At 42.2% G+C, this 117617-nt stretch overlaps 1 protein-coding gene across 1 annotated transcript; it reads right to left on the bottom strand.

Moving 5' to 3' along the window:
• Positions 1–21418: 21418 nt before the first annotated feature.
• Positions 21419–111443, bottom strand: XRCC5 (X-ray repair cross complementing 5). Its single transcript, XM_058664983.1, has 21 exons — positions 111343–111443; positions 108628–108741; positions 106075–106258; positions 104881–104929; positions 103820–103942; positions 99464–99652; positions 95260–95374; positions 94095–94233; positions 89865–89977; positions 86164–86226; positions 83655–83792; positions 82736–82823; positions 80288–80421; positions 74515–74711; positions 60176–60269; positions 59009–59078; positions 38171–38280; positions 33475–33571; positions 31626–31693; positions 22473–22547; positions 21419–21643 (listed from the first exon to the last, which is right to left on the bottom strand). The coding sequence occupies exons 1-21, from the start codon at positions 111361–111363 to the stop codon at positions 21629–21631; spliced, it is 2196 nt and encodes a 731-aa protein (XP_058520966.1). The 5' UTR covers positions 111364–111443; the 3' UTR covers positions 21419–21628.
• Between the last annotated feature and the right edge of the window lie 6174 nt (positions 111444–117617).

Raw genomic sequence — 117617 nt, 5'->3', positions numbered from 1 at the left:
GATGGAGCTCAGTCCAGAGGGTTGGGAGGATGTGGTGGTCATGTAAGCTCAGCATTTCCCATCCAAAGCCTTTCCCATGCAGGAGCCTGGCAAGCTTCCTGGTACTTGCTGAAAATAAGTGGGTTCACAGTCTGGGGTTTTTGCATTTTTAAGAGCCCACAATTCAGCAGGTGTAACTCTGTAAGTGTTGGCCTTGGGATCTACTCTGAGCAGGTAGAGGGCTGTGTTGTGTTCTTCCAACAAGGAGGACCACAGCCCTGTGCATGTATTTGACACATGGTTCTCATACAAAAAGGCATAAACAAAGAAGCTCAATGACAAGTGTATTTCCTAAAAGGTGGTACTGAGTCAAGACTGACCGACCAGTCAGTATCTGGTTTTCCACAGGAAACCAGGACCCTCAAGTCAACTAGAAAGGGCAGGAGAGAGTCTGTCTGCCAGGCCCTCTGAGCCCTGCCATGTCACTTAGCTTGAATAGCAAGGGGTGACGTGATGAGAGGGGAGCACCTTGCACCTCCATACGGATGTCAGTGTCTCTCCCAATAAGGGCAGTAGGAATTCCCTGAGCATGCCAAGAGTCTACACCTGCCTATTAGATCCTAGTGATATTTGTGCCTGCCTGAGTCACTGCCTCAGTAGCCTCAAGGCTGAGGTGTTAGCCCCTGCCAAACTCAAATCATTTTGGTGGACACCTGTCACTTCACACGGAAGTCCTCTTTCCAAGGGGCAAGTCATACCATGTGGTTTAGTAGAGCTGAATCCTCCAAAGAACCATCACCTTAAGAAGTGGGACTGTGATTCAGGCTCAGACAATCAAAATACCTTATTCCTCTGTCCACAGGAATTGCTACAGGAATGGATGCTTGACTCAAAGCAGTCTATGTCCTCCCTGGAACTCATCTGTGGAGCTGATAGAAAACACTTTCCTTATACTAGGGTTGTGCGAGGATCCTGTGCATCAGAGACCACCCAACCCCCATTTTCTGCCATGCGGAAAGCACCTGTCTCGAGCAGGTCAAGTAGAGGCACACAAAGCCAAGATTAGGAAAGAAATGGCCTTGCCTTTCTCAAATTTCAGCCATGCCTGAGTCGCGTCTCCACTAGATTTCCCAGGACTTCAGCTAATACATTCCATCTTTTGCTTTTATAAATCCAAGCTTGTTTTTTGTTTTGTTTTTGTTTCTGTTTTGTTAACCTGAAACAGACAGGAACCCACTAGGAACACCACAGCTTCCATAAATCTCCACAACAAAACTTTGGGTTAAATCCATTGTGTGTTGGCTGTAAAGCCAAAGTGTAAAGTTGCTTCCCTATCCCGTAGGGGCTCAGGTTTGCAAGTTGAGCACTTACAGTGGTTCTCTGGATACTCTTTATGAGTCTGATTGAAGTTAATAATAAAGTAGAAAGACAGTAAACACAGATACACACATGCTTTTGGATAGTATCTTTTTTTAAGATTTATTTTATTTTTATTACAAAGTCAGATATGCAGAGAGGAGGAGAGACAGAGAGGAAGATCTTCCATCCGATGATTCACTCCCCAAGTGACCGCAACGGCCGGTGCTGCGCTGATCCAAAGCCGGGAACCAGGAACCTCTTCCAGGTCTCCCACGCGGGTACAGGATCCCAAAACTTTGGGTCATCCTTGACTGCTTTCCCAGGCCACAAGCAGGGGGCTGGATGGGAAGAGGAGCTGCCAGGATTAGAACCAGCGCCCATATGGAATACCAGCGCATTCAAGGCGAGGACTTTAGCTGCTAGGCCACGTCGCCGGGCCCAGGATAGTATCTTTCTAAACATCTCTCAAGATTGTCCAGAGGGAAGGCAGTGAATGAATCTAAAGTGAGGAGCAGATGGAACTCTGATGTAAGGGGTTGGGAAGGGGGTGGACCCAATTATGAGGCCACAGGACAGAAGGCAGGATTCCAGTATTCCTAGAAGTTTAAGAGGTGAATTTGGAATAAGAGCTTGATAACTTAATCTACCAGCCAAGCCAAAGGGGCTCTCTGTTAGTCCTTTTCCCACTCACATGTGTCACTTTACTGCCACTATTATGGTTCTTCCTGGGTCACGCCAGCCACCATGGCTTCCTGACTTTATGGAAAGAGATTCATGGAAGTCACCAGAACTAGATCAGAATGCTTTGGGGACATGGACAAATAACTTAGCATTTTTTTTTTTTTTTGGTTTCTGATTTCCTCATCTTCAAAATTAATTAGTGTGCCCCCCAGGACCTTTCTAATGTCACATACTATGTGCATAAGGTAATAAATAACTTAATTATAGATATTTTTGTTTCTAACAGATTAATAGTAAAGTTGAATTGCCAAGCATCATCATAACACATAAAGATCAAGGCTAAATGAAAGTGAAAATTCGTACCTGATACAAATACTCTGTCTCATTTAGGTTTTCTTCCAGTAAAAACTGATGGATGCCTAACTGGCAGGAACTGAAATAATTGGGGGCCTCTTTTCTTTTATAATGAGACACCCAGGCTAGGTGACTGCAGCGGCTTAGTGACACCATCAGGAACATCCACTCTGTCCTGCTCTGGCATCTTTAGCATGCCTGTAACCTTCCTAAGTGGGCACTAGGACTCAAAGCAGCAAGCAGAGGCTCCAGTAGAGGAAAGGAGCTTTCTAGAACCATGTTTCAACAAGCAGGTGTTTCGACCTGGGTCATTTTGGCTGGAAATGTGTCCCATAGCTATTGTTAGCCACAGGAGGGGCTGTAAAAGTGGTCATTTACCCATTTCAGCTTCTGTTGTGGTGTGCAGCCAGGAAGAAGAGCTGGAGTCGGATGCTAGGTAGGCCGGTGAGGGCTCCCACTCTGAAGGTGGGAGGAGAAATTAGTGTGCTGTTACTGAGGGCCATTTGGTAGTTGAATTTAAAATGTATGTACCCTTCAACCCAGGGAGTCCATTTCTTTAGGACTTCCTGGTGAGAGAGTAGCAGATGTTGCCCTTGCAAAGAGCTTGGGAAAGGGAGTGTAAGCAGTATTATCATATTAATGAAATAAATTGGAAAGAACCTCGATGTCTGCCAACCTTTGAGTGATCAAGTGTGAGAGCTTGGAACCATGGGGCACCATCAGCATCAAAGAATGTGATAGAACTCAAGGGATTGACAGGTGACAACCTCAGAGTCCTGTTATTGATTGACAAATACGATCTGCAAGTCAGTTTGCACAATAGTCACGCGTCTCTACAAGAACAACAAGAATCCTGAAACCCACACCCACATATCCTATGTCAAAATGCCAAATTCAAGAAGAATAGAGCAAGATAACCCAAAATCCACTAAAGCTATCTCTGGAGAAGATGAACTGTGGAATATGGGGGAGGGTGCTTTCTCTCTGCATATATTGTTATTTTAATAAGAAGGATGAATTCCTGGGTTGGCACATTGGCAGAGTAGGCTAATCCTCTGCCTGCAATCCCCAAATGGGATGTCAGTTTGTGTCCCAGCTGTTCCACTTCCTATCCAGCTCAATGAATGGAATAACTTTCTCCTCTCACTGTAAAAATCTGTCTTTCAAGTTAAAAACATTCTTTAGTTAAAAAAGTTAAAAAGAGGAACAAATTCATGTCATGTAACACTTGGGATTACATAACACGTATAGAGGGAAAGATTAAACAGCCATTAAAAACAAGGACAAATATCTTTTTGGAAATCCCTAGAGCACTTCAAAAGCTTCCTGGGAAATGGAATTAAGAGATAAAGTTTATTTTGGTATAGCAGTTTTGGGAATCCATTGATAAATTTGTTCATAATCTGCCTTTTCCACAAAATTTTTGAGAACTTCTTGTATCTATGATTTCAGAAGTCTTTTTGCACCAAAATAACTTGACCTTCTCACTCCATTGGCCCCTGAACTTCCTGCCACACCATCACAGGTGTCTTTTCCTTGGCTGAAATGCTAGCACCTCTCTCTTCAGAACTTTGCTGTAAGGAAATGGCTTCCCTTAAGGGCATAGAGTACAGGATTCCAGGTTTCTGTGCTAGTAGGGTTCTGGGATTATGGTATTGGCAATGGAGACTGCTGATCTCATGGAAGGCAGCTGCCAGGATGGGCTCTTGAGTTAAAGATCTACTTACTTTTTATTTGAAAGACAGAGTTACAGAGAGAAGGATAGAGAAAGAGGTTTTTCATTTGCTGGTTCAACACCCAAATGACTGCAATGGCCAAACCTGAGCCAATCTGAAGCTAGGAGCCAGGAAGAGCTTCTTCTAGGTCTCCCACATGGGTGCAGGGGCCCAAGCACTTGAGCCATCCTCTGCTGTTTTCCCAGGCCATAACCAGAGAGCTGGATGAGAAGTGAAGCAACTGGGACATGAACCAGTGCCGATATGGGGATGCCAGCACCACAGGTGGAAGATTAGTCACCATGCTATTGTCACCATGTCAGCCCCTGGACAGAGGTTTTCTAGAACAGCTTCTGGTGGAACCAAGGACTTGGAGTTTTTGCTGCTAGCAGCACACACTTAAGTGAGGAGCTTGTCTGGTGCCAAGAGCAGGCTGTCTGCTAGCCCAGTTCTGTCTGTGCCCAGAAGATGCTGCAGGCAAAGCTGGCAAGCTCATAGGCAGGATCATCAGGCTGCAGGCGCTTGCTTTTTTTCCCTCCTCCTTTTCTTATCTCACCTTCCAAATCATCCCTAGGCAAGAGCTTTCCTTCCAACAACAGATGATGGCAGAGAGGGTATGTGTTGCCAGCATCCTCCCTCCAAGCCTTCCCTGCACACTCCTTAGGCTGCAGCCCTCAGGAGCCAGTTAGTTCTCTGCCCAGGGACCCATCTGCTGGAGACAGCACAGAAGGCTCCACTCGTCCAGCCAAATGCCTGAAGCCTCCCAGGTGCCGGTCCTGGCCTCCACATTTGCCAGCTAGAATTCAGCAAAGTCAGTCAAGGAGATTGACAACGCGGAACAACTGGAAACCAACAAGGCAGAGGCTTCCTGGGCAGTGAGGCAGATGGAGACCCTGGGGAACTGACACAGTCAGCCAACAAACATTAAGAATATGGCCTTCTCCAGCTAAAAATTGCAAAAAGGGAGAGTCAAAGAAGTAAGATGTCTTCTGTTCTGTGTACATGAGAAAAATTTTATGGCAGAAATTAATGAAATATTCCTTATCACATTGTCCATTTGTGCCCTTGCTTATGCAGTAGCTCTAGAAGGCCCTTCCTTTCCCACTCTTGTGTAAGTCACAGGGATCCTGAGTGACCCATCCCAGGGCCACTTCCCTTGGTTCTCCTCCCTGATTCTGCTGCACACCTTCACCACTCAGTGAGAACCTTTCTGTCTTCATCAGGTTCTCATTTCATTTTGCTTGAACCATTTTGATGGGTGTTATTTTGTTTTTCATTAAGTAGCTCTTGGCGTGTGCCAGAGTCCAGCTTTAGCCGAGTTCGGACCTTGAGAAAGGTGCCTGGAGTCGGAGATAAGAAAAGACGTGGATACTGTCACTTGGTGCCCTCTTGCAACAGCTCAAGAAGAAGCTGTCCTTTTTATTTACTCAGGCACATTACAAGCCCCTGCACAACTGTTTGGTTGTTCTATTTTTACTTCATGACTAATTGGGCACGCACATATTTTGATTATTTTATTTTTTACTTCATGATCAACCAGGTGCTCTTAAAGATAATTCTGTAAGTTACTACAATCATTTTCTTCAAAGCAAGCCATTATTCATTTTTCAGTAGTGGCCATTGGGTGATAGCCAGGACTCCAAAGCCAAGGCACGTTAGTAATAATTTGTAATAATTATATTAGTAATACTTAGTAATACATTCCTACCACGTATCTATTTCCCCAACTTGCCCATCATTTAATGGGAGAAATATGTTACAGGGGAAAAAAACGTAAAAATCCAAGACAAAAGTTTCAAATATTAAATCCCCCCACAATTACAGGCTCTATAACCCCATAGACAAACAATAATCAAAAGCATATCTCTATGATATTAATAAAATCACCCTATAATCCCTCTAGTTAAAAAAATTATAAAAGCAGCTAAAACAGCTTCATTTTGCTCCAAAGAAATTGCAAAGACAGGCTAGCCTTTGAGATAACGGCAATTGTATTTATTGCCATAGCAGTTTCAGCTCTCACTCCCATCACTTGCATTAATATTTAGGATATTTATCAATCCCTTTCCCAGAAGGTGTGCTACATGTCTGGGCCAGATTCTGAGGCAATGGTTAAGTACCCAATAAGGTGTCCAGAAATGACACGGGCTTAATTGTGCTGCTGTGTGTGAACTGTCAAAGGCGCACTCACCAAGACATTATCAGCGACATTAATTCTCAAGCTCACGTTGGTTGCAAAAACTATCTCACGGGGGCAAACAACAATGCCTCAATAAATTACAGAATTCTTAGTGGGGTGCTTGAATGTCCATGTAAACAGGGTGTGAGACTGCGTCAAGGTGGTCAGAGAGAAATCCGCCGGGCCCTGCCAAACAGCTGGAAGCTCCCCTGGGCCCTGCCAAAGAGGGGAGCTGTTCTCTTCACACCTTTGTGTCACCCACACCTACTGCACAGACCCCAGCAGGCGTGCTAATCCCACTGAGCAGTGTAAGAGTGAGTGTGAGACTGTGTGAAGGTAAGGTTCAATTCTACCTGAGAGATTAGGGAAGTCTTCAAGAAAATAGGTGGTGCAATTCAGGTCCATTAAAAAAACAGGTGCAGGTGTGGGTTTTTAGTCTGGCAGTGAAGATGGATACACTGGAGTGCCTGTGCTCACTCTTGACTATGGCTTTTGACCCTCCTTCTCACTAATGTAGAGACTGGAAGGCATCAGGTGAGGGTTCAATTAATTGGATTCCTGCCTGCCACATGGGATACATGAACTGCATTCCCAGCTTCTGGCTTTGATGTTGGTCAGTCCCAGCTGCCCCAGGCACTTAGGAAATGAATCAGTAGATTGAGAGCTCCCTCCCTGCCACTCTCTCCCACCCCAACTCTCTCTCTCAAATACAAAATAACTTAAAAAAAAAAAAAAAACGCGGAGAGGGTGCTTTGGCTTGAATGTACTCTCCAAAATTTGTGCGCTGGGAAATTCACGGTTAATGCAGCAGTGTTGAAGATGAGGCCTAGTGGGAGGCATTTGGGTCAGGAAAGCCTCACCCTCATGAATGGATCAATGGGTTTTTGCAGGAATAGGTCCTTACTGCCCCAAATAATACCTTCCATCACATCATGAAGGCCATTGTCAGATACCAGGGGCTTGATCTGGGACTTATTTTTTAATTGCCCAGCCCATTTAACTAAGACAAGTCAGATGTGCAAGAGTCCCTTGGGAAGATAGCAGAAGATAGGGAGGCCCCTCAGCTCACAGTGCAGGCCTTACATGTATGGAAGGGGAGAGGGGGAAAAGCAGGTTAGTTTAGGAAAAGACTTAGATTACAGAGGTTTGACCAGTGGGGAGTCCTTGAACTACTAATGTCCACTGGGTAATATCTTATCTTATTGGACAGAGCTGCCTGTTTTCCACTGTGCCCTGTCATTGGCTTGGAATAATCATGTGTTCTATGGCCTTGGCATGAACATGGAGGTAGAATCGGAGGGACAACTGCTGGGACAATGCCAGTTGTGCTTTCCATAGCAGAAGGTGCAAGTGGGACAGTTCCATGGCTGCCACACTTGATTTCTAGATGTGTCAGGAAGCATATACATGAGGGAGGGTGGAAGAACACCAAAATGAAAATGTTCTAGGATGAGCAATCTGTAAGCAAGGACACCAAGCAATAGAACAATGTGGTTCATCAAGCAAGGTTACAAGAAGTTCTGCATGAGTGTGGTGTGGACTTGGGGTGAGGGGAGGGAGAAATGTGCAAGTATCCAGGCTTGATGGTGGTAGGCATTACCTGTGAGCACTGGGGAGGATGCCAGTGAAGAGTTGAGATCTGACTCTAGCAACCAAGTGCAGAGGGGATGGTAGGGAGGCACCCTGGCCACACAGAAAATCCTGGTCAGCGTTCATTGGTGAGATGTACCAAGAGCGGATGTACTGAAGGGAAAGGTGAAGAAGAGAGGGATGAATGACTGGGAGGATGGAGGACTACAGCAATGAATGACTGAATACCAATGGCCAGAGACAAAGCCAGCTGTGCCTGTCTCCTGCACAAGCACCCCTGTATTTGAACCTGGCTCTTCTTGCTTGATGAGAACAGGGAAGCGAAACACTTACCAGTAGCTGCTTCCTGTTAATGAGTTCCAAGAAGTGGAAATACATTATTAGGGGGAAAATGCCTGTCCCAAATGTTCAGCTCTGCAGAAACATACCCACATGTGCCCCCACTGCTCACCCGGATGGTCTCAGGCTGCAACCTTGCCCCGACTGAAGTGTGAATCCCTAGGAGGCAAAGCTGTCCTTTGTGTTCCGCTCATTGTCAAAGTCAGAAGGCGTTTGTCTCTTTCGCTTTGGTTGCTGCTCTAGCCTGGTTTGCTGACTTCATTTCCTTTATTTCCGTTCAGTCTTCTCCTTGCCCCAGTTTTGTGCTCTGTATCCTATTATTCACGATAGCTGGGAGACAACTGGAGCTCTCAGCAGGTGTGAATTTTCAGGGAGCCAGCCAAATCCTATTCCCACAGCTCTGCACCCTCATCTCCAGCTCAGGGGGAAGAAACCTTGTGCAGTGGGAGCCCTGAGAACAAAAAATAAACACAGTTTCATTGAAAAACACCACTGAGGGAGGAAAGTGGCAAGGTTGCCCAGAACAGCCATAAAACCAAGGATGATTTCTGGTCCCAGTGACTTCCTTCTTTGTAGCCTCCATTACCGTAGGGCAAGGGCTAAGTCTAGAGAGTTGGTTCAAGGCTGTTCCTGATCTAGGTGCCCTCTGATGCTGTGGCACCCATGTGGCCATCAGCAAGAACAATCAGCTTCTCTATCTGCTCACACAGTTCCTCCCTAACTCACGAGCTACCCTCATATCCAAAGCTCCATCCTTTTCCAGTTGAATAGCACTGCCTCCCACCTTCAAAACTGAGGTCTACCTCTGCTATTACCAACATTTCCAGCATTCTGTTGCTTACACCAACGGGCCTGTCCACTTGAGGCTAGTTGCTAACCAACTTGGAGTTGAGTGCCTTCAAACAGTAAATGTTTTGGTTCTGTCATCTGCAACTGATTCTCAGATCCCCAAGAGTGAGAATGAGGTTGGCTCCCTCTTTTGGAGTGCCTGTGGAGGGACAGTCTAAACTTCAATGTCTAGTGAAGTGACAAGTGAGGTATGTGACTTGCCTCAAGTTTCAGTTGAGCTTCAGCCCACACTAAGCCTTGTCCACTTGCAGAAACAACCTCTGCTCACGCAGGGTATGCATGATCAGAGTTTGGGCACAGAGCGTGTGACTTGCAGTGTGACCTGAGGTTCTAAGAGGAGGACAATGAGGCTCAGGACCGTCTCTGCACAGTGGTCAACTCCGGGCATACAACCTGCCTAACATTTCCCTTTTCTTTTTGCTACTCTTGTGTCAGCTGTCTTGGCCATGTTTGCCTTTCTCTTCTCTCCTCCCCGAATGCATTTACAATATTATGTAACTGTCTCATTTGGATTTAATGGACTCTCAGTGTATTGTTCCAAAATCTTCTACTGACTGGCACACGGTTCCCTGGGCACCGACTCTGCACTTGGTGTGCTGATAGTGGTGTGTGTACATCCTTGGAACAGAGAGAAGGAAGTCAGCCCAGCAGGTGCCAACAGCAAGCCTCTCTAGATCAATACTATTAGCGATTTCAGAGACTTCTAAAGAGTCATTGCCAACTCCTTTGGATTTCTTCAATATCACTGCACTGTTACAGTGCCTTTTTGCTTAAATGCATGACAAAAGGTCCCAAAAGAGAGGACTGCTGCTTTCTGTCATCAAGGGCTGCTGCAAGCCTCAATACTTCCTACCAGGAAGATGTGGTGAGGTTTGCCCTCATCTTAATTTGGGGGTCAGGATTTTGCAGCGGGACCTGGAAAGACTACCTGCAAGCTCACTTTGTGGTTGGTACTCACGTGACCACCACCTCGCTTTTGTTGAGTATCACCCCCACCTTTCTGAGGACACATGTATAGAAACAGGGCTTCCCTGACAAAACTAGGTCGTGTTTAAGAACTGGGGCTTTGGGGTAGACATTCTGGTTTGACTTTCTGCTCTGTCACAGACTGCCTGTGAGTTATTCTCGGGGTCTTTCATCTCTCCAGGCCTCCATCCTATCTCATGAGAGGGTAGGATTAGGAGATAGTCTCATGGTGAAAGATAACTGAGATTCACCAGTGGCCACTCATTGTAGGGCCGAAGGAGCTAGAGTGCACAGTTCAGTCAGAAGACAAAGTTCTGATCAATCTATCAAAACTACCCATTTATTTATTCAACATTTGTTTCTTGAGGGTCTACTCTGGGTCAGGCAATAACCTAACATGCCCCTCAAATTATCTTGCCAACATGTAATCAATGAATAAAGAACTAGTGAGAAATCTTATGATTTCTTTTTTACACTAGGATTTCTAAGTCCAGGGTGCATTTTATCCTTATAGTACATCTCAATTCTGGCCACACACCATAGCTAGCCCTGGTGGCAGGTGTATTAGAAAACACACATACAGCTAGTGCGAATGACATGGATGCTGAGCCTGACTCAAGAATGACTTTCCAGGCTTTGACATTTGACACCTTGAACTTGGATGAGAGCTGTTAAGGCTGACATTTATGGAGCGCTCATCTCACAGGAGAGAAGCATTGCGGTAAGCCCTTTTACATATGAAATACTCTCACTTATAACACATCCAGAAGATATGGCTCTAATGCTTATTTCACACAATGAAGAAACCGAGACCTAAAAGCTGTAAGTTGCTGCAGACCATCTGGCTGCTGAGTACTGAGCCAAGGTACTCAGTCTGACTCCATGCACTTAGGCATGGATTTACTATTTCATTGACGGTGTCTCTTTGGGGGAGTTAGACCATCTTAATCTGTTGACAAAATGTTGCTGCTTCTTAGCTCTTAGGCTCTTGTGAGGGATAAGATGAAACTGTTGGAAGTGGTGTGAACTGCTTTGCTCTGCCTTACTTAGGAAACCAAGAATGGTCACGTCCCTCTGTTTTCTCCAATTTAAGATCAAAGCCACCTATATAATCTAACTGGCAGGGATTCAATGTCACATATTTGGAGTCCTCCCTAAAAGGAGACCTACCAGGCTCCTAAACCACCTACGACTGTCCCTGTGTGCTACACAGGGTCATGCTGGGTGCAGGGCCTTTCCCAGCAAGAGTTGTTGGTTTACATGGAAGCCAACTGGAAGTCACACTCCAGGACAGCAGCCTCCCACAGTGGGTTCTTCAAGTCACAACAAAGCAAACCTAGAATGTCAAACTTCTGAGCCCACTTTAAAAACAAGGACATTCAAAAAATCTGGGTTATGGTTACTCTAAAACATTTTTTAAAGTTTTGTTTCTATAAAGGGAACAAATTTTATGTATTTCCTATATAGTTTCAAGAGCATAATGATGCTTCCCATCCTATTACCCTACTCCTTTATTTTTAATTTTTATAATGATATACTTTCAATTTATTTTATAAGCACAAGCTTAACCCTCCACTAAAAAAAGTCAAGAAGTTAAAAGTAGAAAAACCACTATTCCTTGAGAGTATAGAAAAGGGTTACAAACATATGATGACATAAAGCTCATATTCTTATGTGGCTACAGATGTCTGGCACCCTTTCAGGGGGACACACTCTACATTTGGCCCACAGTCCTTATTACTTCCTACTGCCCCAGGCACGTAACAAGATTTTCATTTTTCTTTGTTTTTAATCAGATGTTTGTGATTGCTTTTAAACATGCAGATCTCTTTCTCTATTTGCAGAGACAAGCTGCACACACACAGACTGCACTTCTCAAGGTCAGCAGTGTTACCCTTTTCTTACCTGGTGCCTTGCAACACCTGCCCAGTCCTCCAGCCACCCACACAGCCACTCTCCCCTGCACATCCATCTTCCCCAAAGTCCTGAACCGGTGCAGGTTCGGACACCCAATCCTGCTGATGTAATGACTTCCACCGCTTTCTACTTCTGACAGCCTTTGTAACACTAAGTATGCCTTCTCCTCCCCAACGGTACACTTGGAGCAGGTGAGTGTGCTTCTGAGGAAGCAAACCTTAAAAACCCCAGGGCTCCATCTGGCCTGATAGGGGCTTGGGTAATACCAACCACAGCTCACTGATGAGCTGTCTTCCTGAGGAGACCACATAGGAAAGTGGCTAACAGCACAGATGTCGAAGTCTGACCAACTGAATTTAGATCTGGTTCTTGCTATCTGCAATTTGCATTGGTTGGGAAAAGTTATTTGGTTTCCCTATGCCTTGTTTCCCCAACAGAGATATGAAGGATATGAGGTACTTACATCAGCATCCAGTACAGTCGCTGCTCTACTCTGTGAATCAGTGCTACAAAAATACAAACCAAATTTCTAGCAGGTCACCCACTCTACTACTTAATCTGGTTGGTAGCTAGCAGGTGTAGAACAACCATTAGCTATTTCTCCTTGTGCCACTGCCATAGTACCAACACTAGGAAAGCTTATTTCTTGGAGTTTCTGACTTCCTAGTGGGAACTAAGGGCACCCTCCTATAACGTGGCTATGCCTGATGCTACTAGGAAATGTTTGCTGCCCAGCAAAGAAATACAGGTGTGAAGCAGCACAGTTGGCCCTGAGATCTTTGCCTACAGAAGGTGGCTCAGGCTTGCTGCCCTTTGTGAACACACTGCAAGTGGGCGGTCCCACCCCATGGCCAATTATACCTCCATGACTGAGGATGCAGCAGGAGAGGGGTTGCTGGGCAAAGACTGTCTCCCAACTAGCAACTATAGAGAGATTCTTCTGGGTAGAAGGGACCAGTAGGGGCTCAAGGTCAAGGGGACACATGGAAGACAGCTTTAAGTGACCCAGGTGAGCAGGCAGTGGGTAGTTCAACTGAGTGGCCACAGGCAAGTCCTCTGCCCACTGATCCTCTGACTTGTCAGTTAAGGAGAGGGCAAAATTGAAACTGCCAGTTCCTTCTGCTGTGCGCTCTGTAGGTACTCCCTGACCATTCGTGCCCGAACATCCATGCTTGTTAGATAGCCTGTCTTGCTCATGAATTCTGCAAGCTGATTCAGGTGCTACCAGGGATCTTAGACCCAACTTGAGGTCATCAAATGCTTTTGATTTGCTAGTGGTGGCTTCTCTATTTCTGTTTGAATGCTTCCATCCATTCTTGCATTGATTCAACCCTGAAACCACGCTGTTGGCAGTAGGGAGAATAAATTACAGCCTTTGGAACATAAAATCTGGAAATTCACTGGAGATATGCGTTATGAGGCAAGCGTTACATGCTTGCCTCAGAATACATGCCATGACATACCCCATGTTTTCAGAAGACTGCGGAGGGTGCCAATAAGCCAGGATCTCTCCAGCACCATCAAAGACATCACACCACTGAGACCTCTTCCTCCAGCCTGAGCCACAATCTCTCTCCCGGTTTAAGGGCTAGTCTGACAGCAAGGCATTTCCAGAGGTTTTCCCCATATGGCAAGTATGTCAGTTTCTGGTGCTAGGAGTCTCTTCTTTTCCCAGAAACCTGGATGGGCTCCCAGTGATGGAGCTTGATAATAAATGAGTTCATTACCCTGGCTGCTGCGGCCCATGACAGCCCATCTGCTGGCATGATTAATTAAAACTCTGACTAGCAATGGAAGTGCCACTGCAGGCCTGAGAAGCAATTAATAGGAACATCTTCCTGGCCATTTTTGTTGGGTTCCAGAGGTACCGCCACCAGAGTGCAGGGTCTTTGTGGGTCAATCCCAGTGCCTTATTTGTCTTGTTCTTCCCTGCAGAGTCTCCCTCCCCTGGCAAGGCCACCATGATTAAGTGCAGGCAGAGTGGTGAGAACCAAATGCCCCAAGTGGGTAAGGGAAATTTTCTATGCCTCCCAGGAGTAAGGAATGTCGGGGTTTGAAGAAAAGCCCTACTCTTTACCTGATCCCTGTGCTCAGGCATAATACAACTTCTACTTTCCATCTCTCTATTTGTCAGAGGGGTACAGTCAACAGTTAGTCAGTCAGTCAATCTGTTTACCTACCTACCTATTTATCCATCCATCCACGCATCAACATATATACACATAAACACTCATATTCTCTGGTTTACAATGGAGTTACATCCTAATCAATCTATCATAAGTTGGATTTACCTTAAATTGGGGTATCTTACATTGCAAATGCATCAGGTACCCTTGACTTTCTGAACATCACAGTGCACAGCAGTCTTAGCTGTTGGCCTTCATCATCATGTGACAGTCTGGGAGCTAAACATCCCTGCTTCTGCCCAGAATGACAGCTTATTGTACCACATATCACTGGGAAAAGCTCAAAATTTCATGTGCAATTTCTATTGAATTCATATTACTTTCGCATCTTTCTGTAAGGTTGAAAGATCATATGAACCACTGTAGCAAGTCCCCTCATATACGTGTACAGAAATTGGCTCACTTGCTTCTGGAGATGGATCCATTGTCCGTAGCTGGAATCAGGGAAGCCAACAGGGTCATGACCTCAAGGAATGAGGGACAGCAGCACATACTTCAGAGGACAAGAGGAGATGGACACCCGGCTCCAGCAGCAGAGAACAGATTTGCCCTCCCTCCAGCTTTCGTTCTGTCTGAGCCCCGGTGCTCCTGATGGTGTTTGCCCAGGTCAGTGCATGTAGATTCTTCTTTCCTCTATCTATCCATCCAAAAGTTAAGCTCTTCCCCAAACCCTCTCAAGACACACACACTAAGTAATGATGTTTTACTGGCTCTATCAGCACCTCTTAGCCCAGTCTAGCTGACAAATAAAATGCCCATGACAGTTACCAAGTGGAGATGGTCCCTTCACCTTCACTTTGTCCCATCAGTGGCCTCAGGCCCAAGTAGGACTTGGTTCAGAGACAATAGTGGGAGGGATCATGCTGAAGGAATAGTTAAGAGAAGAGCCAAGGTGGGCAGGATTTAGAGTCATCCTGGGGGCTACTTTAACTCACACCAAGAGACGGCTTGAAAGTTTAAGTTCATGGGACAGACTGAACGAGGAACCCCTTTCTTGTCTCCTCTCTTCCTGAGACAGAGACCAAATGTCTCTAAGTTGTAGAGGGAGGAGCAACAAAATGGCCTTTCTGAAGTATCAATTCTTATAGATATTTAAGGCTACCTCTTGCCAACAAGAGGGAAACACTAGGACATGGTTCCCAAACCTGGCCCTACATTGGAACCAGCTGGGAATCTTGATAATTTGAAAGGCAGAGACTGTACCATCTGCTGATTCACTTCCCAAATGCTCACAACAGCCAGGGCTAGGACAGGGTTGAAGCTGGGAATTGGTAACACAAGCCACTTCTGCAACACAGGTTGCAGGAGCCCAGTCACTGGAGCCAAGACTTAAATGAACCTCTTCTTCCACCTCTTCGAAACTCCTCAAGTCTCTTTTACAGCACTCTCACCGTGGGGATTCTGGCTATTTCTAAACATCTCTGCCCACTAGGCAATGAGGTTCTAGGAACAAGAGGTGTGTGTTCTTCACATTCTAATCTTCTGGAGTGCCCAGGGGGGTTTTGAATCTATCAGAAGCTCAATACAGGTTTATTAAGTTGAACATTCTAGACAAGGAGCCCAGGACAGCCATCAGGCTGCTTGTGAGGCAGCCAGAGTGTCAGCTTTTTCTGTAGGAGCCTTGCAGTTCACATATCATCTACAAGGAAAAGCTTAAGACAACACTACAGGTGTGGTCCAGGGAAGATGCTGAATATGTAATACACACGAGCTCATGAGTAAGAGGACACGGGAACACATTTATAGAGCTCTTAGTTTGTTGTACATTCATATTCTCAACACACGATGGGTACATGTGCATTTGTTCCTCGTAACCACATCTCTTTCTCACACATACACATACACCCCCCAGTATTGAAGGGGTCTAAACCACTGAGTCCCTTATAAAGTGATGTTCCAGTTATTTGAGATTGAAAAATATATTCTGCAAAGGCCTGATTGTGTGTTCTGTGGAGGGGGTAGAGGTGGGACTAGAGGTTTTGAGTCTGTGTGTGCACATATAATTTGCATTTAAACCCAATGGATCAATTCTGCTCTGGTACCCCTCTGCCATTGTGCTCACACACACTATGCATTAGCCCTGAAACTCCAAGTGTCTTTTCTGCTTGGACTGTTCATCAAGATCCTCTACCGCCCCTGCCTGCCTTTTGTCAGTGGGCAGCTGGCCGGTTATGAGTGAGTGGCGATTAAGCATCTATCAGGACGCTAATGGAAGTAGATCATAAAAGGAACCTAAGCCTGATGTAGCTAGAGGACCAGGTCCCACACAAAGGCCCAGATTGTGCTGAGAATAGCCTACTGAGGTTCCGAGTCATACCCGCACACACTCGCACACACACACCCTCTCCCTCTGGAATGCAAACTGCCTGTTAGTTCCTTTCTCTTAGGCAGTTCCTCATTCTCTTTTGCCTCTCACACCCTCCGAGAGGCAGCTATCCACTTTACAAAAAACAGAAAGCCAGAGAAATGCATGCTGGCTACAAGACCCACTGATGGACAATGCTGGAGTGGCCTGGGTGTCGCTACTTCTCAACCAATCCATGTAGGGTAAGGGATGCACTCAAAGAAACCAGAAGAGCTCATCTTAAAGCAGTTGGGGTGATGTACAGAAGGAAGAAGCACACAGAGGGGCTGACAAATGTGAAATAATTAGGCATACTCATTATGTGCCAAGCACTGTGTGTGGTGCATGCTGCCTTCATCCTACAGGCCTGCAGGGAGGTTAACTTCAACTCTGACAACTGTGGAAACTGAGGCTGAGAACGGCTGAGTAACTCAGCAAGGCGAGGCGGCCATGACACATAAGCACCTATCTTCTGAAAAGTGAGGCAGACAGCTGGCCCTATCCTTGCAACGTCTTTTCTTCTTTTAAAAAGGGGACAAGATGAGGGGAAAGGTCAGGCACCCCAGCATCCTGTCTGGGTGGGGCTCCTGGCGCTGTGGAGTAAGTCTAGCCTTCCTGGGGTGAAGGCAAGGATGGTCTGGACTCCCATTCTCAGCCCAATATCCAGACTGACCCTTCTCAGATGTTCCCTTCCATGTCTCTGCAGTCAGGACAGCCTGACCAGGTTCTCCACTTGCTTCAAGCACCTCTGCAAGCTTGTTTTGTTTATCATTTATACCATTGGTATTAAAATTACAGCGGGCACCAGCTTTATTTTTCTTTATTTGGAGAGATCTGTAGAATGGATGGTTGGACTTAGCAGGGTTCTAGGTATTCTACACTTCATGTCCCTCCCTTTTACTCCACGAGGGGAGACAGATGGGGTGGAAGTGGGGGTGAGGGACGCAGTCTTCATCTCCAGGGACAAGAGCCTGTGGGTTTGTTTGGACAAACACAGGTTCCAGGCAACTTCCTGCTGAAGGTTAGGATCTGTTTGAAAAGCAACTCAGGCCACTTTTATCAAAATAGATCTTTCCTGCTGTTGGGTAACATTTCCTTTCAAATGGCTTTGGAGACTGGGAGCCAACCTCCTGGCTCTCTGCAGTGGTCTTCCAGGTTTCAAAGCATATTTTACGTTTGAAAACAGTGATAAGTGACCTCTGGTCGAGCCTCCTGAATACGATCCAAACAATGCATACCGTTAGCTTTAGAAGGATCACAAAGACAAGGATCTTGCCTCCCAAGATAGCTCTGAAGGCCGTTAGGGAACACCAACCTTTTTCTAAGTCTTGGACCTGCCATTACCTCTGGATCATCTCCAGGTGCAGTGAGCACTCCAAGTGGCTGGGGACTTTTTCTCCCCTATTCATTCCCCTTCTTCCTCCGGCGGGGACTCTGTCAATCTCTTCTCTCCACTTGCTACAAACATCAGGAGTGTCTGGCCTAAGACAGACTGCAATCTTCTCGTGGGTGAGAACATTCTATTCATTTCATCTGGAAAGCATCAGGACACAGGCTACCAGAACTCAGTATTGACAGAGATGACACAAACGGTTCTCTGCATTGCAAAAGCTGCAGAAATGACAGGACAGACTCAAGAGAGTTTCCACTGCTTTCCCAGTCCTGAGCAGACACTCCCAGGTGGGGCTGGGGTTTTACACCATCGGGCTTCAGAAGTATCTCATGGCTCCCTCTTAGCATCCATCTCTGTCAACTTCTGTCAGTGCAGACTGATAAGAAATGGAATATGCTATTCACTTTTAGCTGTTACTGGGGCAGAAATAAAGTCAGGTGTATGTCCCACAAGCCTAGATGTGCCAGGGACTCAGCTGGCTGATTTCTCTGCCCTTAGGCAGGGCTGCATCTAACCTGCGTAGGAAGACTACCATGAAAGGGAGAGAGGAAGCTCCTTCCTGTTTTTAAAATCCCCAGAGGAGAACCTCAGCAGAATGCTAACACTAGTAACAGACTCAGCTTCCTTGAAAATACATAACGAAAGTATCGAGGCCACACAGGGCATGTGTGTGATTCTCTGATAGTGTGTTTGATCTTGCCCCAGTCTGCCCTTGTTTAATCAGATTCAAGTCCAACAGCTTGGAGTGTAATTTTTAAATCACGAGCAATGACAAATGTCTCACATATGCTACCTTTTGAGCTGTGATTTCCAGTCACTCTTAAGAATTGAGTTCATTTTTATTCTTCTGAATGGGGAGTGAGTTATACAGGTACTTGACTTTGGACAGGGGTGGAGGTTGGGAGGAGGCAGTGACGGATGTGGGGATGTCTATTGTAATCAAAGGAGAAGCTGAGTTCATTCTCACCTACACCTGAGCGAGTGCAGCCACAATACTGTCCAGATGACTAGACTGCCTGTGGTCAGCCCGTTTTCACTCTTGTCCTTCCTGACACAGGTCATAGTTCATGACCCTGATCCACAGGCCTCAAAATAACCAACTTCAATTACACTGGTGAGAAATGGATTTTGTCCTGAACATTCCGAGGGGAGAGGAGGACTTAGTCATCCCGTGCTGGGGAAGGAGTTGGTATCTGAATGCCCACAGACACCTGTGCCTGCCACTCCCTGGTGTCATCACGCTCCCCTGCAGTGGCATTATCCTCTTCCTTCAGACCTTTAAAAAGGTCCATGTTCAGGTCATGCTCTCATGGGCTGCAGGCACTCTGGGGTGAACTGTAGTTCCTGCTAAGCTCTGTGCCCATAAGTCCTGGGGGCAGGTCCTAGTTCTGGCAGTAGCGGCAGCCCTCCAGGCCGGGCTCTGCGCTGACACACACTGCATCTATTCTAAATAGGCCAGCAGCTTGTGTTCTGGACCCAGAGCACCTGGGGGAGAAGGGATAAGTAGGAAACAGGCAGAGGGTGGACTAAATAGAGTGTCTGGTACTGAAGCAAAATTAGCTGCAAAGTCAGTGATTAGCACTGCATACATTCAAAATAGAAGGAGAGAGCTGTGTCCATCTATTTTCAAATCCATTCTGGACAGGCTAAAAAACTGCCTGATCCCCAAGATAGTCTTCCAATAAAGTTTTCAAGATTCTAAATTGTATGTGTAAACTAACTAGCATAAAATTAAAATGCAACATTTAAAATAATGCTAGTTCTGTAAATGTGAAATAACCTCAAACTTGTTGCAAGCGCAGCCACTAGCACATTTTTATTTTCTTAATAATTTTTTAGCAAACTTTCAATTTTTAATAATAAAATCATGATTGCTAACATGGGAGCAGCACACACCATCTAGGAAGCACTGGAGAAGCAGAGGGTCACGTGGGTTGTGGCTGGGGGTGAGTGCCCTCCAATCTCGGCCTGTTGCTGACTCAGTACATTTTAGGGACACAGAAGACCGAAAAGTGACAGATGCAACTGTCAGTGATTTGTAAATCACATTTCAGGAAAATGGGACCCTGGTGTGTTCATACAAAACATGATGTGCTTACTCATAACAGTACGCTATAACTGAGTCTACACAGAGTGCACACTGTATTGACACGAAACGGAGTTGGGAATGGCACAGCTGATTTTGTTCTCTCCCTCCCTAGCCTGGGGGGCTTCCTTCTTCCTTGAGTTACTCAGATAATCTAGGTAAAAGCAGGGTCAGGGAAGCACAAATCCTTCTATGTGAAATCTAAATGAAAAAGCATCGGAAGGTCTAAAGGATTACTGTGATTCAAGCTTGCTCTGGCCTGATGGATGGATGCCTGCAAGAGGGAACCATTCGAAGTGCCAAAAGCAGGGTTGTGTCTGAGCTGAATCACATTGCCAGAAGCCTCTGATTGTGAATTCAGAGAACAAAGTTGTCATTCCTTGTGAGCCTAAGAATGTCTCAGTTTTGTCTATGTCACAAAAATTCACTGAGCATGACCCCATCCAGAGTATGTTCTGGCGCCCTTTGTTGGGGTTGTGTTAAACAGCACCTGTGTGTTAAGTTTGACTCAAGTGCACAGTGTCAAGGGGATATCCTGGAGGCCCCAAGAAAGCCACGCTTCCATCTTAGCTGCATGAATGATGTTCTGTCTTGGGAGATTCATTTTTAAGTCAAGGTACAAAAGGGCTTTGATTCTCAGCCCAGCACTGAAGAAGTCTTTTGTAAGTAATTAGAGGTGAGTCACTTATACCTTTAACACTCTGTTTGTCAAATGAAGTATCAATGACCATTTCTGGGCTGAGGACATGGGTGACATCAAGGAAGGAGGAGGTATTCAACAATGAAAACAGGAAACAAAGAGAATCAGGGATCTGTTATTTACTTATTTGGGAAAAGAAAACATCCAAAGAGACATAAAAGCCAACTTAGGCAGAAATGAAGAGGATGAAAAATTAAGAAAGAAGTGTTCTAATGCAACCAAATGTTCTCTCTGAGCAGCGTAACTACAAGATGCTACAACCTACCTATTGCTAGTAGACTTCTCAGGTTCTGATTTTGGTTCAAGGTTCACAGATATGGCAGAAGCTGGGCATGAAGATCCTCTCTCCACGAGAACATTACAAGTAGACGTAAACGGTGCCAGCTGCTCCCCTCCCATCCCGCTCAAGGAAAACCACCCATGTTCCAAGTCAAAGTAATACCGCAATGAAAAAGGTTTCACAAAAAGAGCAAAAGGTCTATCCTCACCCATGATTTTGCTAACCCAGCTCCTTGTTGTCAGGACACAATCGCCATTTTTCCCTCAGCCCAAGCTCTGGATGGTAGAGGAGGAGCCAATGAATGGCTCCTGGGTTGAGCTGAGAGGCTTACCAGTGACTATGGTATGGTTCCGGGGGAGGTGCTGAGCAAATGATGAGGGCTACAGTCCTCATCAAAATACCAGGTCAGGATGCAGGTGGAAATCTACTCTCCAGAAACTTCAAAGTGTGTGCACAATGCATTGAGAATGGTAAGACCACAAAAAAATTAAAACACCAATTAGAAAATAACAACAGCTTTTTATAAACTTGCAAAAAGCCCGAGTTATGCTTTGCAACATGCTGGTAAGTATATCACACAGATAATCAGCCGAATCAATCACAAGTAACCTGCTGGGGCTATCTCCAGGGCTTCTGGTCCCCTTAACTGGCCGCCTCCAGCTTGTTCTCCACAGCGCTGCAATGTTCTTGGTTTCTTCAGACATTCATGACCTACATCATGTCCAGCTGTAAACAAGAAGCATGTTTTAGAAAGAAAGCAGGCTAACCTGAAACCACCACTTCTCTGGTAAAGACATTTTCATGAAAGAGATCTCTACCCTGGGAAGGATGCATGGTCTTGCATACACTAATTCACTGCTAATAATCTCAGGCATTAACTACCACGTTTTATTTCAGTGCCAAGAACTTCTCCCCCCAAATCCTGACATCTTCTTAGTAGGCAGTTTTTGTGGTATATTTCTGCTTTTTGTGGTATAGTTTTCTGCTGGATAGTTGGTCATTTGAGGCTTAAAGGCAGGAAGCTTCCAAACGTGAAAGACAGACACAAAAGCCAACATCTTCTTCCCAGCATTTCGTAACACAGTATCACGATGTCCAGAAATTCTCCATGGACTATCAGTCTATTTTGTTTATATTAAGCTAACTGAGAACAGTCAAGAAGTAGGCTTTTTAAAGCCTGTTTTTAGTTGTCAGCCCACACAAATTGCATGGTGTTTTTGGTTTACAGCAATTTCAACAAATTATAACATTTTGCCACTAAGGGAATACCTCCCTAGTTCTTCTTCTTTTATTTATTTATTTTTTACTCTTTGAAAGGAGAGGATTACCTGAATGAACAATAGCTGAAACCACAGAACACAAGAACTGCCAGGATGCAACCACTTACCTGATCACATTTATAATAGCAATAAATAACAGTGCAGAGAGCAGCTGGTGGGTTAGAAATTAAAGCACAGATAAAGCACAGGTCTGTGATCAACAGCCTTGGTGGCTGTATTTACAGCTCAGGCAAGTTCAATCATCAGGGCACCAGGTGTGCTGTGAAAGTACTCACTAAATCGTCCACGTCACCTCCTTCCCCACACAGGGCTGTGGCATCTTCACTTGGTTTTTCTTTGGGGGCCAGAAACTGTGAATGAACAAAAGTCAGTCATGGCACTGAAACGATATTTTTGCCAGCGATAGTCCTAATCTACCAACATTGCCACAGGCCAACATAAGAAGGCCTGCTTAATGAAGTCTCACCACAAATGGCCCCGAAGACACATCACCTCAGCACATTCAGTTGGCTCTGGATGACAGATGCACTCTCAAGGTTCAACACTTCAAACTAACTAGTGCCCAGAGGGCATCTCTGTGAATCTAGAGATGAAATGACATGGGTGGCCAAGACAGGGGCTGTGTGGAGGGCTCAGTTCTGGCACTGTGGACATCTGGCACTCCTCTTTCTGCTTACAAAGAAGCTAAGATGCTGTGTGAAGGTTACAAAAATAACTCCAGAGGAGCATAGGAATTGGGTTGAGATTACAATCATCTATCCTTGTGGGCAAAGTAAAAGGATGACTTCTTTTAAGAGATGCAACACCCAAAACTGAACGTACCTGGGAGGTTGAATCCTATATGGAAATTCTTCAATTGTGTTAAGAAATTGAAACAGGCAGATGAGAAATGGAAGAGAAAACCTGCATTCAGCTTAAGTGTTCTAGACCTGGGGCAGGAATCTAGACTAGCCAAGGCCCTTGAGGTGAAGTCTGCAAGGATCCGGGAGTGACTTTCGCATCTCAAAGTAGTGAGTGCCTTTGGAAATAATCCGCTCTGTTCTGCCAAGAACGAGCGGCCTGTGGGAACTGTATCGAAGAGCTGACTTGTACTGATGTCCCTGTACCCTAACACAAGAAGCCAGGTTTCTGGCAGATCAGTGCTCCAGAGACAAGGCGCAGGTGGGCTATAAAGGGGGCTGCCTCCCTCTGTGTTCCTCAGAGTCAACTTGCACTGCAACCTTCTCGCTCACCTCTGCTCTCCAGCACTTGCTTCTGTGCACAAGGGAAAAGCGCAGTTACACTTTTCTCACTTTCACAACATGAAAAAAAAAATGGTAAGAATTGCTTTCCCAAGCACTCCTGTGATTATTATAATAAAGTAGACACAATCCAGGCCTCTGAAATCTAAGATACCTAAATAAATGTCTCTTTAAAAATATCATAAATCAAAGGCACTTGTTAAGTACTTGCATTAGGCTGCATGAAGCAAAATGCCAGCAGGCAAGCTCCGCCCATCCTTCTATTCCTCAGGTACCAGGATGGGTAACAAAATGGCAATAGTGGAGGCTACTTTTGAATAACCAGGCACTGGCTTTTTCAGCACTTGGACAGGACCATGATAGTTGGTTTGTTGCATTAACTTCTTTGTTGGGCTTCTTTCTCTCTCAACAGAATCATCTCACAATTCATTACCTTCCTGTTGGACTGAAAGATTAAGGAACTTATCTTCTTTTATGGCCACATATGTATCTTTCCATATTCCTGACTATACAGCACAGCAGGACCATCTAGCTCTAAGGTTCTTCAATGTCTCATCAATGGTATGAGAGATAGAAAATACTAGCAATGAGGAGCAGATGGTCTGTTCAGACTAGAATTGTGATGCAACTTCTGTGTCACTAATCTATTTAGTTATTCTAGATGGTTATTAATAAAGATAGCTGAAGGCTGAAAACAAATGAGTTTGAAATTAACACATCTGTTAGGCTCAGGTTAAATTAATCTGTACTCTATCCTAGATTTCAAGATTAATCTTCAGAGTTCTCCAGATTATGACTACAAAAATGACCTTTATTTTTGACCTGTTCATTAACATTCATAACTACATGGCTTTCCCTGTGTCAGGAATAATCTTCTTAAAAGTTGAGTCTCACTGGGGGAAAGATAATTAAAAAGCAGAATCGTATCCTATCCTAAACCTTTAGGGGCCACAGATGACCACCATCTTCCAAATGTGAGACAGCCTTCATGGACTCAACAGTTTAAGAACAATACTCCACCTTCTGCCTGGTCCCTGCTAGGGACTGGTGACGAATCCAGAGCCCCCTAATGTCTTCTCGCACTTAGCCATAAAACCTCCAATTTCTCTCGACTAGCAAAGACCCTTTCACACTGCGGTTAAGGGCTAAGTTTAAAAAGGACTGCCTGCACAGTATAACCCATACATATAATTAAATACAAAAGGCATATCTTTGATATCAGGTCATATTTCTAGGAAGATGAGAGCAGTGAGGGAAAAAAGCCCTTCATTTCCATCAAGTGCTAAACATCTGCAACTGATTTTCCTGACAGATCTGCTTCATATTTCTGTAAGCAAATTATGGCTAAAAGCTGGGCGGCCATCCATTATCCTTCCCCGAGCTCCCGACAATGCAGATCCCTTACACATATCACTCCCCCTCATCAGGGTTTTAACAGCAAGTAATTTCCAGGCTGTGCAGTGACAGGGAAGCCAGTGACAGAGCGGCGAATTCAATGACTGGCCTGCTTTCTCAATAACAGGAACAGATTCTCTGGATGCAGCAGAAAGGGGAGGGAGTCAACTCGCATCTTTTTCCATGTTTCTGCCCTTTCCAATATGCTGAAAATGTCGGGAATAAATACAAAGGACACTTGGGCGACACATTCCTCCTCCCTCAAAGCCACACCACTTGCTTGGCATCAGCACAGCAGATCCCTGTTCCCTGTAGATTTTGATGAAATGGATAAACTACTACTTTCCAAGCATGCTGAAATATCATCCTGGTCGCAAGCAGAGAAATGGAGTCAACAACCTTTGTACAAAAACTGCCAGCCCTGTCCTTCCACAACATTAAATGCTTGCAATCAACCCAGTGCCTTATTTGTTCCCAAATGAGGAACATCCGGCCATGATCAGGCTGAGTCCTATACCAGCAGGGGACTCCAGAGGCAGTCATAATCCACACACATAAAAATGTGTCATGAAGCACACACATCAGTTTACCTAAACTTTGCCTACAATGACACACACATGGGCTGCATTTTTATTGCCACCTGTAGCTTATTTTACCCAATAAAGTCAACCGAGTACAGCAGAGAAGTGTATGGCATCACGGTGTGGCGAACACAATCATACCCAAAGCTCTGCTAGCTTCTCAGGAACCCGGACAAGCCCCTGATCTTCCTACGATGATGTTCCCCCAAACTGAAGTGCAAATACCCAGTCAGCCCTGCTGGTCTCACGACCTGGGGCTGAATCTCAGAGAAGATAAAAGTCTATAAAGATGCTTTGCTGTGCCATAACATTTTTGTTTTAACTCTTTCAAATATCCTCAACCAAATAGCATGTACAAGATTATTCATAGGGCCCAGCACTGAAGCCTAGTGGCTAAAGTCCTTGCCTTGCACATGCAGGGATCCCATACGGGCACCAGTTCATATTCCAATTGCTACACTTCCCATATCCAGCTCCCTGCTTGTAGCCTGGAAAAGCAATAGAGAATGGCCAAAAGTCTTGGGACCCAGCACCCATGTGGGAGGCCCAGAAGAAGCTCCTGGCTTCAGATCGGCTCAGTTTCAATGCAGCAGAATGGGGAGTGAACCAGCAGATTAAAGAATCTTCTTATTGTCTCTCCTCTCTGTAAATCTGACTTTCCAATAAAAAAATTAAATCTTAAAAAAACCCAAACTGATTAAAAAAAGAATATTCATAACACCTGCTTCTGTAACTGCCAAATTCTGACAACATCAACATGTTCATTATAGGAAAATGGACAAATAAATTGTGGTACAAAAAATATTGCATGGCTATAAGAAAAGATAACTAATTCTAAAATGGATAAATCACAAAAGATACGATTCCAATTACATGAAGGTCAAAAACAGGCAAAATTAATCTTAGTGTCAGAAGTGCAACATGAATTGTCTTGGCTAACTCATGAGTTCTGACTGGGGCAGTACCTTCTAGGGTGAGGGCAATGTACTGCTATCTTCATGTGGGGCCCCGGGGTGCCCCGAGATGTGATCATGCAGGAACTCATGCTTGCCACTTAGAAACTGCAGTCACTGCTTCCATGTTCCATCTCAACATCCACCTTAAAGCTGCATCTTAAAAGTATCAAACTCTGAAAACCTACTGGATAATATTGAGATATTTTCATTATTGCTTTATGGACAAGAATATGGGAAAACTACAATGAGACTTAAGGCATAGAAGGAAAGCAGAAAAGAACAAAGGAAGATGACATGAAGTCTAACAGATGCTAGCAGTTTGAGAGCTGATCTCAAGAGATGAGTCTTCACAAGGCTCTGGAAATACCTTGGTGACTCACAAGCACAGCGCTCTTTTCAGTACATTTGTGAGACAAGTATGAGGGTGTCTTTTACCTGAGATGGATGCAAGGTGGAGGAAGGAAGAAATGGCACCAAAGCATCAGCAAAAGGTGGCAAGTATGGGAGTCTGGGTTTGGATTTTAGTCACTGCCACCAGGCACAACTTGCTCTGAGACATGGTGCTGGTCAACTCCACCACTCTTGATGGCGTCAGCAAAATAACCAGATTGCTAAGCTCTGCGTGCCTGTTACTCAGTTGGAAGATCAGTAAGTCAGCCCCAACCATTAAGGATAGATCAGGCCAGTGCAAATAAAATAAGTGCTTAAATGATGATTCTCTCTCTTCTTCACCTCCCCAACAGACCTAACATTAAATGTTTAGTTACTTATATCAATCTGGGCCTCTCAGAATCCTGTGAAAAAGCATATTTTAAAGCCACGGCAAAAAAAAAAAATTCTCTTTCTTCAACGTCATGGCTTGGCTACCCAGGGTTTGTGTGCTGAATGTGTGGTGGTAGATGCTTTTCAGAAGCTTGCTGCAAGGTAAGGCGCAGTCATTCAGGCAGTGCTCTTGCAAGAGATTCAGGTGTTTCTCATGGGACCTTGGTCAGCTCTTGTGACAATAGGCTGCCAAAAAAGGCTGAGACCTGCCCCTTTCTCAGCTCTGGCTTCCTGTCTCACCACTATCTTTGCCTGGTGTCTGAGCTCCTGCCATTGCATGCAATCAAAGCCTCACCAGGAGAGGAGCTGATGAAGCTGCTCAATCTTGGACTGTCGGTCCCCCAAAATGAGCTAAATAATACACAATCTCTGGGATTCTGTTACAGTGATGGAAAATGGGCCAAAAAATTCACTATGTTCTTGATATGGAGTAAGAGTGGAAGACAGTTTTAGAACTGGATTCTTGGCCAGTGGCTGCCTGTGAGATCTGAGAGAGATGATTTTACCTCTGCTACCCACTCATAGTGATGCGGGAGAAGGAGCTAATGGATGAAAGACACCCCAGGGCCCTGCAAAGATTCCACCAGATCTCAAATGTTAATGACATAATGATCCCAACTGGAAACACAAAAAGCTGAGTGAAAGAGCTGAAAGGCTATACTGACAATTAAAATGAGTATAAAAGAGGGGCTATAAGCATGTCTAGCTTTCAAAATGAGATGAGAGCAAGAAAAAAAAACTTAAAAAGAAAGTGACTAATTTATACTCATGGATGAAATTTATAATCATGTCATGGATGAAATTTCTATTTCTGCAGCAGAGCTGACTTACTCCTATTTTTCAAAGACTCGTAAAGACTGCATAGTTTTAGAACACACTGGAGGGGAATAGCTCTCCTTAAGATGTTGTTCAAGTGTAAAGTTATAATTTGATTTTTATTTAAAATGGACAACCCTGGATAATTATTTCCTTTCAAATATTAACATTTAATAGCAATAATTTGACTGCTTGCTAACTTTAAACAACTTACAGTAAATGCCTTAAAAGACTTTAAATGGACTGTGAGGACTGATTATAATCAAGTTCCCTGAAATGATTATTTGGGCTGTGATCCAACTTGACACTTGAAGGTAATGTAAATGAACATTTCAGTGCATGGTTGCAAAAGTGATTACACTTCCCTGATCCGGCTAAAACACACCTGAAATGTGTCTCTATCATTGTGATATGAAAACAGGCACAAAGGCATAACCTTGAACATCAGACAGGAGAGTGTGTGCTGAAGGCAAACTGGAATTGAGACTCGACCCTGTGATCTTCAGGTCCCTCTACCCACCAGCTGGCTATGGACCAGGGGGTCACTTGTGGAGGAGAGGCAGACAGCCTCTAATGTGTTTCACACAGAATACTGGTTCAAGGTTCCCTTTGTAAGACTTACCTCTTTTTTTGTTTGTTTAAATCTTTATTTTTATTGGAAAGCCAGATATACAGAGAGAAGGACAGAGAGGAAGATCTTCTGTCTATTGATTCACTCCTCAAGTAGCCGCAACAGCCGGAGCTGCGCTGATCCAAAGCTAGGAGTCCAGAGCCTCCTCTGAGTCTCCCATCCAGCTGCAGGGTCCCAAAGTTTTAGGCCATCCTCGACTACTTTCCCAGGCCACAAGCAGGGAGCTGGATGGGAAGCAGGGCTGCCGGGATCAGAACCAGTGCCCATATGGGATCTCGGCTTGTGCAAGGGAAGGACTTTAGCCGCTAGGCTACCATGCTGGGCCTAAGACTTAATCTTATGAGGGACAAAGATCGGTGCAATGTCCAGGCAGCAGTGTTCTGATCCTTGCTGCTTGCGAGGGCTCAGTGTATTCCTCTTGACTTTTCGGGGCCTGGCTCTCTAGGTAAGAGGAGTGGCTGTTCCTGCTCCTGCCCATTCTTGGCAGAACATTGGAAGGACTGCAGAGATAGTGCTGGCCTCTTAAGTTCTTGAGTTGGGTCATATTTAAGTTATCACTATCATACATACAGTATGTACACAGTGTTCCAGGTGAGTAGCAATATAATATGGATTTTTTTATAAGTCAAAGTGTCATATAAATAGCATTCCTAAATGTGAAAGAATATATACAGTGAATGTGTAGCATACTGGTTTTTTTGGGGGGGAGCTATGTATGAGATAATTTATATAAATACATGTAGCACAGAGCTAGAACTCAATACATTTCAGGTAAAGGTTTAAATTTCTTATCTGTCAAGCACAGTGAAGCTTTGGTGGTACTACTGTGCTTTGATTATGAAAACATCAGCCAGGGCCAGGCAGCCAATGGGGGGAGTAGAAGGAATTCTCATCAATTGTCCTCCCTGTTCAAAGATGATTAAGTTTCTATAACTGAAATACGTTCTTGTGATAGCAACATCATCTAAGGATACTACTTCATAGCTGGCCATTACTTGCAATTTCTCTGTACAGCTTAATTATCAGCCATTGAAACCACTGATGCGTGGGCTTTGTGTCTTTTGATTCTAAAGATGACATTGCATTTATAATACAGAACAATCCTTGCACAATTTGCAAGTGGATTTTCCCTTTTCAGATTTCTTTATTTTCCAGTGTTCTGGATTCACTTAGTGTTGACCTGTTGGGTTAAGAGCATTATAATGGGGAAACAGTTCCTTTCTCACCTCAGTGCTTCCTGCTTCCTCCAACCACCGTAAGATGTACCCAGCTCTCTCCTGAACAGAGGCTTCCTTAAATGCACACTAAAATTAAATAATTTATCTTGATTTGTTTCACCTGTTTTCCAAAAGTTGGTAAGCATCAGCCTATTTGATTGTTAATATTGTGTCCCAACTTGACTAGGCTACGGTGCCCATTTAGAGTACTGGAAATAAGCCCTCCCCTCTTTCTCACATCATATATATTTAACATAAACATACTATTGCTATATATGTGTGTGTGTATATACACATGTATGTGATGTGTATATAGACAGACAGATATTGTATTTGCTTTGTTTCTCTAAAGAATGTGATTAATACACTTCAGTTCAAGAGTGGAAGGTTATCACGACATCATATAAGGGGGCAAAAATAGAAACAAAGCTCAACAATTTTATGATCTACTCAAGCCCATCATGGCAGAAGAGAATACAGACACCGTGAAATGTCTTCAGAGACCCTCTTCAATACCTTAAAGGATTCTTCTAAAATTGTAGATCTTATTCCTTGAATGTAGGGATTCTATCAGTTCTTTAACAAAAGCTCTTCATTAGCTAAAATGCTTAGCAAAAATTCTTATGTATTCTAATGTCTTTTCCAAACAATACTATGTTCTCTGCCCAATTCTGGAATCATTACGTGGAAAATTTACGGCACTGTGGCATTTTCTTATTGGGCCTGACTTTAACCTATGACAAACATTCCCACCTTGTCCATACCATTTCCTGATAGATTTCTGTGTCCTAAACACAGACACAGCAGTCCCCGGCAGGTGAAGTGAACTCCGGGGTCTCATTGCCTATCTGTGCTCCTGTGTAATGAACACTATAGCTTCCAGAACGGGGTGGTGGTGCCATCCTTCCACGCAGCACAGCTTGGTCGCTGACTGGGGCCAGGGACCATGCTTGTATGACAGGTCTTCTCAGTGCCTAACTGACAGTGAGTGTCAGCAACTGTGTACTTTTGGGCGGTTCAATTTAATTCCATTAAGATGTCAGTACAGCTTTGAAGGATCATGAAGGTCAGGTGCACAGGTATAAATAACTACATGTATGAGCATTTTACTCACAGCTGACTCAGATTCTATACTCATACCCCACGCAGGGAGGCCTTGGGTTAACAATGTATGTCAAGAAGAAGCTCATGGGGTCTTTACTGAAGCCCTTGGGTGTGGATTATGCTAGAATACTGTTCCTCTACAAACAGTACGTTATCACCTGAAAGGCTTTAAAAATGAATCAAAACCTTCATGTCCAGGACCCATATCAGATCATCAGAATCTCTAGGGATATAAAAAAAAAATACTGACATAAAATGAAAAAAAAAGAATCTCTAGAGCGATTATTAATCAGTTGTTAATAATAATAATAACAATAATAATAACAATTCCCAGGTGACCAATGTGTGTTCAGTGTGGGAATCACTGGGCTGAATGGATTTCACAGCCCTTACCAGGAACAATTCTAAACCTGTATGCATCAGAGTCCAGCAGCTCCAGAGCTACTGGACACGGGCTTGCTAGTGAATTCTAGAAACATAACCATGGCCTAAGCGAGACTGAGTAAGACATTAAGACCTCCCATGAGGATGCCACAGCTGACGTCATTTGCTTGCAGGCTGAATAAACCATGAATATATCACCTTAAAACTAAACTTCAAGGAGATGGAGACGCTAATGTTCACTGCAGTAAATTACTGAAAGACAGGGAATTGTCCCTCAATACCTGTTTGGCTTCCTCAGCTGTGACAGAGCTTCCACAGGCTTCATCTTTGCTGATCAGAGTAATTCCATCTGAAATGCAATTCACAGAGAACAATGCAGACACAAAGAATCAATCCGATTCCATTTTCTTTGCCTCCACCCTTGCTCCCACCTCTCTGCTGTAGACTTAAAAAAAATAATAATAAAGGTGTTCAATTCTAGAAAACATACAAAACAGCAAATGCAATGAGTTCATGGGTTTACTTTCTTGTGCGGGAATTCTCTCCTGTTTTAGCTTGTACAATCAGCAATAAAGGCTACACTCCAAATGTCACCTGTTCCATGAAGCCTTCCTCGAACAAGATGAAAACAGGGTCTCTTTCTTTAGAATTCTCAGATTCTGCTGTTATAGTTACCTTGTATAATTATTTGTACACATTATCTCTCCTATGGACAATACCTTTAAGGACTGGACGAGGTCTTATTCATTCTTGCATTCCCCTCAACACCGCATACCGTGGAAGGTCACTAAATAAGCAATTGAATGGGTGCACAATTCTGTCCAACTCCTCAGATAGCTAACAGAAAACTGCACACCAGCACGCTGTGACTTACAGCAGTTACTGGCTAATGGAATGGCCAGGGGACTAGGTGGGCAGGGACAAAGTTCTTACAAAAGGCATGTCTATCATTCAGCTCAGTGCGAGCAAATCAAGGACAGAAAACCTACTCTTCAGCTCCCTTCTATTGCTAAAGTATTTTCCTACCTTAAACGGTTGTTGTTTAGCAACTGTTTGTACTTGGAAATGGCACAAGTCATTTATATTTTCTCAACAGCATGTAAGTTCTCAGAAAATATGTATCTTGTGTATGTTTTGCAAGCTCTTTTCAGTAAGTAAGATGCTATAGGCAATCAGTAAATACCAAATCCAACCGTTCCTCTACCAGGTTGGCAGCAGAGACACAAAAGTGATTTGCGCACAATTCTAATTGCTTTTGCTTCTCCACTATAGCAGTTAAATGGCTGAAAAATTAACTGTCAGGGAAACGGTGGTGTGTGTGATGAAAAGCTGCCGGTTAAAAGTTGGAAGGATAGACATGCAACTCCTTTTATTTGGAATCTTCAGTCTAACGCTCTCCCAACTGAGATATTCCGGCTTATTTGGAATCTAACAGAAAGATAGACTGAAACTCATTTTGCATCCCTGCCATAAGTGGAAAGTTTCATATCACTATCTAATCATAATTATTTTTACAATGCAGATTTTAAAAAAGCATTACACAGTACCTGAGCACTGAAAGAATTTTAGATCATGCTAAAAAAATGGTCAAGGGACATGAAGGAAAGCAAGCATCATGTGAGACACCGAAGAGTGTTGTCTTCTTCCTGTGTTTAATATCCATTGTGACTAAGTAAAGAACCAAGAGGCTTTGGTACATGCAGATATTGGCCGAGTTATATGGACAGTTTAAGAACACAGCACGAGACAGCGCACAAGGGCATGAAGTAAGTGCTGTGGACCTGCCACGACTGACACATCCCGAGTGTCTGGGGAAAGGGTCAACTTGAACTGATCCAACAAAGAGAAAGAAGCACTCTCGGAGATGGGCCATACTGTACCAAGTGTAAGATCGGCTGTACCGTTTTTCACCCTGTGTGTATGTCAGTTAAGTAAGACTGAGAATTCACTGAATCCCAAGCATGTTCTAAAGTCAAATACAATGTCATTAGGCCTCATATATCATATAATACAATTTAAATCTGGAACTTATATATATATATATATATATAATATGTATATACATAAGTATATATAATATATATTAATATATATATATATTAAAAAAATAAAGCGAAAGTGATACCTTACCCTGAACGACAATTTCCCAGAAATGATTTAATTGCTTAATTTCCACTTTCTCTCGAAGGTCTTTCAGGAAACTATTAAAGCGCTGCTCTTCTGAAAACTGTGGTAGTAAGAGGAGCACAGAAGTGGCAAGTCAGAGCAAACACAAACTCAAACCTACACTGCAATGCTCTCCGTATTTTTTTATGTTTTTATTTTTCCTGACATGGTCCCACAGAGGGTGCCCCTTCTACCCTCCAAGTCCACACACTGTTTTTCCCACATTATTACATAGTACAGCCCTTCGGCAACAGTCATCATTCTGATACTTAAGTGTGCCATGTAGGTACAGACAATGATAGAAGGTCCAGCATCCTATTGTAAAGATAATATTTAACAGTTTTATTGGGAGTCTTCCTTTTATTTGGGAAATGCTTTATATTTTGAATCCACCATATTTACAAAAAAGTTTCTTTTTTCATAAGTGGAAAACCAGCATTTAATTTCTTAAAACATTTCATTTATTGACTTGAAAACTAAGAGAAGCTGCCATTATTCACTCTCCGAATGCTGACAGCAGCCGGGACTGGGCCCTGCTCAAGCCTGGAGCCTGGAAGCCAGGCTGAGTTGCTCATGTCCTTAGGTCATCACCTGCTGCCTCCCAGGATCTGCATGAGCAGGAAGCTGGAATTGGAAGCAGAGATTGGATTCACACCAGCACTTCGATCCAGGACCTGGGGCCCCAAGCAGTGTCTTAACCACCAGGTTAAATAGCTCCTCAGAAGCTGGCATTTTCGATTCAGCTTTGGCGGGAACCAGAGGTTTTTCCATTTGTAGAAGCCACAGAGTTTCCTCAAGCCACAAAATATGTCCTTTATTTTTGGTGGCCTGGAATCTTAACTTTTATTATAGACAATTTCAATGAAAACAGAATAATTAAAAAAAATTCGTGCACCCATTATCTCAATCCACTCTGTTTTATATATTTCTCATTTACTTTTAAGTAAATTTCAATAATAGTATTTCATTAAAAACATTTTGATATGTAGTATCTACAATGTATATTCTTTTTAAAGAAAATGTACTTGGGGCTGGCATAGTGGCTCAATGGGCTGTCCCAGATGTTCCACTTCTGATTGAACTCCCTGCTTGTGCCTGGGAAAGTACTAAAGAATGGCCAAAGCCTTGGACTCTGCACCCACACCGGAGACCCAGAGGAAGCTCCTGGTTTCCAGCTTCCATTCAGCTCAGCTCTGGTTGTTGCAGCCATGTGGGGATTGAACCCAGAGGTTGGAGACCTCACTCTCTCTGTAAATCCACCTTTCAAATAAAAAAAAAATCTTCAAAGACAAAAGAGAGCTTTGCAGGGTAAGTTATTCTGGGCTGAAAATTTTTCTCTTTTAGAATCTGGAATATGTCACTCCAGTCTCTTCTGGCCTGTAATGTTTCCTCTGAAAAGTCAGCTGTAAGTTTAATTGGGGTTCCCCTATATGACACTTAATTTTTTTCTCGTGCACATTTAAGGATTTTTTCTTTTTGTTCAACTGAGGACAGCTTGATTATCATGTGTCGTGATGAAGTTCGTTTTTGATCAACTCTGTTGGGAATTCTGTAGCCCTCCTGTATATTATTTTCTAATTCTTTGCTCAGTTTAGGGAAGTTTTCCTGTATTATTTCATTGAATACACCTCTAATCCCAGCTTCTCTTTCTACACCTTCTGGAACACCCATAACTCTTATGTTAGACCTTTTAATCATATCTTTTAATTTTTGGATATTATTTTTAGCTTGACCTAGTTCTGCTTCCAGCTTTTTGTTTGTTTCTTCGTGATGGCAGGAAATATCTTCTAATTCTGAAATTCTTTCTTCCATATGGAGAGTGCTTGGAAAATTGCAAATAAAGCTGCCATATGACCCAGCAATCCCGCTCTTAGGAATATACCCAACAGAAGTGAAATCTGCATACGAGAAGGGGATCTGTAATCCTATATTAACAGCAGCACAATCCACAATAGCAATGTCATGGAAACAAACCAGATGTGCGTCTAAGGAAGAATGGTTAAAAAAACTGTGGTACATTTATTCAACGGAATATTATTCAGCTGTCAAGAAGAATGATATTATTCTATTCAAAACCAGGTGGTCCCAACTAGAAACTATTATGCTCAGCGAAATGATTCAATCACAAAAGAATAAATACCATATATTCTCTCTCATATAAGAAATCCAACATGGAAAGGTAGAGTTCATCAAGTGCCCATGGAGTTCTGATCTAAATATAGATTGCTGCAAGTCAGGTCCCACGGCAAGAGATGGTGAAAATTCTCTGTTCTAGGCATGCTGGCATTTCATGGATGAAGTAACAGCAGAGTATATTTAGCATGTTGTGAACATGAATATGGCAAATTGGCAGTTTCCGTCACTTGCTGGCAATAGTTTAGAGTGATGACAAATATTATTTTGATTTTTTTGTGTGTTATTTAGTTATGAGGAAAGTGTATGGTAAGCAGTCCATTTGATGGTTTACTAATTTCCTTGTTGTTGAGAAGTCCGAGTTGATTATGTATTTAATATGATAACCATTTGTGTGCTGTGAATTGCATTAAGAGTTATGTAGGGCAGAGATGATGCTTACTAAATGTACAAAATGGATTGATGAGATTAGCCAGTTAAATCTTTTCACCAGTAAGACACTCAACAGCCCATGACATATTTATTAAAAATGTCAAGTAAATCCTCTTATTTTTGTATCATAGTGTCAAATAGCAGTAAAATAAACATGTTAAGATCCTTAATCTACTGCTATGTTTCACTGTAAAATTTACCTTTGTTAAAATTTGCTTCTGTTCAAATTTGTTGAGATCGCACGTAAAAGTATCCTAATATTACTTTGGCTGGTATTTTCTAATTACTGTATAATATTTTGGGAATGCAAATTTTATTTGAATGTCAATTACAGTTAAGCATGTGCCGTTTGTTTTTCTTGCTCAGGTTTTGTAATTTGATGGAATGTTTTTATTATAGTTTAATAAATGTTTGCTTTATTTAAAAAAAAAAAATCTTGAAAAAAAAAGAAAGAAAATGTACTTATGTGCCACGATACTTACCATACCAAAAAATCAATAATAATTTCTTGGAAGCAAATAACCAGTCAGTGCCATTCTGTAAAAAACCTCTTCCTCTTTAAAAAAAAAAAAAGGAAAAGAAAAGAAGCTTATGCTTTTTGTGTGGGTTTTTTTTAAAGATTCATTTATTTTTTTTTTTTTTTAAGATTTATTTTATTTTTATTACAAAGTCAGATGTACTGAGAGGAGGAAAGACAGAGAGGAAGCGGAGCTGCCGGGATTAGAACCAGCAGCCATATGGGATCAAGGCGAGGACCTTAGCTACTAGGCCACGCTGCCGAGCCCGAGATTCATTTATTTTTTATTACAAAGTCAGATCTACAGAGAGGAGGAGAGACAGAGAGGAAGATCTTCCGTTCGATGAGCTGCAATGGCCGGAGCTATGCTGATCCAAAGCCGGGAGCCAGGAACTTCTTCCGGGTCTCCCACGTGGGTGCAGGGTCCCAAAGCTTTGGGCCGTCCTCGACTGCTTTCCCAGGCCACAAGCAGGGAGCTGGATGGGAAGCTGAGCTGCCGGGATTAGAACCGGCGCCCATATGGGATCCCGGTGCGTTCAAGGTGAGGACTTTAGCCGCTAGGCCACGCTGCCGGGCCAAAGAAGCTTATGGTTTAACCAAGGTCCATCTTTTAAGAACTGCTCTCTGAAGTCTCTTTAGCTCCTTGCTAAAGAGCAGCTGGTCCTTAGTGCACAGGCAGTGGTAACAGGGAGCAGCGGGAGGGTCTCAGCCACCTCCCCCGCCCCTGCCAGGGGCAGTGCTCCAGCAAACTACACTTTCCCTGCCTTTCCCTAGCTGCCCGACTTTCTCTCCACCTGACCAGGACGCTCTCACCCTTGCCTGGATGCTACTTTTCTAAGGCTTAGTCTTCTAACTGTGGAATACTTTTATTCTAACCTAATTTTAATGACCTTCTCATGTTTTGGCCATTTTTTATAAATGTGCAAATTATTCAAGCGTTAATCTGTTCATTTCTTCAGCAAATAATTAATTAGCATACATCCAAAAGTATACACTACAACTGCATAATTTAAAAACATACTTTCTGGTTGAAACTTGCTCACTTCTGGTGTGGAGTTTTAAAAGCCTCCAAATTCACAAGATTTTTGGAAGTGTTTTCTAAAAGTTCCTAAAAAACCAGAACCCATCTGAAAACTTGGGGGGGGGGGAGGAGGAGCAGAATAACTAATTTTTAGTGTTCCTGATTTTTACTTTTTTCTGGCATACAGATCCCTACTCCTGTTTTAATAATATTCTTAATATTTATACCAATTTCCCTAGAATAATCAGTCCAGTCTTGACAGTAATGACAGAGCCACTAAAGATGTCAATGAGGATTTCTTTGGTTCCCTATATAGGAACATAAATCCATAGCTTTAATGCTATAAAAACATAAGTCCCAAGAGAGAGAGAAAAAGAATTTCATCGTGCACCTTAATTTTCCTCTAGAAACGACAACAGCGGGCCGAGCTTCGCCATGCCTCCTGCTCTCAGCACACATGGCTCTGCCCAAGGCCTCACGTGTCCGTGGGCTGCTGTCTGGCACTCGCTGTGACAGCAGCCACCTTCCAGGAAGAGGGGACGGTGAGGACGGCCTACCTCGATGGCTTTCTCCCGGAAGGCTTTGATGCAATCGATGCTCTTCATAAAATACGGCGTTTCATTCGTTTCCAGAAACTGATTGATGTGGTTTATAAGCTGGTGACTCGCTAGAATGGAAGGCAACATGTTTTTTTTTATTTTCCTGGAATGCTTACGAGAGAGGAAGTATGCTTCTGTGTGCAGAACAGCTCAAGATGATCAGGACACACAAGGCTGTGTAGCAGGGGGAAGGAGGTGACCCTGTAATTCCTCCTAAGTCCATTCAGGATGACTGTCGAACAGTGTTAGGGAAAGTAACCAGCCAGGGACACTCCATTTTCTCAATCCCAGGTCTGCCCCAGTCTCAACAGAGCATCCCATTAGAACAAGAGAGCATTAGCATTCATTTCATGTCCTTAGCTGGACCTGAAAATTCTCCATGTTGCTCAGCACTTCATAAGCTCTGAATACTTAATTGACAGCAACTGTCAGAAAGCAGCGTCATGTCTGCCACAGGAAGAGGAAATACATTAAGAATGCTAATCTTTCCAAGGCGGGTCACTACTTGAGGCTGCCTTACAAGCAAAGAGACAAATTCTTCATTATGAGTAAAAGGAGAAAAAAAAAAACAGAGGGAAGTCACTGGTGAACTGAGTAGATCCAAGTGACCCTGAGGGTCTGTGTGAAAGAACAACCCAAGACAAAAAACAAACAACAACCCAAGGAGGTGAATGTTTCTAGCCTAAAGGCTTAATTTTGTAGGACCCTGAAACCACTCCTGAGTAGGCTGTGTGGAAGTTTCTAGACGAAAGATCAAGATCTAAGACTGTGTATTTCCCCAAACCACAGGCTCCCTCGAGCATTCTGATGGCTAAGCATGTGCGTGCGCATAATGCAAAACCTGTTTTCCAGATTCACCTATAAAGACTCAAGGCCACTACCCATGAATCACACAGCAAAGCGAACACTGCTCAATATCTCATCAAAGACAAGAATCCCTATCAATGTCATCTTCTTATTTCCTATAAAATGTACAGCATGTGGAAAGGATTCAAAAACAGATAAAGTACTTTTTAATACTGTAATTTTTCAGGAATGGAAAAATATCCTCAGAAATGATTTAGTCTCTTCTACCAACCAGGCGATTATGATCTCTATTATAATAAACACTTTATAAACTTCAGCAAACAGTTCCTGAAACTTCAGAAAACTTTATCAGTGTATCCTGAAAGAGTGAACTAATTTCCAACTATAATTCAAAAGAGAGGAAACATGCTCAGATGGGTCCTTTTAAATAAGCAAAATAATGCAACCTGATTGGTAGGCAAAGCAGAAAACCATCAACGGGAAGCTCCAAGCAAATAGAAGCTATATCTCTTTTTCAGCTTCGAAAGGCAATGGAACAGGAATGTTTGCTATTTCCTGTATCACTATGGCAGCCTGCTTTCTCAGATGGTGTGATATTAAGCTCACTCGGAGTTATACATCTAGATACAAATAAAAACTTTTATAGGCCAGAGACAGTACCCCCAGAAATACCATGCTCCCAATTTCTTTTGAAAAAAGAATGAGGACTCTGAGGAAGCTATAACAAATGTTTCTCCTGGCTCAACTTAGTGATTATTTCAATGGATGGAGTTCAGTTCATATTCATTACACCATCACTGAAAATGAAAACCTTGCCTCTGAGATGATTACAGGCTAATGGCAGTGGATGCATATTTTAAAATAATAATTGTAGACAAATGTGAAGAGGGCTACAGGTATTGCTGAAATATATTAATTGGCTAGAATTTTTACCAATCTTTGGTAATTTTTGGTACTTCATCAATTATTATGGCTTTCTACCTGGCCACCACCACCACCGCCAACAACAACAACAACAAACCAGAATTTGCAGATTGATCAAGAAACACAGTTAAGTGTGAGTATGAAGGAGAGAGGTGGGAGGGCCCAAGGTATATTTGGAGAAAAGCAATGATAAAGAAGGAATAAAAACTAAAAAAAAAAAAAAAAAAGGTTGGAGGGAAAGCAGTTTCAAGAAGAAAGACTAATACACATGAGCCAGACCTGGCTCCTTACAAAGTGCAGAAGAAACAGAATCAAGATCAAGCCTGTTAGTGACTGCACTTCAATTGGACAGAGAAGAGAGCTGAGGAAAGAGGTTGAGAAGGGAGAGCCGGAGACACAGTAGAAACTCAGGAAGATACCAATCATACCTGCCATGGGAAAAGATTACTTACAGAAAAATGCCTGCTGTGTCTAAATCTGACACAAAGACTACAAGGAAGGGAGTTTATAAATAGCATAAGGGATGAAGAATTGAAACTCAGGGGTTTTGTAGGTTCAGGAATGCATGAAGCAAATAGAGAGGTAATGAATTGCTTTGCAAAGCACTGGCGTTTTCTGACACACTTTATTTTGAAATAGGATAATGTGTGTGCATGCATGTGTGCCAAATATTTTAAAAAAGCAAATTTGAATGCCAACAATATATTTGCACTAATGATGTAGGAAAGAAGATAAACAAAGAAAACAATGTAGTTTTCAAACTCAATTTCTGTCTAAGAACGACTCCTCAAGCGTCTGTGGGTCTATTTAGACTCACTCTTACTTGCATGTTACGTTCTTCCCTCTAGAGGGTTCAAGAACACAGGTAGATAAACACATCCAACCTTCCAATAAAACACACGATACAATCAGACAGATTTTGCCTTTCTAGGAAGAGTCACTGATATGGCCTGTGCATCTGGCACATGATTCTCAATTCTGTCCTCCTTCCTAGACTATTTTGTGGTTCACTGACTATAATGAACCATTGAACACCAGGGAATAGCTGTGATGGATGACTCTTCAACACACTGAAAACCAGAAGGGGCTGTAGTCAGGACACTCCCCTTCCAAAGTTTTGTGGCACTCCACATTTCCCTGCCATCTTTAATAAAAGCAATATGCATAAATGACTGACAAAAGTAAAGCTTTACTTAGGCTGCATTATGCTTTGGACTCTGCCAGCATCTTGCACTCTGCACTAAGCCAAGGCTGGTCACCAGGGTGCCTCCCTCTGCTCACACATCCATTACAGAGCAAGGAACAGCCTGTCAGTCCTCACGCTCAGTGAGTCACAGCCCCAATTATAATTCACTGAAATGTTCTTTGGAATTAGTCTGTGACTCAATAATACTCATTAGTATCTAATATAAAAAATAGCTGTGGGAAGGGTCATCCATCTTAGCACACGGAGTCAGGCAGAGAGCTGTCATTTATCTCAGGCAGTACTTCAACAGTGTCTGCTCTGGATTTCAAGGTTTAAATAAGAGCAAGATGTATTAACTCAGCATCTTATATGAGCAGATATGGATAAAAATCTCAACAATATTTTAGTATCATATTCAAATTTTTATCTGGATTCAAGCATATTATGTAAAATAAAAAATGGCAGCTTTCATCTTCAATATGAAAAACATATCTCCTTTCTGAACAGAGAACATTTACCATCAAAGTTCTAGAAAATGAACCACCTCTCTTCCTGTTGCACAGTCACCGGAGCGCCAACATCCAGGCTCAGGTGCTTGCCTGCCTCTGACTTAACATTTACTCAGTAACACCTGTGCAGATGATTCGGCCACCTTGACAGAGCCAAGAAGCAGCATGCTCATTCCTCTGTCACACCCTGTGATAATATTATGGATAAAGGACTGTAAGAGCATCGTCAGCGATTCTGCTAAACTCAGACACCACTGAGGATGTTTCCCAAGCCAACTCTTCTCACTACCTCAAAGCCTTATGAACACTTCATCAATTGAAAAGCTAAACATTTTGCAGAAGTCAGTGAGGAAATCATTTTTAGATGTGAAGAACCACCTTATAAGGTCTGGCATGACGGCTCAACTGGCTACTCCTCCAAAAGACAGAATCCCACGGCTGTTCATGCCCTGGCTGTTCCACTTCCCGTCCAGCTCTCTGTTTATGACTTGGAAAAGTAGTGGAGGACGGCGCAAGTCCTTGGGACCCTGCACCCATGTCAGACACTTGGAAGAAGCTCCTGGCTTCGGATCAGCTCAGCTCCAGCCGTTACAGCCACTTGGGGAGTGAACCAGCAGATGCAAGATCCTTTTCTGTCTCTCCTTCTCTCTGTAAACCTGCCCTTGCAGTAAAAATAAAGAAATCTTTTTTTTTTATTTAAAAAAAGAACCAACTTACATAACCAATGGCATATTCATAAAACAAAATAAATAATAACAATAAACACACTTAAATAAGTATAAGGCCACTCCTTATTATTAAGGGAATAAAAAGAAATATTTGTTAGTAAATAAAATTATAGGTAAGTGGTCTCTCAGCCATGAATTATATCACAGATAAATTACCATAATTGTTTTAAGCCAGAAACTTACAAGGGACATTTGCCTGGTAAGAGTCTGTTTTAATTCAGGCAACTAAACAGAAACAGATCATAAGCAAATTTCGTCTTTTTTTTTTTTTAAAGATTCATTTATTTTATTACAAAGTCAGATATACAGAGAGGAGGAGAGAGAGAGGAAGATCTTCCATCCGATGATTCACTTCCCAAGCGGCCACAACGGCTGGTGCTGCGCCGATCCAAAGCCGGGAACCAGGAACCTCTTCCAGGTCTTCCACACAGGTGCAGTGTCCCAAAGCTTTGGGCCATCCTTGACTGCTTTCCCAGGCCACAAGCAGGGAGCTGGATGGGAAGTGGAGCTGCCGGGATTAGAACCGGTGCCCATATGGGATCCCGGGGCGTTCAAGGTGAGGACTTTAGCCGCTAGGCCACGTCGCCGGGCCCCACAAGCAAATTTCCTTTATGTCTTCCTTTTTTATGTCCCTTGAGGATATAAACTGGCCTTTGTGGATGGAGACTATGAGAGTGTCCGTTCAGGATCGAACCAGAACCGAAATTACTCTGAAACACAACTGGGAAACTCAACCTACAATGGCCCCTCCACCTTTCTTTCTAGCTTTGGCATCAACTCACAGGAGAACACCCCATTTGGGAGATGAGATTTATATGTCTTTCCTTCTTTCTAGTAAAGAAAGATATGATGGAATTCAATTAAAAATTATTTTTCTAGCATTTTTTTAAGTTGCATTTCTATGGAAACAATTATACACTATATTAGTCTCCTTCCTACTTGAACATACTTCACAGTTAGATACATTTCGCTTTCTTTCAGGTTTAACATGTTGCAACACAGCAAACAGTGGCCCACAGTAGTGCAGACCACATCAATCAACAAGAAGCACTAGAAACAACCAAATGCTTCTAGGGCATTCAAGTCTCCTCAAAACTCAAATGTACTTCTAAAAATTTCACACAAAAGGGAAGGTATACTAAATATCTAACTCTTCTAAATGACAAAAGCTATGATGGGCTACCTCTTTTTTTAACTTAAAAAAAAATTATTGCCATTTTGATTCAAAGGCAGAGAGGGCGAGAGAGACAGCGAGATTCAGAGCCACAAAGAGAGCTCTTCAATGCACTGGCTCACTCCCTAAATGCCTGCCACAGGGCCAGCAAGGCCAGGCTAAAATGAGGAGCCCAGGACTCTATCCAGGCTCCCCAAAGGGGTAGCAGGGAGCCAAGTACTGAGCAATCCCCTGCTGCCTCCGAAGCTGCATACTAGCAGGAAACTTGGATTGGAAGCAGGGCTCAGGCTCAAATTGGGCACAACAATATGGAATGTGGGCATTTCAAGCAGTGGCTTAGTCTACTGCACCCAAGGTCCACCTCTGCTAGACTCTATACCAAGTCACACAACAAGCTCCAAAGCAGTGTCCTGCCATCCTTTTACAAATAGAAGATGTGTAGATATGACACAGAGAGGCACAGCCTAATAATAATAGTATTCTACATGTCCAAAGGCGTGTGAAATTGAACTATAAGTATATAAAGTGTTGACCACCTTAATAGTACAGATACAACCCTGATTTTTTTATTTTTATTATTGTCTTACCAATAACTAAAAAACTCAAATTAAAATCTAACCATTTAAGTTCCACAAGTTCCGTTACAGCCCATTTTTTCATGCTTAACGATTTTCTCATTAAATGCAGTAATTTCTTACAAATTACACTCATAAAAGTAAGCCCTGCTGGGTGTTTTGCCCCCCTTGTAAATGTTGTCTTTCACTGATGTGTTAAATTAAAACCCCAGGCACAAGGAGCAAAGTAAATGCAAGGTCTTTCTTGTCAGAATCCATTCCTACAGACTAGGAGATCTATCTTGTTTTATTTTTGTTTTGATTTGAGCTAACTGTGAGTCCTACTTTGTAGCCACAGGAAATATTACACGGAAGTCTCTTGGCCTTAGTTGTTCTGCAGAACAACAACAGTAGTGTAAGCTAATGAGAAAACAGAGAAACAACACCCAATTAGTCTAGTCGCTGTAAGCTCACTTTATATAAGCGGTGATTATTGTATCTTTATTATGGATGAATAATATTTCTCATATTAAAAGACTTGAACTGTGGTTATGCAACAAGGTGGAGGAATCCACCATAGGGGGAGGGTTTGGGGAGGGTTGGAAGAATCCCAGTACCTACGAAACTGTGTCACATAATACAATGTAATTAATGAATAAATTAAAAAAAAAAGACTGGATCGTTTCTCAAGGTAGTTGACAAGTTAAACTTCTGGTCGATGAATGAGTTCTATGACATTCTATGAATCTGGAATTGTTCATAAAAAGCATTCAGTATAACTACTGAAGAGTCTCTGAACATGTCCAGCAAAACCTAAGGGTCATTACTTAACGTGCACTGGGTATACAGCAAGAAGCTAAAGGTCAAATAACATCCACTCTGGTGAACAAATTTTGCCCAATTACACAAGTGTGCAGACACACACACACATACACAATCTTAAATACAAAAAAATCAAGAAATTAACAAAGGAAGGCTTTCTCATTAAACATGCAAGTAATTCCTCTGGTTTCTTTAGGCATCACATAGACTACACACCCAAAAGAATGTGTTGGGGTTGGAAGCGAGAAAAAGGAAAGGCAGGAAAAGAGGGTCTTTACCATTCCTCAAAGCCCTCAAGTTCAAAAATGTGGCAAAGCATACTGAACTAGAAAGGATATGGAAGAATGGAGAACCTTGCCACTCTGAGTTGATCCCATTCCAGTGGGGAATATTTGGGACTGAAGCCATTTTATGTTGTCTGTCTAGTTTCATACCTGAGTAGAAGTCATCAAACTAATGCAGGAAATAAGCAGAAGGAACAAGTAGCCACAGTGACAGTGCAGCCAAGAGGAAACAAGCTGGAGCAGGAGACGATTCTGGCAATAGGATCCAATTAAAAGTTGGTAATTGAGTGGAACTGCAATTCATGATTATTTGAAGCGGTGATGAGTCAGATTCCTCAACAAGGGTAGAAGCAGGTTGCTATTGGCTGAATGTGCTTTTGTGAGCAATGGAGAAGGAGGAGGCAGCAGGATGTTTCACCATGCCTCTAGAATTTGAGTCATTCTTGAAAGAAAGTACCAGAAACCAGAAATTTTAGAACCCTATTCTATGTGCTAAGTCCTTCTAAACATTCCTAAGTAATAATGGCATGTGTTTCTGTGGTACGCTTAAGGACCTCAGACTCCGTTTTATCTTTCCTGTCATTTTTTTAAGTTATCCATTTATGATTTATAAAGAAAGTTTTATAGTGTTACAGAGCTGAAAACACACATGCACTTTTTTTTAAATTTCTTTGATGGGGCAAAGATTTACAAACTGATCCAAAGCAACATCAAGATTTCTGTTGTAATTCACAATTTCAAACTCTTATTATTCTTAAGCACTGCTTCATTGAAGCCAACAATATAAACAAAACAAAACAAAACAACTACTGGCCAGCAGCAATCAGAGAACACAGAAACAGAAAGAGGAGATTTTGTCTCACTGACAGCAGCCAAGATAATGAATCATACTGGACTCTGGTACCCAAACATTTATTGGGTAATTCTCCAATATGGAGATTCTTTGGTGTGAGGTCTCAGGGTAAGAGAAGAATGGGCATTTTTTGGAAGGAAGAAAATCATGAGTTAATACACAGAGGGAGGAAAGCTCAGCTACAACAATATTAGAAAGGACACAGTTCAATTTAAACATGGGGTTCACAGAGGGAACCTGTACAAGAATGGGCTATGAATGGCACAATGAGACCAATTGTGGCAAGTCTTGAATGGGGGATTGAATGCAAAGAAATGAGAGTGATCAAGAAGGGCTGATCCACAATCTGGGCTGTAAGAAACTTCGAAGCCATTATTTTATTTGTAGTGATTTATCTAAAAGGCAGAGAGAGAAAAAGAAACTGAATTCATCTGTTTCACTCATCAAATGCCTGCAACAGAGCTCAGAACTCAATCCATGTCTCCCATTTGAATAGCATCTGAGATCCCAAATTAGAGATTCATCATGTGCTACCTCTCAGGGTTTGCTTTAGGAGAGGAGACAGGGCCTGAACCCAGGTTCCCTGTAATGGGATGCCAAGAGTCCCAAGCAATGTCTAAACTGCTATGCCAAAAATTTACCCCAAGGGAGTAAGTACTTACAAATCTATGGGCTGGGCTGAAGAGAATACTGGGGATAACTAATGCAGGCTGTGAGAACTGTCCAGTACTTATGAAGCCTAAATGAGTACAGCAGTAGGATGCACAAGAAGAGACAAGTCTGGCAGAACTGAATCAAAATTTACAAATGGATATCAGGTGGTTGGAAATGCTCACCGGGGAAAACAACGACAACATAGCATCTTCTCTTGGGAACTGTCCCAGCAACAACAGGTCATGCTATCCCTCAGGTCCTTGCCTCACTTGGAATACCTTCCTTTGGGTCCTCTCCTATCCAGTCTTTTATGGTTCAGTTTATGCAAATCTCTTCCATAAATTTTTCAAACAGGTCACAACCTGCGTTTGTACTTTTATACTGCCTTCACTCTTGTTGTCTTCAGGGAACTGTTTATGTAGCTAAGTTATCTCTGTCACCTGTGCCCCAGATTCCACATCTTTCCCTTACAAGGGCTGCATCCAGTCTCCTGTCTTCATCAATCATCTCTATAGGGACTTCTCCAGGATTTTTATCTACAACTAGAATTTTTGTCCTAATGGCCAAGTTAGTGTGTCTTTCTTGTCTCAGTAGTTGACAAATTCTTTCCAGCTGCTCAGATCAAACAAAATTCAGAGCTATCCTTGACTTGTTCTCTCACAACCTATATTCATAATATAAGTAAAACTTGCCAGTTGTACTTTCAAAACAAAGAATCTGACATCTTTTTACTACCTCCACCACTACCTTCCTCATTGGGATTATTAATAAACAATCTTCTAATTCATCTGCCTGGTTCAATCTTGTCCTTTCTCAACATGGCATAAAACATAAGCAAATCAAATCATTCCCCACCTGGAACTTGCATTTCACTCAAAGTAAGCCGAAGGTCTTGGATGCTCAGTGTGACTGTGTCCTAGTCAGCTCTCTGACCTTGCCTCCTACTTCTTCCTCCAGTCCCACAGGTCTCTTTGATGTGTCTGGACACACCTGGACATTGTAGGAACATGCTGCTTCTGTTGTAGGCAAATATCTTCCACAAATGCCTCAACGAGACTTTGACTAACTTTCTACACATCACAATTCCATCCTAACTCAGTGATTTCCAATCTACCATCTTGCTTCAGCTTTTCCTAACTAGGGATGTCATGGGTTGAACAGCATTCCTCCAGAAATCACATCCTTTCCAGAATCTTAGAATGCGACCTTATTTAGAAATATGTAGGGTCTTTACAGATGTAGTCAAATTAAGATCATTAGTTTAGGCACTAATCCAATATGGCTGATATCCTTTTAACAGGCAAATTTGCACACAGCCACACAGGGTTACAGGAATTAAAACAATGTACCTAAACACCATGGAATACTCAAGACTGCTGGCTGTCAGCAAACACTATGAGAGCCATCACAGATTTTTTTCCTAGAGTCCCCAACAGGAATCAACCTTATAGAACATTAATTTTGGACTTGTACTCACCAGAACTATGAGATAATAAATTCCTATAGCTTTTATATCACTGTCTGTGGTACTTTGTTATAGTAGCCCTGGAAAAATAGTATAAGTTCTTATCACCATTTGACATAAATTTTCTCATTTGTTTAATACCTATGTCTTGCCTTAATGTCTGGTACATAGTAAGTATTTGGCAAACATTTGCCAAATGGGGGAACAAATGGTCTATGACTCACTGGTTTACTCCTCTGTCAACAGAATGAAGAAATTTTTGTTGTTTTTTATTTAAAACCACAGACTGTGTCCTTGGAGTTGCCTGTCACTTGTAGGAAAGATAGTCTGGAACTTTTTTGTATCATCTCCCTGTTTAATGTTGCAGAGCTGGAAATACTACAAGAAGCTCTGTGCGGGCCCGGCGGCGTGGCCTAGCAGCTAAAGTCCTCGCCTTGAAAGCCCCGGGATCCCATATGGGCGCCGGTTCTAATTCCGGCAGCTCCACTTCCCATCCAGCTCCCTGCTTGTGGCCTGGGAAAGCAGTCGAGGACGGCCCAATGCGTTGGGACCCTGCACCTGCGTGGGAGACCCGGAAGAGGTTCCTGGTTCCCGGCTTCGGATTGGCACGAGCCGGCCCGTTGCGGCTCACTTGGGGAGTGAATCATCAGACGGAAGATCTTCCTCTCTGTCTCTCCTCCTCTCTGTATGTCCGGTTTTCCAATAATAATAAAAAAAAAAAAAAAAAAAAAAGAAGAAGCTCTGTGCAAGTGTAAAGCAGGCAGAGGAAAGTAAACTGGTTATGTGAGAGATGCAGGAAGGGGTGGAGGGATGAGCTGTTAGGTCAATCTTATCAGGACGACAAGCATGCACACCGCTCGGCTTGCTGTTCCTGCGTTCACTAAGATGCAGCCCATCCCTCCTAACTGGAGCCTATTTTTCTTCTCTTGTATCAAGATGCATGATCCTACTGGAATGTAAGGTTCTCCAACATGTAGTGCCTATGGCTGCAGCCTCAATTCACTATGCCCTAAAACAAAATTTTGATCAAAGTGGAGCATGAAAAAGGATTATCAGATTTATTCCCATGCAGAAAGTGAAACAAGATGAAAAAGAGGGTAGAGGGAGAACTCAGAAAGGAGGGAGATAATGAAGGTGGTGATTTTTACTTTTTAATTTTAAATATTACTACTATAATACTATTCATATCTCTTCCACTGACCATGCATTTATATTTTTTTAATTGGGGAAAGCCTAAAACTCATAAAGCCATCATGAGATATATCAAACACTGTTCCACTTTTTTCATGGGTAGACATTTAATTCTTCTATTGCATTGATTCTTGTATTTCTTTCTTGTTTTATTAGTTTTTTTGTGTGTTATAGACTTTTTTTGTTTATTGCTTATATTCTTTTATAAGGCAGTGACACAAAGGATTGTATAAATTATCACTCCTTTATAAAGGACTATAGAAATGATCAGTCCTCACATAGAGTCCACGGGAAAGTTGCTGAAACCAGACATGCTATAAGAAAATATTACCTGTGGCTTGGGGATACTCTTGGCCTATAATTCCATACAATTAAAATTCCAATACAAAGGTTGCTGGCTTCATTTTAGCTGTTCAAGTGTAATTAGAAATGGAGCAAATTATAAGATAAGCCAAACTTATTTACTCTAAATATATTTTCTTCTCAGCATGTAAGACAAAGAGTGAAATCAAATAAATATGCTTGAGGAAAATGCACAGAAGTAACAAAAATTAGAAGTGAGGAATCAATCAATTTTCCACATCTTTGGTAAATGCTGACCAAAGACTTGCTACACTAAAATAGGAATACATATCATCATTACAATTGACTTTCAGTGCTCACACCTAATCAGTCTAATAAGCCCCTGCAATCTATACAACTTTTCCTATAATGCATAAATTTATTGTATTTTAGGGTTGGTGCAGCGGCTTCATCAGGCTAATCCTATGCAGTGCTGATATCCTATATGGACGCTGGTTGGCGTCCCAGCTGCTCCAGTTTTTTCTTTTTTTTTCACATTTGAGATTTTTCATTTCACTTCATTCTTAAATATGCTAATTTAAATACCCAATCCTATTTATCTAAGATATACACTGCAAACATACAAGTATCCATTCTCTCCACATGTCAGTGCCCATTCATATCATGGTTTTGAAATGGGAGAATAGATTACCCTTAACCTGCAAGACAGTAGGTATTTCTTTACAGTTAATAAGTCTCCCTGCTTTGATCCAGCTCCCTGCCTGTGGCCTGGGAAAGCAGCAGCAGATGGCTCAAATTCTCGGGCTTCTACATCCACATGGGAAGTCTAGAGGAAGCTTCTGGTTCCTGGCTTTGGATCGGCTCAGCTCCAGCCATTGTGGTCATCTGGGGAGTAAACCAGCATACGGAAGATCTCTTTCTTTCTCTCTCTCTGAGAATCTGCCTCTCAAATACAAATAAATACATCTTCATATAGCAGATAGGTTTGTCCCACAAAGTAGAGGATTCTAAGCAAGAAACATGATCTTGTAGTACATGTATTTAGGTTTATTTCTCCTAAATATTATCTCCATCACATAAACTGACAACATTTTCTAAAATTCATTTGCGTCTCTTAATTCAAACTAGGTTGGTAAGGGGAAACAAAAATTATCAAGGCTTCACTAGATCACAGTTCTAAAGCTAAACAACTTTCAGTCCTCAAAATATCATGGAAAACACTTAGAAAATTTTTTTAAGTCAATAGAAACTGACTTAACCAAATTAGCAACCAAACTGACCTGATAAACACCTTGAATAAGAATGGCAGAACACACATTCTTTCTAAAGGCATTTATAATATTTCTTAGAACAGATAGCCTATGATTCTTTTAAACAAGTTAAAAGATCTGAAAAAAATTCAATAAACTGGCAATTTAAAAATACAAGTGGAAACATTAAAACGAAGCTTGGAGAATTCCTATATTCTGAAATTAAGCAACTTGCTTTAAATAACCCATGGGTCAAACAAGACAGGAGAAAACATTTGAACTGAATGACTATGAAAACAGCACATCACTATTTACAGTGGGGAAATAAATAAGTAAATAAATATAGGGAAATAAGTAGCTTCACAAGTCTTTATTAGAAAAGCAATGAGATGTTAAATAAATAATCCAAGCTTCCTCTTCAAGAGAAAGAAAAATACAGGGAATCCAAAGCACTGAAGGGGAGAGAATAATACAGATCAGAGCAGAAATTAACAAACAAACCCCAAAAAGATAGTAGAGAAAAATCAGCAAAACTAAAGCCAAGATCTTAAAGAAATAAAAACCCTTTACCTAGACTAAGAAAATGCGATGACACAAAATGTCAAAATCAGCAATAAAAAAAAAAAAGAACAAAACTCTTGTCTCCTCTCTATCCTACTTGTATTTCCTTACAAATCTTACCTACTAACTTATGGGTTTTTTTTTTTTTCAAACTACCCATAAGGAACCTCAAAAGAAATTAAGTTGTTCTATTTCCAAAGGCGTCTACACACAAAATACTCATATTCTAAAAGTCTATGAATCTAACACTCATCACTCTTCAGGCCAAAGAACCAAGCACGCCAATTTTAAAGTTTTATGTAGATATGTGTGCATATAACAGCTAGGAGGAACTGTACCATATTATACTTGCCATTTTCTCTATGTCAGCACATTTTTGCCTTGGGCTAGCAATTTGAAAGCAGACCAAAACACTTTTATTCTATTTAAGAGGAAGTCCAAGCTGTTTCTAAGCTTCTCTTAACACATTTCAGCTGATTAGTGACTATTTCAACAACAGCCTGATGTCCTTTCCTAAACATCTTAATTGGTTAAGAGCTTCTGGTGTTCGCCACTAGCAGTCACTTTAAGTCATTGATTAAGGCAGTTTGCACATCAGCACAATCTGAAATCACTTTCTTTTTTCTACCAGCGGGGCTTAAGAAACAATCTTAAAGACAGCCCAGTTCAAGGAGAAGCAAGTGCAATATCCTGTATAACAATGATCTGTCATACAAAGAAGACCACAGAATACACAGGCAGAGAGGAAGAACCAAATTGCCATGAGCAGGGGCTGGTACAAAATCTCAACAGGCCAATCCTCCACCTCCAAGTACCAGCATCCCATATGGGCCTCAGTTTGTGACCTGGCTGCTCCACTTCCCACCCAGCTCTCTGCGCGTGGTCTGGAAAGGCAGTGGAGCACGACACAAAGCCCTGGGACCCTGTGTCCATGAGGGAGACTTGGAAGAAGCTTCTGGCTTGGGATCAGCTCATCTCTGGCAGTTGTGGCCATTTAGGGAGTGAACCAGCAGATGAAAGATCTTTGTCTCTCCATCTCTCTGTAAATCAAGCTTTCCAAAGAAAATAAGTAAATCTTCAAAGAGCTTCAGCACTCCTGGGTTCTCCATTCCACTGGTGTTGATCATGTTGATCATGAGCACTCTGCTGCACAGGTCATTAATATAAACTGATGAGTCACTATGTTAACTGCAGCCTTGAACGGACCTGGGCTCCGATTTGTTCTGATGCTGAGAAAACATTCCCAAGTTCCACATTGTCAGCCAGGGGGAAAAACATCCTTTCCATTTTTAGGACATAAAGGGAAAAATTACTATGCAGCATGAGAACACAAAACACTGGGAGAAAACAGGAATGCTGCTGATTGCTCCAGATAGACTTCCTTTACTGCTTTCAGAAAGAGAGCTCGCTGCCGAGAACACAGCTCTAGCAAACATCCTTTCTTCTTATGCTCCCAATAGTCTCTTTCTCAGTTGGTGGCTGAACTATTCTACCAGAGCCGTACCCTGTAATTACAGATATTATGATACACAACTGGTGGGGACTTGAAAAACAATCAGGGCAAGAATAGATGCAAGCATTTTTGGGAGAAAAAAAACACTTGATGATTCTGTATGTGTGATGTCTTGTTTTTATGCTGGAACTTTATTTTTCCTCTTCATCCCAATTTCAATGATTTCATTTTAACTACTTGCCAGATGAGTTTTAACATATTAAAATGTAAACTTCAGGGGAGTACTGTACCATCTAATGAAACGTAGGCAACGTATGAGGAAGTTTAAGCCAGCAGAGGCCTCTGGGATTTGACCCAGGGTCTTCCACATATTTGCAATAATTTGTGAAAAGTCATCTAAACTACTCTGAGCCTCAAGCCATGCACTTGGAAGATGAACAAGACCCTGAGGGGCACTGGTGTGTAATTACCATGTCAAATCATAACATGCTGTTTAACAGGTATCCTCGAAAATTCCAGATAGCTTGAGTTTGACGTTAAAACGAGACCAATTGACTTGATAAATGATGCATAAAATAAGCTTGAATCACCAAGTTCTAGGGTTTAACAGTCTAAAATTAGTTAAATAGGAACTCAGTAAAGACAAGTGAGACATTTAATAAAAAGTATAAAGTACAAGCTAGCCTGCTAGAATCCAGAATCACATATTTTCTCCCTCACAACTAGATGCATCAATGCTATTCTGCAAAGGAACTAAGAAAGAATGTCAATTTGGTTTTTTTTTTTTTAATTTATACAGCTAAAGGTGTTTAAAGTTTTAGTTGCTGTTTGCATTTAGTTTTTTTCCTTTAAGATGTTCCAGTTATTTGACAGAACTTATTTTACTTAAATTTACCAGCTCGCTGTAGATAAGAGCGGACAGAGATATGACAGATTACATAATTCATATCTGAGATTACATAAACCAGGGTGAATTAAAAAAAAATCACACAACCAGGAACATTTTCGATCATAGTTCTCAGAGATGCACAGTACAGGCTTTCACTTATGGCAGAAAAATCACATAGCCTATGCAAGTAAACTGCTATACAAATGAGATGGTGCTACAGCATACAAAAACCTGATTCAAGGAGCAGGCTAAATTTAGTCTAGTAGTACATTCTAGTACCTGGATTCATCCTCCTGGCTTCAGCTCCTGTCACTAGCTTACTGCCAAGGCAGGGACTGGGAGGCAGAACTGATCGTTCCAGTAGCTGGATTCCTATCTTTTACCTGGAAGACCGCACTGAGTTCCCAGCTCTCAGCTTTAGCCTAGCTTCAGTCACTGGGCTTTGTTTTTCTTTCTCTAACTTTCAAGTAAATACTTACAAAAAACTGGAAACGAAACCATGATTTTAAGAAACTGTGGAGTTGGCTAATATGATTTTATTAGTAATTGTGCCATATTCTATCTAGTCCTAGGATGACATAGAAAAGAAGCTACAGTAAATATTACTTTCTAAATTGAAAGACTGTTTCTGATGAAGGATAAGGTGGAGAAACGAGGCAAAAAAAAATTGTGGATAAAATTTGATCCAAAGTGAAAAATTAAATGCCTCAGAAACCACAGAATAAAATGGTCATCTTGGAACCAACAGACAATGCACATTATTACTCACTATAATAAATCCAATGCTAGCCATTAGCTGGTTTGGTGGCTGGGACCATTTCTACTCAGGCTGTCTTATCAGGGTTTTAATGCAAGACTTAATTATTTACTTCTTTATGTATTTTAAAATATTCACTTATTTGAAAGGCAGAGTTATAGAAAGAAAGGTCTTCTATCCATTTCTAAAGTCCCCAAATGGCCACAATAGCCAGGATTGAACCAAACTGAAGCCTAGATCCAAAAGCTCCTTTCAGATCTCTCCTGTGGGTAGCAGGGACCCAAGGACTTGGATAAGCTTCTGCTGCTTTCCCAGGCACAATAGCAGGTAGGTGGATCAACAGTAGAGCAGCCGGGACACAAATCAGGGGCCACATGAATGCTACTGTTACAACATGGGCTTAACATGCTACACCACACTGCCAGATTTTGGGGGGGAAGGCAGAGTGACAGAGCGAGAAGAAGAGAGAGAGAGACAGACAGACAGACATATCTACCATCCACCAGATCACTGCAAATGTCTGCAATACCCAGAACTGGGTAAGGTCAGGCAGTATTGTGGAACTCCACGCAGGTCTCCAGTGTTAATGGCATGGACTCAAGGGCTTCAGCCATCATCTGTTGCTTAGCAGATTCATTAGCAGAAAGCTGGACAGGAATCAGAGTAGCTGGGACTACACACAGCACTGGTGCTCCCATACGGGATGTGTGTAGCCCACACTGCACCTTCATCGGCTCTGCTGTGCCTCCACACCTGCCTCTGATAGGTGTATTTTTAAACCAACTATGCTCATGTGGATTCCATCTGGCAGCTTGAAGCTTTGCCACCTGGGCACATGGAAAGACACAGAGCCTATAATCCGAGAGAAACATCTCATTACAGAACAAGTTACATTCCATCTTTGCTGTCTCCACATATCCTTCTTTCTTGTCCCCGGAAAATCCCTCAGCCGTTTTTGACATACTAGGGACATACTTGGTGGGAATTCATACCCTCAGACCTAACTCAATCACATAGGAATTGTAGGAAGGATTGAAGCTATGTAACTTTTCCTTCTCCTCCAATTTTGACACCATTCCTAAGGAAAATCAGGGTAAGATAAGGAATTGAATGTCCACGGTGATCCTCCTTGGCCGTGCTGCTCATCAGACAAGCAAGGAGGCTGCCACACCAGTAGCTAGCCTGCCACCATGCAGCCCCTGGAAAGTGTGCAACCACATTATCAGATGCCAGATCACAGATGGTGGCGACGTGCTTAGAAAGGGAAACAGTCCAACTTTCACTGTTTATAGATGGTTATTTTACATACTATGGCAGGCAAAGTTTTTCTATTATAGATCTGTCAGAGGTGGATAGGCAGGGAGGAGGAGGAACAGGATTGGAAAAGGAAGGGCACCCAAGTGAGGCAAAATCAGACAGCCTACAAAAGCACAGGCAGCCAGAAAGAACATGTTTCTTGGGATTCAAAGTGTTAGTTACCTCCCCTGTGTCAATAAGCTAAAGAAGCATCACTCACTCTGAAAACCAGAAGATAAGCAAACAGGCTCACGTAGACTGCTGATACTAGTAACAGAAAAACAATGCTGTCAGTTTGACTATGCTATTGTCAGGCATGACAGAAAGTAACCATATCCATATTTTATTTTACAAGAACAGGTAAAATGGCCAGGTTCAACCCCAGAGGAAAATAATATTGCCAATGATCTACTGTTGATCACACTCCTGGCAACAGAATCAAAAGATGTACTGGAAAAAAGAAGGGTTTTCTTTCCCATCACCCTGGATAGAGATCCAATACATGGTTAAAGACAACTATCTCCAGGAGGCAGCTGGAAACCTGCAGGGAGTCTTGTCTGGGCTTACAAGAGAAGTTTGAGTCCTGGTTAATAAAAGGTCTTAGTAAAGACATGTCCAAGCCGAAGAACAAAGGCAGGATAACGAATGAAGAAAAACTTTTAGAGCAGAAGCAAGGAAGTGTGGGGTGGTAGGCAAGCCAAGCGAAAGCCATGAAGCAGAATTAGTTGCTAAGGGGCAGGAAGTACCCTCTCCACCATTTTCCCATGGCTCTGCACAAAGTCTGGTTTTATGATGTCTCCAGAGAGGTGACTCAACAAGTACTGGACAGAGGTCCAGTGGAACACACAGCATCATACTATCAGCATACTAGAACTTAAAAGTCACATTCAATGTACAAGGAGAGTCTAGCCATGGGAAATCTTAGTAAAGGGACATGGCATCATTATAAGGTTTTATAAAAGTTTAACGAAGGACAGTACCAGGAATAAAGAGAAATAGCATGATTTTATGAAAAAAAAATCCAATATGTGAAAGAGACAGGTGTTGGAATTCCTGTGGGTGACTTTTAGGAAAGTTTTCTATTTTAAAACTCTTCCAATTTTATGGTTTTTCTAGTCATAAAATGGGGATAACCTATGCATCACCCAGGATCCACCTCCCCTTGTTATTTCCCCAGGACTGCTTCCAAACTCCATGGAAAACCACAATTTCTCAAGACATGAGAAGATTCTCAGGCCCCGTCTCTCTCTTGGCCCCTTGAGACCACTTGCTTCTTGTGTTTTCAGGAGCTTTCCCTTCAGTGCTGAAGTAATCCCGATGCCAAGCGTCACCTCTTCACCAGTCTCTGCAGAGTGAGCACTCCCACGGTCTCCCTGACTGAGCAGCTGTAGCTCCGAGTTGGAAACACATTGTCCGTGGCTGTGTCCATGTGCAAATCCACTCACTTCCTTTCCCTCCCTCTTCTTTCTCACCTCCTCCTTTCCTGACCTTGCTTCCGTTTTTCTATGATATTGAGCAGCCTCTCCCTCCTCTGCAGCCTCAACAGTGACTGACCAATTCCGGGGACAGAGGCTCATTCTCTATCAGAAGCATTTATCAAAGGCTTTTTTTTTTTTCAATAAAAGCAAACCTCTCTTCCAGAAAACACTGGAATCAGCAGTGAAAGTTTTAGCATTTCTTCCACTTCCTCAGGTGACTTGACAGGACTGCTATGTAAAATGATTGAAAGAAAGAACATAATAAAGTGCTAGCGCAATGCCTTGCACACAGCAGACACGAAATAGCGAGCAGCTGCCATCTAATGGCAATGGACAGCTAGATTTAGTCTCTGAAAAGACCACATTGCACCAACCCAAGAGACTAATCGCTTCTGAAAGAAGGTGCTTAGACTTCAGACGAGGTCTTAATCTTTGTCCAAAACACAATAATCCTGGGTCCTTGGAATGACCTAGTGGCTAAATCCTCACCTTGCATGCACAGGATCTCACACGGGCATCTGTTCTGTTTGTGTCCTGGCTGCTCCATTTCCCATCCAGCTCTCTGCTTGTAGCCTGGGAAAGCAGTCAAAGACAGCCCAAAGCCTTGGGAATCTTGTACCTATGTGGGAGACCCAGAAGAAGCTCCTGGCTTCGCATGGGCTCATCTCTGGCCATTGTAGCCACTTGGGGAGCAAACCAGCATATGGAAGAGCTTTCTGTTTCTCCTTCTCTGTAAATCTGACTTTCCAATAAAGAAAAAAATCGAAAACACAGTTATCCTGATAGAGGACTTTTGATCCATTACGGCAGTTATTGGGTAGAGAAATGACTGCTGAAGGAGCTGTGTGCATCAAAGGACAAGGAATTTATCACAAGCCAGGAACACCTGGTAATCTTGGAGCTCCAAGCAGCAGACCGAGTCCTGATGCTATCTCTCCTTTCTGCCTCCCTCTGATTATAAATTACAGAAGAAAGCATCCACAGCCTCAATGCTATCTTTTCTTTTTTTCTTTCCTCCAGTTCTGAATAACCGAGCAAAGCAGCCTGAGTCTTTGCACAGAAGGTCAGCACCTGCCATGATGACATGTCACACACAAGTGCAAACTGAGGAGCTGATACCGTCCCCCATCCACCACACCTGAGATGTATCAAAGCCCAGTGCTGTATATCCTGGGTGGCCATTTTCTTCACATGGTCACTTGGCCACGTGGAAGTGGTCCCGGGATGTCTCCCACCAGGGAGCAGTCCGTTAGACTCCCTCTCTCCCCTTTAGTTAAACTAAAAGACTTCCTCTCAATTGCTACATGTCTCTGAAGATAGGAAGATATCACATAAAAATGTTTTATTCTTACATGATCTCAAAGAATTCCAATGAAGTAGAATTAATAGCCCCAGGTTTTAAGCCAATGTGTCCCTAACAGGAAGCGCAAATGAACTCTACCTGTGGGCAATCTGTGCGAGCTTGCTATGATGTGCTCACACAATGCTGCTGTCAGTGACTCTGTGACAAGGGACAACCACAAAGATGTGCCAGGAAAGAAAAAGGCTACATAAAGCATCCCAATAAGAGGCCACAGTCACTAACCCAGGCTTGACACCAGCCAGCCTATTTAAATACATCGTCTTAAATGCCAAGCCAACAGAATGCAATCACTCACCTTCCTCAAAGCTGGCATTCCTCTGTCTCAGTATAACACGGAAGTTCTCAGCAGGAGTCACACTTCCCACCTAGAACAACAAACCTGCAGGTCACTTCTCTTCTGCACAGCAGCCTAGGCCGCAGAGGCTGACTTAATGTAGCAAAGCTGTTCTAATAAATAAGTTACTCAATTAATTTTAAAAACCAAAGGCAAAGACAAGGTCTTTTTTATGCTCATTTTCATTTCTAGGGATCTGTTAAAAGCTGGAAGAAGTCATCAGTGCTCAAGTGGTGGCCCTAAGCTTTCACTCACCTCCCTTCATGAAAGCTGACTTCCTGCTAGAGGTGCCGGCAGCTGGCCCCGATCAGTTAGCTAGGGGAGCATTCTGCAGTGCAGGCTCAGTTCAGCATCAAGTTCCTCACTGAGGGGACACGAGAAACAGCAGCCTGATGTTTGGTGGACTGTCCTTGGCCTTTCAGTACTAAAACTTTGAGAGAATATACATACATACCCAAGCTGAAAATGTTGTCACAGAAAACGCAGATCATGTATTAAACTTACTGCAATGCTCACTGGGAGGGAGTCAAAGATGCCTCTCACATACTTGGAAATAAATATACCACTTATCATATGTAGATAATTCCTTAGGTAAGCTACTGATAATGATTACTCAAAAGGGGCCCAGCATAGCAGCTTAGTGGCTAAAGTCCTCGCCTTGCACATGCCAGGATCCCACATGGGCACCAGTCCTTGTCCCAGCTCTCCACTTCCCATCCAGCTCCCTAGTTGTGGCCTGGGAAAGCAGTCTAGGACGGCTCAAAGCATTGGGACCCTGCACCCATGTGAGAGACCCAGAAGAGGCTCCTGGCTCCAGGCTTTGGATCATCACAGCTCCAGCCATTGTGGCCACTTGGGGAGTGAATCAACAGACGGAAGATCTTCCTCTCTGTCTCTTATCCTCTCTGAATATCTGACCTGCCAATAAAAATAAATAAATCTTTTAAAAATAATAATAATTACTTAACGGAGGAAAGGGAGAAGTACAGGATAAGCCTTTATAATTCTATACATGTAGAAAGAGGATCAAAGAAAATGGCATGCCAAAGGACTAACAAGAAATGCTGCAATGTCTATGAAGCTGGCACCTTCGCGGAAAGGGAGAGCCCACTGAGAGAGCGTGCTTACACTGGTGACTCGGCCTTCGGCCAGGCTGGAGACACTGAAGCACACTGCCCCTTCTTCAGTCTTCAATTTTTTAGCAGCATGTCCTTCTTCATGACTAGAAAAGAAAGAAACTGTATTATCTTTCCAACTTAAAAAAAATCAAAATCAGAATTGCTAATGTAAGAAGTACAAATCTGTTTTCTAAGACTCAAAACTAAGCAGCCACACTTAGTTCCTTTCCAGGGAGGTCACCTCGCTTTCCCGGCCTCAGAGCTCCTGGAAGTCTGGTTTTGTTTCACAGCAGCACAGAAATCATAATTAGCAGTCACATCGCAAAGTCTTTGCGAAAGATGAAAACTGCAAACACAGATAATGGAAACTTTAACACTTAAGAAATCTATCTATCCTTCAGGTACTATTAGCCAGTTCCTGACTCAGAACTGATAGCTATTAACTCACCATGTATACAGAAGACTTTGTGTCTAATTGTCCATCTTTGCCATCTTGTATGTGAAAGCTTTATCAATGTCTATCTACAACTGTCAAAACTTATCAGACAACCCTTAATTAAATATGCAAGAAATTATTCTAAATCCCTAAACTGCAAAAAAAAAAAAAAAAACACTTTCAAAAACTTCTAAGCAACTCTTTAGAAATCTAGTTGTTTTACACATGTTCAGCAGCCATCTGAGAGTTAAAGATGATAAAGAAAGAGTATCTAACATCCCACCTTAAGTAGCATACTGGTTTTAACAGGCTGTCCTAAAGTCAACAGGAGGTCAAGTGTATTACACAGAAGAATAATATCAAACTCAGAGATTTTGTGCATAATCACACCTAAGATGTGGAAAATAAAAATATGACTTTTTTTCCTCAAGACAAAGAATCAGTCTGGAGCAATAATAGCTATTGAAAAATGGCTGAAAAAATTAGTGACTGAGATCTGGTATTTCTTTTAAAAACTAATTAGCTTAGAATCAGTTCACGTCATCCACTGGTAAATCCGAGCACCAGAACAGAGTGTGGGTGGAGCCAGGTTCGGTCATGAGGAAAAACAGTGCACAATACAGAATGCCAAGGTGAGGTTGCCTGTACTGGATGTGACCATAGCACCCAACCAGCACACACGAGAACCAGGAAGGGAGGGGACAGAGCCGGCAGGGGGAATAAGGGAGGGTTCCTTTGCTGGATAGCTACTCCCACTACAGAGCATGAGCTGGGATGGGGGCAGACCAGACTAAGCAGGGCTACAACACCTGTGCGCTGCACGTGGACTAGATCAGGGAAAAGCCAGGCTGGGCTGATTATTCCTACTGATGCAAACACAAATTAGAGTGGGTGAGGGCTGTTTGGGCTTAGCCACAGCATCAGCTGGCAGAAGCTGGCACTGGGGGCTAATTCTGTCAAGTTAAACCACAGAACCACCCGAAGAGTGCATAATCTGGGAGTGATGGAGACCTGGGAGGGAAACAGTGGGCTCCTCCCTCTTGGGTTACCACTCCCGCAGGAGGGCATGAAAACTAGGACAGGGGTTGGGGTGGCTAGACAGAGAGGTACCCAATAACATCCATGAGGGCTGGATAGTTGAGCTGGTTAGATGGAACTAAGCTTCAATACCCATCGACAAGTATGAGAGCCAAACAGGATGTGGGACAGACTGGACTAGTCTACTACACATACTGGCAAACCAGGGTAGGGGGCAAGCCTGGTGGGGGTTATTGTGGGTCGCTCCAACTGGGCTGCAGCTCCCACTGGTTTATGTGAGGGCCGAGTGTGTGCTGGGCACAACCAGGCTGGACTGCAACACCCACTGGTTCCAGTGGAAGTCGGGGCTGAAAACAGAACCAATCCAGCAATTGCAACCACCAGCTGATCGGGGCAAGGGATTGTGCTGGGTCCTGTGCTTGCTAGAACATACAAGAATCTGGTCTGGGAACACCTCAGACAAAGTTTCTTTGGGGATCTCCCCAATCGAACTGCCGGACTCAGAACCCTAACCATGAAAAGACAGAAGACAGAACAAATCAATCAACCACCTCAGCTATATGTTGGCAGTGAAATACTGGAGAAATGGAGACTCTATGATGGACTAGGTCAATCAGTGGATTCTTCAACGACCTCATCGTGCTTGGAGTGGCGAGACTGGCAGCGACTCATAACTGGTGAACTATCAAAACCACTTGAACAAGTATCTTGGGGCATGCCCCGATCTGGGACCTGGGGTGGGTGGGAAACTGGGTGGGGCTTCTCCCTCAATATCCCCCTTTACCTCAGACACATGAAGGAAACAATATGGAAATACCAGTCTCACCCACTTTCCTATAACCCTTGAACCTTTTTACCCTAATTAACTATGTAAAGATTGTTAAAAATACAATAAAAAATGATAATAAAAAGGAAAAATTAAAAAAACTAGCTTAACAGACAAGTGAAAATTAGATAAATTTGTCATATGCAACATGATAAATTTTGAAATATGTATACATTATGGAATGACTGTTAACTAATGAATATATGTATTAACTTACACACCTACCATTTTCTAAATGTATTTCATTGTTCAAAACTCTGATCTTCAAACAATGAGGTTTGAAATAGTTTTTCTTAAATATGAAGCTAAGAAAATTAGGGTATAAGTTGCCTTCCTCAATGGTATTTCGGTAATGTATTTTCTTTTACAGGAAGGCAAATGAGCAGAGCCATCCAGCCAGCAATACAGAGGTGAATTCTAACTTTTACCACTTGACATCTTTTCTGCCTACTACTATCCTTCTTTACTGTGAGAAATAGAGAAGAGATAGATGCCAGATCAAAGGATGAGGACTAGAAGACATTAAGAGGGACAGGACATCCAGGGGCCTTTCCTCATAAATAGAATACAAAACAAACACATAAAGCCTTAACAGCTAAAAGAGGGAAAAATGCATAAACCCGTGGCAGGTGGAAATCTCATTTGCAGTTGATCTGTTAAAAAAAGGGGGGGCCAGGGTGGGTCACAGTCAGCCATTACAGTTAACCTCTGCCAGTTCTTGCTAAGAAACAGAGTTCAGCACTGCTGAAGATCTGCAAACAACCCAGTGTCAAGTGCGCCGTTCAATAGCCCAGAGTCTCCCACCTTCAAGCAAGGGCTCCCTGTGCGTTATTTTCTGTGTATCTACATGTTAGAGTTGAGACAGCTACTGCCCACCCTAGGCTTCAGTGTGCTCTTCAGGAAAACACCACAAGGAAGAGTACCATGAGGATACCAACTATTCTTAAACATCCAACTCTCGTAGTATTAGGAAGTATTATACACACAAAATACTATGCTAAGTCCTGTGGGAATACAGGTTAAATCACAAGAAAAATTTCTTAACTCCTACGAAATAAGATGTTTGGGAAGTAAGGGTAAAAAGAAATATCCACCAATTCTTCAGTCCCAGGCAGCCCCAGAAATAAGCAGAAAGTAGCAAAACTTCAACATGGTTTATACTCTCAAGGTCCAATTATTTAACAGCACATTGTTGGAAAATTCGCACATATTAAGTGACTCTCACCCCCAAAATCATCTATGAAGGAAGCAAGCCCTGCAAGGAAGAACTCCCCCATGTGAGATCACAGTAGGCACATAAACAGTGACAGCTGCTATATGTAGACGATGAGACCATGCGCAATATGCTCTTTCACTCTCTCTCATTTTCTTTCACAGATATGCATACATTCTACAGTTCATTTACTTAGCCAAACATTTATTGATCATCTACTCTACACCAAGCACTAAGCTATACTTTAAACCTTAGTTATATAAAAACTAATACACAATCAATACTTTCATGAGTTCAAAAAAAAACCCACCCTAAACAATTAATAAAATCATGTGACAGGCAGTAATTTTTTTCAGAGAATAGCAAAGCATTATATTGGGCGGCAACATGAGGTACAAAGTAGGAAGAAGTAAAAGATGTAGCTAGAATATACATCAGTTGCAGGCATCAAAGTGCGGGGGGAGAAAATGACTATCTCTAGAGAGCTAGAGTGTAGACAGACATGTCTTTATTTCCGCTGATTCTAGTTTTCTAATTCGTGCTTCTGGGTTGGATATTACGCTAAAGGTAATGGGAGGTCATTAAAGCAGCGGTTTTTAATCAGGCACCCAAGGATGGAGCTAAGGAAACTGTGAACTATCTGAAATTACATTCACAACTTGGTAGATCAGGGCATTTTGGGAGGAAGAAGGTTCATAGCAAAAGAGAAAGCAACTAAGAATCATTTTAGAAGGGAATAGCATGATCTATATCTATATATGTAGATATAGATACATATATATATAAAATCACAAGGCTAGCAGAACAGAGTAGAAAGGGCAAAGACTGCAATGAGAAAATCAGTTTAGAGGTTATCTCTGTAAAGCAGGCTAAAATGAGACAGCCTACATAAAAGGAACGGCAGTGAGTGATGCTAATAAGAGCTAACATCATGTGCTGGCCACAGTGCTAAGCACATTTAAATTATCTCAGTTAAACTTGGCAATGACCTTATGAATTAGCTATTATCATTGTCCTTTTATAAATGAGCAAATGAAGGCTCCTGAGAGGCAGGTATTAGTTACTGCCACTTGACACAGAGCAACTTGTCAATTTCATCTGCTTTTTGAAAAGAAGTACTTGGGTTTAGATTCAAATCTTTCTGACTTCAAAATCAATGCTATTAGCAAAATCTATACTAATCCAAAACAAAAAGGGGTAATTTCAGGTAAATTTAACAACTTAGTAAACCAATCAGATATGGAAAGTGAAAAAAGAAAGAAAGAAAGAAAAAAGAGACAGAGAGATGACTCCCAGGAAATTAGGTGTCATTACTGAACTAGAGAACAGCATGAAGAAGGGTTTGAAAGAAGCAGGAAATAAAGACCATAAAGACATTTCAGGACCTATTGAACTTAAACTATCTGAAGAGAATTAGTCTTCCAGGGAATTAGATGGAAATCTGGCCTGCAGGGAATTATTAAATAGTTTCTAAAGTTCTGCATATGAAATACTAAAAAGTCTTGAGATATATACTACAATGGCAAAATGGTGATATGGTTAAGAATGAAAATGTATGTGCACCCAATGCCAGGGGACCTGGCTATTTGAAACAAATATTAAAAGCTCTAAAGTGAAACATGGACTCCCAATATCATAGCCAAAAAGTGGTACAAAAAGCTCAGTGAAATGAAGCCTTTTTAAAAAAAAATAAACAAAACTGATAAACCACTGATCCAATTGACAAAAAAAAAAGGGGGGGCGTGAATATCAATAAACCAATAAACTCTGAGCTGAAAAGAGATGTTACAATGGATAACATAGAAATAAAAAACTGGCATCAATAATTACTACAAAAATCTATTTGCTTACAAAATGGAAAATCCTAATATAGAGATTTCTGAACACAGATGAGATACTAACAGTGAGTCATGAAGACACAGAAAAGTTAAATAGACCAATAATCATGACAGAGCTTGAATGACTAATAAAGACTCTCCCAACAATGAAATTCCAGGACCAATTACTTCACTGCTGAATTCTACAAAACATTTCAAGAACTCAAACTCTTCTCAAACTATTGAAAACAGGTCAAAGGAATGGAATGCCTCCAACCCACTTCTATGTGGCCTGCTTCACTTTAATCCCCAAACCAGAAAACGGTACAACAAAGAAAGAGAACTACACACCAATTTCCATGAGGAAGAGACATATATAAAAGTTCTCAACAAAATGTTAGCTAATCAAATCCAATAACACATCAAATATTATTCACCCAAAGTGGGATTTATCCCTGGTATATAGGGATGGTTTAACATGCAAATCCATAAATGTGATACACTGTATTAACAAGTTGAAGAATAAAAAACTACATAATTATCTCAATAGATGCGGAGAAAGCATTTGATAAAATACAATATCCTTTTGTATTTATTTTAAAAACTTATGTAACTTGGGTATAGAAGGAACATACCTCAACACAATCAATTCAACATATGACACACACACACAGCTAGCATCACATTGAATGGGAAAAACTAGAAGCATTTCCACTAAGATCCAGACCCAGACAAAGATGCCCACTTTAACTTCTGCTACTCAGTACTCTTCTGGAAGTTTTAGGTAAAGCCATTAGGCAAGAAAAGGAATTCAAAGGGATACACTTTGAAAGAAGGAAGTCAAGTTCTCCTGTTGACAGACAACATTACGCTATACAGAGAGGAACCAATGATTCCACTAAGAGACTATTACAACTCACTGGAGAGTTTTGTAAAGTTGCAGAATTTAAAATCAACGTACAAAAATCAATAGCCTTATATATAAAGACAATGCCATGGCTGAATAAGAACTTGTAAAATCAGTCCCATTCACAACAGTTACAAAAATGCTTAAATACCTTGGAGTAAATTCAACCAAGGAAGAGAAAGGTCTCTACAATAAAATTTACATAGCATTAAAGAAAAATAGAAGGAGATCCTCTCTCCCTTTGGAAAAAACTTTCCATGTTCATAAATTGAAAATTTTCATTAATGCACATACTATCCAAAGCAATTTACAGATTCAATAAGTTCCAAAGAAAATACCAAGGACATTGTTCTCAGATCCAGAAAGAAAAGAAAAGCTACAGCTACACAAGACACCCTGAATAACTAAAGCAATTTTAAACAACAAAAGCCAAGTTGGAGACTGCACAATTCCAGATTTCAAGATACTACAGGAGAGGCATAATCAAAACAACCTGGTATGGGCACAAAATAAGCATATAGACCAATGGAACAGAATAGAAATCCCAGAAATTAATCCACAGAGCTATAACCAACTAATCTTTGACACATGAGCTAAAATCAATCCCTGAAGAAAGGACAGTCTCTTCAACAAACGTTTTAGTATAATTGAAATATGAAACAAGAGCCTTAGCTTAAACTTTATATAAAAACCAGTTCAAAAAGAATCAAAGATCAAAATTCACGACCTGATAACTTTAAATTACCAGAGAAAAACATAGGAGGAATACACAAAGACACTGGCACAGGAAGCATTCCTTAGAAAAGGACCCAGGGGGGAAAAAAAAAGAAAAAAGAAAAGGCACCAGAAGCATAGGAAATAAAAACAAAAATAGAAAAAAGGGATTAAATCAAGCTGAGAAGCTTCCGCTCTGCAAAGGTAACACTTGACAAAGTGAAGAGTCAGTGGAAGAAACTGAAGAAGACACCTGCAGACTACAAAAGCAATAAAGGATAAACCTCTAGGATCAATAAAGAGGGCAAGAAACAAAACAAACAATGCAGTTAAGAAATGGGCAAAGGACGTGAACAGGAATTTTTCAGAGAATGAAACACAAATGGCCAATAGACAAATGAAAAACATTCAGGATCACTGGCCATTGGGAAAATGCAAACAAAAAACACAATGAGATTCCATCCAACCCTAATCAGAATAGTCATCTAAACAAAAAACATTAAACACTGGTGAGGAATGTGGGAGAAAAAATACTGCAGTATACTGTTTATGGGAGCGTAAACTCACACTGCCATTATGGAAGGCAGTATAGAGATTTTTCAGAAATGTGAAAGTAGACTTGCCATATGACCCAGCCATACCATTCCTGGAGATTTATCTAAATGAAATGAAATCAGCATACCAAAGGGGTATTTGTATCCCCCTATCCCATGGTTCTTGTAGCTCAATTCAAAATAGCTAAGATATGGAATCAACCTAGATGTCCATCAACTGATAATTGCGTGAAGAAAATATGGTATATATACATACAAATATACATTATGAACTACTACTCAGAAGAATCCTGTACGTTGTATGACAATAGACACAACTGGAAATCACCATGATTAGTGAAGTAAGCTAGTCTTGAAAAGATAAATATATGTTTTCTTTGACATATGGCAGGTAATATAGAATATAAAAGTGTTTAGGAATGAAATGAACATCTTGGGATTTTATTATTTTAATCCTAGTTTATATTCCTGTGGAACTGTGGTCTTTCTACTTTTTTTTTTAATAAACCTTTTTACTTGTTGAATCTCCTGGATAATGGTGCAGTAAGTCTCTGATTAAGAGAGTAGATTCAAATAAGAGAGTACATTAAAAGTATGTATTTGTAAAAATTAGAGAAAAAAAGGAAGGAAGGATATACGGGAATTGAGAGGGAAGAAAATGTGGTTATCATTTTAGAATGCACCTGTCAAAAAAAAAAAAAAAGGGAAGGAAAAAGAAGAATGTAAGCTCCGGTGTTAGACTGCCTGAGCATTTGCACCCTCCCTGCAGCGCTTAGCAACAGAGACCCAGCTTCTCTGAGCCTTCTTTTATTTCTCCTCAGGTGTAAACTGAGGTCAACAAATTAACTTACTTCACAATTCATAGGATTGTCAAGTAAACCCAATCCGAATGCATGTAAACAACTGAGTGCCACACTTAGGCTCCATTTTCTCGACCAAATCATCACCATTGCTGAATTTTGGAATCAATTACAAATGCTGCATTTGTTGTCCTTGGTTCCAGAGATAAAACAATCAACAGCATATTATAACTTAAGTAACTCCCATGACAACTCTGGGACACAGATATTCCTGCTCTGCCTCTTTTACTCATGAGGACACTGAGGCTGAGAAACCCACACCTCAGGTCATATTGCTCCATCTGGAGTCTGGAGTCTCAGCTATTAACCAGATGAGGTTATGTGCTCAAAGTAGGTTGGGAGGAACTCTTGGGTGGTGGGGTTTAAAAACTTGATACATGATGGCAACAGGAAATCTAGATCTCATACACACCAGTTTCACAAGTAGGATTAGACCTTAGACATCTTAATTTGCACACAGCTTCCCTGTTCAAGACATAATTTTCTCATTTCTAAGGTATACAATCACAGTAAGAGAATAGTGCTTTTACATGATAAAGGTAATATTTTGGAACTACGATGTCAAATTTTGGAACCACTATGTTACATAACGCTCTTATCCTCTTGAAATTAAGAAATCACTTCCAACACTAGGCCCAAGATGAATATTCGGCAAACCATGAGGGCAATTTGGGAGCTGGACTAATCCAGCTCTGTCCTGCCACCATGGAGGCAGGACGAGTTAGGGCTGATTCCATGCTCGGGGCCGGGGACGGACTGACCCACTTCGCAGGGTGGCAGCTGCGGGGAGGCGCCTCGGCTAAGGCGGATCTGGCTAAGGGTTCGAGCCAAAACCACCCCGCAAGGCGGTGGACGAGTCCCTGGCTTTGGGCAGCCAGTGCACCAATTGGTGCCAGGCTCTGCCTGCTGGCTGCCCAGTGGCGGGCTCTGGGGCTTTTATGATTTGCAATAGCTGCTCAGGGACACTCATGAATTAGGCCAACTTTAGTATAGGTGAAACATAAATTCCTGGAGACTGCCAGTGATAGGGACATGTAACTCTTTATGCTTGCACCTGCAGGTCTACTTTAATCGGGGATGCTGGGCCATGGTGTCTTGGGCAGAGGCCAAGACAGGAGAGGTCCTGAGACAAGCTGAGTCAGAACAGCCACTGTTGGGTGCGTGATCTGCAGCTAGGAGCAGGCCAAGTTGGTGAGCAGGGGGGACACCCTAGCTGGGTTGAGGTTCCCACCAAGGGACACGGGTGCTGGAACAGGGGCTGCGTTCTAACTAGGAAACAGTCATAGTCTCCCATGACACTAGTATGGCTGGGATTGGATGCACCGGGCTGGGCCAGACCCCAGCACCATCTGGTGTCCTGGGGAACCAGGGTGGATGTGGGACTGACTTGGCTAGGTCTCAATCCCCTACTGAGCCATGTGTGAGCTATACATGGGTATGGACGAGCCATGGATGGGCTGAGTCACCCAGCAACGGGAACCAGAGTGGGGAGAAAGCCAGCCATGAAAAGCCACTGTTCCTGCTAGGACAGAAGGTGAACTGAGAAGGGCTGGCTCATGGACCCCCTGGTATGCGCAGAACAAGCATAAGAAGTATGATAGGAAACAGCCCAGAATGGGCCATGGAAAGTTTCCCACTGGCATACATTTGGCATGGGTCAGGGGCGGACCAGGCTGAATCAGTTCATGTCATCCACTGGCAAACCCGAACACCAGAGGAGAGTGTGGGTCGGGCCAGGTTCGGTCGCGACTAAAACTAGTGCATGATATGGAATGCCAGGGTGAGATTACCTGTACTGGATTAGAATGCAGCATCCAACCAACACGCGTGAGAACCAGGAAGGGAGAGGGCAGAGCAACGGGGGGATGGAGGGGCTGGTCCCCTCGCCAGACAGCTACTCTCACTGGATAGTGTGGGATGGGATGGGGACTGGGCAGGGCTGCAACACCTGAGCGCCGCACGTAGACTAGAACAGGGAAAAGCCAGGTTGGGCTGACTATTCCTGCCGGTTCTAGCATAAATTAGAGTGGGTGAACATTGTTTGGGCTTAACCGCAGACAGCTGGCAGAAGCTGGCACTGGGAGCTAATTCTGTCAAGTCAAACCACAGAACCACCCAAAGAGATCATAAACTGGGGCTGAGAGAGACCCAAGAGGGAAGTGGTGGGGTTCCCCCTCTTGGGTCACTACTCCCGCGGGAGGGCATGAAAACTAGGACGGGGGCTGGGGTGGCTAGAAGGAGAGGCACTCAGCAATATCCGTGAGGTCTGGACAGTTGAGTTGGTTGGAGGGAACTAAACTTCAATGCCCATTGACAGGTACTGGAGCCATATGGGAAGCGGGACAGACTGGACTAGTCTGCTATCTATACTGGCAGGCCAGGGTGAGGGGCGGCCCTGGTGGCGGTTATTGTGGGTCGCCCTGACTGGGCTGCAGACCCCACTGGTTGATGAAAGAGTCGAGTGCGTGCTGGGCAGAACCAGGCTGGACTGCAACACCCTTGGTTCCAGTGCAAGTCGGGACTGAGAATGGAGCCAGCCCAGCGATTGCAACCACCAACTGATCGTGGCGATGGACTGTGTCGGAACCGGTACTAGCTGGAACATGCGGGAATCTGATCTGGGAATACCTCTAAGTCTTTCTGGTGATCTCCCAAATCGAACTGCTAGCCCTGGCTAGGAGAGGACGGAGGACGGAACAGGTCAATCAACCACCTCAGCTAAACGTTGGGCAGCGAAATACTGGGCAAATGAAGACTCCATGATGGACTGTGACAATCAGTGGCTTCTTCAATGACCTAATCGAGCTAGGAGGGATGTGACTGGCAGCGATCCATAACTGGAAGACTATTAAGACCACTTGAGCAAGTATCTCAGCATGCCCCACATCTGGGACCTTGGGCGGGTGGGAGACTGGGTGGGGATTCTCCCTCAATATTCCCCTTCACCTCAGATACATAAATAATATAATAAAAATTAAAAAAATTCTAATGCAAGAAAAAAAAAGATGAATATTCACCAGGCCCAAGATGAATAGCAAATCTCAAATTTTCAATGCATTTTTCCTTTACCAATAATATTATTACTTCCTTAGGTTGAGTATTGCTTTAATAATTATAATTTCAGGCTAAAATGTCTTGACATGAAGCTGTTATATTGCTTAACTAAAATCTAATCAAGAGAGATAAAGCTGGAATGAAAACTGGATTCCCAGTTAGGGACTTGTCTTGGACTAGGAAACTTCCTGAATAGCTAGCTATGTTCCCACTCCCTTATCTTAGCTCCTCATCCCTCCCTGAAAATATGTATCCTGGGTACAGAAACGATGAATCTATAGAAAACATAGTTAAGTGTAAGCAATTCTCATTTTCTCGAAGAAATTACCTCTAAGGCTGAATACAGCCTTAACATTAAAACTGTGAGTTATAAGAGTCTTATATAGGACTGAGTCACTCTCCTTAAGTACAAGAGGTACTCAACAAATATTTGCTAAATGCATCATATTGGTAGTTCTTAAAAACTAAGATTTCTAAAACACAAAGGTAGAGAACAGTCATACGAGTAGGAGGGTATGGGAAAATTCCCAGGCCCCGGGCACACAGACTTGGCTGTGTCACAAACCATTACGGGAGCAAAGCCCAGAAAGACTAGCACAGCAAAGCTTGCACAACAGTGAGTAATAGGGCTAGGACCCAAGGTGTCATCACACAGGGATCAAATCACAGAGCAACAGTCTTCTGCGTTTCTGTGGTTTTTTGCTTTTTGTTTCTGACCAGCCAATTTACATTTTAATCAGAGGGAAAAGAAAATGGTTCATTTCTTTCCCACAACACCACAAGGTAATCAAGATGCTGCACAGGAGCTTTCATACAGAAACTAGCCCTGTGACTGCAGCAAGACTAGAGCAAGGTGGCACAGTAGCAGTGGGACTGCAGCCTTGCATTGAACTGTTCTGAAACACAATCCAGGGGCACACAGGTAGAAGACAGCAGAGGGAAGTGGATTTCTACGGAGGGACGTCTTACATAGAAGGCATGGAAGACTAAAGGGAACAAACCTGTTTGCACAAGACCATCTTGCCAGTGCATGTTTTTCATTTTGTAAATCTGAACAGTGCTTGGGATTTTAACCTCTGAAAATCCACAGGAAGCACAAAGCTTTCTATTCAATTTGGACGATAAATCACTAAGTCAACAATTTACAGAAACCAGTAAAGGAAATTGTTCACTACTACTCCCTGGGGTGTTTGCAAATAATAAGCTTTATTTTGTCAATAGCTATGGGGAGGAAATCAAAGAAAAAAAAAATCAAAAACATGGTCTAAAGCCAAATCTCAAAATACAGCTTTAGACAAACTAACAAGAATGATTGTTCTAACTTGAGACCAATCATCAAATATCAGTTTGTCAGTAAAATCAATCTTATATAATTAATTCTGGATAACCAGGACCAGCTTCTTCTGGTTTATTCTGGTTTTGTTAGAAATGGAAATTACTGCAGAATTTGAACAGAATCCAATGAAGGAAAATACTTAACAGTCATTTTCTAGCTTGATTTAAAAATTCTATGAAAAAAAAAACCTAGCAATCCTTAAACTATAAGTACTTCCCTAATGGCCTATGCACACTACTAAAATGCTAACAGTGTTACAGGGGGGAAGAACACATACGTATTTTATTCTAGGCTCTTGTCATGCACAAAGACAAAAATTCCTAGTGTTGACACAAAGTAAATTTTATCAGAAGGTGAGAAAATGAATACCCTTATACACATGAGCATAGGTTGCCCCATACAGTGAAATAACACATCCTGGACCCGGCGGCGTGGCCTAGTGGCTAAAGTCCTCACCTTGAACGCGCCAGGATCCCATATGGGAGCCGGTTCATATGGGAGCTCCCAGCAGCTCCACTTCCCATCCAGCTCCCTGCTTGTGGCCTGGGAAAGCAGTTGAGGACAGCCCAAAACCTTGGGACCCTGCACTTGCGTGGGAGACCTGGAGGAAGTTCCTGGCTCCTGCCTCCGGATCGGCACAGTACCAGCCGTTGCACTCACGTGGGGAGTGAATCATCGGATGGAAGATCTTCCTCTCTGTCTCTCCTCCTCTCTGTATATCTGACTTTGTAATAAAAAATAAATAAATCTTTAAAAAAAATTCAAAAAAAACAATAGTACATCCTGAGTGGGCAGTGGGCAAGAGGAGAAAAGAGCAAAAGGGAGGCAGAAAGAAGAGCAGACAGCACTTCCACTCGAGGCCTTGGACCACAGGGCTCCCTCCACTGTGGCCTCTTGTACAGGTGGATGCCTCTAGAGGCCAAGAGCTATCCGGCAGCTTTATACCTCCAAGAAAAGTAATGTGCATCTCAATATCATGGTATCTCTCCTGTCTCAGGTGCCACATGAAACAGGCTTCCTGGGAAAAGGGGCATTCTTATTGACAAATAGGAAAACAGAATTACAAAACTGGGCACAGGCTAGTGGCTTAAAGATACCTCCAGCTCTGCAGATCTACATTGGCAGCCTGCCCAGCCCAAAAGGAAAGGTTAGATTTTTTCCTTCTCCTTTTCACTTTACCTCCAAACACCTCACTGATATTTTGACAACTAACCTTTCCACCAGAAAACAAAACAACAGAACAAAACAAAACAAAACAAAAAATCCCCAAACACTCTCATGTGTTTTGGCCATCTCCTCTAACTCCTAGATTAAGCCATCCCTTTTACTTTTAAAGAGCAAAATTCAACCTTAATTGTCCAAAAACTTTGAAGTTAATCAAAAAGTAAAAACTTGCAAAGGTAGCTCTAATTCCCAGATGAACAGCAAGGACAAAATACAAGTACAGAGGCCAAATACAAGCACTGAGTATCTCAATGCAAATGTCAAATATCAAATCGTTTTTTCCTTCCTCCTTTCTAATTCAACAGCCCCTCCAAGACCACTACATGTATCACAAAATCCAACATTAAATGCAACTCTCCAATGCACTTACTTATCTTTGAAAATGTCCTGAGCAGTGACTTGATCCTTTTGCTTGATGACTTCAGTTAGAGGGAAAAGGGCCTTTATTTTTGAGAGAGCAGTCTGAGATTTTGTAGTCACCTCAGCAGGGGGATCCAGCATATTCAAAATATGCTGCTGAACTGGAGGCAGAGGCTCCTGTGGGTGTAAGGCTCTGTGCAGCAGACACTGTTGGGAAATGCACAAGGATGGAAAACAAACAGCGAGACATTCACATATGGCTTCTTCACATCGTCTGACCCAGGATGGCCTATCTTTAGCTTGGAAGGGCTATGTGATTCAACGACTTTAACATATAACTAAGGCGGCTGGCCCACAACCAGCTTTGTAAGTGGAACCCTGGTGATGTACGCAACCAACTGTAACAGACCCAGGTGGCAGCAGTATTTCTGTTGGCTCTTGGGAAGGAGGCTCCACCTGTAAACACCAGCTACTGCTCTAATTTTAGAGGGAGGGAATATCCATGGTTCTCTAAAATGAAATTCCAAGGGCTCCTGGTAATCCGGGATTAAAATAACTTTTTTATTATAATCCCTTTACCTCCCTTAGTCACACAGTACTTACTCCTTCATTTAATCTTAGAAAATGACACGTGATGAATGAAACAGGTGGCTCAAGGGAAGCTATATAACTTGTGAATCCCAAGAGGAAAAAGTCTGTGACAGAGATGAGAACACCAAGAAGCCCCAGAGCTGCCAAGGGTGGAGTGTGCCTTCTCAAGTCTGTCTACCTTACTCTGTAGCCTCTACTACCACCACTGCCCAGGCACCACCAGCTCTCGGTGCTGACTTTTCCCTATCCCTCTAACTAGCACTTCTGCCTAGAACTCACTGCTTCTCCCTGATCTTCCACTGGTTCACCTGTAGCTACAGTCATCTGAAAACTCCTTACCACATCCTAGGTCCTATGCCCTTTGGAATCTACCCCCCAACCTTCTTGTACATACCCCTTAATTCACAGGATTTGCTTTCAGTTCAGTAAAACATCTCAGTAGCGTGAAATGTCCAGAAATGAAAGCTGCAATCAAATATCCAATGTTGTAGACTATTTCTCACACACTGTTCTATCTGTGACATCCAACTGACATTTTTAAGAAAAAAAAAAAAAAACCTAGAACAAACAATAGATATATAGCCTATTCAGTCTTCCTACTGCGAAACCTGAGAGCTTTTCAGTACAAACTCCAGAGAATCTTTTCAAACAGTGTCGTCACGCATAAATCTATATATAAAAAAAAACCTATAAAAGGCATTCTGAAGCATCCACCTCTCTCAAAAGACACATTTTAGATAAATAAAGCCAAATGATGTTACTTACAAAAGCCATTCAAGCAGGAACCCCCAAGTGATCTTTAAAAAGAAGGTAAATGAGAAAGTGACATTTTACTGTGCATAGGAAGTCTGAAATAAAAATTCTTAATCTATTTGCTTTTCTTTTAAACCACAGTTACTCTTTACAAAAGATGATTGGGAAAAACTGGAAGCGATATGGCTAGTTCAGAAGTCACTAATATATTGATTTTAGCAGTACTGCATTAACTATTCAACAGGCAGCCTGCCATCTACTTGACAAAAGATAAATACTTTAACATTTCTTTCTAAAATTAGAATTAACCTCCTGCCAACATAGATTATTGATATCTCTGCTCTCCTAGTTTTTTCACCCTCAACTACAGCTATTTCACTCCAAAATGAAAATAAAAAGGCCTTACACAAAATGCTCCCACCATAACATAAGGAAAGAGTGAGGGGTGAGGAGAGACCTGCTAAAGCCCAGGCTGTTTGAGCCTTATACCTCCAGAAGTATGAGCCAAACAAACCTCTTCTCTTTAAAAGTAGCCTGCCTTCGGTATTGCATTGTAATAATGTAAGGTTGGTGAATACTAGAGTTCCATAAAACTCCACACAGAAACAACCTGAGAAGCAGACTCTTGGTACCCTCTTGCAGTGAGATTCAACAGCAAACCTGATTGATTTTTTCCCACTCAGCCTGCCAAGGCTCTGGAGTGAGGAATGCAGCTGACTGTTTCTCACATTCTCTTGCTTGCATCCCACTGCTGCCAGTAGCAGCTTCTGTACCCTGCATCCTCCTTCCACCCTTCTGGATGGTCTGTATGGACCCCATTCTCAACCTGCTTCCTTGGGCAGGGGGTCTCACTTTAACTCTGTTAAGGACCACAGCAGAACAAGAAGTGTGGGGAAAGGAAAATAGCTCACTTTATTCTTTTTAAGTGCTACTTCTACAATAGATGCAGTACACATCTGCTTGCAGGGACACAGAGGCAGGCTCATCTAGAACCCCTGCCTACATCAGGCACAACCCATACAGATGCCCTTGGGCTGAACTGCAGACTACTTGAACATCTGTCTGTAATTTTTTCCAGTATTATCCAAACATGACTCCTCCTGGAATCCTCTTGTTTAGGATCCAGATTATCTAACCTATCCCTCAAAGGCCTTGGGAGTGAGGCAAAAGGGAAGAAGACGCACCTTTATTCAAATCTTCCTCAAGATTAATAACAGAAGATGCTTCCCCAGCAGGTGCATCTCTGCTTGAACTGCCTCCTGTCCTGGAGAGCTCTCACATGGGCTTGCTGGGCTCAAACACCTTCCTCAGCTGCTCCAGCACTTTCCTGACTTCTCAAGGATACCTGTAATTCAGCCTTCCCCAAACCGATTCATCCTCTTCCTCAAAACAGACTGTTCTTGACTCCAATCCCATGTCCATTTTTTTTTCTCTTTGCTTAATCAAAATATTTCTAATCCCTCCCACTTTCACTGCACTGGGTCAGGTGTTCATCTGCTCCTTCTAGACCAGTTATACTCTCTCTACCTGCCACATCTTCACAAATTGAAAGGAAGTCCTCCTGTAGCCCACGTCTCCCATCTTCGTGTGTCATCTCTGCCTTTCTCCTTCCTTGTCCAGCTAATGCTGGGCCCCCAACGTCATCAAACACTTCACTTCCTACAAGTTCTCTCCCATGCTCCTCTTTACTCATCACTGTACAACATTTGATTGGGAAGACTTTTCTTCCTAACAGCTTTCTCTTTTCTGCTTCCCAAGGCACAAGTGTCTCCTGGGTCTTTCTATTCCTGTACCCTTTGCTGGGGATGGAGGTAACACCACTGGGGGTATTTGGTTTTGTTTTTTAGCACTCTTCTTTTTATGTCTATCCTGTTTATTCACACGTGGGGGCTCAGTGCTTTGTTCCATTTCCTTTTTAGTGTGTTCTCTCAGGCAATTTCATTTACTGTTCTTTCTATATAAACAAAAAGGGATCTGAACTCTGAAATATATATATGCCTACCTTATCTCTTGGGCCCCATATCCCTATTTACAACTTTGACTGAGTATCTGAGCTGGAATATCCAAAAGATATCCCAAGTTTACTCTTGTGAAAATAAATGAATTACTCTTTTCCTCTACTCACTCTATATTTCTTATCACAATGAATGGTGACATTATATTTTCAGTCACTCAAGCTAGAATCCTGTTATTTCCAAATACTCTCTGCTTTTTGTCAAACCAACCTCCAATTCCCTACTCTTTGTCACTGCTTTGACTCATGCCTCTAGGTGGGCCACTCCTGTTTCCCAACTGGTTTCTAGCTCATTTCCTATGCTACCACCAGAGCTATTTTTAAACTACTAAGCCATCCACCTGCAACCAATACCCTTTAATGATTACCCATCACCATAAAATTCACTGACTGTGGCAAAGTGCATCTTTTCCATAGAAAACCTATTCTACAGTCAAATGGAATTATTTGTGGGTCCCTAAATACAACATGCATCATGCTTTTCAATGGCATGCTCTCTTCCACTGAAAATTTTATCCAAATGTTTATTCCTCCATGAAGTCATCCTTAAGGCATCTGTTTGCAAGAATCTCTTTTTCCTTTAATTCTCATGGTATTTTTCTTTGTTACTCTGATGACTAATTTTACATCTATCAACTCCTCTCATTTTTCTAGAGGGTTCCTGAAAGTAGGGAGAATGTGTACTTTACAGTATTCAATATTACTACCCAAAAAATATTTGTCTTAAAAAGTGAGAATTCAATTTACATTTGCCCTGGTGAAGACACACGTTTATATTCGTCATACAGAGAAGCCATGTTAAAAGCTCTCCCCTATAAAAGAAAACAAAGCTGATAAATAGTACAAATCAAAGGTGTCAGTGCCTGGAGCTTTGAAAGTTAACAATGACTACATTTGTAGCTTTGCTCTGTTCATTTTTCCAAAAAGCACTTGCTAAAGATAAATAGAGCCCCTCAGAGACAAATCAGCCAGCCAGCAGGAGTTTTGCTTGTTTCAGCAAGCTCTTTACCCGCTCTGCCCTCCTTTCTGACTAACCATACAGGTCCTCAGTTCATCACGTCCATTGTCAAAAGCACCAAAAACACTGTAACTTGTAATTAACTAAACTAAAAATTCTGAAATATTTACTGAGACGGGCCTTACATGCTAAGCTTCGTATTTCTAATTTTAGGAGAAAAGTTTGTTTTCACTATACTTAAAGGAATTATAAGCATCAAAAGGAATAAGCAATTTCCTTGGAGTAGAGGTCCCTAGAACCACAACAGGACCCAAAAAGTGCTTGTATTAGTAAAAGAGGCCTGCTGAGGCAAGCAAGCCGCATGTGACCCACAGCCTCTGTCTGGTAAGCTCAGTGTACCCTCCACCACCAGGGAGGCGGCTTCCTCAGGGGGGAAGAGCTCATTGGAGAAATAGGCTTGGGACAGTTTTGAGTTTTGTAAAGGTTAAACAGGGCTAGAACATTCTTTCCTTTCTTCCTTGGTCTACTCCTGCCTGACTTTGGTATATATTAGCTCTCTTGTTAACCTCCCCAACTATCCCAATCCAATCTTAAGTCTTTCTGCCTACTCAAATTCACAAAAACAATTTTCTACATTTCAGTTATTCTTTCACAATGTCATAGTATAACCTCTTCAAGCGACTTCTATACAATCTTTAACTATCATGTTTTTGACACATATGCACTGGAACACTTCTCCAATAGTGGTCCATATTAATATACAGTTCCTGCAAGCTTTCCTACTACTTTGACATATAAAAACAAAAGAAAAGGGACCCGCCTTGTGGCGCCGTGTGTGAGCCAGAGCCTGCAGTGACAGCATCCCATTAGTACCAATTTGAGTATTGACTCTCAGCTGCTCCACTTCTAATACAGCGCCATGCTAACATGCACAGGGAAACAGCAGATAACGGCACATGCACTTGGGGCCCAGTCATCCACATGAGAAACCCAGATGGAGTTCTAGCTCCTGGCTTCAGCCTGGCCCAACCTGAGCCATTGCTGCCAGTTGGGCAGTGAACTAGCAGATGGAGGATCTCTCTCTCTGCCTCACCTTCTCTCTCTAACTCTACCTCTCAAATAAATAAATAAATAGCCCTCCCCCCACCAAAACAAAAAAAAAAAGAAAGAAAGAAAAATCTCATTCACATAAAATACAGGTAGGAAGTCCAAAAATGCACAAATGACCTGTTTTCTGTTTAGTTCTCCTGTAGTTAATTAACCTTCTTCAAAAAAATATTTTCTAAGAGCTCAGAATGATTTTAGTTTTTGAAGTAACAAGAGGAAAACGTTATTTTTCCATAAACACAACTAATGAGGTTCTCAGAAAACAAAGATGCTTATTTGCAACTGGCCAGTTACCAAAACTTATCACTTTGTTGTCTTTCATTTAAAAGAAATAGGATGCATTCATCCTCCCCCTCTCACCTGAAAATATCTCTGAAATTCAGGATTTGGGATTTTGGTGGTTGGAAACAAGTCTTCAATGGTGTCTTCCTCTTCATCTTTTCTTACTAAGCTCATGGAGTCAATCAAAGCATCAACAGCACTCAGCTGTGCCTCTTCAAGATAAACAGAGAAGCAGCAAAAAAAATTATTTTCTCCACTACAACAAATACTTTCCACTTACAGATACAACAAAACAGACAGGTTTTGTAGTTTTGGTTCTGCCAAAAAACAATTCTGTAGTTACAAAAGTACTTAACCTGAATCTCAGCCTTCTTAATTGTGAAAAGAGCTATTTAGTGTAATTCATATCTTAGCTACTTTCCAACTCTGCCATTTGCTGAATCTTTGTTGATGGCACATCATCTCAAAAACAGAATTGCTTGTTCAAAAAAAATTACCATACTGTCATGCAAAACTCAACTTTTCTATGGAGACCTGCACAAAATATTCAATATTCAATGAGCTATGTTACTAATAAAAATATTACTAACTAGCTAAAAGAGAAAACCATTAAAAAGAAAAAAGAAAACTCCTCAAGCAATAAAGCAGAGGTTTTCTAAACATCCAAAAGAGCTTTTTGCCAGAGTGTAGCACCTTGACAGAAAGACACCGTGGAACCAGGATGAACTGATCCCTTTACAATTCCATCAGTTAGAATCAGATATTTCCTCTCACAAAGTCCAGTGACATAAATTTACACTGCACACACACTCCCCTCTATGGGAGCAGAAGCATAACATTCTGTTCCATATGCCTCTCCTAATATCTAGAAAAAGCAAGGGTTCCTCAATACAAATACAACAGGTCAACAAAGATGACAAGTTCAAAGCAAAGTGGTGCTTGTACATAGGAGCCTTCAGACTCCTCCAATGTGGCATTGCCCACCACTGCATGAACATGTACTTGGGAAAAATGCCAAAGAGTCTTAACGATCCATTTTTTTTTCCAATGCAGAAAACATAAACAGAAATATGCACATTAATTCACAGAAAATAAATAACAAGTCAAAAGGTACTTACTGTTTTAGATTCCCAATGATTTATTTTCTCTCTGTAAAAGAGTTTCCCAGCAAAGTTCTACTTTTCAAATATTATACATATTTAAAGCTTGGGATGATGGGCCTGGCAGCGTGGCCTAGCGGCTAAAGTCCTTGCTATGAATACGTCGGGATCCCATATGACCACCGGTTCTAATCCCAGCAGCTCCACTTCCCATCCAGCTCCCTGCTTGTGGCCTGGGAAAGCAGTCAAGGACGGCCCAAAGCTTTGGGATCCTGTACCCGTGTGGGAGACCTGGAGGAAGTTCCTGGCTCCTGGCTCTGGATCAGCACAGCACTGGCTGTTGCGGTCACTTAGGGAGTGAATCACCGGATGGAAAATCTTCCTTTCTATTTCTCCTCCTCTGTCTATCTGACTTTGTAAAAAAAAAAATAAATAAATCTTTAAAAAAAAATTTAAAAATAAAGTTTGGGATGATCAAGAAGTAGAGAGAGAATACTGGAGAGAATACTGTTATACTATGGCACCATGTACATGTTGGGCTACAAGCCTTGCTAAGCCATGATACGGAGGAACTCACCTCCAGCAGGAAGGGAAGGACACAAATCCTGAGGACCCACCTGATTCCTGGGCCATCTGACAATCTGTTCTGTCCCACTATAGTCTGCTCCATCCCCAAAGGGTAAATCAAAGTAATACGGGAGATTTCAGCTCAGGCATTCACCTCAGAGATTTCTAATCCCACATGGACACAGATAATATATCTCAATGTGTTTAATCATTATCTGTCACTCCTTTTGGTATGTTCTTACGTTCTCCATATTTTGGTCCCTGTTATATTTTCTTACAACACTCCTAAATGATGAGCTCTCTGGAAAACAGGACCTGTGCTTGTCAGAATCCCTAGGAATAGAACTGTGACATTTGCAACCAGATGCTTACTAAAGGTCTTTCTTACCAAGCTTGAACTTCTAAAAGCCAGTAACCAGTGGTAACTTTTGTTGTTCAGTTATTCTTACAAACTACAAAAAAAGAGAAAAACTGATCTCCAGTACTGTCAACTTTGGTTCAAAGTGGCATCAGGTTTCCTGCAGGAAACAACACTGAAGCCAGAGGTCTGACACCATACATCTCATTTCACTTCAGCTGCAGCAAGCCTCCTCCTAAGTTGAGAATGAATGTCCATTACCAACAAGCTGCTCCTGGATACATGCTCCAAGTCAGAAGGAGGAGCTAGATAGTACTGGAGTTTTGGGCAAACCTATCTCTGCTACTGGAAAAGCACCTGACAAACCACATTCATCATTACACCATTTGTAAGTCCTGAATCCAGCCTATAACACGCTGGCTCAACCAGTGACTGTGTATAGGTGATTTTCCAAGAACACTTGGTAGAGTTATTTGGTGAGCACAATAGAAACAAACTCACCTGTGGGTGTGTACTTAGTATTTTTCAAGGATGAAAACATGTATTGCCGTAAATCTTCCATGAAAGGCAGCTGCACATACACTAAACACTAATGAGACAGAAAGGAGATAAAAGCAGAAACAACCAAATCAGTGTAAAAATATCAAAGTGGTCCCAATTTCCGTGAAAGTAAACCAACAAAAGTACTTCTAAAATCAGGCAACTCAAACACAGTACACTGAAAGGTAAATGTTTTGATTTTTTTCTTTTCAATGTTCAACAAATGCAGATTGCATAAAGAGGGTTAAAAATAAAAGAAATGCTTTAAAATAAGACCACTAAAAGATCAGTGTAGAATGGATAGCCAATGCAAAATAAAAGGAGTTGTTGACTGGGGGGCTGACGTGAAAGACATCTGCCTTCCCTTTTCAGTTTTGCCACAGTAGGTTTTCTGAGATACACGAAACAGTAGGGAATTCAGGTTTGTATTTTAAATAGGAGAGCCCTAAGTAGACAGATTTTCATGAACATCATGACAAAAGCACAACCTCAACCTTTGTTCATAGCCCCCTTTACAAAACGTAGGTAATAGCTCTTCCCTCTTTGACTTAGAGCAGTCAGGAGGGATGAGAGCTGAGAGAAGGTCATGGTTAACCTTTTACCACTTGATCCAACCAAAGGTTTTATCTGTATTTTATACTTTATGTCCTTTCATTACAACTCAAAGCGTGATTCACAGATCAGCATGGTCAACATTACTTTGGAATCTGCAAATCCCCAGAACCTGAGCCTTGTCCCAGAACTAATGACTTGGAATTTGCATTTTGTAAAGATCTCAAAGTAATTCCCCCACCCCAACAGAAAGAGTTGAGAAGCACTGCTTAAAATAAAAGAATTGAAGGGGGAAAAAAGACACAAACAATGAAGACCTGTGGGTTACCTCATAGGCATCCTTGATATAAGGGAATGCCACACCAACTTGAGGATTTGATCTTCTGTCATAAGCATACCGAACTATGGCCACCATGTCCAGTTCATCCAGGGCATGAATTAGGGATGAGAGCGCAACCGCTGCAGCCTATTTTAGAAGGTGCGTGTTACCAACACATATCTGTCATCTGAGAATATTCACAACACAGCTCACTTACAATGGTGTCATCCACTTTCTTCATATTTCAAAATTTTTTAAAGATTTATTTATTGGGGCCCGGCGGCGTGGTCTAGCGGCTAAAGTCCTCGCCTTGAAAGCCCCGGGATCCCATATGGGCGCCGGTTCTAATCCCGGCAGCTCCACTTCCCATCCAGCTCCCTGCTTGTGGCCTGGGAAAGCAGTTGAGGACGGCCCAATGCATTGGGACACTGCACCCGCGTGGGAGACCCGGAAGAGGTTCCTGGTTCCCGGCATCGGATCGGCGCGCATCGGCCCGTTGCGGCTCACTTGGGGAGTGAATCATCGGACGGAAGATCTTCCTCTCTGTCTCTCCTCCTCTGTGTATATCTGGCTGTAATAAAATGAATAAATCTTTAAAAAAAAAAAAAAAAAAAAAAAAAAAAAGATTTATTTATTGGGTCTGGTACAGCAGCCTGGTGGCTAAATTGTCGTTATGCATCCACCAGGAGCCCATATGGGCGCTGGTTTGTATCCTAGCCGCTCCACGTCCCATCTAGCTCCCTGCTTGTGGCCAGGGAAACGGCCCAAAGCCTTGGGATCCTGCACCAGTGTGGGAGACCCAGAGGAAGTTCCTGACTCCTGGCTTTAGATCAGAGTTGAGCTCTGACTTTTGAGGCCACTTTGGGAGTTAATCAGTGGATCTGTATCTCCTTCTCTCTGTAAAATCTGCCTTTTCAATTAAATAAATCAATAAATAAACGACAGAGAGAAGGAGAGAGAAAAACAAATTGTCTTGCAGTTGCTACAGGACCACAATGGCCAGAACTGAACCAAGCTGAGGCCAGGAACCTGTACTTCCAACTGGGTTTCAGATGGAGGTGACAGGGTCCACATGTTACGGGTCATCTTTTGCCACTCTCTCCCAGGTACATGAGCAGGGAACTGGATTGCAAATGGAGCAGCCAGGACTTCAAGCAAAACTCATACAGCTTCCAGTATTCCAGACCAATGTATAACAAAACCAGCCACTATTTCAAATGTTTTAAAAGGTGCTCCTTTACCTACTTCAAGACACCTTTGCTGTACACAACTGTACGCATTCTCTTTTGATGTACATTTACTATACATCTTTGGGACTTATCAAGTCCGCAGTCTTCCACTTCACCCTTCCTTCTCCTTTGAATTTATATTCTTACCATAACGATAAATTCTCACCGTAAAAAAAAGTTCTAGTTTCAGCTTTCCTAAACAAACATGTGTCTCAGCATAGCCTTGTGATATGATATTCCTCACCGCATACCCAGCAGTTTTCATAAATTGATTAGAAATGTTTTTGCATGTGTAAAGGGACATTAAGTGGTAATTAAAACTTCAATAAAAGAAATGTACGTAAGTCAGCACTTGGCAGTGTAAGTAAAACTTGCATGATTCTCAACAGACTTGATTCAGAATATATTCATGAACTAAGTTCTCAAACCTGAAGATTCACATGTTCCTGGGTTCCAAGGAATCTGTCCAGTAAAGATTAGAATCCAAGTATTTTCTTCTGCTAATTTTAACTGTCTGATAGACTATGGATACACATCTACTACGTCAGCCTTTGCTAAGTGAGAAGAAAAAAAAGAACTATACCTGTAACATTACGATCCACTCCCTAGCCAAAACAAACCAGCCATGTTCACCTTACCAATAATTTACCAATTTCAAACACAAACACTTCAGGAACTTGGAAAACTCTCTTAAGAATACACTAGATTGCATTCTTTCCACTAAGATCAACATCTCCAAGCAGATAAGCTCTGACAATTAGAAATTATTTACAGAGAAGGTAGGTGGGAGTTTTGGACACAATAGTCATGGGTCGTTAGCCAGGCAGAAACCAGCCTGCAAACAGAATTCCCAAGGAGATGGAAACAGGATGCAAACAGAGAAGGAAGGGACACATTTCCTCAGTGGTGGAAGTCGCAGGGTGAAGTCACTGAGATGAAGCTGCAGCTCCACCATACCAAATATTCAAAGTTTATGAAATCAAAATGCTAGTGGCATCCTTAACAACTGACCCACGAAATTCCCACTCCCAAAGGCAGCTGCTCAAATGCTTTTGTTGATTATTTATCTGGTTGGTCTACAACTACAGAACTATGTTTTTACGTCTCTGACACAAACTAACGAAAATTCATTTACCATTTCTCCATTTTTAGTTAAAGGTCAATGAATTTTCCCACTGCTGTTGCAAGAATACATGTCATTTTAAACAACAAAATTCCCAAGCAACACACTTTTGTAAGATGACAATTCAATTTTGTGGCATTGCGTCTAACAGCCACCACCCACTAACCTCATCATCTTTTGCTGCAAAGACCTTAAGAACTTGGTTTCCCATGAAGAATTTTCTCTGGACCTACAAGAGTAAGAGAGGAAAAGAACGGGGTTTGATCCAACATAAGAAACATACATAAACATTATATTACACATATCCTAAGAAAAATTCTATCAAAAATGCTCTTACTTAAAAATTTGCAGGTACCAGGAACAAACTTATTATCTGAGGTTCAACTTAATTCAACACAACAAATATCTGACTACTTAGTATGTGTGTAAGATTGCTCTGGGTACTATACACATAACTGTGAACAGGATGTATCTTGTCCTTGAGGGACTTAAGACAGATAAACATGAAATCGCCTACAGTACAGTATTACAGTTCAGGATGACACAGAGCTCCAAGAGTATAAGAGGGCACTAAGGTGGGTCATCAGGGATTAGGGAAGGTTTCTGCCCATGTGCCAACCAAATCAAGGCATAATGCACGAGTAAGAATGAACCAATAGAAAAGTTGCCACAGGTCCCCAGACAGATATTATATTAAAAAATCATTTAGCATAAGATAAAAGCATAGTACATTTTAGTACACTTAGGGAACTGCATTTGGGGTAGTGCAATATCACAGCATGAAGGAAAGGTGAAAATTAGACTGCTGATAAAGATCAGATGATGAAATCTCTCAGGAAAACTACATTAAGCAGTTTGGAGCTCAACCTAAGAGCAGGGAGAGGCAGCAATAAAGGACAAAGAGATAAAAGTGAAGAATTAAGAAGAGAGGTACAGGACTGAGGAAGGAAATCCAACTAAACCAAATTTAAGCACTGTTTCCTTCTCCCCTTCTTAAAGTCTATTACTTAAGTTAACGAGTATTCAAAAGGTTAAAATACCAATAACTGATTAAAAAATGAAAACCAAAGAGTTTCTAATTCAAAACGATCCATGCCTACCTAATCTATGTTAACTGGAGCCCAGAGATTATTTATAGGAACATGCCATGTGTTGTGTCACGTAATGTTTCTTGCACTTCCTTTTGTCCTCCCACCAATAAAGCAGAGAGCTTATGAGCACTTCTCACAGTAGCAGCAGCTCAAGAGGACTGAATTTCAGAGGTGTAGGGGTAAGGCCCACATAAATCAAATACCCCTCGTCTCCACTTTTATTTCCCATTTAGAAGCCATTACCAGGGGTTAGTGCTATGGTGCAGTGGGTTAAGCCATCCCATATGGACAAGAGTTCAAGTCTTGGATGTTCTACATCCCTTGCAGCTTCCTGGTAATATATCTGGGAAAGCAGCCGAAGACAATCCAAGTGCCTGGACCCTGTTATGCCTGTGGGAGACCCAGACAGGTTTCTTAGCTCCTGCTTTTGGGGGGCCCAGCCATTATAGTTGCAGTCATCGGGGAGTGACCCACCCAGATAAAAAGAGCTCTTTCTTTCACTGTCTCTCCCTCTTGCCATATATCTGCCATTCAAATACAAAATAGCACCCTCCCCACACCCCAAAGCCACTATTCTAGGAAACAAGGGAATAATCCTATGTGGAGTTTGTCATACTCGTACTGATTTTCTTAGGATCTAAGAAGCTGCAAATAGTTACTGACTGATCAAAGAAGAGTCCATCATATATTTTCCGAAGGCACTTAAATGACCTTTCAAACACAGCCAGGTGTTTGGGGGCAGTCTTTTCCATTTTACAGTTAGATACCAGATAATGAGATATTTGACAACTTGGAAGAAGACAAATTAAAAGACCTCTTAAAGTAATAATGGAAACAAATAACTTCTATTAAAAAAAAACAAAGTCTTCCTCCAAAATCTACTTTATAAAATGCAAAACTACAGATCAATCGAATCCAGAGGCATCAGCTTGTCAATATTCCTGGTTTAGAGAATTTGGAATGCTTATATATAATACTGTACACTGAGGTTAACCATTAGTCTAATAAGAGATATATTCACATGAATTTTTCTAGTCACTATGGACAACACCTTGCTCTTAACATTTTGTGTGCTTTGTTAACACAATACTTTTTTGGTCATTTAAATAGGCCCTCACTTTCACCCTAGCAGAGGTGATGTCAAGTTTTTGGGTCCTGAATTGTACCTGACATTGTTTTGAATAGGTCTTATCTGCATATATATAATCTGGCAGACCCATTTCTCAAGAGGCTAGTTTCCACAAACTGGTTGGAATGAGGTTTCTGTTCCACTGAAAAGACTCATCCATTATTAATCATCACTTTTAAATGTATAAACTTCCCAAAATGAATGATGTTATTCTTAAGAAAATTTAGTGCTAATTTGTTAGAGAATTGTTAAGGACTCTCAGCTTCCCAGAGATATTTATTTCCACCATTATGATTTTATTGTTCATTTCTTCAGTGACACATTATTCATTCAGTAGCATGTTATTTAACTTCACGGTGTTTTTAATTTCTTTTCTACTTCCTGTTGTTGATTTTGTTTTGTGGCTTTTCATGTAAGGGGATGTATAATAACTTTAATGGAGACTATCATATCCAGATATGAGGATACAATGCAGGATGCATGTCTTCTTCCAGACTAAAGATGGACTTACAATGAAACTGTTTACTATATCTTGACAATAGGATGCTGTACTCTCTGCCATTGTCCATGCCCACAATGATTAACATATGACGGTTTATGAAGAACTATACTATAGTTATAATGTAAGGGAACTCAGTGGGTGAGAGGGGACTTGTGGAGAGGGTAAGGGAAATCCCAGGGCCTATGGAACTATATCACAAAATGATAATAATAATAAAAGAAGTAAAAAAAAAGATTTTATAGATTTCAAGTAAATACTGTTTTCAGCTTATGAGTCTTGAACATGTGTAACAGCTTGAGTATACAATACAGGAATTCTGTCCAGTTTCATTGCACTGTTGAGATACTGACACAGACAGGGACAACACACCAGAGAAATCGAGTCCAAGTCCAAGCACAGGGTAACATACTCATTTTAATTCTTACTTGAGCTTTTCTAGAAACATTAATCACCCCTTCTATTACTGCTTGGCTAAAACGTACACAAAAGTATATACTTCACTGTTATGATTCATCGCTTTGGCTATTTATCTGAAGAACATTTAGTCTACGATTCTGGGGGCTTTTAATAGCCCTTTGGAGGGCAGATTTCATGGTAAATTCTCACATTTCTCATTGTGTCTATTTTGTATCTCCACACTGGTTTCTAAAAACCATGTAACTTATGGACAAATTTTACATCCTAGAACTCCATACCAAGAAACTTAAGAGAATTGACAGCATAAAGCAGTGAAATTACGGGTTAATGGTCGCTTAAAACCCAGTCATATTTTCAAACCTGTAAGACACTTCATTATATATTTTGGCAAAACAAGAGCAAAGAACTAGACACCATATGCTTATAGCTATTAAGAGCTATGTTGGTCAACACAATTAGTGACTTCCTTCAATTCAGATTCATACTAAATTTTCTCTACATTTTGGCATTTTTCTTAAAAAATCAAAGATGGTACCACAAACTCCCAGACTGTATTCCAAAAACAAACAAAAAAATCAAAACTGTATTATACCAAAAAAAAAAAAAAAAGAAAGAAAAAGAAAACTACATATTGTAAAGAAAAATGACCAAATAAACCACATCATCTCAAGTAACAGCTAGGAAAAAGCTTACGGATTCTGTTCCCAATCACAGAGTAACTGCTGTACCTGAGAAGATCTACAAAATCCTAGGACAGAGAAGCACTTCCCCTCCGATTTATATTTCATTTGTTCCTCATCCACTTTAGAGAAAGGGATTATATCACTTCCATAGCGGAACCCTAGAGAACAAGAGCAGAGCATCTGTTAAGCATATGAGGCCTGGTACTCCACAAGCAGAAATGAGCTCTATGCGGACATTAACAATACATGCACACCCTGAGCAAGCCTCCATCTTCTATTTCCTAGAATCAAATTGCTGCCCCTTGTGATCAATGGGGGAAGAGAAGCAGCAGACACAGCCATGTATACAATACAGAGACAATTACAATCTAATTACATTTTTTAAGTAGCAGCTTCTGCAATCTTGTTACCTTAATGACTATCCAGCTTAGAAGAAAGAATATATCCAATGCAATGTACCAGTTATCCTGGGAAGATAAACCATGGCTGACTAAAGTACAAGCATGATTTGTAAACATAATAACACATTTATTCAGAAACTTGGAGATCCTCAGAGAGAAACTCTGGTAGGAAATTTTCAGAACAAAATGTTCGCAAAAACACATGGTAGAGATATATAAATCCCTACTAGAAAAACAATCGGAAGTTTCGTTTAGATACATTCAATTGATAAGCTGCATTCTTTCTGCTTTTACATTTACTTGACTTCTGGCATTTGTGTATATATATTTTTCTTTTAATTACAAAGCATATTTGTATACACCAAGGCTCTGAGCTGCTAAAAAAGCAAACAAACAAACTCTAAAACCCTGTTTCTTGCTTCTGTTCTATGGAAACACCTGCCCTGTCAGTAATTCCGTGTCCTCTGTGTTTGGGTGAAGGAGCAACCAGACCTAACGATTCACACCTTGGGAACATGAGGGAAGAACACGTGTATCTTAATAGAATAGATAGTCAGAGAAATACAAGGAAAGCTTAGAATCAAACAGGAAAATGATCAACGTGGATCCACATATACCTCACTAGACAGGACACAAAGATTAGTTACCCCTCACTAGGGGATGGAGGATTTCTCTGCACACCCCTCTGCACCTCAACTGTTGACAAAGGCCTTGTTAGATTTTTTTTTATTTTTTTATATTTTTAAAGATTTTATTATTATTGGAAAGCCGGATATACAGAGAGGAGGAGAGACAGAGAGGAAGATCTTCCGTCCGATGATTCACTCCCCAAGTGAGCTGCAACGGCCGGTGCGCGCAGATCCGATGCGGGGACCAGGAACCTCTTCCAGGTCTCCCACACGAGAGCAGGGTCCCAAAGCCTTGGGACCACAAGCAGGGAGCTGGATGGGAAGTGGAGCTGCCGGGATTAGAACCGGCGCCCATATGGGATCCCGGGGCGTTCAAGGCGAGGACTTTAGCCGCTAGGCCATGCCACCAGGCCCAGGCCTTGTTAGATTTATAAACCAGTTTAGATTATCCTAAAATCTACCAAATTCAGCAAAATTATGTGTCAACACAATAAACTGCTAAACACTAAAATGAAAACAGACACGAGACAGCTGAATAGTACCCTATAGCCACTTTAAGATGTATAGCAGCCGGTTCTGTGTACAAACAAAAATTGAAATGTCAATGAAGTAGTCACAGGATGTGGATAAGAACTTGCACTGTTATAACGTATTGGTTACTCAATACCATGTCAATTAATTCCATAATGTTGTAAATTGTTGTTGATGTTGTGCTGGGGCTTCTAATTGATAGGGACGATATTCTGCCAGCTCTGCCTTCAGACCAGAGATGGTCTCCCCAAGAAACTGTTGAATTTATCTGGACAATAAGATGCTGGACTCTATGCTTGGTATATGTTTGCAACAAAAGAATCTCGACTTAATTTGAACTGTAACACTGCAACAAGGCGGAGGAATACATCATGGGGGGAGGGGATGGAGGGGGAATGGGGGAATCCCAGAGCCTATGAAACTGTGTCACATAATGCAACGTAATAAAAAAAAAAAAAAAAAAAAAGAAGCAAATGAAAAACTTGGGTTACTGGAGGCAGATTCTGACAGCCAATGTTTGCTCCTGTTGGCCTGTTGAAGCCTGCATTTATATTTAATTAAAAAGAAACACATTTCTATTTTGACACATATGTCTCTTAAAAGCCAGAAATGAAAACAAAATTAAAAAAAAAAAATCAGCAAAGAGACACGTTTCACAGTGATTATTCAAAGCAAATGCTTTTTCTAACTTTTCTCTGCCAGCTATCTTCTTGCTTAATAGTATCGGAAATTCTAATTAAAATTATATTGTGTTTTCTGATTAATCCAAGGAACTGCAAATAACTCTAACTTTTGTACAAGACAAAGAGAACAAATTATAACATGTAACTATATTCTACTGCCCATTTATGGTTACTAAGAATCCTACAGAACAGAGTGGAGAGCAAAAGACATGCAAAGGCAACTAAAGGAAAAGGAGCAAAGTCATAATTGATATTCTTTTCATCCAGACACTTTTAATTCTCTTTCCATTGCTCCACTAATAAATTTTCTTCTTGCCTACAATAACTTGAGTTGCTTTCTTTATTAACAATCAGAAGAGTTAACCCCTCATCTCCAATCCCTTCTCCTTCTAGTCCATCCTACTCCAGGTAGCATAAAAATCTTCCTAAGACACAACCCAAAAGATACCTCAAAACTATAACAACTCCAGGCTGTATAAACTCTTAGCCTGTTATTCAAATCCCTTTATCAGTCCAGGCAGTGCCAACTCAGAATAGCATGAGGGGGCCCAGCGGCGTGGCCTAGTGGCTAAAGTCCTCGCCTTGAAAGCCCCGGGATCCCATATGGGCGCCGGTTCTAATCTCAGCAGCTCCACTTCCCATCCAGTTCCCTGCTTGTGGCCTGGGAAAGCAGTCGCGGACGGCCGAAAGATGTGGGACCCTGCACCCGTGTGGGAGACCCGGAAGAGGTTCCCGGTCCCGGCTTTGGATCGGTGTGCTCACTTGGGGAGTGAATCATCAGACGGAAGATCTTCCTATCTGTCTCTCGGCTTCTCTGTATATCTGACTTTGTAATAAAATAAATAAATCTTTAAAAAACAAACAAACAAACAAAAGAATAGCATGAGGGATTACAGACTCTGAAGCGGCACAAGCCCAGATTCACACTCTGCTAGTTGTTAGCTGTGTGACCTCAATGTGCTGCAGCCTCGGTTCTCTCACACACTGCTTGCTTCATTCAGTGGATGATTAAGAGAAAACGCAGGCTGCCTACTAGATAGAGTACCAAATTGTACAGCACTAATATCAATCCAATCGAGCCATTTAGCATGATTCAGAAGGCTCTCCGCTTTTTTTGGCCTATGGCACTTTAACCATGTTGTTCTTAGCATACGAAACCATGTTGTTCTTAGCACATACTAGGAACAAATGACTGGCCAATGTTGGAGTCATGGCTCTAACTCAGGCTTGACTTCAAAACTCATGCTTTATGTGACTGAACTGAATTAAGCAATTAGTAGAGTGTGCAGGATATTAACCACATTTGACACATAATTCGTCAGGAGAAAGAACAGTATAAAACTACTACCACCTCCAAAGTGCCCTCCCCACAATGCACACTTCTTTTTTCAAGGCTTTCTAATCAAAACTGCACTGGGGAATGGATAGCCAGCAATCGATCCATCTAAGAACGTTGGTTTCTCTCTAAAATCATTACTTGGTATCTTATACTTTTATTTGCTGAATACTTACACAATCTCAGCTACATTCTAAGTGCTCTAGATCTAGCCATCTAGACACACTATTCAAATGGGTATCATATATGAATACAAACTACAGAACCTAGTGAAAATAAAGCAATGCACCCAACAATGTTTCTTATCTCTTAAGGAGGCATGTCTGAGAGGACATAAGACCTGAAATTGGCACTTAGAAGAATAATATGGAAGCCAAAAGTAAAACAAAAAGGTACTGCTTCAGTCACATTAACAAAAACATTCTCCTGGAAAGCGAGTTTCAAACCTCAAAGCTAAGTACTGAGTCCTGTCACTTGAGGCACATAAAACTCAGAGAGGCACGCTACCCGAGTGCACCCCTGGGAAACATCCTGCCTAGGGCCCAACAATCAAGCTAGAGAACAAGTGTCCCATTATTCCCTCAGACACTTACTTCTCCGTAACTCAGAGAAGGATCTCCACATAAACGAAAAGACAACTCCTAGGCTGCCCCACCGCCTCAAAGCAAACCACAGGGAAGCTCTCACCGCCCTACCTTGAAGAGTGTCCTCTTTTGCTACTTCAGTCTCATCATCATCATTCAGGCAATAAACTGTTTCTTTCTGTATGTCTTCCTTTTTTAGGGTTCTTGCATCCACAACTATCCAAGTCTTCTTTACTTTCTCTGGTACAATCTTACATCCAAAAGATAAATAAAGGAAAAGTAGGATTCAGAATGATGGAAGATTAAAGCCCTAATAATACTCTCCCTGGTTCACAAAGAAAAACTCAGAACAATATTCTGGCTATACTGCTTAGTTTGCTAGCATGAAAATTTTAGTTTATTTTATGACAGCATATACTGGATAATTCTCATTATATCCATTATTCCCCCAGAGCAAGCAAAAGACAAATACTAGTTTGTACAAACAGAAACAGATTCTACACAATACCTTTACACTGTCTAGTAAAAGAGGACTGAATCAGTTTTCCAACAAAAAACAGCGAACAATCTATCAGTCATTAGAAATCAGCAAATAACTATTTAAGGACCACTTGAGAACATATCTTAATTTTGTATACGTATTTTGCACATTGAAAATGTTCATTTATATTTAATAGAAATTTTATATATATTTAGATGAGTATTTAAATATGTAATATATGCATACTTATACAGTTCAAAGAAAGAAGGTTAAAGACTACTCAGACTGGAATTCCATCAAATAATCACCTTTAAGAGGGCGTTATTATGTACAATGTACCTATGTCACACAAAAGGCAAATTCACAGTAAAAATTTAATATTTTTGAATATTACACAGCTGCTGTTACTATCAGATATGAATTAGGTGTGACTAAGTCTCCTAAACAAAACTGAACTCTGGTGAATTTAGACTTCTGCTACCATTCTACAATGGCAACATTGCATTTTCTTTCTTTAAAAAAAATGAGAAGTCTGACTGCATGATTAATCATCAATTAACAATGGAAAGAAAGATGAGGGAATCAAATTCTATTTCAGAAAACTGTGAAAACTTTCTCTCCTATGATGTCTTAGACATAAAAAGCTAAATAGAGATTAAATGAACAGGGAAAGCAGCTAGAGAAGTAGTAATTATGGTTCTGACTAACCCACACAAGACTGTCATTCTTTATGTAAGCATATTTATCTTCCTGGTAATATTTCTCTAAAAAAAATAGTATCTGGCAATCACTTACAGATTTATAGGCCACAATCTTTATAGCCAAATTGGAGCCAATGGTCAGTTGACAGGGCCAAGCCATGGACCGCTTCTCAATTTTCTTAAAAACACACAGCTGTCTCAGACTCTCACTAAACAAAGAATAAGAAAATCAACAATTTCCAAATGTTAACTTTGCTAGATTATGCAGTTAGTTTTCTGTATAAGAAGCGAACTGTTGTTGATCAGACAGGGAGGAATAGCAGAGGATGGCAGGAAAATGACAACGACAACTTGGGAGAGAGCCAGCACACAAGTGAATCGGCTTAGGAGGAAGCAGAAGTTGAATTACTTTGCTGACAGGTGAAAATGAACATCTATATCCTCCTCTCTTCAATCTTTTCTTTCAACTCTGCAGAACAAGAACACCTTTGAGACTGTGAAAGCAGCACATCCACAGGGAAGCCTGCAGAAAGGGCTCACCAACGCCACGGAAACCTGGGTATCAAAGGCGGGCCACATCTTGGAACACCACTGCACACAAACTATAATTCACTCATCAATTCCAATTCCCTTAGAGATTGCTAAATGAAGACTACACAGGAAATAAAGGAACTTGTCAACATTTAGTCCTAAGGTTTAAGGATAACTCTAGGTTTCTTACTGGGAGGAACAGCTAGGATAGGGGAATGGCAGACACAATATATAGTGCTATTTAATTTGGACAAAGTAAAGATTAATTCTATTTTCAATTGGGCCCTAATGAAACACACGGAATGGAGATAGATGGAATTTGTGGTATTCACTAAAGTAAAGAACAAAGGAATTAATGGCCAAACACACTCAAATTACTCAGCGAAGCCATTCTGATTACCTCGATGCAAAAATAAAAAACAAAAACAAAACAAAACAAAACAACAGATTCCACCAAAGGGGTAAAGATTATCTTACATTATTTTCAAAGTTACAGACACAAGTCTTGAGAGACTCCAAGTTTCTGAAATAATTTACGAAGCACAACAGACATTCTACCAGAATAATATATCCTGGTTTAGGTTTTTTTCCAAAGTTTATGATTCATCTAAAACGATAGTACCTCTCATTCTTGAGTTTGTTTGGGACTGAATAAGTATGAACCAAGTCCATCCTGTTCCACAGGACATTTCAACTCTAAGCTACATCTAAGACCACTGTGTGGTTTGGATTTGGTCCCAGGGAAATTTCTAAAAGATCAGCATTAATATATGAGAACTAAGAACAGGTCATTTGTCCACCAGCAGAGCTGACTCCTCCCCAAGTAGAAGTCAATTTTCCTTCCTAAGACCTACTGTACACAGTGTAGAATCCACTGCTGTTTAGTTTGCTACAACAGCAGAAAAGTTCTGTTTCTAACCATGCCTATTCAAAAGGCTGTTAAGAACTAGAAACATGGCTACTTTGATAGAGGGACTGAGTTTTTAATTTAGATAACTTTAATTAACGTAAATAGCCCATGTGACTAACAACTACTGTACAGGATGATGAAGTTCTAGTCCACATTTCCTGGCAGGCCTAAAAATTAAAGTAGCTTCCAATTAGTAGTATAATGAACAATCAGCACTACTTATTACAACATATGGTAAAAAAAAAAACCCACTTAGCCATTTGTATAGTCCCATGCTTTTTTTAGGGATTGTCATGGTTAATACGATTAATTTAAGACACTAAGAGAGAAAAAACTCAGGAACACATATGTGCACATATTGTGACCAGAAAACCAATTACATTATGAAACTGCACTGTCAGTAGTCCAGTGACTCCTCCAGCAATCACCTGGGGAATTACAGCTCATTTGTAAAGATTTCTCTACCTATAATCCTTCCTGGGTAAATGTTTAGAAAATGAAGGTGTGCCATTTGTCATTTATAGTTTAACACACCAGAAATATTTGAAGACTATGATTTAGAAGAAAAATGAGAACAAATATACACTATCGCTACTGAAAAAAGATTCTACTGGTTAAGTTTTTACTTCAACCATATACATAAACAACATTATTTTGCATACTGAGCTCACAAGAACATTTGTGGAATGAATCAAATGACAAACTAGAATTAATTCATAAACATTATGCAGTATAATCGTTGAGTGGTTGAACCTATACAAGCCATACAGCCTGGCAAAGGTAGTCCATTGCTTACCTTACCAAATCAGGGCTCCCAAACACATAACTATTCTATGTGCCATCAATCCGTCTTAGGTTCTTCTATTCTCTAACTAAAAGGCTAAAAGGCAGTTTTACTGTTACATGAAAGAGAAGGCTTCCATTCTCCTTAGATCATTTTGTTTTTACTAATACCCATATGAAATAAATAAGGTCTAAGTTCTTTATATTTAGTGGATTCTATTTTTGGTTTGTTTTCCTAAATACACTATATTATGATCAACACATATTTTTAAGAAAGATTAATATATGGCCCATCTTATGGGCCTGGCGCAACAGCCTAGCAGTTAAAGTCCTTGCTGTGAACACGCCAGGATCCCATATGGGTGCTGGTTTTAATCCCAACAATCTCACTTCCCATTCAGCTCCCTGGTCGCCTGAGAAAGCATTCAAGGTGATCCAAAGCCTTAAGAGTTGGGGTGGTGATAGCTTGAACTAGGTAGGATCACAGAACCCACCAACACTCATGAGTACTGGGGCCAAGAAAAGGCTGGGCAGGTCCAGACTGCAGCACCCATATGTGCATCCCAAAGCAGGGTATAGGGTGTGCCAGCCACAACATCTACCAGCCCAAAGGCCAAGATGGAAGGGCAGGCTATGCCGAGCAAGGGCCTAGCACCTACTGGCATGTGTGAGATCTGGATCTGAGATTAGACTGAGTGGGGGAACTTGGGAAACTCCCCTATGGGGTCATAGCTTCCACTGCTGAGCACATGGTTCAGGCCTGGGGGTTGGGCAAACTGGGCAAAGCAGCTTCATCTGCTGGCAAGTGCTTGGGTTCGTTTTGGAAGGGGAAGACTGGGAAGAGCTGAGCAAACCTTATCTCACTGGCAAGTGCAGAAACCAGGCTGGAGCACAGATCATTCTTAGCTAGGCTGTCACACCTGCCAGTATGCATGAGACAAGGATGGGAGCAGACTAAGTAGAACCAGGTGCCAGTGCCCACCAGCGAGAGGCCTCGGGGTAGGCTGGGTCAGGCCAGGCTGCAGCATCCAAAGGCAAAGGCCAAGACAGGGGAGGGACTATGCCAAGTTGGGTCACAGTAACCACTGGCATGCGCGAGATCTAGGGCTGGGATCAGGCCTGGTTGGGGAACTAAGGGGACAACCTGGTTGCATTGTGGTTCCCACTGGGTGAATGCGAGGGCCAGAGTGGGGGGCTACTATCTAGTCTAGACATGGCTGCAGTGTCCCTTGGCATGGGTGTGGAGTGGGTCTAGGGTGCATCACACTGGGCTATACTCCAGCACCCACTGGTACTTGTGACAATCAGAGTGGGTATAGGACAGGCTAGGCTAAGTCTCTACCCATGCTGAGCCATGTGTGAGCTGTGTCTGGGTGTGGGCCAAGCTTGATTGGGCTGTAACACCCAACAGCAAAAACCAGAATGGGTGAGGGCCGGTAAGGAAAGGCCACTGTTCCTGCTAGGACAGGAGGTGGACTAAGTAGGGCTGGCTCATGGACTCATTGGTGGGCATGAGATCTCGCACTGGGAGGGGTTCTGATGGAGGAGCTTGGGTAATTCCTCTGTTTGGACACAGTCCCTTGCAAGTGAGTGCAAGAACCATGATAGGGAGCAGCCCAGACCAAGCCAGGTTATGGTACCCACCAGCATACAAACAAACAAAAAAAACACCAGACCGTGACAATGGTGGTCTCACCCACTTTCCTGCAGCCCTTGACCCTCTGCACCCTAATCAACTATGTAAAAATCATCACAATAAAAATTTAAAAAAAAAAGGAAGACATCTACTATTTCACCTTACATTGATGTATGGAGTCTCTGGTGCTATCTAACATTCCCAATCTTCACCGCATAAATCCTGGAAATAAATCTGAAACGTCATCCAGCCACATAAACTTTAAAAAAGTTGATATTTGTTGAGTACACTAATTTTAAAATAAAACAGAATACTTATTAAAGAATGGCTGCCAATTCAAGCGTAGACCCCTAAAAAGAGAAGCTCCCAGATCTCTCCGGTCAAAAAAACATTGACATGAGTACAAACCAAAGTTGCCCTATTGTTTTCCCCTCTTACCTGAAGGAATAAATTTCATCCAGCCCATCTTCACCTTCTAGAGATACCATCATCATTTTCACCATCTGAATGCCTTCCTTTTGCTGCTCAGTAATTCCTTTTGGAGGAAAAGAGGGTCCATGACGGTCCAAGGGTAAGCCATCTCCTCTGTCCCCAGTTCCACCTTCCTTGCCAACTGGAAAAGGCAAACTACCAGGAAAAGACCACAGCAGTTTAGAAACCAGGAAATAATTGGGGTTCCAATACTGTGAATGTCACTAACTAGCTATGAAAAAAATGGATATGTTGGCAAAACTCACCTGGCTTTAAATTCTCATCTGTAAATGACACAGTATTTACTTAAGTCAATATTCTTTCAGTTTCCTGTGATGGAAATCTCTGATTTAGTAAATCTGATTTAATAAATCTCTGATTTATTGTCTTATATAATCCAACAATAAAAAAGGGAGGGTTGTACACAGCCTTGTCATGACCAGACCCAAGGTTGCAAATGTCACAAAGCTTATCTGATTCTCACTCTGTCTTCATATTCACCTTCATTGTCCTTTATGCTGGCTTCATTCTCTCAGTCTGTCCTCCTTTATCGTGCCTCTGAACATAATCAATGTCTGCCTCGGTCTAAATGCATGCTCCACAATCCCTCTGTTGAAATTTGGGAAAGACTGCCCACTTCGGGGTTAGGGGAGACCTTGGGTAAACGATGCAGTCATGAGAGCAGACCTCTAATGAATGGTTAGTTTATGTCTGTGATGTTGACGTGAGCCTTTTCTTCCCTTTTTGTATCGTGTGAAGACACAGTCTTCATCCTTCTCACCATGTGGGAATGCAACAGGGTGCTGCCTTGAACACAGGCCAGAGACTGATCTGCCAGAACTGCGATCTTGGACTTTCCAGTCCAGATATGATTAATACATTACCACATTTATAATCTGCACAATGGAACAAGCTTTTCATTGGGTATTTTGTTAAAGCAGCAGGATCAGACAAAAGCAAGCTCATTGCCCAAGTCTACTACCGGGGAGAGATTCAAAATCAAAACAGGAATCATACAGAAGATCCCAGTCTTCGTTTAGGCCAGGAAGTTTGAGTGCAGGAAAGAATACTTCCTAGAAAAAGCCAATGTGATATTCCAAGCAGAAGAAAAAAAGGAAAGCCCACTGATGATTGCTCAACCTATATCAGACACCACACAAAACATTCCAAACCCAAAGAAGTAAGTAAAACTGCCATTTTCCTTGTGCTTTACTCCAGCTTTTTGATTGCAATGAGAATAAAACCAGACTGGGATTATGCATCATGGGAAAATTCAATCAGCAACGCAAACCGAAAACTACATTTTCTAAATGGTATGTGGAATGTTACAAAAATGCACACAAATAAACAATCTCATCTCACACTGCAGGTATTGTTTGGGTGGAAGGAAATTTCCATATCCATCATACAAACAGAAGGTGAAACTACAGACATGAAATAAGTTGGTTAAAGCTGCACAGCTAATAATTAAGAAAAGCTCCTTTACCTAACCAAAAGGCAACGTCACTTCCCCCTCCCCCCCCGAATGCTAGATTTTAAATGCAGTCATCTTTTCAGTTCACGCAAATTGTGTGGTGGTCATTACTAAGTAGATGATTGTTTTTTAATTTGATTTTCTATTTTTCTTTACTATAATGAAAAGGGGGTTTCTGCTTTCATTTTTCTATGAATACTATAACAAATGTGCATGACCTCAATTACCTCAGATTAAAGGCTTCCAGGGAGCAGGTTTGCATGAAATTATTGCTAGTTCCATAACATCTACCACAAAGGAACAAATGACATAAAGTCAAAGTGTCGGGAAGTTTATCCTAGGATGTAGCTACAATACAAGGTAGCTACCTTGTATTAGACCAGAAACAACCTTTCTCAGGAGTCAGTCAGCAGAAAATACTTAACACTACGTCCCAGGAACAAACCTGCTCAGAACACAGTGCTTCTCCAGGTTGCTGCAACTTGTTCAGCCCAAAAGCAATCACGCAAAAAAATCCACTAGCACTGAAAGCATGGACTTGACCATACCTGGCCCTGCACCAGCTCGTACAAGAGTCTAGGTTGAGCTCACCACAAGTGAGCTTTCTTGGGGGACTCTCCAACTGGATCATTGGACTCAAATCTCAGCCACAGGAAAAAAATCACAAGATATGTGGTGTGTCCTTGGAGTGCACATATTAGGGCTGGGCTTCCTCAGTTGCTGATGCCCATGCAGTATGCAGCATGCCCAGATGCACATGGGGGACAAAAAGGTCAGCTCATCTAGGGCAGTAGAGGATGTCAAATGCCTCATCAGGGAATGGACCACTCTCCTAGCCAAGCTTTGCAGCAAGTGTCTGAGTCTGTGGATGCACTAAGGTGGACTTGGTCAGCCAATAGACATTGCAAAAAATTTTTTTCAACCCTAGTGCAACAAAGCTGACAATGCCTCATATCTATTAAAACTACTCAAGTAACACCCTTGAAACATTCCTCGCCACATCAGGGCCTCTAAATTGTCGGCAAATAATAATCTCCCACCACTGGGTGCCAATGCAGTCTGACAGCCAGGAGTGGCCCCTTACCCCTTCACCTTCTGTGGATAAAGGAGCAAAACAAAACAAAACAAAAACTCTGAAACATCTGTGCCACCTACCTTCCTCTACACCTTGATCTTCCCCACCCTGATGCAGGCCCGCATGGGCACTTAATCCTCTAAACTATGTAAACAAGATTAAAAATAAAACAAAATAGAATATTTTTTAAAGCTATAAACTTGAATTTATATGCTGGAGGTTTATGGCATAAGGGAAGGCATTATTAGTGAAGAAAAAAATGGAACCACACAGCAAGGAAGTAGAACTTGTACATAACATTATTATATTGCTGATACCAAAAGAAAAAGTCATTTCAGATGACACTGGTAGAAGTGAAGCACGCTTCAACCATGCAGAGGCATCCTGAGCTCCTGACAGGGAAGGGAAGGGAATTGGAGCTGGGGTTCTCAAGCACCGAGGAAGCCTCAACCTAGTAACAAGTGTCACTTAAAGAGCACTTAATTTCTTTCAAGTATCGTCTTAGCAAGTATCAGTTTGATGGCTTATTCTGAGCTATTTTTTTGCGCTCCTCCAGAGAAGATGTCCCTCAGAAGTCTTAAGCAGGACATCCGTGCCGGAGAGGGTCTTCCTTCCCCACGGCATGCATCTGAAGAAGCCACGCGTTCATCACTCTCAGTCAGAGGCTGCTGGGTACAGCTCTCAATTTGAAAAATGAGTGTCCTCAGAAGATTAATAATTCAACATCCAATCCCAACATTCAGCTTTCACTAAAAATAGTACAAGAACAAGCTGGTTTCGAGTACAGCAGGAAGGCTCCATGTAGTGCAAAGGATCTTTGTGTTAAGGGTATAAGACATAGAAAGTACATCCTGCGGGAGAAATCCAAGCCATCCTGCAGGAGGGACTACTCCCCCGAACAAATTGCAAAACACAGCTTTCCCTTCTTTTGTGCATACCCCGCCTCTAAATACCAATAGAAAATTGCATTTGGTATGTGTCTTTGCTTTATTTAGTTCTGGAAAAAGTTAAATATAAAAAATTTATGGCGTGGGGCTGGTGCTATGGTACAACACGTCAAACTGACACCTACAATGCTGGCATCCAATAGAAACACTGGTTCAAGTCCTGGCTGTCCCACTTCCAGTCCAGTTCTCTGCTAATATAAGTCAGGGAAGCAAAGGAAAAAGGCCTTAGTGTTTGGGTCCCTGCTGCCCAGATATAAGGTCAGGAAAAGTGTTCCAGACCCCTAGCTCTGTCTTGCCCCAGTCTTGGCCATTGTGGCCATTTGTGGAATCAAAGTTTGGAAGACCTTTCTCTCTCTCACTCTCTCTCTAACTCTGCCTTTTATATAAGTAAACCTTTTCCTAAAATTCTTTCTTTAAAATGATTGCCAGGTTGGCATTACTGTCTACCTAAAACACCTACTGTTTGTAGGATACAATTTCTACAGCCTTCAAGAGAATTGTTAATTAGGTAATTGGGTATGTATGGAGGAGATAAACTAAACATTCTCCATGATCCGTCTATTTCCTCAATTTTTTGAGTCTAAAACAGTGAACAACTGATCTGTTACCGAGCTCAGTTCTTTCCTATCATTATGACTTCATTTCTTTATCTGCAAATCTCAGAACAGTTCCTGCAACATAGAGAGCAATCAGTATGTCATCCAATAGATTCTATCTCAGAGCAAAAAGAGAAGATTCCTGGGAATCAGGCACTCTATAAAGGGGTCCCACTCAATGCTTGCGGCCATCAGAGGATTTGCCCACATTCATTATTCTTAGAGTCTTACAAGAATTGCAGGGAGATGCCAGACTTCTTCAAGTTATGGATGATAATATCCAGCTGATCCTTGCTGAATGGACTGCTGAGGTCAGTGAAGACTTCAATATGCCTCTTCTCAAACTTCTTTCCTCTAAAAGAGAAAATTATCACATTAAGAAATCATTCTCTTGAATTATCTCCTACAAATCCAAATATATATGGCCACTTAGCAGGGAGGGGCCAAGAAATGATTTAGACATTGTGGATACACATGACTGTTTTTGGATGTCTACACACTATTGATGCTTAGCTAAGTTCCTAGGAAATACATAATCAGCCCTGGTATATCTCATCCTGTGAACAGACTGGGAAAGAGCTCTGAGCACCAGGAAAACCACATTCCCTAACTCCTAACTTAGTTTAAAGATAAGGTCACTTTGATTTCGAAAGATCCATTCCTGGATCCCAGCCTCCAGAAGGGAAGAACACAAGCAAAATACTCTCCTAGTATCCCACAACTACAGTCATGCATAGATTCTCTTTCCGAATAGCCTGTTCCGATTCTACACACAAGCTAGGAGCAGAATTATGTGGAAGAGACATCTAGAATCTCAGTGCAAATGCTCCTCCTAACAAGCAAGGGAAGACATGTATGTGTGTGTACGTGTGTGTACGTGTGTACATGTGTGCGTGTCTGTGCATGTGCTCAAAGACACATTTTAAAGACATACTAATTCAATAATTTATTAGGAAATTGGCCTAAGTTATTATGCTCTCAGTTACACATGGATTATATCACTTAATATTTTTTTAATTTCTGATAACTTTTAAGTGAAATAGGGGAAAAAAAAAAACTAAAATAAGCCAAGTATTTCTCTCCCAGAGAAATGCCCATCAGATACAGGCCTTTTTAAAACTCTAGAAAACAGAGTTTGAGGTGAATCACTGAATGCTATTAAATGTTTCCTTAGCCACATAAATATGCTGCTTGACTAATGATGAATCACACAGAACACTGAACACACCAACCCATGTAGTTTTTTTTTTAACAAACAGCTGTTTCCAGCTCTCGGGAGTCCAGACACTTACACAGTTTCACGCTGAATCACATCCATGCACACAATCAGTGCATCCAGGACTTGGCTGGTTAAGGGTGTGAACATCCCCAAACATTCCCTTCATCCCACGAATGAGCAACGTTTCTTTGAAGGAAATCTATAGGGCTGGAAATTGTGGACATAGGACTATGTGCCGATTTAGTACTACTTGCCCAAGTGTACTTTTTCCAAAGTCTCTTTCACTAATATATTCACTTTACTATTCCATATAACATACTCTACTTGTTCAATCAAATATCATGCCATTTAGCAGTATCTAGAACTCATTTTTGGTGATCACAGTTCACTGTTAGATCTGAAGTGCGCCACTTGTAGCATTTTCAAGTCACTCCCAACACAGCAGCGCCTCCCAGTGATCAACGATGGCACTACCAATTGTTCAGAAATAGACAAGAATAGCTCCTTAAATCAGGGCACCTGTGGAGGAAAGTGAACAATATCACCGTTTGCTTATCACTCTGATTTTTAGCCACAAAGCATCCTCCATTCAGAAAATGACAGAGATTACTCATGCTATACCATTTTAAAAATAAGTTTTCTCAGAGAAGGCATCTGGGCTAAGATGCAGGCTGGGATGCCCCACATTCCATACTATGAATTCTGATCCCATTCCTGAATCCTGCTTCCTACTAGTGTGCACCCCAAGAGGCAACAGATGACATCTCCAATAGTTGAGTCTTTGCCATCCGCAAGGGTGACCGACCCAGACTACGTTTCTGGCCCTCAGCTTGCCTTAATCAGATCCAACCATTGCAGGTATCTAGAAAGTGAGCTATCAGACAGTAGCTCACTCTGTCTCTGTCTCTCTTGCTCTCACTCACTTGTTTGTTCAGTTTGGTTACAAATTAATCATAATAAATACATAGGTAAATCATTTCTTATCCTCTGAACACTGTCAGTCAGCAGCCCACAAGACCCCCTGCTTATTATGGTCAATACAAACATATATCCTCCCAACCTCTTATCACTAACAGAGAAAGGGCAAGCTCTCGGAGGGCCTGGAGTGCAGACGCCCAACCTGATCAACTTCATATTAAATCCTAACACAGGCCACCTACATCTCCTCAAGGCAAATTCTCTCCATATATTCAGAGATGGGACCCTGAAGGCTCACCAAACTGTATTAGGACACATCTAAAGAGTTTGCCTAGCTCAAAAAGGATACAGTCAGCTTGCTGAGAACCTGGTTGAATTTTGCTGTTGATGTCTTCCAACAGATCAAAATCTGGCAGCATCAGGTGTCTGTGCACGGTGATGTGCTGATACTGAGCCTCGGCAGCAAGGGCGTTCTTGGTGTCATCGGTACCAAACAGGACTAAAGCTATCTCATCCTTGCTCTCGGCAAAAACCTAGCGAGGAATATCAGAAGACCGGAAACTACGTTAGGACAGACTGTAAGCAAGGAGACACTTGACCTTTGGGATGTAGGACAACCTTAGGAAGCCCCGGGGCCATAGCATGTTGGGATGCATGAAACAGGAGACTTCATGAACAATGTGACGGCTATGTTCGAGCAAGACGTTTGCTTTGACTTTGTTTCAGCACAAGCTGGCATGATAGAATGGCTCTTAATAACGTTCAGTCATTCCACTAATTGTAGATTTTAGCATATATAAAACACACATATATGTGTGTGTGTGTCTATCCAAGGTTTAAATTTTCTAGAGATTAAAAAAAATCCAACTTACAAGTTCATATTCTATATACCTGCATTATCACTGACAAGCATAATTTTAAAAGTTCATAGAAAACAAAATTAATAGTTTTGGTGCAAAAAAATTCAGAAATCCAGATATAGTTTTTTCATAATATGAATTTTTTTCATGAACTTGAAGACCACATTCATATTACAAATAAATTCTTACATATGTAAACAGGGAATCAACATAAGAGAGTACATACATTGGGACTTGCATAATGGCTCAGTGGCTAAATCCTCACCTTGTAAGTGCCAGGATCCCAGATGGGAACTAACTCATGTCCCGGCTACTCTATTTTCCATCCAGCTCCCTGCTTATGACCTGGGAAAGCAGTAGAGGATGGCCCAAAGCCCTGGAACCCTGCACCTAGTGTGAGATGTGGAAGAAGTTCCAGACTCCTGGCTTCGAACTGGCTCAACTCCGGCCATTGTGGCCATTTGTGAAGTGAACCAGTGGATGAAGGTCTTTCTGTAAATTTGCCTTTCCAATACAAATAAATTAATATTTTAAAAAAGACAAAAGTATGTATGTTGGCAGTTTCAGAGGATAAATGCTGGAAAAATACTCATCAGAACACTTATACAATGGCATAACATATCTCGCAAAAATGAACCAATGAATTCACTGACATGAATAAATCTTCAAAACAAAGGTAAGAAAAAATTTGTACATTAATAAGTATCATATAAAACAACCCACATATGCCCCTGACAGATTCCTATAACACTGATTATTTAAGAATATATACTTAGGGGGCCCGGTGGCGTGGCCTAGCAGCTGAGGTCCTCGCCTTGAAAGCCCCGGGATCCCATATGGGCGCCAGTTCTAATCCCGGCAGCTCCACTTCCCATCCAGCTCCCTGCTTGTGGCCTGGGAAAGCAGTCGAGGACGGCCCAAAGACTTGGGACCCTCCACCCGTGTGGGAGACCCGCAAGAGGTTCCTGGTTCCCGGCTTCAGATTGGCACGAGCCGGCCCGTTGCGGCTCACTTGGGGAGTGAAACATCGGATGGAAAATCTTCCTCTCTGTCTCTCCTCCTCTCTGTATATCCGGCTTTCCAATAATAATAAAATCTTCAAAAAACAAAAAAAAAAGAATATATACTTAGGTCTAACAGTACAAAATACACATCTGTCGAAATTTTTTGGAAAGGAGAAGAGGGAAAAACTAAATTCGACAGGGACTTTATTGGTAATATTTCAAGAAAAGAAAAAAAATTAAATCAATATGACAAAACATTAAGATTTATATGACATGAGACAATGGGAAAATCAGTTTTCATGGTACAGTCCTTTTGTTTTTGTTGATTTATGAATGACTTCATAATGAATAGTAAACACAACAAAAAAAAAACCTGATTTGACATAAAAGGCAGTCCTGACCCTAAGTATTTATAAATTTAAGCCTTTATTAGAAAATCAGATATACAGAGAGGAGGAGAGACAGACAGGAAGATCTTCCATCCGATGATTCACTCCCCCATGTGGTTGCAGTGGCCGGAGCTGAGCCGATCGGAAGCCAGGAGATTCTTTCAGGTCTCCCACATGGGTGCAAGGTCCCAAAGCTTTGAGGCGTCCTCGAATGCTTTGCCAGGCCACAAATAGGGAGTTGGATGGAAAGCAGGGCTGCTAGGATTAGAACCAGTGCCCATATGGGATGCTAGCACACGCAAGGTGAGGACTTCAGCTGCTAGGCTACTGCGTCAGGCCCAGAGATTGTGCTTTCAAATTGTCTTTTGTTTCTACACTTGATTTTAGTCAAAAGGCTGAGAAGCAATGTCTTTTGTTTCTGATAAGAACTATAATGTCCAGTGACTGGGTCAGAGTGAAGAAAGAAGAACATATCAGGTTAGAGTGGCAGACAGACCTACATGTGCATGAATACAATATAGAAAACTCACCAGATTCCCCAAAACACGGAGGTTGAACAGTATAAGGAGATTGGTATTTTGCCTTAGAAGGTAAAAGCAAAAAGGAGCTAAAACACAGGTGGCAAGCTCAAGACCAACCTGAAACTTACCTGTCGCTGGACAAACATGGTCATCACCTTCTTTGCTTGTTCAAATGGAGATTCTTCTCCAGGAAAGGCGTTGCCCATGGCAAAGCCTACATCCACACAGAGCACAACGGCTGCCTAGAAACAAAGGCCCAAAGACTGTTTGAGGAAATGAAAGGCATAAAGTTTTGAAATATATCTTCTACTTCTCGTGTTCACAGAACTTCAGATATATTTAGAGGTGTGATAAACAGAAAAAACATGTTTGACGTGAAGACTATATATGTAAAACATATAAATTTTCACTACGGTAGCCTTTACACTTTCAAATTTTCACCTAAGTAACCTTTACACTTTTTAAAAGCTAGGAAATCTCTCTCAGGGAGGAACATGCATTACGTAACTGCTGCTCCCCTGGCCTGAGCTCAAAATAAAGCCATGCTGAGCAGACTACAATGAAAGCCAGCGCAGTTAAGCCCAACACACATCAAACTACAGTTAAACTGTAGCCTTACAAGAATAGAAGCTTTTATAGTAAGTCATTGATTTGGAATATGGTTTGTTCTGAAGTGTTTATGTGGTAATCTATATAGAGGAAGATAGTATACGCCAACAATGTGAATCAGTTTTCAAACTGAGGATCAACGAATAAGACACAAAATATATCTAGCTGGAGACACAGAGACCCAAGAAAGCAGTACAATATTCTATGACAGTAGTATGTAGCAAACAAGAGAGAGACAGAAGGAGCAGGTACACAAGACTGGTGGGGAGGGCAGAAAAGAAAACAGGCATGCGACCCTTGGGTGAATCTTAAGGAATAAGCAGGAATCAATAAAGCAAAAAAGGAAGTTACAGAGAGAATCACACAGGTCAGGCAACAATAACATATGCAGGGCAATAAGGAAAGCACAAACTAAAAAGAACAGCTCTACAATGTAACTGAATGGGCATTACAGGAGATCTGAATTAACAACAATCACAACTTCAGGGTGTGTTATAAAATGAGTCAACAACGACATAATTACAGCACATTTCCCATACCTGCACCTGCCTCACTCCATTCTCCTAAATAGCTTAGGTTCTACTAACAGCACAGAAAATTCAAAAAATGAAAAAGACCCTTTGCTGAAAAAAATTAGAATGGCCATCTGAAGATCCAGGATCTGGTCCCACTTGCACTTCCCATTAGTTCAAGTCCATGGGAATTTCACTTAACCTCAGGGTTCATTCACTAAGGGAGGAGACAACTGAGACCCATGCAGCCCAAGATCATTTCCAGAGTTGTTCTGACCAGCAGGTTCACCTGGGCTTTGTACTGATCCAACTGTCAACAGTCTGAACATCCCATTTTATGATGTAGTTACACGTGAATATGAAATGCACTTAGTCAAGAATCAAGAGCGTTCCTAATGTATTTTATCCTTCCCAGCTCATGAGAAAGAGACATCATTTTCCCCATAGTACAAAGAATGGTGCATAAGGCATGTATTTTTTGGAGTAAGACAATTATTTTGGGAAAGATGGAAACAAACTACAAAGTCCCTTTGACAGTAATAAAAGGTATATTCTATGGGGATCATAACCTAAAAACTCAGAAAACATCCTCTTGCATCCATTTAATTAATACACAATAATAAAAGCTACTTCTTAAAAAAAAAAAGATGTGGATAACCAAGTCTTTTGCCAGAAAATGGCATCAAGAAATTTAATCATGGCACTTATTTTTTAAATCTGGAAGAAGAATGGCCTCCATAATAATACTCCGAACTCCTGTCCCACAGCAATAAGAAAACCAGGAGCAGGAACCCAGGCAGCCTAACTCTTCGTTTCTGAAGCAAAAGAGGTTGTTACAATTTTACTCCAAGTGCATCCACACAAACCCTTCCCCACTGGAGCTACAAAGTCTTCAGCAGCTGAAAGTAAAGGAACCAAGAAGGTGAGTCATTGTAATCAACATTTCCCCCAAGGAAGCTGAGGCGATCAGATCAGATTTTATCTGTATGAATGGATCAATTCCTGAAACCACATCTCCCTCTAGTGATCCTTCAGGGACAACTACAAGTCTCTTCTTTCGTTGACAAAACCACTTTTAAAAATTCCCTGTCACTTCGGTTATTAACCTGGGACCCCAAGGATCATAGATTGCCAGCGGCAGACACGCCCCAGGGCTCCGAAATCAGCCAGCCTGGGTTCAAACTTACAGACTGTCTCATCATTTCGGTTCTCTTTGTCTTTGTTTTGCACCTGCAGTGAGGGGTTAGGAGTTTTCACCACTCCGTGTTAAAATGAAATGAAATCATAAGAGATCTGTATCTGCAACTCGATAAGTAAGATCTCTTAAAAAGGCGAAATACTAAGAGAGGTGAATTCCATAACGCGACGTATTAAAGTTAGTTTATTCACACAGTCCCTCTCTTAAATTTACAAGCCTGTGGAGTAGGTGTTTATCACAGCTAATGCCCATTCTCGCACAGATGTGAAGAACCTGGGTTCACGGAGGATTGAGAAGTGAGGAGAAAGGGAATGAGCAGCTAGTGAGAGGGGCGTGGGAGGAGTGGACAGCGGAAGGACTGTCAGCTCAAATTCAGCGAGGCTCGCCCACCACCACGATACTCGCTCTTGCCCTACTCCTTGGCTCCTTAGTCTTCTCATCTGACCCCACATTTCCTGTTTCCGCACCGCCCTGTGCGGGGCTCTGGTCTGAGTAAAGCCCCAGTCCGTGGCCCTATTAACTACCTTATTCCAGGACCGCGCCATGTTGCAGGTTCACAGGCAGCTTGGTTTCCGGTTCCGGGCGGGAAACTGTAGCACCGCAATTTTGGTTCCGGCAAACTGGCAGGCGGACCGTACTGGGTAGGTACACTTCCTGCCTAGCCTAGAAAAGGCGGGGAAACGGAGCGCCGAAGTTCCGCGCATACGCCGATCGCCTCCTTCCTGCTAGGTGAGGTGAGGTGTTTGTGGGTTTTGAGCTTTGGTAAATTGTCAGTAGTAGCTACATAGTAAGCTCTTCTCTGGAAGATTTCATTTCCCTTTCTGTTTATTGTAATAGCACCTACAGCGTTTAGTGTGTGAGCTGTGATGGTAAATTTTCTTGAGCATGGCTGTTTTTCCAGGCAAGCAAAAATAAAATACGCATTGTGCTGTGCAGAATGAAGCAGATGTGCAAATACCCGAAAGCATAAAACGGCTTCTCCTGTGGCTCTCCTGAAGAACCTAGATGTTTTCTGCCTGTTGTGATTCTGGCTTGGCTGGGGGCTGTGTGAACTCCAGGACTGACAGTCTACTGACACCAGGCAGGACACCTGGCAGGTCACGTAGGCAGAGCACTCCTCAGGAAGGAAGCCCCTGCTTGCTTCAAATCCACCAATAGAAGCCTGCTAAATCATGACTGTATAATTAATAGCCTAAAATGTATAAAAACTGGGGGGCACGGACTCTCTCTCTCTCTCTCGCTCTCTCTCGCTCTCTCTCGCTCTCTCTCGCTCTCTCTCGCGCGCGCGCTTGCTTCTTTTGGTCCTCCCTGCAGGTTTAACTTAATAGCTGCGTCTCAGTACTTCTAGAAATGGTAATTCTAGAAATGTCCGTCACAGCGCTTGACAAGTTCATAATGCCGCTTGAGAACAACAGTCGAGCCTATAGCTTCTCACCCTTGGAAGGAGGAAGGCCCCGGTGACCCTTGGGCAGAGAACAGCTCTGTATCAGATGAGCCACAACCTGACAGGTCGTTGGCTAAAGGTATGGGAGAACCTGGCAGGGAATTATTTACAAACCTCTTCCCATACCGGGTAAATTATGACTGTGGCGATGATCTCACTCTAGAAAGTTTAGCCTGAGGATAAATGGAACTAAAGCTGAGAAGGGGGGGTTAAGGAAGTCAAAATTATAAGCTACACCAAAGCCAAGAGAGTCAGATGTTTCCAGTCCCTGTTTATAGAGCTCAGGATGTCCGTCCAGATTTTGGTTCAAACAATTTCTTTTGAAACTGAAATGTTTTTATTGATTTTTAAAATGTGAGTGGTAAATGGAATTAGTGGAGATTCAAAAACATGGTGAAGAAATTGGTATGCTTCTTGTCCATCATTTCATCTTGTATATACTCCATTCATTTTTCATTTTTTTTCTGTTGTCCCACCCTTCATTCCCTTCCGCCTTTCCTCGCTCCTATTTCCCCTATTCATTCTTCCTCCTCCTCCTCCTTCTTCTCCCATGCCCCCTTCTGTCCACCTCTCTTCTTGTAACTAATTTAGAAAAGAAATAGTGGATTTTAATTTTAATTTGACTTCTTTTTAAATTATTGTCATTGTTCTATGATACAGTTCCATAGGCCCTGGGATTTCCCCTGTCCGCTCCCCAAGTCCTCTTCTGTCCCACCCCACCAAATTCCTCTATATTATTACTATAGCATAGCTCTTCATAAATAGTCACATGTTCATCATTGCAGGCATGAACAATGGCAGAAAGTACAGCTTCCTATTGTCAAGATACAGCTAATAGTTTCATTAGTTGTCCATCTTTGATCTGGAAGCAGAGATGCACACCACACTGCATCCTCACATCTGGACATGATAGTCTCCATTACAGAGCCAACACACATCCCTCTTAATTGAAAGGCAACAATACAAAATCAGCAACGGGAAGAAAAATAGAAATTTGCAACACCATGAATTTTGCAAGAGGTTTTGATAATTCAATAGTCCTGAATTGCTGGTGAATCCACCATTCCAGTCACGATTAAATCTCTCCTGAATCCACTGGCTGCTCTAGTCCACCTTAGCATCTCCATCTGCCCAGATCTTCGCTGCCAATGATTGGCTGGGGTAGTTGATAAATTTGTTCTGCGCTCCGTCCTTTGCCATGGTGCCAAGTGTCCTCTGGAGGCTCCAATGTACTGCCATTTCTTCCATGAACCCATGGTGTTGGAGCCCAGCACAATCCTGCCCACCACATACTCAGCCTTCACGTAAACCAGTAGGAGCTGCAGTCTAGTCGGAGCGACCCACAAAAACCCCACCAGGTCCACCCCTGCCCTGGTTCCTGAGCTTGCCAGTCTGTACAGCAGACTGGTCCTGTCCACATCCCATTCAACTCTCGTACATGTTGATGGTTATTGAAGCCCAGTTTGTCCCAACCAGCCCCACTATCCAGTCCACACTGGTGCCAGCAGATGCCACCATCTGTTTAAGTCATGTCTACGCCTGACAGAGTTTGGATCCTGTGCCAGCATCTGCCAGCTGATGCTGCAGCAAACCCAATCAGTCCACAGCGACACTGGCTTATGCGTGCCCAAGAAGGTACAGTCAGCCCAGCCTGGCTTTTCCCTGGTCCAGCTCACATGTGGGCCATTGGATATGGCCCTGCCTGACCTGGTCTGCCCCCATCTCATCTCTCATGCTCACCAATGGGAGTAGTAGTGCTGCAGGGGAGCCTTCACAGCCCCCTCACTGTGGCCATCCCCACCCCCCCCCTGGTTTCACATGTGCTGGTTGGGTGCTAAGGCCCAGTCTGGCACAGCCCCCTCACCTCGGCATTTGTCAGTGGGTGCTATATCCTGGCCAGGCCAGGCCCACCCCCAATTCTAACGCATGCTGGTGGGAGCTACAGCCTAGTCCAGCCCTGCCAGCCTCCAATCCCATCCCTCATGTGAACTGGCTGATAATGCTCCCTGACTCGACCTAACCCACACTCCATTTTGGCACTCAAATTCTCCGATGGGTGATATGGACTGACCCAGCCTGGCCTGCCCCTGAGCTGCACCAGATGTATGCCGGTGGATACCGTATTTTGGCTTGGTCTGGGCTGCTCCCCATATTGGTGCTTGCACTCACCTGCAGGGAGCGTGTCCAAACAGAGAAGTTCCCCAGGCTCCTCCACCCAGATCTCTCCCAATGCCAGATCTTGCACACACTGGTGCATCCACGGGCCAGCCCTAATTAGTCCACCTTCTGTTCTAGCAGGTACAGTGGCCTTCCCTCACCAGCCCTTACCCATTCTGGTTCTTGTTTTGGGGAGCTACAGCCCAATCAAGCTTGGCCCACACCCAGACACAGCTCACACATGGCTCAACGGGGGGAGAGACCTGGCCTAGCCAGTTCTATACTTACCCTGTTTCTCACAAGTAGCAGTGGGTGCTGGATTCTAGCCCAGTCTCGTGCATCCCATACCCAGCCCACACACATGCCAAGGGATTCTGTAGCTATATCCAGACCAGACCGCAACCCCCACCATGGTCTTTACGCCTTCCAGTGGGGATCACAACCTGGCCAGGGTGTCCCTTTTGCTCCTCAACTAGGCCTGCTCCCCTCCACAGGTTTCATACATGCCAGTGGTTGCTCTGACCTGGCCTGGCATAACCCCCATCCATCTTTACCTTTGCCTTTGGATGCTGTAGCCTGGCCTGAACTAGCCAACCCCTAGTCCCAGCTCTCACTGGCGGGTGCTGCAACCTGGCCCTGCTCAGTCTGCTCCCATCTCCAGCTCATGTGAACCAGTAGGTGTGATACCCTAGCCCAGCATGACCAGCACTCCAGTCCGGTTTTTCCACTCACCAGTGGGCTAAGATCTGCTCGGCCCTGCCCGGTCCACCCCCTTCCAAAACCAACCTACACACATGCCTACCAGTGGGACTACCTTGTCCAGCTTGCCTGATCCCTAGGTCTGGAACACATGCTCACCAGTGGGAGCTATGGCCCAGTAGGGAAGTCTCCCAGTTTCCCCACTCAGCCCACTCCCAGACCCAGACTCACATGTTCCAGCAGGTGCTAGGTCCTTGCCTGGCATAGCCTGCCCCTCCTTCTTGGCCTTTGTATGAGCTGGTGGATGTTGCGGGTCGGCCCACCCCACACACTGTTTTAGGAGCCACATGCAGGTGCTGCAGCTTGGGCCTGCCCAGCCTATTCTCAGCTCCAGTACCTGTGAGTGTTGGAGGGTTCCATGTTCACTCCTCATTCAGCCAGTCACCACCCCAACTCTTGAGCTAACCAACAGGACTTGTATTTCCATAAGGTTGGGCCCATTTATGCCCCACAGAATCTACCCCTGGGCCTGGTTCTCTCACATGCTGGTTAGTGTCATGGCCCTGCCTAGTGTGACCTGTCCCCTGTTCCAACACTCAATCGGGTATTTGGATCTAGCTCCAGCCATAGCTTTTGTGTGGTATCGTGTGTGGTGGTCAGTGATGCTCTGCACTAACAAGCCCATCTCAGGACTCCCGTGTGGGCTGATGAATCAGTCTGACCCATACAGATCTTCCAGTCTCTCCCCTCCATTTCACCAGGTCTCAGTTCCCTCACTTATCAGCCAGTACAGTGGCCTGTTGTTAAGTGTCCCCCAGGATTCATTCCTCACTTTCACATATGGTGTCCATAGTCATGGATGTCCCTAGGCAATATTTCATCACCCCCCAAGTCCCCAGAGCTCATTGGGAGGTGGCCAGCGGGCAAAGCCTGGCGCCCAGTGGACGCACTGGCCACCTGCGGAATAAAGATGGTGCCAGATGCTTAAAAAGCAGCTGAGGGTGGGCTGCTTCCTCCTCTCGTCAGCCAAGATTGGCCGATGAAGTGGAGTTCTGTTCCATGTTCCTGACACACCAAGAAATAGTGTTTAGAGCCATTCACTTCCAGGCAACTAGTCAGCTGTCATGCTGGGAATACATATATACTTTATACATTGCTTCTCTTGAAAAAGGCCCTCCATTAATCAAGGGTGAAGGACCAAACATTATTAATCTGATACTGTATGTAGTTACTCCTTTCCTCCTTTGTAGCATAAGAATCCTGACTTCTCTGGTTGCTGTTTGCCTGTCAGTGCAGTGTCTTTGGATTTTTAGAAAACAGTTGAGTGTGAACGGGGAGGACACAGAGGTTGGTGGGCTGTGACTAGTGTAGGTGATGGCATGTGTTTTGGGGATAGGGAAGTAACTTGGACAGAGAAGTGTAGCATCTACTGTGGCATGTGAAGGAAATAGTTGAAACAGAGAAAAAGGAACAAGATAATGATTATTTGGTAATCCCCATGTGCCATGCCTCCCAGTCAGGACCCTAATGCAGGCTCTCAGTTTTGAATCTGGACTGGCCTTATGACCTGGCTTGATCAGTAACATGTAGTAAAATTGACACTGGATGAATTCTGTGCACATTCCTTCAGAATGACCAACAGATTCAGCTTTTCCTCCCATTAATCCAGACGCAGTGGAAGACCAACAAACATGAACCTTATGGAGGACCACTGTTACGGGCCAAATGTTTGTGTGTTTCCTGGATTCATATGTTGAAGTTCTAACCCACAATACAATGGCATGTGGAGTTGGGGCCTTTGGGAGCTGATTAGGTTTAGACAGTCATAGGATGAAACTGGGGTCTCAGGGTATGATTGGAATAATGCCTTTATAAGAAGAAATACTAAAAGTCTGCCTCCTACCCTCTCCTGCCTCACTAAAAAAAAAAATATCAGTACACAGAAAAAAGATGCCCAGCTGCATTTCTGGAAGAGGGTCCTCACCAGAAACTGACCATGTCGTTACTATGATCTTGTACTTCCAGCCTGTGGAACCAGAGAAACACTTCTCTTGCTAATGCCACCTGGATGGTCTATGTTGCTGTGGAAGCCAAGCAGGCTAGTCCAAGCAGTGAGCTCCACTAGCTCAAGACTCACCGAGCTCACATGCAACACCTGATTAGCAGACATGCAAGTGAGCTTATCCACTGTAAAGATTAGGTAACAGTATATAGATGCCTCTTATGAATCATTCTGAGATGATTTTAGCAGGAATTGGGAGCAGATCCTCTTGTATAAGAAACTACCCCAGGATTGGAAATAGCAAGCAGAGACTAATCATCTCCACAGAACAACACTACAGGTGCAAAATGATGAGCAAATAAATCCAATTGTTATTTTAAGCCACTGTATTTTAGCTGTTACAGCAGCAATAAATAACTACAATGAAAGGGATTTTAGACCTCTTACGCCGTGTGTTCTCTTCAGGGCAGTTAATAAAAGAAACAAATATTTAATTT

The sequence above is a fragment of the Ochotona princeps genome, chromosome 5, assembly GCF_030435755.1.
Source record: "Ochotona princeps isolate mOchPri1 chromosome 5, mOchPri1.hap1, whole genome shotgun sequence".
In the NCBI taxonomy this organism is placed as follows: Eukaryota; Metazoa; Chordata; class Mammalia; order Lagomorpha; family Ochotonidae; genus Ochotona; species Ochotona princeps.
This window is presented reverse-complemented; position numbering and strand designations above follow the sequence as displayed.

What these genes read in the sequence shown, in the direction of transcription:
- XRCC5 (XM_058664983.1), bottom strand. Translation starts at nt 111,363, where the DNA reads ATGGCGCGGTCCTGGAATAAG. An exon ending in GATGAAATTTATTCCTTCAG is followed by an intron (nt 95,375 to 99,463) that starts GTAAGAGGGGAA and finishes TTCTTTGTTTAG; the next exon opens with TGAGAGTCTGAGACAGCTGT. An exon ending in AGATTGTGGCCTATAAATCT is followed by an intron (nt 94,234 to 95,259) that starts GTAAGTGATTGC and finishes TTTGGATGTAAG; the next exon opens with ATTGTACCAGAGAAAGTAAA.